This window comes from Perognathus longimembris, chromosome 2 (assembly GCF_023159225.1).
Source record: "Perognathus longimembris pacificus isolate PPM17 chromosome 2, ASM2315922v1, whole genome shotgun sequence".
Taxonomy (NCBI): Eukaryota; Metazoa; Chordata; class Mammalia; order Rodentia; family Heteromyidae; genus Perognathus; species Perognathus longimembris.
Genome location: NC_063162.1, coordinates 143,766,742 through 143,893,819, shown reverse-complemented (window position 1 = coordinate 143,893,819; position 127,078 = coordinate 143,766,742). Strand labels below are relative to the sequence as shown.

Genomic DNA, 127,078 nt, shown 5'->3' with positions numbered 1-127,078 from the left:
AGTACAGGGATAGTGCCTATGCCCTGAGTTCAAGCCCCAGGAACATTTACCTCCCCTCACCGCCCCCCCCCCCCCCGCCAAAATAAAAAGGCAGAGAAAGAAAACACATGATACAAGAGACAGCAATTCGGCCCATCCCAGCTATCTTCTGGGGTATAGACAAGGGCCTTTGAATAAATTGGGAAAACTGGGGGCAGGGTAGCATAAGAAGATATGCTTACTTCAAAGAGTCCACATCCTGGGCCGATAGTCATTAACATCTGGCCAGTGGGCCTGAGTCTGGTCCTTCCTCAGGATTCTAAGATGGCTGTGAGATGCCCGCAGGAGAATATGATTGAGGGGCATTAAGCCCCCACTCCAGAGGGAATCCCCTACGGAGGTGGAAAGGTTTTTCTAAATTGTATTTGATCTCTAGGGTATAGCTTACTGGTCCAGGTAGGTAGATTAAATGTTGTTTTAGAAGTGCCTGTTGACCCACCTTAGGCAGGAGTGATGTCCAATCAGAGCACAGCCAGAGTCTAAAGACCCCCTAGACTCAGCCACCAAAGGACCAAGAGCAGTCGCAGGGCCTTGCAACAGGATGCTTCTCTGAATGACGGACTGTCTCTGCCCTCAGACTTCTTTTGAGGCGCAGCAGTGGCTTGACAACACTAGTGGGTATTGACTACTGCTAAACTGCAACAGCAGAGACGTTGCCTGCCACAGGGCTGCAAGCCTGGCTGTCTGAACCCAGGGGAAACCAGGGCTAGAGCAGCGGACAGTCTGTACCCACTGAGGACAGCAGAAAGAACTGGTGCTGGTGTTTCCACGGCCTTAGCAGATTGGTAGGCCTCCTCTCTCCTGTTCTCTCATTTTACAGAAATGTCTTGAGCTGTTCAGACTTGTCTGAGGGACAGTAAGATGCCCAGATGACTGGGGAGCCTTCCAAGGCTCATCCTCCTGAATCCTTCACAGGGCTGGGTCCTGGAGGACTGAGTTTACGCACCAACACTAAAACAACAACAGCCACAAAAGCCTAAGCTAAGAGCTGGGTATGGGCTGGGAATATGGCCTAGTGGCAAGAGTGCTTGCCTTGTATACATGAAGCCTAGGGTTCGATTCCCCAGCACCACATATATAGAAAACGGCCAGAAGTGGCACTGTGGCTCAAGTGGTACAGTGCTAGCCTTGAGCAAAAAGAAGCCAGGGACAGTGCTCAGGCCCTGAGTCCAAGGCCCAGGACTGGCAACAACAAGAACAACAACAACAACAAAAGAGCTGGGTATGATGGAGTCAACATGTAATTCTAGTACCATGGGGGCAGAGGCAGAGGATCTCAAGTTGAGGGTCAGCCTGGGCCATGCAGCAAGTTCAAAGTCATCTTGAGCTACATAATGGAAGTGGAGCTGTGGCTCAAGTGGTAGAGAGCTAGCCTTGAGCAGAAAAGCCTAGGGATAGGGCCCAAGTCTAGAGTGTAAGCCCCAGAATCAACCAGCAAAACAAAACAAGAAAAGGCTACCAAAGATGAGGGCATGGGAAAATAGAGGTCATGTGATCTGCATGTGGACCTTACAGATACCCAGTGTTACCCTAAGGATTGGCATGAAGCCTGCAAGGCAGGTGCCAAAGATAGTCAGCATGTGTTTACCCCATGCAGCTTGGGACTTGCACACACCCCAGTTAGCACCCTTGGTAAGGAGAGCAAAGTAGGTAGCTTCAGGACTAGTCCTATGTTTTGTTTTGTTTTGTTTTTTTGCCAGTCCTGGGCCTTGGACTCAGGGCCTGAGCACTGTCCATGGCTTCCTTTTTGCTCAAGGCTAGCACTCTGCCACTTGAGCCACAGCACCACTTCTGGCCGTTTTCTGTATATGTGGTGCTGGGGAATCAAACCCAGGGCCTCATGTATACGAGGCAAGCTCTCTTGCCACTAGGCCAGATCCCCAGCCCCTAGCCCTATGTTTGAATGGGATCTGACTATGTCAGACTCCTCTGTGAAGCTCTGCAGGGTGTCCCCAGGGCCTCCAAGGCCTTGTTGCAGGCTAGGACTGTCTGGTCCAGAACACATACAGAGCTGCACAGTTCCTGTGAGCCTGCAGTCCGGGACAAAGGCCTAGGTCACCAATTCCAATGTGTGTCAAATTTACTTCATCCAATCAGGTGCAGCTGGCTCACTGCTGTAATCCTAAGGAGTCTAGAAGCTCTGATCTGAGGATTGTAGTTCAGAGACAGCTGTGTAGACAAATGTGAGAGATTCTTATCTCCAATTAACCACCAGCCAGCCAGTAGTGGACGTGTGGCTCAAGTGCATCAGCCTTGAGTGAAAAAGCTAAGTAAGGAACAGTGCCCAGGTCCTGAGTTCAAGCCCCAGTACTGGCACATACACACATAAATTCAAGGGCTGGGAATGTGGCTTAGTGGTAGAGTGCTTGCCTAGAATGCATGAAGCCCTGGGTTCAATTCCTCAGCCCCTCGGTTCTCTATTGGAACCCAATGTGACCATGGAGAAGATGGCTTAGAACAAAGGCAAACACAAAATGGATGCCTACTGCCTGTTACAAATGCTTCCCGCAAACAAAATGGACCAGGCTGAGGTAGCTCACACCAGTAATCTTAGCCAGCTATGTAGGCAGCTGAGTTCTGAGGGTCACAGCTCAAAGCCTGTGCGACTCGTATTGCCACTCAACAGTTACAGGGAAGCACAGACCAGCAAAGATCAAGACTTGTTAGAGAGGATAAAGGAATTTATTGTTGGCTATCTGAACCTGGCTGGTGCCAGAAAGAAGTTCAGAACCTGAGGGAGGGGAGACTCTAGGTTTTATACCAGCTGGTTACACACAAAGTAGGCATTAATTGTGTGTGTGTGTGTGTGTGTGTGTGTGTGTGTGTGTGTGCCAAGATCAGGTGGGCTGCCATCAACTTCTGACCCGGTGAGCAATTGAGCAATTCCATTCTAGTTGTACAGAAATGACATCCACTGGGCATGGGTGGCTCACACCTGCAATCCTAGCTACTCAGGAGGCTGAGACCTAAGGATCACAGTTGGAAACCAGCCTGGCAGGAAAGTCCATAAGACCCTTATCTCCAATTAACCACAAAAAGACTGGAAGTGGAACTGTGGCTCAAGTGGTAGAGTACCACCTTTGAACAGAAAAGCTCAGAGACAGTGCCTAGGACTGGAGAGAGAGAGAGAGAAGAGAGAGAGAGAGAGAGAGAGAGACAGAGACAGAGACAGAGACAGAGACAGAGACAGAGACAGAGACAGAGACAGAGAGAGACAGAGAGAAATAATAAGTAATTTCAAAAAGTCTGGTCCTAGAGTTGGAAGGGAGACAGGATCCAACCAAACAGAGAAGTTTCACATCTTCATATGGTACTCCAGCAGCCAGAGAAGAGCTTGAGGGAAAAATAATTCTAGCTTCTGCCTTAGTGCTGCTTCCCGCTAAGTGCTGGGTGCTAGGTTCTCAGGCCTTTCCCTCAAGGAACTTAATTTGCAAGAGAAGATTATGCAGGGGACTGCAATCAACCACACTAAGTGCTACAAAGTTAAAGTCTAAAGCCCATGTTTGAGCCCTGTGGGTTATCTAATGTTGACCAGATGTAATTTGTACTATGTTGCAGAAGCTTTGAAAGACTTTCATCCAGAAAGGAAATGCTATTCTACAGAAACTTTTACAATCCTTGCGTGTGTGTGCACACGCATGCATGTGCAGGTGTGCAAGTGCTAGGGCTTGAATTCAGGTCCTCTTGCTCTACCACTTGAGCCACAGCTCTACTTCTGGCTTCCTGTTATTAATTGAAGACAGTTTCAGGAACTTTTCTGCCTAGGCTGGCATTAAAGCTTATAGTTACAGGCCTGAGTCTCAGGTGCCTGTCTCATTATTATATTTTCATATAATATCAAGTACTTTCACCCAAGTACTATGATTTTTTTTTTTGTCAGTCCTGGGGTTTGGACTCAGGGCCTGAGCACTGTCCCTGGCTTCTTCCCGCTCAAGGCTAGCACTCTACCACTTGAGCCACAGCGCCACTTCTGGCTTTTGTCAGAAATAAGAGTCTCTTTGATTTAGCACCCTGGCTGGCAGAGAATGGCAATCCTCACATCTCGGCTTCCTAAGTAGCTAGGATTATAGGCCCCAGGCACTGCTTCCCTACTTCCTCACCAGGCAAAGCGATAGTTTTTACTTGAATTCTCATTTAATCCCTTCTCCTCCCACTTCATCATTATTTGAGAAGAAAGCTGGAGGACCAAGAGAGAAGTTGCTGAAAGGCCAGGATAGGGAGAGAAGCTGGGAGTTCATGAGAGCATGTCAATTCCAGAAACATTGTTTCGCCACTATATGATTTTCTTGTGCTAGGAGAGGTTAAAACACTTAGCAGGGGTGATTGAAGGAGTTGAAAATAACAGATATTATGTGTTTACTATGTAACAGGCATTAAACTCAGTAATCTGAATGCCTGTCACAGCAACCTGTCAATTTAAATTGTTTCCAATTGTGGACAATACAAGGGAGTATGGGCATATCATAGTAACTACGAATTCACAGAGGCTATGGCTGAAGGAGTTGCCTCTCACCTCTTGGCCGGATCCTTTACGGATCTAAAGATGGAATAGGAAAGATTCCTGCCTTATTCCCCCAGGTCAAGGAAGACACCAGGCGCATGTGAACAGGCTTGACCACATGCTTGTCTGCAGGCAGGTTACTCCAATCCGGGCCTGGCCAAGGATGCCACCCTTGGTCGCCAGGGGACAATAGCCATTTACCCCAGGTGGAGCATTGCACTGTGGGCCAGGCCAAGGACATCACTCTGGGTCCCATGAAACCATAACCCATTTTCTATTTTCTGCTTCTCTGTTAAGCCCTGTATACGCCCACCCCAAAATCCAGCCTCCCTCTTTCCCTCCCCCTCTCAAACTAGCTGAAAGGTAAGGGCCACTCCTGGGTCCTCAATAAGCAGTCCTCACCTGTTGGATCGAGTCCAGCCTGTTCCTTTTGTTCTCCTCCATTTTCCTAACAATGGCCAGCAGAATTTTAAAAAATGAATATTACAGCAAGTATCTTTTTTTTCCCCCAGTGCTGGGGCTTGAACTCAGGGCCTCGGCACTGTCTCTGAGCTTCCTTTGCTCAAGGCTAGCACTCTGCCACTTGAGCCACAGCAGCACTTGTGGCCTTTTCCTGTGTGTGTGGGACTGAGGACTCGAACCCAGGGTTTCGTGCATGCTAGGCAAGCACTCTACCGCCGAGTAAGTCACATTCCGAGTCCCAGAGCAAATTATTTTGTAACAAGATCAATAAATAGCAGGGGTGACACCAGTTCTGCGCTGAACAGACCGCAAAGTTAGTGCTCGTGGGTGGATGGCTTGCAGTGGTCTTTCTGACAGGCCGTGGTTGGGGCAGTGTCTCATAGAAGTTGTTACCAGGCTCACTCGCCTGGCCCCAAATCCTATCCAGAACCTTCCCGACCTTAGGGTGTGACATCTCGCTCTGGATTCTGACAAATCCTATCAAGCAGGTGCAATCCTTCACGCTCCGTGGAGAAGGAACAGGTACGCCACCCAAGCCCCTCCTTGAGAACGCTCTGGTTGTGCAATTGGGGAGCCTCGGGCGGGGCACACCTGCGCCGAGCCCGCTCGGCCACGCCCCCTTGCCCGCCCGCTCCGCCAATCAGCGACGCCGGGGGCGGGGCCCGGGCGCGCGCGCCGGGAACCGCGACCCGAGTGGCCCCGAGCGCCGGGAGACGCGACGGCGGGGTCGGCGCGGAGCGAGCGGGGGGACCTCGGCCTCCCCCGCACCCCCCCACGCCCCCCCCGGCCCCGCGCCCTCCCCGCAACAACCCCCGCCCCCTCCCTCGGCCTCGCCGCTTCCCCCCCCCACTCCCCCCACACCCCCGCGCCCGACCGCAGCCGGACCGGAACTATGTGATCCCGGAAGTTCCGGGGCCATTGCCGTGTGGGATAAACAGTAATGGCGGAGGCTGCGGCTCCCGGAACAACAGCCGCAACATCAGGAGCCGGAGCGGCGGCGGCGGCGGCGGCGCCCCTCATCCCGACCCCCACGGTCGCCGCCCCGTCCCCGGGGGCGGGGGGAGGCGGGGGCGGCGGCGGCGGCGGCGGCTGGACGAAACAGGTCACCTGCAGGTAGGTGGGACGTTGCGTGACCGGGGCGGAGGGAGGGGGCTGCGGGCCGGGCGGGGTCCGGAAGGAGGCGGCCGGCGCGACCCCGCCGTCCCATCCTCAGCCGTGCGGGACCCCACCTCCCCCCACTTCCCCTCCATCCCACCCCACCGCGATCGCCGCGTCCACTCCCCCCCACCCCACCCTCCTGCCTGGCCGCCGCCGCCACCCGCCCGCGCGCCGCCGCCAGCGCGCTGCGGGGGTGGGGGCCCCGGCGGCCTCGCCGCCCCCGACCTGCGCCCCGCATCTCCGGGGAGACGGAGGCGGTACCCCCCCCCGCCCCCGCCGCAGTCGGGGCGGGGATGGGGGGGGCGCGGCTCGGGCCGCCGAGGACGCCCCGGGGACCCCCTGCTCCGGCTCCTCCATCCGTTGGTGACGTCTTCTCCCCGCGGCGCCCCGCACCCGCGCACACATCCTCCCCCCCCCCCCCCCGCAGCTCGGTCGCCTTTTCTTTTGTACGTTCGCGGCAGCGGCGGCGGGCGGGTCCGAGCTTTGTCTGAACCGAGCAGCGATCGGGGGTGGGTGGGGGGTGTCCCCCGGGGTGGCCTCCGCCGCCTTTGGTTCTTCGGGGCTGCCATCTTTTTTCGTTTGGAGACGCGGGGTTCCTGCGTGGACATTCACGCGTCTCCTGCCTCTAGGCAGCGGGGGGGGGGGTTGGGTGGGGTGGGGAACGGAGGACACAGGTTTGGTTGGGGTTTGGGTGGGCGAGGACGAGAACGTGGATGCCGGGTGGCTGGCGGTTGTGCGGGGCCCCGGGCCCCGGGGTACGCCTTGGGGAGGGGGTGTGCTCGCCTAATTGTGGGCTCGTCGTATTAGGTAATTTCAAGCAGTGATCGGTCACGATCGTAAAACACTCCACTGGCTTGGGGGGGGGGGCGGAGACGGAATGAAAATGCTGGGTTTACTCCAATTGATGGCTCCGCACGGATGCAAAATGTATCCCTCCTATACCGAGGTCAGGGCATTTTACGTCGGTGTTTGTCGCCCATGGAGCTTTCCAGGTGACAGACAGCTTTATTCACGGCCGGTCTTGGGGTCTCGAGCCTGGTACACTGAAGGCGAATACCCCGCCCGATTAAGAGATGCCGGGTATTTTTGTCCGCTGTACGGTGTGTGGAGAATGGAACCAAGGGCAGCATGTCAAGGAATGAGAATCTTGTCTCCCCGAGTTCCTATTCGTGGAAACAATTATTTGGTCCGGGTGCTATAATGTCGCAGTTGGTTTTGTGTGTGTGTGCTAGTGCTAGTGAATTTCTTACGTAAATTCATTACAGCCCCAGTCTACGTCGTCAGTTCGTACATTGAACTTGTTCCTCCTGAATTTGAGAAGGTTGTTTCTTAAAAAAAAAAAAAAAATCCAGGGGGAGGGGATTACAGGATGTCACTCTAGTGTAAGTTAGCCTAGCTTCTGCTTTGGCTTTCTGTGTTCTAAGATCATTGGGTTGGCCTTCTGTGCCTGGCTTTACCAAAAAAAAAAAAAGAAGAAGAAAGAAAGAAAAATCCTTTTTGCAACGTGATGGTTGGTTTGGCCAGTACTGGGGCTTGAACTAACGGCGTTGTCCTTTAGCTTTTTCTCTCAATGCTGGTGGCTTTGCTACAGCTCACTTATGGCTAAGAGTCTCATGGACTTTCCTGCTTGGTCTGGTCCCCAACCACAATCCTCAGACCTCAGCCTCTTCAGTAGCTAGGATTAGGGTTGTGAGACACTGGCACACAGCACTTGGGTCTTGTTTTGTATCCTAGGCTGACCTTGAACTTGTCCTCTCATCCTGCATTAGCTTTTCAAGTACTGGAATTACTGGCATGCTTTGCCATAACTGGCTAATGTGGTGAGTTTGGGGCTGGATATTGAATTTAGGTACTTTATTATTAGGTGAGCACTTGACCATTTGAAGTGAATTTGTTTTTCCCTTCAGTTTCGGGGGGGGGGGGGTGAAATTCAGGCCATAGGTGCTGTGCCTGAGCTTTTTTGCTCAAGGCTAGCTCCATACCACTGGCGCCACAATTCCTACTACTGGCCCTTTGGTAGTTAAGCGGAGATAGTAGTCTCATGGACTTTCCTGCCCAGGCCGCTTTGAACTTAGATCTTTAGATCTCAGCCTCCAGGATAGATAGGATATACTGTAGTATGGAGGTCAGATCTGGCGAGCGCCATCAGTGGCCACATAGTGTGTTGTGCTATCTGGCATCTTGCCTTTTGATACGGGTGAGTCTGAGTTCCTAGAGGAAGGGAAGTCTCGCCCCCAGGTGATGGGTGTTCCTGAATCCTAGAGACAGGGGTGGGCACTTGGCTGATAGGTTACTGAACCTGTCAGTCAAGTGCCTGGGACTGGGAGCTTCCTGTGACCCTGCCCCCTGGCCTGACCCTATTTAGGGTCAGACCAGCTCAGGCGCCATTCCACCTTGCCACGTGTCTCCAAGTTCACGTCGTCAGTCGTGTCTCCTGGTTCATCTCCAGTCACTGTGACGTCCCAAGTCATCTCTCCATTGGAGCTGAATTGGTTTGTTGGTATTGTTTTTGTTCTTTTTCCCCCCCTCTCTGGCCTGTTTCCTGGTAGTGTTAAGTGTATTTGGGGCTGCAGGCCTTTGTAGCAACTGGCTGCCTTCAGACGGCTAATACTCTATCTTTCAAAATGTGGCTTCTTGGATAATTTGCTATATAACAATACAGGGATGAGCCACCAGAATCTGGCTAAATGCCTTTATATAGCTTAGTGTACAGTTAATGTAAACCAGAACCTTTTTTCCCCATTTGCCACCCTAGGGCCCTGTAAGTGCTAGGCCAGAGCTTTACCTTTATCCGCAACCCTTTAGTAGTTGTCTTAGCAACCAAATTCAAAAGGAGAACAAAGCAAAACTAGAGCGGCTGGTAGTGCATGCCTGTAGCTCCAGCCACTAGGGTGTTTTAGGCTGTTGTAGATTCCAGCCCTGGTACAGGATGACTATCGCAGGATGGCTGCCTCCTGAGTAGCTCAGGTTATAGGCTGTGAGCCACTGGCCCCGACACTAAAGGATTTGTTTTGGTATGTCTTGGGCTTAAGTGTTTATTAGGAAGCTGGCGTCTGCACATAGACTCGTCTCCAAGACCTGCAGCCTCTCTAATCCACCTAACACTTAGAAAACAGAGCAGAAAAAGTGATAATAAGCAAGATCTGCTTCAATGGAGAGCTGGTGGGGGGAGGGGCAGGGTCTCCCCCCACCCCCCTCTAGGAATTCGGGCAGGGCTGGCCGGACTTTACCTTCCGCCACCTTGGAGACATGGTAGAACCAGGTAAAAAAAACCCATTCCCTATTCACCACGTGGCCAAAAATGGTGCGGGCTAGACCCAGCCACTCCATTTCACCAGGTACCAACATGAGAACTTGGTGCCTGAGCACTGTCCCCTGAGTTTTTTTGTTTATGTGGTGCTGAGGAATCGAACCTGGGGCTCCTGCATGCTAGGCCAGCACTCTACCACTAAGTCACGTTCCCAGCTCCCCCCCCCCCCCCCGCTTTTCTTTAAAACTGGGTCTTAAGAGCACAGACTGTCCCAGGATCTTCCCTCATCTCCAGTCCCAGCTTCCCTAGCCTTGGGGTTCTAGGTATATTCAACCACACCTGCCTAGATCTCCTTTGCATGTAGGAATAACTAAAATCTAATGTAGACCTTGGCTTTCTGATGCGAGCACTCCATACCAGAGCAGATACTTAGTGGATCGTGCAAATTGGCATTTATATATAGTGCTGTGGATACCTAAAATGGCATAGTACAAACCTGTAAGATTTCTTTTGCCCTCATTTAATAAAACACTAGTAAGTTAGCAAGGACATAGAGCTTCCCATAACAGGTGTAATAAATACCATGTCCGTCTTTTGCGGGGATACCTTATTTATTCAGTCTGTGACTAAGCCTGGGTGCCTGCAAAGCCGGAGCCAAGCACTAGTTGTGACAGTGAATGCACTCAGAGTTTGAGGTAGTGCTTGTTTCCTTGTAACATGAACAGCTCTGCCTTCTACACCAAGGTTATAATTCTCTTTAAAGTTGGAAATTCTTTGAGTCTCATTGTTAAAAAGAATTACCTGTATTTTCTTGTTGGTTGCTATTTTCTTAGTGCTTTACCAAATTCTCATTTTATTTTTGCGGCTTGAGGAAAGCTTTTAAGAATACCTTTGCTAAAAACAAAAAACAAAGTATGCTCTGCTGCCCCCTACAGGCTGTTGCCACCTGCAATCACAACTCTACATCTCTTTTGTTGCCTGGAGTGTATGGGCTTAAAACAGTTTATATTCAAAGTGGTAGCACACAGAGTCTAAGCTTGAATTTAGGTATGTGTGTGTGGTTTTTTTTTTTTTTTTTTCAGCACTGGAGATGGAGCCAGGACCTCATTCTGGCTAGGCAAGCACTCTTACCACTTGAGCCTCCACCTCTACATCTACTGCTCTCCATCTTCTGAGTATTTGGGATTCTGTAGACATGTGCCGTCACACGTGGGGATTTCCAATTCAGATACTGTGTTTGTTACAGGGCTTCCCCAGAGGTAGATTTATCTTCTGGCAGTTGAAATAAGGATTCTAAGCATTTTACTTGATTTTTTTTTTTAGAGTAAAAAGCAAGCCAAGCTCTGTGGTTAATATACTTGTGATGTTAAAGGCTTCCTACTAGAAATCCTTTTAACCAAGTGTGTGTGTGTGTATGTGTATGTGTGTGTTCTGGGCTTGAACTGAGGGCCTGGCTTCTTTTGCTCTACTTGGCTACTGCTCTATCACATCACCACTTCCAGCTTTTTGGTAGTTTAGTGTAGATAAGAGTATGAAAGACTTTCCCTCCTGGGCTGACTTTGAACCTTGATCCTCAGATATCAGCCTCCTGAGTAGCTAGGATTACAGGCGTGACCCACTGTACTGGGCTCTGAGTTGTTTCTTTGCTCAAGGCTAGCATTCTACCGCTTGAGCCACAAATCCATTTCTGGCTTTTTAATGGTTAGTTGGAGAAAAGTCTCACAGGCTTTTCTTGCCTAGGTTGGCTTCGAACCTCTATCCTCAAATCTCAACCTCCTGAATTGCTAGGGTTCCCACAGGCATGAATCATCAGTACCCTGCTTGCTATTATCTATCTTTATTTCTGAAGAATTTTAGAAGGGACTTTAGAAACCTCGTGGGCCTTCCTTTGACTGAAGGCAAGCTCACTCAGCCTGAACAGTTAAGTGGATGGGGCTTTAAAAAAATTTTTTTTTTCAGTCCTGAGGCTTGAACTCAGGGCCTGAGCACTGTCCCTGGGCCTCTTTGTGCTCAAGGATAGCACTCTACCACTTGAGCCACAGCGCCCCTTCCAGCTTTTTTGGAGTGGTTTATTGGAGACAATCCCACAGACTTGTGCTGGGAATGTGGCTTAGTGGCAGGAGTGCTTGCCTCGTATACATGAAGCCTTAGGTTCGATTCCTCAGCACCACATATATGGAAAACGGCCAGAAGTGGCGCTGTGGCTCAAGTGGTAGAGTGCTAGCCTTGAGTAAAAAGAAGCCAGGGACAGGGCTCAGGCCCTGAGTCCAAGCCCCCAAGACTGGCAAAAAAAAAAAAAAAAAAAAGAATCCCACAGACTACTCAGATCTCAGCCTTCTGAGTGGCACTGGCACCTGGCTCCATGGGGCTGGCTTGCTTTTTTTTTTTTTTCCCCCCTGTTGTCCTGGGCCTTGAACTCTGTGCCTGGGTGCTGTCCTTAAGCCCACTTTGCTCAAGGTTAGCGTTCTACTTGAGCTACTTCCTGCTTTTTCTGTGACTAATTGGAGATATAAGAGTCTTACAGGCTTTCTTGCCTGGGCTGGCTTGGAACCGTGATCCTCAGGAGTAGCTAGGATTATATAGACCTGAGCCACTGGGACCTGGCTCCATGGGTGTTTTTTTTTTTTTTTTAATATTTTATTTCTTGCCAGTCCTGGAGTTTGGACTCAGGGCCTGAGCACTGTCCCTAGCTTCCTCAAGGCTAGCATTCTGCCACTTGAGCCACAGCGTCACTTCTGGCCATTTTCTGTATATGTGATGCTGGGGAATTGAACCTAGGGCTTCATCTATATGAGGCAAGCACTCTTGCCACTAGGCCATATATATCCCCAGCCCACCATGGGGCTTTTCAAAGATTTTTTTTTGTTGCCAGTCCTGGGCCTTGAACTCAGGGCCTGAGCACTGTCCCTGCTTCTCTTTGCTCAAGGCTAGCATTTTACCACTTGAGCCACAGCGCCATTTCTGGCTTTTTCTATATATGTGGTGCTGAGTAATTGAACCCAGGGTTTCAGGTATGTGAGGCAAGTACTCCACCACTAGGCCATATTCTCAGCCCCTTTTCAAATATTTTTTTGAGAGTAGTTTCTTGGAAATGGATTGCCTGTATTATCCGTTGTAAATTGCACTGTCCTGTCATAACCTTAGATAGACTGACATGTCATTGGGAGGCTAATGCTGGGTATCCCACACAGTATCTCTTACACAGGCATGTAAAAGAAACCAAAAACTGAACACTGCACACTGACACCTACAGGACTGTGGTTCAAAGTCAGTCTGAGCAGAAAAGTGAGACTCCATCTCCAACTAACAAAATGGTAGATTGGTTTTAGTACAAGCCATGAGCAGTGAGCAAGAAAGCCAGTGAGGGGGCTGGGAATATGGCCTAGTGGCAAGAGTGCTTGCCTAGCATGCGTGAAGCCCTGGGTTCCATTTCCCCAGCACCACATATATAGAAAACGGTCAGAAGTGGCACTGTGGCTCAAGTGGTAGAGTGCTAGCCTTGAGCAAAAAGAAGCCAGGGTCAGTGCTCAGGCCCTGAGTTCAAGCCCACAAATGAAACTAAAAAACCAGACCATCCTTACTTGCCATAGGGTGGTGGAAATAAGTCTTGGTGTTTGGCCCTTTGTAATTAGGACTTTATTCTTTCTCTTGGTTGTGCAGTATTGGGCAATAAAAGTATCTGCTTAAATACCTCAGCAAGGGCTGGGAATGTGGCTTAGTTGTAGAGTGCTTGCCTACCATGCATGAAGTCCTGGGTTCCACTCATTCCTCAGTACCACATACACAGAAAAGGGTGGGAGTTGTGCTATGGCTCAAGTGGTAGAGTACTAAGTCTTGAGTAAAAGAAGCATAGGGACAGTGCCCAGGCCCTGAGTTCAAGCTCCAGGACTGGCCAAAGAACAACAACAAAAACTACAGCCATCTACTTCTGTGTCTCAGTTTTGTTTGGAGATGGGCTTGCCATGTCTTGGCCAGACAGGCCAGTCTTGAACTCTGGATCCCCCTGCTCTCTTGGTTCATTTCCTCTACTGCAATCTACAGGCATGAACCACTACAGCCTGGCTTATTTTTTCTAAGGCTGAGGTACAGTTTAACATTTCGGTTGTTGCAATTACTTTTTTCTCTGTGTGTATGCATGTGTGTGGGTGTTGGGAATAGAGCCCAGGGCTTCAAGAACAAGCTAGGCATGGAAGTGCTCCGTCCATGAGCCACTGCCTCTGCTCCTAGCTTGTCTGTGGGATTTCTAGACTGCTTGGGGTCTTCTCTGCTAGATAGATAGATATCCAGGCTCTGTGGAAGCACAGCTCACACCTCTGACCCTCACCATCATGTGGTCATGTGACATCCTTGCTGCTTGCCTACACCACTGTCCCGCAGACAGGGGTGGTTTTGCTGAACACGGATGAGCACAGGTGGCTACTTGTTTCATCTTTGGGAGTTTGACCCTCTTTGGATGGCTTCATCTCCTTTTTTGCTTGCAAGGAGACAGCAGACCATGTTTCGTCCCTAGCCTGGTGTTGTTGAGTGGTTCCTGCACACATGATATGCAGAGCCCTGGCCACTGGGTAACTTCAGCTCTTGGCCAGTGTGCTTCCTTATTATCCTTGCCTGCTGGTTTGTCTGTTGACACATCTGCCCTCTGTCTGCTACCCATAATGGTAGTGGTAGTGGTGTAGGAAGAGGGTCTAGCTAGCCATGAGCTTGCTATTATTAGGGTGGGCACTGTAAAGCAACTGGCTGTGGAAAAGGAAAATTGGCAGCAGCCAAGGGTGGTTGGGATAGGTGTACTTACCAAGGGCATCAACATAGCCCACCACTGGTGGTGCCTGGGGTCCTAGCTACTCAGAAGACTGAGGTGTGAGCATTGCAGTTATGAGCTAGCCTGGCAGGAAGGTCTGTGCACTCTTTAACCAGCAAAAGTTCTAAGTGGTAGACCAAAAGCCAAGGAGAGCATGAGGCCCTGATTTCAGGCCTCAGTACTCACACACACGCTGAATGGTTGACTCTGTGGCACAGGTTGTAAAATGCCAGCCGGTGGGTGAAAGCCAGTGTCCGATACCAAGTTTGAATCTTGGTCTCAACCAAGAAAAGGCTGGGCACCCAAATGACTCACACCTCCAATCCTAGCTGCTCCAGAGGCTGAGATCTAATGATCATGGTTCAAAGCCAGCCCCGACAGGAAAGTTTGTGAGGCTCTTATCTCTAATTAGTTGCAGAAAAAACTGAAAGCGGAGCTGTGACTCAAGTGATTGAGCACTAGCCTTGAGTCAAAGGGTTTAGGGGCAGTGCCCAGGCCCTGAGTTTAAGTCACAGGACCAGCCTCCCCGAAAATCAAACCTCACTGGGATGGCCTCCTTGTTGGATTTGTGGAAGGTGAAGGTAGCAGGTTTTACTGAGGACTGATCTGTAAAGAATCCAATGTGTACAGCACAAGAACCTGTTGTTAACCAACTAGGGATAGTTTTGGTGGTGATGGCACAGTTCTAGGAATGGAGCCCATGACTTAACAAGCACCAGGTAAATGGTGCTACACCACAGAGCTACGTGCCCAGTCTCCGTGCCATGTGCTATGAATATTTTAGTTTCTTTTTGTTTTTTTGCCAGTCCTGGGCCTTGAACTCAGGGCATGGGCACTGCCCCTGAGCCTTATTGCTCAAGGCTAGCACTCTACCACTTGAGCCACAGCACCAGTTCTAGCATTATCTGTTTATGTGGTACTGAGGAATGGAACCCAGGGCTTCATACATGCTAGGCAAGCACTCTACCACTAAGCCACATTCCCAGCCCTAGAAATTTTTTTATTTTAATAAAGGAGCAAAGTTTTATTTTGTCTTGCTTAGCTTCAGAGGATTCAGCACATATTATTAGGCTGGCTTCATTGCTTTTAGGTCTGTGGCGAGGTGAAAACCTGATAGAGGAAGAAAGCTAGCTGCTCACTGCATGCAAGTAGGAAGCAGAGAGCTCCATAGGCACTTTGAAGATAGGTACTGACTGCTGTAATTATCTCAATAACTGTGACCTCTACAGGCCAACCACAGTCACCCCCAGGCCACAACCACAGCCACGAGTAGAAGCATATTAGGGAATTCTGGTTTCTGCCAAGGTGAAACCATCAGTTCTTGCTCAGGGGAAGGACCCATGAAGGAAGAAAAGGCAGAAAAATGAACCCTGACCAAAGCTTGTGATGGGAAGATGGGTACAGGGTTTCCAGTTTAGAGAAATACCAGTTCTGGGTCTCACCTCTACTATCTGACTTAGACTGTCCAGGGATTCAAATCACATTTCTTACTTGGAAGGTTCTTGGATGCTCCTTTTTTTTTCTTCTGGAACCGGGGCTTGAACTCTGGCCCTCTCAAGTTACTTGTTGGTTTTATTTCCACCAAAGGTTAGTGCTCTCCCATTTGAGACAAAACTCCACTTCTAGTTTTTTGCTGGTTAATTGGATATAAGAGTTTCACAGGCTTTCTTGCTCAGGCCTCGAACTGTGATCCTGAGTTCTCAGCCTCCTGAGTAGCTAGGGTTACAGGCATGAGCCACCAGGGCCACTCAGCTTCTCTATTGTTTCTTGGTTCTCTTCTATTGTCATGTTTCTCTCCCATCCTGCAGAATTCTGTATCACTATTGTCCGCTGAGAAGCAACTGTGGTTTTCTCTTGTGGGTCCTCTTTCATGCTTTTTTTTCCCTTCGTACAGTTTGCATTTTGAGTAGATACCCAGGTGAGAACAGGTGCTGCTGCTGGTCTGGCCCTCAGAAATCGAGTTGTTTCTTGGCTTAGGAAAGTCCCAACTGTGGGCCTTTCAGGTAGCAGGCCCCTGGCTTCTTGCTTCTACATTTGCAGCTTAATTTGTTTAAAGAATTAAAGTGGCTTCTTGAACTCAGAGACACATAAAACGGTAGTCTGACCCTTTGCAGTCTGGTTTCTCTTATCTTTGATTTGGCCTGTAGATAGAGCTGCCATTGTGGCTAAAGTCAGTGGAAAATAGGAAACTACCTCACTACAACTGTAAAATGAAGACGGTGGTCAAGCATGACCTGTAGTGACCATATAAATGTTTAAAGTCTTTAAGGTAGTTGCTGGGGATATAGTACAGTGGTAGAGTGCCTGCAAATAATGTGCAAAGTTCTGCATTCAGCAACACATATAAACAAGTAAACAATGATTACCTCAATCTATGCTACCCAAATAGGTGACTTTGGCCATGCTGTTCAGGTTCCCTCTGTATTTTCTTGCTTCTTGCACTGGAAGAATGTCTTGGCACGAGTTCTTTAGGACTAGCTTTTCATCAGCTTTGTGGTCCCTTTTCCAGGTATTTTATGCACGGGGTTTGTAAGGAAGGAGATAACTGTCGCTACTCGCACGACCTCTCTGACAGTCCATATGGTGTAGTGTGCAAGTATTTTCAACGTGGGTACTGTATTTACGGAGACCGCTGCAGGTAAGAACTTGCTTAGGAATTCGTTTTTGTTCAGGGGTGTGTTGGAAAAAGAAATGTGTAAAACTGCCTAATTCTTAATAGTTTTATACATAATACCATTATTCTAATGTTTTCGAAAGTACTCCTTCCACCAGGCAGGTCAGATGTGGTGGCATCTGCCTAGAGTGCTTGCTACTTGGGATAAATTAAAAGGCAGGGGGAATGACATTTCCGGCCAGCTTGGGTAACTTGTAGTGGTTTAAACAAAAAAGTAGTTGCTGGAAGCATCTTAGCTACTTAGGCTGAGATCTGACAGTTTGGAGCCAGCCCAAGCAGGCAAGACTCCTAACCCCCAAATAACCAGCACTGGAGATGTGGCTCAAATGGTAGAGCACCAGCTATGGGCAAGATAGCTGAGCAAGAACAGAGGGCCCTGATGAGTTCAAGCCCCTGTACTGGCAAACACACAAACAAGATTAAATGCCACGAGTCACAGCTCAGTGGTAGAGCACTTATCTAGTGCACAGACGATCCTGGGTTCAATCCTCAGTGCTACAGCAGGGGAAGGAGGAAGAAAGAGAACTAACATTCTTTTTTTTTTTTTTTTGGCCAGTCCTGGGCCTTGGACTCAGGGCCTAAGCACTGTCCCTGGCTTCTTCCCGCTCAAGGCTAGCACTCTGCCACTTGAGCCACAGCGCCGCTTCTGGCCGTTTTCTGTATATGTGGTGCTGGGGAATCGAACCTAGGGCCTCGGGTATACCGAGGCAGGCACTCTTGCCACTAGGCTATATCCCCAGCCCCGAGAACTAACATTCTTAATTGGTCCTGGCGGCTTGAAGTTGGGCTTGTAACTGAGGTTTTATTTGGGGTGTTCTGGGGTTTTTTGGGCTCAAGGCTACCACTTGAGCCACAGCTTCCACTTCTGGTTTTTGGTGACCCATTAATTAGAAGTAAGAGTCTCATGGATTGATTCCGTATCTTGACTATGGAAAAGCCTGTTGCAGTAATCATGGTTGTGCTGGCTGTTTTAGTGTGGTGCTGTTTGTGTTCTGTTGGATAAATACCCGGTTAGAAAGAAAGCCAGACCAAAGAAATACAGCTTGCATAGTTTCCCTCATTTGTAATAACTACAATGCGCCTATAAATCTACAAGTAAACACGCTGTATGGTTAAAAAAAAGTATATACTGGGACATGCTAAATTATACTAGACTAGATAGTCACACAGTGAGACTAAAGGAAGATATTCAGAGGAGCGGACTACAAAGCGGCTCAAATCTATCTGTATATGATCATATAAAATAATGTTTTATGAGCAGGCTGGGGATGTGGGCTAGTGGCAAGAGGGCTTGACTCGTAGTCATGAAGCCCTGGGTTCGATTCCCCAGCACCACATATGTAGAAAACGGCCAGAAGTGGCGCTGTGGCTCAAGTGGTAGAGTGCTAGCCTTGAGCAAAAAGAAGCCAGGGACAGTGCTCAGGCCCTGAGTTCAAGCCCCAGGACTGGCAACAAAAAACAAAACAAAAAAACTAAAATAATGTTTTATGAAATATGCTCCAAGAAATGGAAACAGATTTTTTGTTGTTACTGTTTTTGTTCTTTTTGTCTCATCTGTTAATTTGTCTTTGAGAGGGTAAGGGGGAGCACAGAAAAGGTGGGACAAAGTGAACAATTACAGCAGTGCTACCACTAGACACTGGAAAATGAACTATGCAACTTGTGGGTGGGGACAGGAAGAAAAACAGAGTGAGGGGAAGAGGTTACACGTAATTATAACACCTCTGCACAGCACCCCTACAACAATATAATATATTAAATTAAAAAAAATTAAGAAGAGTCAGAGATAAGAGTCTGACTTTTCCTTCCCAGGCTGGCTTTGAACTTTGCTCTTCAGATCTCAGCCTCCTGAGTAGTAGTAACTAGGGTTACCAGCATGAGCCACTGGCACTCAGCTATGTTTAGTGTTTTGAGGAACCTCCAGACTGCTGTCCACAGTAATTGTACTAGTTTACATTCCCACACATCTCTGCCAACATTTGTTGTTGAATTCACAATGTTGGCCACTGTAACTGGGGTGAGATGGAATCTCAGAGTTGTTTTGATTTGTATTTCCTTTATGGACAGTGATGATGAGCATTTCCTCTTGTGTTTCTTTGTCGATTTCTTCTGAGATTGTTGCTTTGTCTTAACATTTCCTGAAACCTAAAAGGTTAGAGGCAGTTATAATGGAAGGATGCTTCTGGGGTTGCTTGCAGCATTCTGCCTCCGAATGCTAGAGCCAGGGGGATGAATTTTCAAGCAGGGTACTTTGTCCATAATTATCCAGGTGGTGCCATAGTCCTGCTAGGTCACAATTCAGCAGTAGAGGGTTCTGTTTAGGACTTGGGGAAAGCTTTCCTTCTCTTTTCCCCATTTAGAAAGTGTCTAGGTATACGTATTACCCTTTTTTTGCCAGCCTTGGGGCTTGAAGAACTCAGGGCCTGAGCACTGTCCTTGAGCTCTTTATGTGCAAGGTTAGCTAGCACTCTACCACTTAGGCCACAGTGCCACTTCTGGCATTTCCTTGTGTGTGTAGTACTGAAAAATTGAACCCAGGGCTTTGTGCATGCTAAGGCAAGCACTCTACCACTAGGCCAAACTCCTTGCGCATTTGAGACTTTTGTCTCCAATTAGCTACCAAAAGGCCAGTAGTGGAGCTATGGCTCAAATGGAGGAGCACCAGCATTGAATAAGTAAAAATACCAGTGAGAGTGCATGGCCCCGCTACACACACACACACATACTTGAGCATTTATTATCTTACCAGTTGCTAGAGGTCTGGGATGTGAGTGCGTTAGGTGGGTGGTTCACAGATGCAGGAGATGCCAGTTGAGATTTCAGTCAGGGTGCTGGTCATCAGAAGGGTTGGCAGGTGAAGGACTTCTTGTAAGGCTGCTGCTTGAGTGATTGGTGGCAGGACACTTTAGATGTTTGTCAGTGGACTAGCCACGGGACCGGCAGCTGGCTTTCCCCATTGCCAGCAACCCCAGACAGGAGTCAGGGAAAGCCACAATGCCTTTTATGACCTAATCTTAAGTCATTTGCTCTCATGTCCATTACACTTTGGCCAGTCACTAAGTCCAGCCCACATTGAAAGGAGCAGAAATTGAGCTCCACCTTTGGAAGGGAGGCATGTCACAGGAGTATTAGTAAGGTCTTTTTCAGGTAGGAGCTAGTCAACAGGTCTGGCAGCTGAGTTTAGTGTTCATCAATTGCAGACAAGCCTTTTATAGTAAAAGATGTGGCTTCCTGTTCTCCTCAATGATTTTGATTTAAGCTGGGTTTATAGATTTAGGACAAATGAACTGGTATTTGGAAAACAGGTAATAATCTGCCTAAAAGTTTGGTGATATTTAAGGTAGACTAAGCTGGGTGCTGATGGCTCAGGCCTGTAATCCTAGTTACTCAGATAGGCTAATACAAGTGCTTCACTGTCTCTTGTCTTGGTGTAGCCCTTGGGAAGGGACAGTTTTCTCTTGGGTGGATTCCTTTCCTTTGGATCTATTAAAGAATCCTGTATGCTGGGCTCACGCCTGTAATCCTAACTCCTCAGGAGGGTGAGATCTGAGGATCAGGGTTTAAAGCCAGCCCCGAAGTGGAGCTGATCTTCTCCCCTGCCCCCCTACCGCTCCCAAAAAAAGGGGGGGAGAAGGTATTGGGTCCTGGGTTGGGAAGTTGCAAGACAACAACTGTCTGTTCTTGGAAAACTAGAAAAAATACTAATTAAACTTATTTAGAAGTTTCTAGTATATTCACAAATACGTTGCCTCAGCATCAATTCATCACTTAAAACAGTGGATGTGAGCTGCCTCACAAGCAGGGCTGGCAGGGTCAGAGAGCAGCTTCAATCCCTTTCTCTTTTTTTCTTTTTTTTTTTTTTTTCCAGTCTTGGAGCTTGAACTCTGGGCCTGGGTGCTGTCCCTGAGCTCTTCAGCTCAAGGCTAGTGCTCTACCATTTGAGCCACAGCACCACTTCCAGTTTTCTGGTGGTTAATTGGAGATAGAGTCTCATGGTCTTTCCTGCCTGGGCTGGCTTTGAACTGTGATCCTTAGAGCTCAGCCTCCTGAGTAGGTGTGAACCACTGGCACTTGGCTCAGTTTTTTACTAGTTAATTGGAGACAAGTCTCTAGGGTTTGTCTTCCCTAGATGGCTTCAAACAGAACCTCAGGTCTTGGTCTGCTGATTAGCTAGGACCACAGCGTTGAGTCACAGGTTCACTTGATACCGTGTGCTTCATTAGCAGTGCAGTAGCCACTGGACATGCTGCAGCTGACAGCGGTTCAGGGTTACACTGTGCAAAATTGTTACACTGTGTCAGAATGACACTTGGCAAGTGAGACTAGAAGAGAGAGCTGAGCTTTATCAAAAGCAGTAAGTTGCTTCTTGAATAGAGAAAGAAGTTTAATGATTATAGATGAAGAGAATGGAGAGGGCAAAAATTGGAAGCAGTGATGTGTAAATATGGGGGAAATTCTTACTGTACATTATGTAAATACTCTTCATTTTCGTGTTGATGTAAAATGTCCCCCCATATTAGACTGGGCATCTATGTAAAGCTGCACATATTAAGGTTTGGAAATAGTCTACAAACAGCAGGGGCTACTACGTATAGTTGGACAGTAACTGTGCTTAATGACTTTCAGATATGAACACAGCAAGCCATTGAAACAGGAAGAAGCGACTGCTACAGATCCGAGCCCAGAACCATCTTTAGCTGCTTCCTCGAGTCTCCCTTCCGGAGCTGAACAGCTCACTGAAATGGACACGGGCAAAGCTGAGTCAGGAATCCCACCCCTCGCCGCTGTAGGTGGGGCAAGTTCCGAGGACTGGGTGAATGCGGTGGAGTTCATTCCTGGGCAGCCCTACTGTGGCCGGAGTAAGTACCCTCAGGTTTGAAGGGCTGGGCAGCAGCTGACTAATCAGCTGCCTTCCTGCTCTGCCCCAGTTTAGCAGAGATTTTACAGATGGAGTGGATCTTAAGTAGTACTGCATTTAGAATGTTTAGAGAAAGTGAAGCTTCTATGTATGTGTCTGTCTGTGTCCCCACCACTTGAGCCACCGCTCTACTTTTGGCTTGTTTGGGTGGTTCATTGGAGTCTCATGGACTTTCCTGCCTCACTTTGAACCACTAGTAGTTGGGATTACAGATGTAAGCCATTGATTGGACTGGCCCTGGCTACTAGTACTTTTAAAAATGAATGTTAAATGGAAAGTACAGGCATTTGTCATGGTAGTACATTCCTGTAATCTCAGCAGTGGGAAGGCTGGCTGAGACAGGAGGATTTCAAATGACTAGCTTCTTAGACTGAGATCTAAAGATTCATTCAGTAAGGTTCAAAGGCAGCCTGGACAGAAAAGTCCACGAAACACTTTATCTCCAGTTAATCAGCAAAAAGCCAGAAGTGGAGCTAGCTTTGAGTTTAAAAAAAGCCCAAGTGAGTTCAAGCCCACACAAAACATGCTAAGAGGACTATGGGAACAACCAAGTTCAGTGGGCTGTGTTGCAGTTGCGGTAGACTTTTCCTTCCCTTCTTTTCAGTTAGGTTGTCGCCTGCCCGTAGTTGTTTTGTATCTCCGTGTGCCTTACTAGCGGCGGCCTGGCCGCTCTTGTTGGTTTGCAGCTGCCCCTCCCTGCACCGCAGCCCCCATGCAGAGCCTGGGGGCCAAGGTGGAGTGTGAGAAGGAGCCGGCGGCAGTGGAGAGCAAGAAGCAGCTGTGCCCCTATGCTGCGGTGGGCGAGTGCCGCTACGGGGAGAACTGCGTGTACCTCCACGGCGACGCGTGTGACATGTGTGGGCTGCAGGTCCTGCACCCCATGGATGCGGCCCAGAGGTCACAGCACATAAAAGTAAGTGCTGTTTCCTGAGGGGACCATATTCCCTCTCAGAACAGAGCCCCAGTGTGGGCCGGCGCGCTTGGGATGGTTTCTTTGTGGCTTTTTCCCCCCTCCCTGGGCTTAGGGGATGGTGGGTCAGGAAGTCCCGGTGCCTTCTGGGTATGGTGGTGCACGGGGAGGCTGAGGCACAGGATTGCAAATTAGTCTCTACTACATAGTGCATCCGTGTTTCCAAAACAAAAAAAAAAAAGGCATGTTTTCAGAATCTCAGGCTGTAGCTTTTTCTTACCCAACCTGTTTGTTTTGTTTTTAATTGTTACAAGTGGTGTACAGAGGGGTTACGGTTATGTATGTCAGATACTTCCTCAAATCTCAGCCTCCTGAGTAGCTTAGAATGATGGGCGTGAGCCACCAGTACCCAGCCCTTATTCTTTTCCCTTTTTTTTGTCAGTCATGGGGCTTGAACATATGGCCTGGGTGCTGTCCCTGAGCTTTTTCTCTACCACTTAAGCCACAGCACCACTTGAGCTTTTTTGGTTGTTGACTGGAGATAGAGAGTCTCACAGACTTTCCTGTGCAGGCTGTCTTTGAATTGCAACCCTCCTAAGTAGCTAGGCTTACAGGCGTGAGCCACCAGCTCCCAGCTTCCCCCGTCAGCAGATTCGGACGTGAAATCGAGAGCAGTGCCCTTTCAGGCATCAAAGCCCCGGGATTGCAGGTGCCTGACAGTGTGTCTTCTCTCGCGCCATTCCTGCAGTCGTGCATCGAGGCCCACGAGAAGGACATGGAGCTCTCGTTCGCCGTGCAGCGCAGTAAGGACATGGTGTGTGGCGTCTGCATGGAGGTGGTCTATGAGAAGGCCAACCCCAGCGAGCGCCGCTTCGGCATCCTCTCCAACTGCAACCACACCTACTGTCTCAAGTGCATTCGCAAGTGGAGGAGTGCTAAGCAGTTTGAGAGCAAGATCATAAAGTGAGACCCCGCTCCAACCTTTACTTGGCCTTTCTCTGTGGGGGAAGAATTTATACTGTTGGTGCCAACTTCCAGCCACATGGACCGCATGTGAATGCATGCATTCGGCCTTAAAGCGGAGGGAGTCTAATTGGGCTGTCCTTGTATTTCATCTAGCTGCTAGGTTAGTCAGTCTTACATAGTTGGGTTTTTGTTTGTTTTTGCCAGTCCTGGGGCTTGACCTAAGGGCCTGAGCACTGTCCCTGGCTTCTTTTTGCTCAAGGCTAGCACTCTACCACTTGAGTCACAGTGCCCCTTCTGGCCATTTTCTATATATGTGGTGCTAGGGAATTGAACATGGGGCTTCATGTATACGAGGCAAGCACTCTTGCCACTAGGCCATATCCCCAGCCCCTCTTACCTTTTTAAACAAGGAATTTTGTGCTTTTTCTGAGGAGATTGTTTAATGAAGTAGCTAGTTTATTTAGGCTCTATGAACACGTCTGATGTTTTTATATTTCGTTTCCTACTCTATTCATTAAGCTAGTCAACAGTCCACCGTCCTTTATTGAGGATTGTTCTCCTAACCGAACAAAAACTACATAGAGCAAAGTTATAAGAAAAAATTGCCCATTGTGGGGCTTGATCTCAGGGCCTGAGCACTGTCCCTGAGCTGCTTTTGCTCAAGGCTAGTACTCTACCACTTATGCCACAGCGCCACTTTTGGCCCTTTCTGTTTATGTGGTACTGAGGAATGGAACCCAGGGCTTCATGCATGCTAGGCAAGTGCTATATCACTAGGCCACATTCCCAGCCCAATAAATTTGTTTAAAACAAAAGAAAAGGGGTCTGTGTGAAACGTCTTTTTTTTAACCAGTTTTTTTTTTCTTCTAAATGAGTTGGCTAGCCACTGAGCTGGATTTATAAAGCAGCTTGTCTTGCCTGAGGCAAAGGAACAGGTGTGCCTGGAGCCATTTCAGGAAGTGCCCTGGGCTTGTCAGCTCCACCTTTTAGCTGGAGGCGACCTACGGGGTGGGGTGTCTTGAAGAGCGAGAATTGCAGCCTGTCCTGTTTGTTGCCCAGGTCCTGCCCCGAATGCCGCATCACATCCAACTTTGTCATTCCAAGTGAGTACTGGGTGGAAGAGAAAGAAGAAAAGCAGAAACTCATTCAGAAGTACAAGGAGGCCATGAGGTAGGAGCACTTTGGCAGAAGGCTCTGCTGTGTGGTGCCTTCCTCCTGCCCTTTCACTTTCCACTACTGCTTTATTTTTGTCACCCCTCATGGATACGTCTCTGCCTAAGATGCAGTTTTGGGGTTGCATTCCAAGGCACTGTATGGGAATGAGTCTACTGCTGGTAGTTAAGCCCTGGGGGTAGGGGGGTGGGGGGGTGTCTGTTCTAAGTACATGTTAATAGCTGTCCTATTTTATTATCTTGCCTGCTGTCTTTCTGGAATATTTTCACTCTCCCTGATCCACAGAGAATATTTGTAGTCCGCTTTGCACACACATAACTTTGATGGAAGGCCACACTTTTGGGGGGGCTGTGAAGCCCACCTCAGCCCCTAGAGATTCCCCAGGTGCTAGCTCCACGCCCGAAGCCCACTGTGAACAAGGCGTACGCTCTTTTCCTTTCCAGCAACAAAGCATGCAGGTATTTCGATGAAGGACGTGGGAGCTGCCCGTTTGGAGGGAACTGTTTCTACAAGCATGCGTACCCCGATGGCCGGAGAGAAGAGCCACAGAGACAGAAAGTGGGAGCCTCGAGGAGATACCGGGTAACTCTCACTGATTTCCTCCCATGGGGAATATCTGCACACTGGTTGTACACATTGCGGTGTAGGGGAAATGAGCCGTGGAGAGCTTGTTGGGGGAGGGACAGGACATCCAAGTGCTGAAGACCTAGCCCGACTGACCGCAGGGGGCCAGGGGGGCGGTGGATTTGACCTGAGCAGTCCCGGCTGGCTCCCCGCGCATGCAGCCCAGCGCACTGGATGGTTTGTGTTCCAAGCCACTGGCTAGAAGATGCCGCCACCCAGCAGTGCCGCCGCCTCATGGGCCTTGTTTTTTACAGGCCCAACGAAGGAACCACTTCTGGGAGCTCATTGAGGAAAGAGAGAACAGCAGCCCCTTTGACAACGACGAAGAGGAGGTGGTCACCTTTGAGCTGGGCGAGATGTTGCTTATGCTTTTGGCTGCAGGTGGGGACGACGAGCTGACAGACTCTGAGGATGAGTGGGACTTGTTTCACGATGAGCTGGAAGACTTTTATGACTTGGACCTATAGCGGCTTTCCATGCTGTGCGAACTGCTCTGCCAGGCCTCAGACCCTAGCTGTGCCCTGTGCCGTGTGGCAGTGCGTGTGGCCCTCCCAGGTGCTGTAGTGACCACTTACCTAGGGCCTGCTCCTCCACCCCCTGGCCTTTCCCCCCGAGAGTGTGTCGTTTTCTCTGTTTCAAAAAGTTACAAAAATAAATCTTAAAGTTAGTGGGGTTTTTTTTCTTTTTGGTAACATGACTATAACTGTCAGACAGTGTAGGTTTGTTGCGTCTTCTGTTTTGAGGCAGATTGTGTTGATGGACTTTTTTTCCAGACCCTGGGTCAAGAAAAGTTCAAAACCACTGCGCTCTGGGGTCCAGGAAGTGGGGCGACGGGCAAAGGGACCCAAGCTGGCAAGTAGCGTTCTTCTTTGGATACGGACACTGAAGGTGATTCTCGGTTTCTAGTGAAATCTGCATGTCTGTGTGCTTCCTCTGTGTCCCCAACCTGGCAGATCCCCACCACAAAGCCTGCCCTGTGGTTTTGGCCTGCTGTTTTAATGGCACACAAGGAAAATCATGAAAGAAAGGTGAAATGGAGGACCATGGGTAAAAGCCCCATGGCGGAGTCGGGGGGTGGGGATGGGAACTGCTCTTCATCCCCCGCAGATTTGGTGTTAGCCGGAGAGGACCAACGTGGGCTAGTGGTTTCCGCCTTGTGTGGCAGGTGGGACTACACAGCATATCTGTAGTGCTAGCTCTGTCTGTCTGTCCTATCATTGAGAATTAAGACTCAACATAGAGGCCAAACAACCTGCCTATTCCCTACAGCAGAGCAGTTCACGCTGGGTCTTGGATGCACCATCTTAAGTTAAATGTTTGTGGTCTACCTTTTCCTGGTCCAAGCACTTTTGGAAGAACTCTTGTCCTCATTTGAGGAGTTCTGTTGTCAGGTTTTGGTGTTTGTTTGCCTCCTCCCACCCCTGAGTTTGGCAGGTAGACTGTTTTTCTAAGGTGTTTACTGCAGTGGAGTAATTGACTTGCAGTCGTAAGTCACTCTTTGCCACTAAAGGGGAGGGTGTGGCGATCCCCAGGACAGGATGAAGTTGTTAGGATTCCTTGCTGGGAAATTTTACCTTTGCATTTTTGTTGCTGTTCCCTAAAGTAACTTGGGAGATGGTCCTGCCGTGTCCATCCTCTGCTTCTGTCCTGGGCTCCCACCCATTCTTTCACCTTAAGAATAAAGAGAAATGAAGTCATTGTTGCAGAGGTCTCTGTATTTTGCAGCTGCCCTTTTGTAAGAAGCACTTTTCCCAAATAAAACAACTTAAAAATCCATTGGCTTTCTGTGTGTGAAGTGAGCTGTTTGGAAACATGCAGATCTGAAGGAATACCGCTAGTTCCTGCATCTGCGGTAGGCTGGCCTCAGGACAAGAGAGACTCCTTGACACACCCGAAGTCCGCTAAGAAACTGTAGGAGAAGCCAGGCATGGTAGGTAGCACAGGCCTAGAATCCTAGCTGCTCAGGAGACAGATCTGAATGTGGGATTTGAAGTCAGCAAATGAGGCACCAAAAAATCCAGAAGTGGAGCGGGGTGTGGCTCAAGTGGTGAGAGTGCTAAACTTGAGCTGAAAAGCTGAGGCACAGTGCCCAGGTCCCCGAGTTCAAGCCCCACTGCCAGCACAAAAATAAAAAATAGGAAGAAATGTTGCATAGAGACATGGGGGAACTAGCAGGACCAACAGGTACTACTAGTTTCAGAATCCGCAAGTCCTGACTCCAAGCTGCGAGTGACACCACGCATGGCTTCTGGAACCTGCCCCTAGGGCCCAAAAAATCCCCTGTGCAACACCATAGAACTGGCATTTTGAAAGTGGTGTTTTACATGTTGTTTTGAATGAATAGCCATTTTGTTATTCTATGTAACTCACGTGGTTTGTTGTGTGTACATGCAGCCTAATGCTGGGTTGAACTCAGGGCCTTGAGCTCTTGCTTAGCCTTTTCCGTCAAGGCTGATACTCTCCCACTTAAGCCACTTCTACTGCTGGCTTTTATTTGCTGGTTCATTGGAGGTAACAGTTTGTCCAAGTTGGCTTTAAACCAAGATCTCAGATCTCGGCCTTCTGGGTAGCTAGGACTTCAGGTGCCAGCCACCAGCACCTGGCTTCAGTCTTTTTGGATGTAAAGATTAGGAGAAGTGATCTGGGTGCTGGTGGCTTACACCTGTAATCCTAGCCACTCAGGAGGCTGAGATCCGAGTTTCAAAGTTCAAAGCCCGCCCAGGCAGGAAATTTCCTGAGAGTCTTATCTTTTAATTAACCACCAGAAAACTGCAAGTGGCACTGTGGCTCAAGTGATAGGGCCTTGAGCTGAAGAGGTCAGGGACAGCACCCATGCGCAGAGTTCAGACCCCATGACTGACAAAAAAGATTAGGAGGAATTGGTGTCTGTAATAGTACAAAGTTCTGATATAGAAACAGGACCACCTAGGGCAACACACACAGGTACACATGCCCTCCTGCCTGTTAAGTGGCTTGAACTCAGGGCCTGGGTGCTTTCTTTGACCTCTTTTTTTTTTTTTTTTTTTTTTTTGGCCAGTCCTGGGGCTTAAACTCAGGGCCTGGGCACTGTCCCTGGCTTCTTTTGCTCAAGGCTAGCACTCTACCTCTTAAGCCACAGCACCATTTCTGGCTTTTTCTGTTTATGTGGTACTTGGGAATTGAACACAGGGCTTCATGCATGCTAGGCAAGCACTCTACCACTAAGCCACACCTCACCATCGCCAAACATCCCTCCCCCCCAACTTCAGCTTTTGTGTGTGTGTTGGGTTGATTGGAGACAAGACTCAATGGGCTTTCCCTGGCCAGGCTGGCTTTGAACTGTGATCCTTAGATCTCAACTTCCTGAGTAGCTATAGGATTACAGACGTGACCCACCAGCATCTGTCTGCTTCTGACATTTTGGGTGGGATCTCAGGACTGCTGGGTGCTGATGCCTATAATCCTGTCTACTCAAGAGATACAGATTGAGGACAACAGTTCAAAGCCAGCCCATGCAAGAAAGGCCATGTGACTCAGACTCCTCTCCAATTAGCCACCAGAGAAACCCAGAAGTGGTGCTGTGGCTCAAGAGGTAGAGTGCTATCCTTGAGAGAAAAAGCTCAGGGACAGTGCCCAGACCCTGACTTCAAACACTACACAGACCAAAAACAAAACAAAACAAAAAAACCTCACACCTTTCCTAAGTAGCCAGGATTACCGGGATTACAGCTGGCCCTGGGAACCCAGCTAAGAAGTGCTTTTTCTTTATTTTTGTGTGATGGTGTTGGTGCTTGAACGCGGGGCCTAGGCACTATCCTTGAGCTTTTTTGCTCAAAGCTAGTTCTCTATCACTTAAGCCACATATCTATCCTTAGAATATTTAGCAATATGGCCTAGTGGTAGAGTGCTTGCCTTGTATACATGAAGCCCTGGGTTGGATTCCTCAGCACCACATATACAGAAAAAGCCAGAACTGGCACTGTGGCTCAAGTGGCAGAGTCCTAGCCTTGAACAAACAGAAGCCAGGGATAGTGCTCAGGCCCTGAGTTCAAGCCCCAGGACTGGCAAAAAACAACTTTGTAATGGTCTATGATCACTAAGTGGTTAATGGATATGGAAGTTGCTTGTATCTCTTTGTGCCTTTCATCTTTAGAGATAGCCAAGTGGGACTCCACACTAACACTAACAGTGTTGAGTCCTGAGAATGCTAATTAAACTGGCACTGAAATTACAGTGGCTCATGTCCATGGATCATAAAAAAATTAATGGCCAAAAATCCAGTGTGGTACAGAGTACTAAAATGACACCTGTGACCTTTGCTCGGGTGACTCCTCTTCCTTTGTGAGCAGGCTTGTGACTGCCGTGGGAGGCACTCCATTGACTGCTTCGAGTGTGTGTGTGCGCGTGCGTTTTTTGCCCAAGGCTAGCACGTAAGCCACAGCTCCACTTCCAGCTTTTTGGTGATTGGAGATAAGAGTCTTAGACTTTCTTGCTTGGACCCCGTCATCCTCGAATTTTAGCCTCCTGAATAGCTAAATTGCAGGCATGAGCCACCAGTGCCCTGCTAGTTTCCTTTGTTTTTTGCCAGTCCTGGGGCTTGAACTCAGGGTCTGGGCACTGTCCCTGAGCTTCTTATGCTCAAGGCTAGCACTCTACCACTTGAGCCACAGCGCCATTTCTGGCTTTTCTGTTTATGTAGTGCTGAGGAATCGAACCCAGGGCTTCATGTATACGAGGCGAGCACTTTACCATTAGGCCATATTCCCGGCCCCCCCCCCCCAGTTTCTTTTCTTATACGGCGGAGACAAGTTGGGGTGAGCCTGGTGTAATCCTTGTAAAATAACAGTGTTTTGTCTGGCTGGCCGTGGAAGAGGAAGTCAGTGTCATGAACGCTGCAGGTGAGCTGGACAGGAGGAAATAGCCCTGCTGTGAGTTGTCTGTGGGGCCATGTATGGCAAGGAGCTGTTGAGCTGGCGGGAACACAGGCCTCGGCTCTGCAACCACAAGGAAATGAATTCTGCCCACAAGCAGCGGGAGCCCAGCCTCTAGTGGAAACCACAGCCCTGGCTGACATGCTGTCCTGGCCTTCAGGAACTGGCAGGGGTGTGTATGTGTGTCTTCACTGCCTGCCTGCGTGCCTGTGATCTTTCCATGCCTGCGAGGATGTCCTTTGTTCAAATTCACGTCCTCACCAGGCACAGGCGGCTCATGCCTGTAATCCTAGCTACTCAGGAGGCAGGCACCTGAGGATTATGGTTCAAAGCCAAGCAGGAAAGTCTGTGAGACTCTGATCTCCAATTAACCACCAAAAAGCTTGAAGTGGAGCTGTGGATCAAAGTGGTAGACCCCTAGACTTGAGCAAAAAGAGCTCAGAGACGGCATCCAGGCTCCTAGTTCAAATCCCACAACTAACCTTCCCCCCCCCAAAATGTTTATTCCATGTGTGCACTTTAAGCCACATGTTTATGACTATTTCTTATGCAACAATAGAAAATAAATCTGCCAGGTACCGGTGGCTCACACCTGTAATTCTAACTACTCGGGAGGCAGAGGTCTGGAGATCACCATTTGAAACAAGCCCAGAGAGAAATGTGCCGGAGACTCTTGTTTCCAATAAGCCACTCAAAAAAGCTTCAAATGGCTCTGTGACTCAAGTAGTAGAGAGTTACTCTTTAGCATAAATGGACAGTGGCCAAGGCCCAGAGTTAAAGCCCCAGGACCGGCAAACGAAAAAAAAAAAAAAAAACAGGAAAAAAATCAAGGAGAAGATTTTGGTCTATATCTCTATAGTTGAATCTTTTATTTATTTATTTTTTGGCCAGTCCTGGGCCTTGGACTCAGGGCCTGAGCATGGTCCCTGGCTTCTTCCCGCTCAAGGCTAGCACTCTGCCACCTGAGCCACAGCGCCCCTTCTGGCTGTTTTCCATATATGTGGTGCTGGGGAATCGAGAGCTTCATGTGTAGGAGGCAAGCACTCTTGCCACTAGGCCATATTCCCAGCCCAGAATCTTTTATTTTATATATATATATTTTTTTTCCAGGCCTGAGGCTTGCACTCAGAGCCTAGGCACTTTGAGCCACAGCTCCACTTCCAGTTTTTGAGTGGTTAATTGGAGATAATAATCTAATGGATTTTCCTAATGGCTCGCTTTGAACTGTGATCCTCAGATCTCAGCTTCCTGAGTAGCTTCGATTATAGGTGTGAGCCACGAATGCCTGGTGATCTTTATTGGATCTTTATTTAGTGTAGGTGGATATTTCTCACCTTATTAATAACAATTTGGCTATGTTTTAAAATGTGTACACAATTTAATAGTCCCCTATTGCTGAAGTTTATCTTCAGGTTTTCACTATTACTAACAGTAGTGTTCCCCAAATCCATGAGGAATTGCCCAAGCTAAATACCCATAGTCTCCTGGGTACTAGAGGAACAAAACAATGGGACGCATCATCAGTTGTTTCCAGGCACCAATTCTTTCCTACTAAGTCATTGCAAAAGCCCTTGGGTAAGAAATTGCTGCTTCTCATTGTTATTTTTATTTTTATTTATTTATTTTTTGCCAGTCCTGGACCTTGGACTCAGGGCCTGAGCACTGTCCCTGGCTTCTTTTTGCTCAAGGCTAGCACTTGGTGACTTGAGCCACAGCGCCACTTCTGGCTTTTTCTATATATGTGGTGCTGAGGAATCGAACCCAGGGCTTCATGTATACAAGACGAGCACTTTACCACTAGGCCATATTCCCAGCCCCCCTCATTGTTATTTTTTTTTAATGCCAGTCCTGGGGCTTGAACTTTGTCCCTGATCTTTTTTGGTGTTTTAATTGGAGATAGATAGGAATCTCATGGACTTAGCTTCCCAGACTGGCTTTGCCTCTAGAGTAGCTAGGAATATAGGTGTGAGATACCTGTGTTTGCTTCTTGTAACTGAGAAAGCTACACGAGAGGTTATGGAGATGCATGATTGCAGAGATTGAGGATGCCCACGTCTCTGTGTGCGTGTGTGTACGTGTGTGCACAATGAATGATGGAACCCAAATCTAATCAGAGGCCGTGATCCAAGAGGGACTCGAAGTTTTGCCTTTTCCTTTGCATTGTGGGGACTGAGGGCTGGCCGGGGCTGGGCGTGTACCAGGCAAGCTCTCGGCCACTGAGCTCCATCCTCCAGCCCTCACCGAGGAGGAGTGGAGCGCACTTGGGAAGAATAAATTCTGGACCCACATTGCTTGGGTTTGAATTCTGGGTCTGATGCTTAAACTCGCTGTTTTATTGTAATCCCTGCATCTCACACCTTCATTTGTTTCTATTTTCTTGCAGTGCTAGGCATTGAGTCAGGGCTTTGCGCATGCTAAGTAAGCACTCTATCCCTGACCTGCAACCCTCCCATAGCCTTTATTGTGTTACGTGTGCAGGGACTGGGGCTTGAACTCAAGACCCATATACAGTATCTTAGCTTTTTCTTTTAAGGGTAGTGCTTAACCGCTTGAACCATAGCTCCACTTCTGGCTTTTCTTTTCTTTTCTTTTTTTTTTTTCTGGTGGTTAATTGGAGATAAGAGTCTCATGGACTTCCCTGCCTGGGCTGATTTTGAACCTTCATCCTCAGATCTCAGCGTCCTGAGGAGCTAGGATCACAGATGTGAGCCACTGGCACCTAGCATTGAAATCCTTACTTGGAAAAAGTTCCTTCTTCAAAAGCCAGCGGACAGCTGGCGTTCCACTTCTGGTGCATGTACTGCCAGAGGCTCCCAGTGTCACCACAGTACCATTGTTGCCGTGTTACTTGTCAGTGACATCCTGAGAAGGGATTTAGAAAGAGTGGGAGAACAATGAAGTACTGGCTGGAAGATTTCCTCACATGGGGAAATGCATTAGACCTCAGTGAAATGTCAGGGTGTTTTATTTATTTTTTTGCCAGTCCTGGGGCTTGAACTTGGGGCCTGGGCACTGTCCCTGAGCTTCTTTTGCTCAAGGCTAGCACTCTACCACGTGAGCCACAGCGCCACTTCTGGCTTTTTCTGTTTATGTGGTGCTGAGGAATCAAACCCAGGGCTTCATGCCTGCTAGGCAAGCACTCTACCACTAATCCACATTCCCAGTGTTTCATCATCTTACTCTAGCAAGATATCTCTTCAGAATTTAATTTTCTGCAACCCCCTTGTTACCACCCATGCGATATGAGAGTTGGGAGAATAATACTGTAATCTTCTTCCTGCCCAGTCTGCCCATGCCCACTGCCCAGGTGGGAATGGTTTTACAAAGGCAGATTGTGGCCTGCCAAGCTCAGAACTCTCTCTCCCTCCCTCTCAGCCTCTCTTCCTTTTCCCTTCTCCTTCTCCCTCCTCCCTTCTTACTGAGCATTGTTTGGTCTGATCCAAAGAAAGCACTCCTCTTGGGGGCCCTTTCTAGTATGTACTGGCGGAAACCCTGGGTGGTTAATTACAGGTGGGTGGGACTCAGGCAACGCTGGAGACTTTTTTTTTTTTTTTTGCCAGTCCTGGGGCTTGGACTCAGGGCCTGAGCACTGTCCCTGGCTTCTTTGTGCTCAAGGCTAGCACTCTGCCACTTGACCCACAGCACCACTTCTGGCCATTTTCTGTATATGTGGTGCTGGGGAATAGAACCCAAGCTTCATGTATGGGAGGCAAGCACTCTTGCCACTAGGCCATATCCCCAACAACGCTGGTGACTTGTGGGAAGGACTTTAGGACTGGATTCTGATCACCCCTCCACCCAATGCGTGGTCCTAGAAGCTGCCTAGGTCTCAGAGCTGGCTGGGATAATGCAGAGAATAAGCTGGTGGGAGTCCATCCTTTCCCAAGTCCCATGTTCTCAGGTTATTCCAGTTTAAGGTTGTAATTCTAGTTTTGTTTTGTTTTTTTTTTGTTTTTTTGGCCAGTCCTGGGCCTTGGACTCAGGGCCTGAGCACTGTCCCTGGCTTCTTTTTACTCAAGGCTACCACTCTGTCACTTGAGCCACAGCGCCACTTCTGGCCATTTTCTGTATATGTGGTGCTGGGGAATTGAACCCAGGGCTTCGTGTATACGAGGCAAGCTCTCTTGCCACTAGGCCATATTCCCAGCCCCAAGGTTGTAATTCTAGGAAACATACATGCTATTCCTCCTCCTGTCAGTGAACAAGCTCAAGTTTGGTTTTTGTTTTGTCTTGTTTTGAACTTTTTTTCTTTTGTGCCAGTCCTGGGGCTTAAACTCAGGGCCTGGTCACCATCCCCCCCCCCTTTTATTTTTTTCTGAAGGCTAGCTCTCTAGCACCTGAGCCTCCGCTTACAGCTTTTTCTTTCTTTTTTTTTATTTTGGTAGCTAATTGTAGCGATGAATCTCACGGACTTGCGGTTGGAGGAATGGTGGAGCATCAGCCAATGAGGGAAAGAGTCAGGTACCGGGTTTGAGTCCCCATCTTGGACAAAAAATAAAGAAAAAGAAAAAGAATCTCATGGACTTTACTGCCCTGGCTGGCTTCGAACCTGGATGCTCAGATCTCAGCCTCCTGAGTAGCTCGGGTTACAGTTATGTGCCACCTGTGCATAGCCAAACTGAAGTTCTTTGTCGGGGGTAAGGGTTTCTGTTTCTCCACTTCACAGAGCCAGGGCTTGTCCTTCCCTGTCCCCACGCGGGCAATTGCTGCTGAGCAACCGCAGGGCAATCCTAGCTGCCCAGGAGGCGGAGATCTGAGGATCAAGGTTCAAAGCCAGTCCTGGCAGGAAAGTTTGTGAGACTCTTATCTCCAGTTAACCACAAAAAGCTGAAAGTAGGCTGGGAATGTGGCTTAGTGGTAGAGTGCTTGCCTAACATGCATGAAGCCCTGGGTTCGATTCCTCAGTACCACATATACACAGAAAAAGCCAGAAGTGGCACTGTGGCTCAAGTGGTAGAGCACCAGCCTCGAGCTAAAAAAGTTCAGAGGTAGTGCCCAAGCCCTGCATTCAAACCCAAATACATGCAAAAAATAGAATAAAACCCACAAAAGCTACAGCTAGCCTTTACACTCTAACGAATCTGGCTCCAACTGCAGCTGTGTATCTAGCCACAGCTAGAGGTGCGATCAGTAGCAGAGCACCTGCCTAGCAAGTGGGAGTCCTTGTGTTCAAACCCCTGAGTTCAGACTGCAGGGAGAGGAACCTGGGATTTCTGTCGAAGGACCTGCCTGCCTGCCTGCCTTTCCTTTCTAACTCAGTGCTTTGCACTTGTTAGGTAGCTGCTCTACTGCTTGAACCATACCTCCAGCCCTTTTGTTTTACTTTGGGTTTTTAGACAGAGTCTCATGCTTTTGTCCCAGGACCTGTCTTGGTCTGAGACCTCTTGTCTCTGCCTCCTGAGAAGCTAAGACCTTACAGGCCTCAACCTCCATGCCTCATCCTTGTTTTCTGTTTTGGTGGGTTTTGTTAGTTGTGGGGCTTGAACTCAGGGCCTGGGCACTGTCCCTGAGCCTTTTCACGTGTGCGTTACCTCTTTGAGCCAACAAGCTTCATCTGGTTTCTTGTGAGTACTAAGAGATAGAAATCGCAAGGACTTCCTTCCCTGGGCTGGCTTTGAACCATGATCCTGTCAGATCTCGGTCCCCTGAGTGGCTAGGATTGTAAGAGAATGAGCCACCGGTGCCCAGCTGCCTGCTTTTTTTTTTGTCACCAGAGCCCAGACTTAGAACACAGAGTCTGATGCGTTTTGCTCTTCGAAGGCTAGCATTCTACCACCTGAGCCATGCCGCCAACCTCTTGTTTTCTGTTTTTGAGATAATTTCGCTTTACAGCCAAGATGGCCATGGTCCTGCCCCAGTTTCCCAAGTGCTGGACTGTGGGTCTCTGTAACCACACCCAGCCCAGCACTCCATTAGGTTTTTATTTACCCACTTCATTATCTTAAAAAAATTTTTTTTTTTTTTTGCAATGCTGGGGATTGAACCCACCCAACAATGCCTCACACATTCTAGGCAAACAGGTATACCACTGAGCTACAGCCCCAGCCCTCCTTTCATTTTCATTGTGAAGGGGGACAAGCGTTAACTCTGTCCCCACGGTACCAGCTGCTTACTTGACACCTACAGGAAGCCATGCATACTGGTTTGCTAGTCTGCAATGAGCCAATTTAATTTCAGCAGGTCACACTCAGTGTGTGAGAGAAATTGTAGGCATCTCATATCCTCATGGGGAAACTAGGGTGACCAAATCAGCCCATGGAGGGTGAAGTGGGGTCCAATTCCTGTCCCCTCCGGTGATCTTTCCCCTGATCCTTCACGAAGCAGTATTTCCGGTGCTTGTGCCATCGGGTCTTCCAGATGAAGACCTGAGATGCAAATATCATGACACAAAGTGGTGCCAGCATTGCAGGTTTTCCTTTACCCCTTGCCTGAGCTGCTACAACGTGTTCTGGAATGTTCTAAAAACTATTTTCTGCCCTGTCTCCATCATCTCGCCTCTCTTCTTTCTTTCTACCCTTTGTTGTCAAGTGAAGAAGCAGAACCCAGTAGGAATCAGATTACAGGTGGGGGTGGGGGGAGGCCGGAAGGAAGGGAGAGAAGAAACCTTGAGTGACCACCCCCCTTCCCAAAGTTCCTGGCGTTACTGGTGGTGTGCCCTTTGTTCTCAGTCTGTTCAGCGGCCTGTGTCGCCCCCAGGAGACACCAGGCGCACTGGCTGCTGGGGGATTCCGAGCCCACCGCCGGCTCCGTCAGCAAGAGCAATGTGTCTGCTCGCTGGGCGCCTGGGCCAGGAGAACCGGGCTGGAATCGTGCGGGAAGCCGTGCTGGGCGCCCTCCCCATACAGGTGCAGGCTGTTGCGGGCGATCAGCTCCTTAGCCATCAGCACGAAGACTTCGTCGATGTTCTTGGACTCCTTGGCCGATGTCTCCAAAACTGCCAGGAGGCCGTACTTCTCTGCCAGCGTGCAGGCGTCCTCAAACAGCACGTGTCGTTTCTCCCACATGTCTGACTTGTTTCCTGCAGGTGAAAGACAAACAGATATTCCACTCTGTAACCTGCCTTTCTCCCCAAAATGACCTTTGAGAAAACACAATCGCCAGGCACCAGTGGCTCACACCTGTATTCCTAGCTACTCAGGAGGCTGAGATCTGAGGATGGCGGTTCAAAGCCAGCGCAGGCAGGAAAATCCATGAGACTCTTATCTCCCATTAACCACCAGAAAAGCAGAAGTGGTGCTGTGGCTCAAGTGGTAGAGCGCTAGCCTTGAGCTGAAGAGCTCAGGGACAGCGCCCAGGCCTAGAGTTCAAGCCCCACAACTGACCAAACAAGAACAACAACAATAAACAAAAACAAAAAACCAAAACCACTTCTAGCTAGGCACCTATGGTTTATACCTACAATCCTAGTGACTTGAGGTAGAGATCCAGAGGATTGAAGTTAAAAGGCAGCAAGGGCAAAGCGTTAAGGAGACCCCCGATATCACCCAATAGGTGGGTGGGGTGGCATGCACCTGCCATTCCAGCTACACAGCAGGCTGAGACTGGATAGGCGGTGGTTCCAGACCAGTCGAGGTAAAAATGGTTTTAAGATTCTATCTCGGGGGCTGGGGATATGGCCTAGTGGCAAGAGTGCTTGCCTCGTATACATGAGGCCGTGGGTTTGATTCCCCAGCACCACATATACAGAAAACGGCCAGAAGTGGCACTGTGGCTCAAGTGGCAGAGGGCTAGCCTTGAGCAAAAAGAAGCCAGGGACAGTGCTCAGGCCCTGAGTCCAAGGCCCAGGACTGGCCAAAAAAAAAAAAAAAGATTCTATCTCGGGCTGGGAATATGGCTTAGTGGTAAAAGCGCTCGCCTCGTATGTATGAAGCCTTGGGTTCGATTCCTCAGCACCACATACATAGAAAAAGCCAGAAGTGGCGCTGTGGCTCAAATGGTAGAGTGCTAGCCTTGAGCAAAAAGAAGCCAGGGGGGCTGGGAATATGGCCTAGTGGCAAGAGTGCTTGCCTCCTATACATGAGGCCCTGGGTTTGATTCCTCAGCACCACATATACAGAAAATGGCCAGAAGTGGTGCTGTGGCTCAAGTGGCAGGGTGCTAGCCTTGAGCAAAAAAGAAGCCAGGGACAGTGCTCGGGCCCCGAGTTCACGGCCCAGGACTGGCCAAAAAAAAAAAAGAAGCCAGAGACAGTGCTCAGGCCCTGAGTCACAAGCCGACTGGACTGGCAAAAAAAAAAAGATTCTATCTCACAAGGAAAAATGCTGGGTGTGGCAGGGAGCAGGGAGTGCCTGGCTGCATTGTAGTTATGATGGGAAGTGTAAATAAGAGGATATCATTTCTAGGCCTGCCCAGGCAAAAAAAAGAACCCGATTCAAAAAGAACTTCAGTGCCAGGCCCCAGGGGCTCACATCTATAATCCTAGCTACTCAGAAGGCTGAGATCTGAAGATGGCAGTTCAAAGCCAGCCTTGGCAGAAAAGTCCCTGTGTGACTGTTTTTTTTGGTGGGGCATGGGGTTTGAACTCAGGGCCTGAGTGCTGTCCTTGAGCTTTTTCTTTTTCTTTTTCATTTTTTTTTTTTTTTTTTTGGCCAGTCCTGGGGCTTGGACTCAGGGCCTGAATACTGTCCCTGGCTTCTTTTTGCTCAAGGCTAGCACTCTGCCACTTCAGCCGCAGCGCCACTTCTGGCCATTTTCTGTATATGTGGTGCTGGGGAATCGAACCCAGGGCCTCATGTATACGAGGCAGGCACTCTTGCCACTAGGCCATATCCCCAGCCCCTTTCTTTTTCATTTTTTTTTTTGCTGCCAGTCCTGGGCCTTGGACTCAGGTCCTGAGCACTGTCCCTGGCTTCTGTTTGCTCAAGGCTAGCACTCTGCTACTTGAGCCACAGCGCCACTTCTGGCTGTTTTCTATTTATGTGGTACTGGGGAATCGAACCCAGGGGTTTGTGTATATGAAGCAAGCACTCTTGCCACTAGGCCACATTCCCAGACCCCTTGAGCTTTTTCACTCAAGACTAGCACTCTACCATTTTGAGCCACGGCACCACTTCTGGTTTTCTGGTGGTTAACTGGACATATGAGTCTCTCAGACTTTCTTGTCCATGCTAGCTTCTAACTGTGATTCTCAGATCTTAGCCTCCTGAGTAGTTAGGATTACACGGGTGAGACTCTTATCTCCAATTAACCTTCAAAAACTGGAGGTGGTGCTGTGGCTCAGAGTGGTAGAGCACTAGCCTTGAGCAAAAATGCTCAGGGACAGTACCCAGGCCCTGAGTTCAAGCTCCATGACTGACCAAAAAAGTCAAAATCTTAAGCCAGGCAGGGGTGTGGCTAAAGCAATAGAGTACAAGTATAAAGTCTCCAGGACCTCAAACATAAAAACAAAACAAAAAGCATACTTTTCAGTTCCACCACAGCATACATGCATTCATTTGCAAGTCATGATTGAAGGCAAATTTACTAAAATGAAGCCACAGATGAATGGAAAAAGAGCCAATCTCTGCCTTTGTCATTCCATAAGCTCTTTAGGAACTGAGGGAAGGGTTAGAGGTGAGATACAGCACCTGCCTAGCAAGATTGAGGCTCTGAGTTCAAACAAGAAAGAACTGAGGAGTAGCCAGACTCTAGTGCCAATCCTAGCTACTCAGACTAACATCTAAGGATCTCCACTTGACTAGCCCAGGCAGAAAAGTCCGAAAGACTTATCTCCAATAATTATGCAACGAGCCAGAATTGGAGGCATAGCTCAAGTGGTAGAGTTCCAGCGGTGAACAAAATAGCCAACTGAACCAGCACCAGAGGCTCACTTCTGTAATCTTAGCTACTTAGGAAGCTGGGATCTGTGCATCTGTGAGACTGTGAGTCTCTTAGATCCTGTCCTGAGTAGCTAGGATTACAGGCATGAGCCAACGGGGCCCTATTCACCTAGGGTCTTATAGGGTGTGTGCTGTCATTCAAAGGCAGGTTCATCTGAGGGGCTCCCTGAAGACTTGGGGCCCCTGACCACTCCAGCTCTCATTCTTGAGGAAATCTGCTGCAAATTATCAGGCAAGGTGCTTTCTGGGGTTCCATCCCCAGCTTACACTGTCCCTTCCACTGGGGTCTGAACTCAGGAACTTCAGCTTGCTTGGTCACAGGTAACATTCTGCCATTTGAGCCATGCTTCAAGCCCAGCTTTTGTGTGTGTGTGTGTGTGTGTGTGTGTGTGTGTGTGTGTGTGACTCCTGGTGCTTGAACTCAGGGCTTGGGCAGTGTCTTGGTGCTTCTTTTGCTCAAGGCCAGCACTCAACCACTTGAGCCACAGCACCGCTTCTGGCTTTTTCTATTCATGTGGTACTGAGGAATGGAACCCAGGGCTTCATGCATGTGAGGCAAGCACTCTACCACTAGGCCATATTCCCAGCCCAGTGTTTGCACTTTTAAGATTTCATGATCCTCTGCTGGACATAGTGGCTTGATCAAGCTTATCACTCCAGCTACTTGGGAGGCGAAGACTGAAAGGATCTGGGTGAGCACTAGCAAAAAGGGAGACCCCCATCTCAATAAACAAGCAGGATGTTGTGGCACATGTTGTAATAGTAGCTACTTGGAGGCAATAGATAGGAGAATTGCAGTTTGAGACTGTCCCAGGGCAACAAAGTCTTGACAAGACTATAAAAATAAAGCAAAGAGGGGTCGGGAATATGGTCTAGTGGCAAGAGTGTTTGCCTCGTATACATGAAGCCCTGGGTTCAATTCCCCAGCACCACATATGCAGAAAATGGCCAGAAGTGGAGCTGTGGCTCAAGTGGCAGAGTGCTAGCCTTGAGCAAAAAGAAGCCAGGGACAGTGCTCAAGCCCTGAGTTCAAGGCCCAGGACTGGCCAAAAAATAAATAAATAAATAAAGCAAAGGAATGAGGGGGGGGGGCGTCAAGCACTGTGTTTATACTCTAGTATTACAATTTTTTTTTTAACCATGTTTTGGAAATTGCAAAATGAGACGAGATGAACGTTGGTAAACAAAGAGCAGTATTACCGATCAGCATGATGACCAAGTTGGCCGCTCCGTACTTCTCTATCTCATGAATCCAGTGGGGGACAGACTCGAAGGTGGACCTCCGCGTCAGGTCGTAGGCGATGATGGCCGCGTGCGCGCTGCGGTAGTAGCTCTGGGTGATGGTGCGGAAGCGCTCCTGGCCCGCCGTGTCCCACACCTGCATCTGCGGAGGGAGAGAGGCCAGGTCTGCCTGCCAGGGCAGCTGCACCCCGGGGGCATCCCGGCCCCTGCGGGGGGGGGGGGGAGACCGAGGGATAGACATGCTTTGGGGTTTGGAGGCTGCTACCTAAGCGCCTCCCTGTATTCTTCCTGCTCTAAGAGTTTTCACCTCAGTTATCCTTTAGCCAGATGTGGGGGCTCTTTTTATTAAGGCTCCCATATGAGGAAATATGGCTGGACTTCTTCACTTTTTTTTTAAATTAAATTTTATTGACTAGGTGATGTACAGAAGGGGTACAGTTACATAATAAGGTAGTGAGCACATTTATTTATTTATTTATTTTTTGGCCAGTCCTGGGACTTGAACTCAGGGCCTGAGCACTGTCCCTGGCTTCTTTGTGTTCAAGGCTAGCACTCTTCCAGTTGAGCCACAGCGCCACTTCTGGCCATTTTCTGTTTATGTGGTGCTGGGGAATTGAGCCCAGGGCCTCATGTATACAAGGCAAGCACTCTTGCCACTAGGCCATATTCCCCCGCTCACATTTCTTGTCTTATTTGTTACACCCTCCCTCGTTTTCTTTCCCTTTCCTAGTTCAGGTAAGCATATCCAGTGTACCAAAAATCATATATAGGGGCTGGGGAGATAGCCTAGTGGCAAGAGTGCCTGCCTCGGATACACGAGGCCCTAGGTTCGATTCCCCAGCACCACATATACAGAAAAACGGCCAGAAGCGGTGCTGTGGCTCAAGTGGCGGAGTGCTAGCCTTGAGCGGGAAGAAGCCAGGGACAGTGCTCAGGCCCTGAGTCCAAGGCCCAGGACTGGCCAAAAAAAAAAAAAAATCATATATAGGGGCTGGGAATATGGCCTAGTGGTAAAGTGCTCACCTTGTATACATGAAGCCCTGGGTTCGATTCCTCAGCACCACATATATAGATCAAAGCCAGAAGTGGCGCTGTGGCTCAAGTGGTAGAGTGCTAGCTTTGAGCAAAAAGAAGCCAGGGACAGTGCTCAGGCCCTGAGTCCATGCCCCAGGACTGGCAACAAAAACAAAACAAACCAAAATCATGTACAGTGACCACATGGGGTGCGCCATAGGAAATTCACCTAATACATTAAACATAACGACAATAATAAAATCCTCCTGTTTCCATCTCTCGGAATTCATTTTTCTTAGCCTCATCCTATATCATCATATGTGCATAGCTGTTGAGCTATTGTGATCCTCTGATAGGACTATCCTAGACCTTTTTATGTTTATTTAGTAATTGTTTGGTTTTAGAGACATACTGTAAAGTTGCTGACCCAAACATGTGGAAATACCATTTGAAAAGAAGTTTGTCATTTTACAGACATGTTCTCTACTGTTCTGTGTGTTTACTCTGTATGTGCGTGCATGCGCGCGCACACACGCACACACACACACACACACACACACACACACACACACACACCAGTCCTAGGGCTTGAACTCAGGGCCTGGGTGCTGTCCCTGAACTTTTTTTGCCCAACAGTAGTGCTCTACTACTTTGGGCCGCAGCTCCACTTGTGGCTTTTGGGTGGTTAATTCAGACTTTCCTGCCCAGTCTGGCTTCCAACTGAGATCCTCAGGTCTCAGCCTGGAGTAGCTAGGAATACAGGCGTGAGCGACTAGCCTCCGGCTGTGTTCATGTCTTATTTACAAGGTTGGTGTCCCAGGGCAGGATATACGCATGGGCTGGAATGTAGGAAGCTCTGGCTAAGAGACAGGCAAGGACCCCCTCCTCCCCTCTGACCTTCACTTTTTTGCCGTCGATCTCCAGGGAGCGCACGGTGAAGTCCACCCCAATTGTGTTCTGCTGTGTCTCGGTGTAGACCCCAGATTTGAAGTGCTGAACCACACAGGTCTTCCCCACGTTGGAATCTCCAATGAGAATGACCTTGAACAAGAAGTCAAAGTTCTCATCGGCAGTCCTGGCTGAGCTGGAGAACGGCATGACTTTAGTCTCCTAGAATAGACAGAAGGAAGAAAAAAATTCAGGTTCTTCTTAGTGTCTGCCAGGGATTGGAGACCCAGTGGAAATGAGAGTGGGGGAGGGGGCTTCTGGCTTTTCCCATCGTGATGGAGGAAAGAGGCCAATGATAGATCACACCTGCCCTGATGTACATTGACATCATTTTTAGGGTATCCTCAGACTGAGGGGGTCCTACTAGCATTTATTTATTGGTCCTGATCCTGGGGATTGAACTTGGTGCCTGGGCACTGTCCTTGAGATTTCGTGCTCAAGGCTAGTGCTGTACCACTTAATCCACAGCTCCAGTTCTTGATTTGTTTTTGGTAGTTTATTGGAGAGAAGAGTCTTGTGTACATTTCTGCTCAGGCTGGCTTTAAACTGTGACTAGCCTTGAGCAGAAATGCTAAGCAAGAACATGAGGCCTCGAGTTCAAGTCCCATTACTGGCAAACACATATGTGCACACCTACAAGGAAAAGAATGGTGTAGGAAATTTTACCTTAGTACGAAAAATAACTTAAAGGTTTCTAATGACAATGTGTTTCCAAATTAAGTGATTATCAGAATTACTTGGGGGAGATTATTAAAAGTTTATGTTCCCAGAGCCCACCCCAGGCCCATTATATATATATTTCAAAATATCATGTTTTATATATACATTTCAAAATTCAGTACACACACAAATACTTCCTGGTGATTTTGGTGAACTGTCAGGTTTGAGAAACATTAACACAATCATCCACCTTGAACTTGATTCCCAACTCCTGTCTAAATATATCTTCTGTCAGAAAAATCTCATCACTTCCTGAAAACAACCTACTTTACATCACTGAAACCTTTTGTTGTTGTTGTTGTTGTTGATTGTGGGGCTTGAACTCGGGGCCTGGGCACTATCCCTGAGCTCTTTTGCTAAAGACTAGCACTCTACCAGTTAGAGCCACAACACTGTTTTCAGTTTCCTAATGGTTAATTGGAGATAAGAGTCTCATGGGTTTTCTTGCCCAGGCTGGCTTAGAACCGAGATCTTCAGATCTCAGTCTCCTGAGTAGCTAGGATTACAGGCGTGAACTACCAGCGCCAACTTCATAGAAACCTTTCTCTCTGGGGTTTCCACTTATCAGTTGTGTATATATGTCCCTCACTTCACCAGCACTTGTCCAGTTCCTCTCCTCACAACGGCTCTTTCAGTGTAAGAAACCGCACGGCTTGATCCCTGAAGGCAGCCATCCTTTCCATGTTGAAGCTCTCTCTCACAGGATGTGGAGTTAGGGCTCCTCATTAAATACCTCCGGAAGGTACGTGAAACCTTACGACATTTGAGGATGCAATGTGCTGTGCTGTCCATTGCTCCTGCCTGGGCACACCCTTCCTCATGTCCCCAAATGCTTTTTTGGTTTTCTCTAATGTCATTGAAGAGGCCAATGTCTGTAATCCTAGCTATTCTAGGAGCCTGAGATCTGAGGAGCTCAGCTTGAAGCCAGCCTGGGCAGGAAAGCCCAGGAGACTCTTAGCTCCAATCAACCACCAAAAAGGCTGGAAGTGGAGCTGTGGCTCAAGTGGTAGAGTGCTAGCAAGAGCTAAGGAATAGCACCTAGGCCCTGAGTTCAAGCCCCAGTACTGGCACACACACACACACACACACACACACACACACACACACACACACCTCCCTCTATATCATCACAAATTAAAATGCATACAAATATCTTATTTGTACATCCAACCCAGGCTTTGGTCGCCTGGGAAATCACATACGGCTACCTCCTCTAGCAGACCAGAGGCACAATCAAACTACTGTTTTCTTTTTTTTTTTTTAAAGTCTGACTTTTCAACTGAAGGAAGCTAATTCCACTTCCGGTGTTTTACCACCGTCACTTGAGCTGAGACCTTGTTTCCTCTCCCCTCCTCCGCTTTCTCCTCCTAAGCCCCCAGGAATGCTACAAAAGCCCCTCTGCCTTGGCTGGGGGGGGCTTGTGGGGGGCCCCCCATGGTGTCCTCCCTCCCGAGATCACCCCCTCCATCCCACAGCTGGGCCCCTGCCCTCCTCCTGCACCTGTTGCTTCCTGGACCGCAGCTCTCGCCTCGCCAAGCTGCAGGTAAATGTTTTCTTATTCTCCTGGTTTCCTTCGCAGCCCTCGGCGCCCCTTCTTCCTCCTGCCTCGCTGCGTGGTGGGAACTGTAGTCCTGGCCCGGGTGTCAGGTTTGGTGGCGTGAGAAAGTGAAAGGAAAGCAAGCCGGTTCCTCCCACCTGCCTGGAGCTTCGGGGTAGGAGGGCACAGGTGAGGTGCTGACCCGCCTTCCCTCCAGCATCCTTCATCCCCGCCGCCTGACCAGACACAACAGGATGGGGCCTTTCACTCAACCAGCCATGCTAAGCGACTACTGTGGTCCTTCATCCTGGGTTTTCCTGGCCGTTCCAAGGTTGTTATAGTAATCCTTCCTTCCTTCCTTCCTTCCTTCCTTCCTTCCTTCCTTCCTTCCTTCCTTCCTTCCTTCCTTCCTTCCCTCCTCCCTCCCTCCCTCCCTCCCTCCCTCCCTCCCTTCCTTCCTTCCCTCCTCCCTTCCTTCCTTCCTTCCTTCCTTCCCTCCTCCCTCCCTCCCTCCCTCCCTCCCTCCCTCCCTTCCTTCCTTCCTTCCTTCCTTCCTTCCTTCCTTCCTTCCTTCCTTCCTTCCTTCCTTCCTTCCTTCCTTCCCTCCTCCCTTCCTTCCTTCCTTCCCTTCTCCCTTCCTTCCCTCCTCCCTTCCTTCCTTCCCTCCTCCCTTCCTTCCCTCCTCCCTTCCTTCCTTCCTTCCTTCCCTCCTTCCTTCCCTCCCTCCCTCCCTCCCTTCCTTCCTTCCTTCCTTCATCTCTCTGTCTCTCATACATTAGTTGTACCTGCAGGGGCTTTGTTATTACATTTCCACACATGTATACAATATATCCTCTAAATAATGTGTGTGTGTGTGTGTGTGTGTGTGTGTGTGTGTGTGTGTGTGTATACTGGGGATTGAACTGAGGAGCTCACACTTCTTCCTTGGCTTTTTCTCCTTAAGGCTGGCACTTTACCACCTGAGCCACAGTTCTACTTCTGGCTTGTTGCTGGTTAATTGGAGAGAGAAGAGTCTCACAAATTTTTCTCCCCAGGTTGGCTTTGAACTGCCTTCCTCACACCTCAGCTACTCAGATCTGAGTAGCTAGGATTACCACAGGCACCAGATTTGATCTGGGTCTTAAGTGACTTAACTTTAATGGATTGGAATAACTCTTTGAGGTGACATTGAGAAAGAGGAGGCCATCAAACAAGGTAAAGCAAACAAATAATATCAAAAGACTTTGAATGTATAGGAGAAGAAAGATCTGAACAGAATTTCTGGCTGACTTACTGATTTTTCCCTGTAGCAAAGATTAATTTCTGAGTCTAAGCAAATAGTTTATCAGTCTCCTACACTGAATTTTCCTGACTACTTCTGCCCATAGAGTCTGGCAAATTACCAACTTCTCAGCGTCTGTCCCATGACCACTAGATTCTTTTGTACCAGGTGTAGCATAGTTACATGGCACTGTGGGTACCAGAAGCAAAATGGCACCAGAAACATCCTGACAGATAAAATTAGAGAATTTTCAAACTGTGGGTGGAGACCTATGAACGAATCATGAAATCATTTGTAATGGATAGCAACTAGTATTTTTCCAAGAAAAAATTAGGGGAAAAATCAGAATGTATTTTCTATAAGAAGGAATTTCATATAAGAAGGTGCTGGTAGCTCACACCTATTAATCCTAGCTACTCAGGAGGCTGAGATCTGAGGGTTGCAGTTCAAAGCCAGCCTGAGTAGCAAAGTCCATGAGACTCTTATCTCCAATTAACCATCAGAAAATTGGAAGAAAAGCTGTGGCTCAAAGTGGTATAGCACTAGCCTTGAGCCCAGGCCCTGAGTTCTCGCTCTACAACTGATTTTTAAAAATGGTAGTTTTGTAGGTAGACTATTTGGGTGAGTTTTATGTTTCCAAGTTGTATTGGGACTAATGTAGTATTTATTCCTGTAGGATGTAAGTTCAAAACATTAGAAGAGGCTGGGAAGGTGGCTCTACCTGTCATCTTAGCTACTCAGGAGGCTGAGATCTAAAGATCCGTATTTGAAGCCAGCCCAGTCAGGCTGTAACTCTTAGCTCCAGCAGCTGCTGCTGCAGGCTATGATTTTGAGAATCACCATTACAAGCCTGCAATTTGGAAATAGAATGTAGGTCAAGATCTACCACAAGCTCCTGGGCTGAGGCACAGGATATAAACCTTTTCAGCGCTGGTGTCAGTGAGGTTAGGTGTGGAATGTTTTCTCTTGTCTGCTAATCATTGCTGTTAGAAAAAGGCAGCAAGTCAGAAACCAGCACTGGGAGAACACGGAGAGCATCCAGAGGTATGAATCGACTGTTAGAATGTCCAGATGGGGGGGCTGGGAATGTGGCTTGGTGGTAGAGTGCTTGCCTAGCATGCATTAGGCCCTGGGTTCGATTCCTCAGTATCATGTAAACAGAAAAAGCCAAAAGTGGCGCTGTGGCTTAAGTCGTAGAGTGCTAACCTTGAGTAAAAAGAAACTCAGGGAGAGTGCTCAGACCCCGAGTTCAAGCCCCAGGACTGGCGAAAAGAAAAGAAAAGAATGTCCAGCTGGTTATAGAAACCTAGCCAGGCAGTGCTTCCTCTCCCTGCCCAAGCAGCTCAGCCAAGTGACTCGAGGCACAGTGTGGAGGACACAAAGTGGATATTCTTGTCCTTGATGGTGAATACACACATGCACCCATGCACACATTTATACATGTACATATATATGCAGGTATATGTACACAGTTGTATTTTACATTTGCTTATTTATTTATTGCTGACACTGGGGCTTAAACTCAGGGGCTAGCCCATGTTTCTTAGCTTTTCCCCTCATGGCTGTTCTCTATCATTTGAGCACAGCTCTACTCAGGCTTTTTTTTTTTCCTGCTGGTTAGTTGAAGAGTCTCATGGAGTTTCCTGCCTAGGCTGGTTTCAAAGCATGGTCACAAATCTCAGCCTCGTGAGTAGTTTGGATTATAGGCATGAACCACTGCCCAGGTCTAATGCTTATTCAGTACTAAAACTGTTTGTTTTTCTCCTGTCTTTGTGGATGTTTTCCTTGGCTCGGAAATATATGTGTGTGTGTGCGCATGCGCACACATATGGAAACCTACTATGTAGAGATGCATATATATGTGTACACCCATATATATATATGCCTTGCATGATGCTATAATACTTTATTTTACCACTGAACTACCTCCCTGGGATATGGTGCATATCTTTAAATATTATATTTAACCAATGCTTGAGAGAGAGAGAGAGAGAGTGAGAGAGAGAGCGCTTAGGAGGGCAGCTCACCCGGCTTAGAGATGGGCATTGTAAACTCCTCCAATTCCTTTTTTTAAAAAATATAATTTTAGGGGCTGGAGATATGGCCTAGTGGTAAGAGTGCTTGTCTCGTATACATGAAGCCCTGGGTTCAATTCCTAAGCACCACATATATAGAAAACAGCCAGAAGTGGCGCTGTGGCTCAAGTGGTAGAGTGCTAGCCTTGAGCGGGAAGAAGCCAGGGACAGTGCTCAGGCCCTGAGTCCAAGGCCCAGGACTAGCAAAAAAAAAAAAAAAAAAAATATATATATATATATATATATATAATTTTATTGTTATTTACTAAGGTGTAGTATAAAGTAGTTACTATTCCCGAAGTCAGATAATGAGTCCATTTCTTTCTTTGGACAATGTTACCCCTTCTTTCACTTTCCCCCAGTTGCCTCCTCCCATCCCTGCCCACAAGTTACATAGGTCATTTGTGTATACTAAATAGCATGATTGCATTTGTTCACTCTTCCTCCTTCTCTTTCTGTGTTCCTCCTCTGACCCTCCAAAAGGAAAAAAAAAAAAACCCAAATAAAAAACACCACCACCACTACCACCACCAACAATAGCAACAACAACAAAAAGCCATGTTTCCATTTCCTGGAGGCCCTCCAGTTCTTGCTGGAGGCTGCCAGCTTGTTATCCTTCATTAATTTATGGGGGCGCGGGGAGGAGTAGGGTGCAGAATTTGGAATAATACTGACAGACTAATGGCCCTTAACTACAGTGGCAACTGCATTTAATTAAGCACAACCCTTTTAAAGCTTAGGTCAGTGGCACACCCAGACAACAACACGATTCGCTTTTTTTTTTTTTTAAATAACAACAAAGAACAGAATAACGCCTTTTTGGAAGAAAAAAAAATAATGATTGGATCCATCAGTCTTCCCGCCTGCAGCAGCGGTGATCACTGGGTGACCAGGGCGGGGCCTCCGCAGCCCACAGGTAACGTCTCAGAGGCGGACTACAACTCCCATCGTGCCCCGCGCACTCGGCAAACCCACGTGACCATCCGGAAGCCCTGGCCTCGGCGCGGAGGGTGAGGTGGCGCCGGGGGCGGCGCGAGGGTGGCGGACCGCGAGCCGCGGCCCGGGGCGATAGTCTCCCACGGGTGTCGCGTGCGTGAGCCCGGCCTCGTGGGTGTCCTAGCCCGACTGAGTGTGAGATCTTAGCGGAGGGGCCGCCGGGGGTCCCGAGGGCGGGGTGTGCTGGCGCCGGTGGGTGCGGTCGCCCCAGTCCCGATCCCCACTGGGTCGGGGCTACTCGGGCCGGGCGTCCTGCCTCGGGGCCCCGGGGGCGCTGGGGCGCCGAGGAACCGGGTGGGGGGCCCGGGTCGGGTGAACGCGGCTGCGAGGGCTTTTGTGCTCCTGGCAGACCCGCCCTCCGGTGGGGCGTGGGGGGGATTTGGACTGCGAACGACGGCTAAGGACCCCCGGAGAAGGACCTGACCCACCCGGAGAAGGTAGGCTTTGCAGGTGGGGCCGTGCGCCTCTTTGGACAGGATGCCTGGAGGTCAAAGGAGGAGATGGGGCTGAGTGGAGAAGCCAGATTTCGTTTCTAGTTCGCCCTCGCCGTCGAGGAACTGGGCGCAGTTGCTTGTGGTCCCATTGTTTTTGTGTGCAGCCTTGTGGTCTGTCTGTTCCTGATTTTGACCTGGGATAATGGGAAGGTGACCGCTTGTGGTCTGATGCTTGCTTATCTTGTGGTAATAATGCTAATGTTAAGAATAGTTACTGGGCTTAGCCAAATCACACCTTTCTTTTTGAGACAGGCTCTTGCTGCGTACCCCAAGCTGGTCTGGAGATCATCCTGAGTGCTGGGAATACAGGCGTGGGCCACCACACCCTGGCCTTGCCACTGAACTTTTTTTTTTTTTGTCAAAAGTAAGATTCATTCAGTGTATTGTTGTTCCCTGCTGTTTGGAGTAAGTGCTTGCTGTTCATTAAGTTTCTGGTTGGTCCCTGTTCTTCAGATCATATCATGTCACTAATGATCCTTATAGGTTGATTAACACTACTTTGTCTGCAAAAGGAGGAAATTTTTTTTTAAATCTCCCCCCCCCCCTTACTTGGGAGTGAATTTAGGACATTCGGCACTCTCACTGAGCTGCACTCCCAGCCCCCAAGATTTTTATCCTGAAAACTAGTTGTCTTTGGAATATGCTCCGAACTAGAAAAATAGAAAGAATGTAGTTGTTAGAACCCTGAAATAAGATGAAATAGTTTCATGGCTAACCAGATACTGAACATCTGTGATAATGAGGTGATTTAAGAAGAGAACAAAAAAATCGCATGGAGATTTGATTTTGACAAAAGGGTTTTGTTACCTGGTGCGGGTTGGCCTGGTGCTTGGGATTTTCCTGCGTCAGCTTCCTAAGTCCTCGGATTACAGGTGTCTACCACGTTGTTGGCTAGTGTGGTGTAGTTAAATGGCTTCAAATTAGGCAATTCAGGCTATAATGGATACTTAGTGTTGAGCATTGGGATACTAATTGCAATATTCATAGTACTTTTTTTTTTGCCAGTCCTGGGGCTTGAACTCAGGGTTTGGGCACTGTCCCCTGAACTTCTTTTGCTCAAGACTAGCAGTCTACCACTTGAGCTACAGCACCTTTTCTGGCTCTTTCTGTTTACATGATACCGAGGAATCAAACCCAGGGCTTCAAGCATTGCTACGCCAGCACTCTACTACTAAGCCATATTCCCAGCCCTCAAAGTACTATTACATTGATGGACTCAATGTTCTACTCATATAGGTTGGGTACACAGTTATATGTATTTGACAGTCCTGGGGTTTCAACTCAGGGTGTGATGCTCCCCAGGCTGAGGCACTCTTCCACTTGAAACAAACTCGAAGACATCTTTGCTTTAGTTTGTGTGTGTGTGCGTGCTGGTCATGGAGCTTGAACTCAGAGCTTAGGTACTGTCCCTGAGCTTTGTTCCTCAAGCGGGCACTCCACCACTTGAGCCACACCTCTATTTGGAGACAGGAATCTCATGGACTTTCCTGCCATGGCGATCTCACCCTTCTTAGAAGCTAGAATTCAAAGGGTGAGACGCCAGCTCATCTGATCTCTTTTCCCAGGAGCTGAACCTGGACCACAGTTCTGCTGTGCCTTCAGTAGCTGGGAGGCCATCACAGTTGGGCTGTGATCTTCATAACTTTATGACCATGCTGGTTTCAAACACTCATCCTCCCCATCTCTGCCTCCTGAGAATTGGCATTGCAGGTGTGAACCGCCTTGCTTGGCTGAGTTCACATAATCTTTTGGCTTGGCAAATGTAAAAACTGAGCACTGGGAAGTGAAGAAGTTGCCTGCCCATGGCCCTTCCCATTGGAGCAGGGAGCCACTTTGATAAGTGTGCCTTTTCCCATCTTGGATGTGTACTTGGGAGTTTAATGTGTACTCATTCTAATTACTGTGTTTACTCAGTCTGGGTTATTGTCTCTCTCTACTTTTCTACTCACTGCAATTTAACATTAGAATCTAGAGTCAGGTCTGGATTTGAGTGTGTATTCCATCTCTCAGGAGATACTACTTAAAAAAGTTTTTTTTTTTCCGGGTGGCACTGGAGGTTTTTTTTTTTTTTTTTTTTTTTGCCAGTCCTGGGGCTTGAACTCAGGGCCTGGGTACTGTCCCTGAGCTTCTTTTTGCAGAAGGCTCGTATTCTACCACTTGAGCCCCAGTGCTACTTCCTGCTTTTTCTGTGTATGTGGTACCGAGGAATTGAACCCAGGGCTTCATGTATGCTAGAAAAGCGCTCTATCTCTAAGCCTCATTCCCAACCCAGTACCGGGGTTTTTGAACTCAGGGCCTTAGACTCTTAGGCTGCACTCTACTATTTAAGCCACACCTGCAGTCTTCCAATGGCCTTGCAGTGATCCCTCACCTGTTGTGGGAGTTACCTTCCAGAGACCACTGGGAGAGGTGAAAATCCATGAAGTAACAGTGTTAGATAGTTGGCCCTTGTTACATCCAAGTTGACTTTTTGCTATTTCACGGATTTTCACCTCTTACAGGGTCTCTGGAATGTAAGTCCTGCGATAGGGATAGGTAAGGGATCACTATGTGCATTTTTAAAAACCTGAGATATAGTTGTAAGGTTTATTAAAGTATGTAGCTAATAAAGGAGAACACCACGTGATATTCAAGCAGGAGAGAAAAGTTTATTCCTGACTGCTGGCTGGAAGGGGCCGGAGGGAAGGTTCTACCCACTGCCAGGCCCTGCCTTATCTAGGGCAGGGCTGGGAGGCGTGGCCAATGGCTGCCTCCAGGTGTGCCAGTTCCCTAGGTAATGCAGGTGATGGGCAGAGACCTCATCATGAGCCCTGCATGGAGCCCTCCAGGTGGTGGACCTTACAATAGTAAAGCTGCGACTAAGTGAACTGTGAAAAAGTGAGGGATGACTGTTTCTCATTCAAAAAGCACAGGGAGAACTGAATATTATAATGTATGTAAAATCCCTAGTGCAGGTGCCTGGCACTTTGTCTTCATTCAGCGTTGTGCCGTTGGTCAGTGAAATCATTTATTCATAATTTTCTTTTTGGTGCCAGTTCTGGGGCTTGAACTCAGGGCCTGGGCACTGTCCCTGAGCTGCTTTTGCTTAAGGCTAGCACTCTACCACCTGAGCCACAGCACCACTCCCGGCTTTTTCTGTTTATGTGAGAAAGCACCCTACCAGTAAGCCATATTCCCAGCTCTCATAAAATCTTTACTGATATTCTCAGTTTCTCTGAAGTCCTGGGGGTAGAGCTATGCACGTAGAGAAAGCCACTGCTTTTATGAAGTTTATAGAAAGAAACAGAGAAAGAGAGGTGAGGAGGTAGGGAATAGAAACAGGGAAGCTGTTTAATTTACTTATATATTTTTGGTGGTGCTGAGGTTTGAACTCAAGGTCTTGAGCTTGCCAGGCAAGCTCTCTACCACTTGAACATGTTTCCAGCCCCATTTTACCTTATATAGGTATGAATATATAAAACTTCTTTTTTCTTTTGCCTCCTGGGCCTTGAACTCAGAGCCTGAGCACTGTCCCTGGCTTCTTTTTTTGCTCAAGGCTAGTGCTCTGCCACTTGAGCCACAGCGCCATTTCTGGCCGTTTTCTATATATGTGGTGCTGGGGAATCAAACCCAGGGCTTCATGTATATGAGGCAAGCATTCTTGCCACTAGGCCATATTCCCAGCCCCTATATAGAACTTAAAAAAAATTATTATAAAGGTGATGTACAGAGGGGCTACAGTTACACAGGTCAGGTAACAAGTACATTTCTTTTTGGACAGTGTCACCGCTATTCACGTTCTCCCAGTTTTTCCCTCCCAACCCCACCCACAAATTCATAGTTCAACATAGTGTTGTTGAACGCAATGTGTTCATATGTTCTGAACACATTTTCAGCATAGTATCTACTGAGTACTGTGGCTGCATTTGTTCACCCTTTCATTTTATTTTGTTTTTGAGATGGATTCTTACCATGGTGACCAGGCTGCCCTTGAACTTCTGTATTCAAGCAACCCTTCCACTTTCCTAGTAGCTGGGACTGAAGGTGTGTCCTCCCATGCTGCTCTAAGGGAGACTAATTTTGATAGGTTGGTCAGGGCAGGCTAATCATGGTAGAAGGTTTTGAGTGATCAGCCAAGAAAAGGGGGAGCAAACCCTTGTCAAGAACCAGGAGAAAAGCCTTTTCTTTGCCGTGTGGGTCTGTAGGGAGGGTGGCAGCGTGCTGGTAACAAGACAGAGTGAGTGCGGCTGGGTAGAGGATTGAGAAGCACCTGTCCGTCAAGTGCGGGACTGGCCAAGGCGTAGCTGGCATGAAGTTAGGTAGCAGGTAGCCAGCTAGGAGGCAAGGTAGGCAGAGGGGAATGCGAGGGAAAGGTGTTGGGAGCTGAGAGGAGGAGCGTGGCGGTCTTTCAGCCTGGGGCGGCAGGACCGCTAGGGAAGTGCACTGTTGCATGTCTTTTGAGGTTTGTGGGTTTGAATGTGGAGGTGGTGTGATTTTCCTTGGGCAGGGGCCGGTGGTTCTGCTTTGGGAAGGAGGAGGACAGGCCCCAGAGGTCTCCTACCCTCTCAGTAGGTAAAGAAAAAAACCAAAGTGAATTCAAGCCCCTGTACCGGCACACATGCATAAAATAAGGAAACTGGAGGTCGGAGAGCATGTTGTCACAGGATACAAAATCTTATTTAGACTGAAGGAATTCATTTAAGCGACCTGTTGTACAGCATGGTGACTGTAGTTAGTAACAGTGTAGTGAGCCAGGAGTAGTGGTGCATGCCTGCATGAGTTTGAGTTTTGAAAAACTGTCCCAAAAAAGGGGTTGTGGGGTAGGCGCCACTGGTTCACATTGTAACCCTAGATACCCAGGAGGCTGAAAACTGAGGCTCACAGTTCACACTGGGCTGGAAAGTCTGTGAAGCTCTTATCTCCAATTAACTACCAAAAAAAGCAGCAATGGAGCTATGGTTCAAGTGGTAGAGCATTAGCCTTGAGCAGAGCAGCTCAAGGACAGCTCCTAGGGCCCAAGTTCAAGCCCCAGGACAGGCACACACGCACAAAAAGGAACATTCCTTGGTAGGAGAAATATGGGTTCAGTGCCCATTGCTGTAAACAAATAGGCCACCCTTTCCCCCATACTATATTTTGAAAGCTGTTGATTAAATCCTAAATGTTTGCATCAGAAAAAATGAGGTGTGTGATGGAATACACATTTCAATTAGTCTGATGAAACAAACTTAATTGTAAGTTTTGTAACAAACTTATTTAATTGCAGTTTTATGGGACATGGGACGTGTCTTCAGCTAAGGCCCAAAGATTTGGGCAAACTACCCATTATTAGGCAGAGGTTCTGTAAAGCACTACAGCCATATAGAAATATGCTGGGGCAAGAAGGGTATGAGCTGAAAGCAACACATCCGGGTACAGGAGCAGGCTTGTCTGCCCAGATTCTTGGCTCTTAGTCCTTGTATCATTTCCTTTGAGAAATGGGGTTTGGTGACCTACACATGACCTACAACTGAACAAGATAGGCCAGAGCATTTTCTTTTTTTTTTTTTTTTGGCCAGTCCTGGAGCTTGGACTCAGGGCCTGAGCACTGTTCCTGGCTTCATCTTGCAGAAGGCTAGCACTCTACTACTTGAGCCACAGCGCCACTTCTGGCCATTTCCTGTATATGTGGTGCTGGGGAATCGAACCCGGGGCCTCATGTATACAAGGCAAGCACTCTTGCCACTAGGCCATATCCCCAGCCCCTGGCCAGAGCATTTTCTATGGCCATTTCTTATGTAGAGAGGTTACAAAGGATGTTTTAGGTGTTGGCATTTGCTTGAGGAAGAGCATTCTAGTTTCTAGAAACCACTTTTGGAAAAAGAAATTTTAGTTTCTATAGCCAGCCTTTGGGATGGCAGGAGTCATTGATATGCCAGTGTTAATCCCAAAAAAGTAGAATATAGGTAATTTTTTTTTTTTCTGGTCGTGGGCTTGAACTCAAGGCCTGGGTGCTGTTCCTGAGCTCTTTTGCTCAAGGCTAGAGCTCTACTATTTGAGACACATCTCCTGGTATTTTGTAGAGATAAGTTAATTTTTGAGGTAAGAGTTTCATGGACTTTCCTGCCCAGTCTGGCTTCAAACCACAGTCCTCAGATTTCACCCTCCTGTGTAGTTAGGATTACAAGCGTGGGCCACACACCCCTGGCCTGAAAACACATTTTCTGTCTATTAAGTGCAGAAGTTACAAGAATAAGAGCTATTTGTTCACAAATTTAGTCCTGTAAAAACAGAAGTTATGAAACAAGAGCTACAGATTTAGTGCTGCTACTAAATTTACCTCTACTGTAAAAGTTAAATATAAAACCTAAGTGGAATAACCCAATAAGCTACCCATTTTCTAGAAATTGTAGCTCTTTTAATGGATACACTTGCCTCAGAACATTGTATTGAGTACTCCAAAGGATGAAATATGAAACTTAATCATTCCAGGAAAAATAACAATTCCCACTGGGTGCGAGTAGCTCAGTCCTGTCATCCCAGGTATGTGAGAGGCTTAGACTGGGAGGGTGATGGTCCCAGGCCAGTCTGAACCAAACAAGTACAAGACCCCAGGTCAACAGAAAAATCTAGATATGGTAGTTCCACACCTGTCATCCACCTACAGTAAGATGAATATGTAGCTGGGAAGTATAAATAGGAGAGTCACGACCTGATAAAAAAAACAAGAACAAAAAGAACTGGAGTTGTGGTTTGAGTATTACCAAATAAACAGTAGAACATCAGTAGCATAATAAATGTGTATAAAGTACATAAATACAATATTTTATAAATGTATGTTTAGATTATAAATATAGAAAATAAATGTTTATATTATAAATGTAACAAAATATAATCGAAGTATGTAAATATTAATAACAGTACTAAAATATGATATAAATAAAATATAATGTTTATATAAGTATAGACTTTTGCAATTGTATTATACGTATAAATACACACATTTTAACACTGGGATTACATTGCCTTGGGAATGACAGTTGTATCATTGGGGGCCCTGCAGTTACATTAATAGGTTTCAGTGGCTACTGAGATGTTTGAGATTATGGATTTAGTTTTTAAATAATCCTTTTCCTATGCTACAGAGTTGGGGGAAGAAAAGAGATGGGAAAAGAAAATGCGAAAATGGTTTTCGGCAGTCATGTGCTGTTGGCAGGTCGCCATTTGAAATGAATATTGTTGTGCCATTTGGCCCTGTGTAATTATGATAATTAAGACACTCCCATGGACCACGCTCATCACAGGAGTCCTTTCCAGTCCGCTGCTAGCCAGCACTAGGAGCGTGGGAGTTTTTGCCAAGTCTCAATCACAGACACACTGTGCTTTCCCAAGCTCACTTTCTTTAGTGTTTTCAACACAGACTGAGCAGATGTCCAGCATTTTTCTAGCAGAATCTGTGATGCTGGTTGTAGTTTCGAAAGTCACTTCTCTTTCCAGTGTTTCTGAAATCTTAGTAGCATGCTGTTTAGTATTTGCTCAGTCAGTGGACGCTAAATACGTATCTGTTGTGGTAGTTGAAAATGATAAGGATTAGCTTTTCCTCCATTCTGTGTGTGTGTGTGTGTGCGCGCGCACATGCGCGCACGTGCAAACACATGCTTATTCAAGTCCTGGGCTTGAACTCAGGGCCTGGGCGCTAGCTATCCCTGAGCTTTTTCACTCAAAGCTAGTACTGTACCATTTGAACCACAGTTCTTCCACCTTTTTTGCTGGTTAATTGGATATAAAAGTGTTATGGACTTTTCTGCCTGGGATGGCTTTGAACTGAAATCTTTAGTGTAAGCCACTGGCACCCATCTTTCTTTACTTTTTCTTGAGGTGCTAGGGATAGCACCCATGCCCTCTACCACTGAGCTACTTCAAGTGTTACTTCATGTGACTTCACAGCAATAGTTAGATAATGTTTGGCCATGTGGACATACCTTATTTTATTGACTCCTTGCTATTGTTGAATATTTAGGTTTTTCCATACTCATCAAAGAATTCAGTTTAGATGCTTACTTTATGGTAATTTCTTGTATGTCAGGAGCGGATATAACTTTTAGAGAGTACAGACAAATAAAAAATAAGTGGATGTGTGGAAAGGTGCTGGAGGAATGGCCCTCCCTTTTCCTGATCCTTTTTGGCTGACATGAAGTTCATTCTTTTTGTTTTGTTTTGCCAGTCGTGGAGCTTGAACTCAAGGTCTGAGCACTGTCCCTGGCTTCTTTTTGCTCAAGGCTAGCACTCTACCACTTGAGCCACAGCACCACTTCTGGCTTTTTCCATATATGTGGTGCTGAGGAATCGAACCCAGGGCTGGCTTCCATGTACATGAGGCAAGCACTCTACCTCTAGGCCATATTCCCAGCCCCATGAAGTTCATTCTTTACTATTAGGGGCTCCTCTTCTGCTCTGTAGGTATCTGAGTGCATCGTATATGTGTCTAGGAGTTCATTCCTGGAAGCTGGATTTTGTGGCAGTAGCTGTTGATTGTGGCTTGTCTTTTTTTTTTTTTTGGCCAGTCCTGGGCCTTGGACTCAGGGTCTGAGCACTGTCCCTGGCTTCTTCTTGCTCAAGGCTAGCACTCTGCCACTTGAGCCACAGCGCCACTTCTGGCCGTTTTCTGTATATGTGGTGCTGGGGAATCAAACCCAGGGCCTCATGTATACAGGGCAAGCACTCTTGCCACTAGGCCATATCCCCAGCCCCATTGTGGCTTGTCTTGCTGTTCTGTTTTGCTGCTCTCTCACAGCAGTGGTTAAGTGTGTTCTGGAAGCTTTATATCCACCCCGCCTCCTATATCCACTCACTGGAACTAAACACCGGGCTGGTGCGTGCTGAGTATGTACTACATACTCATTAAAAAAACAAAAAGAAAAAACTAACAGTCCTAGTATTATTAGTAGAACTGGAACTTTAATTAAAAAAATTACTGTGTGTGTGTGTGCGTGTGTGCATGTGTGTGCACATGCGCCATGCTTGAACACAAGGCCTGGGCACTGTCTCTGAGCTTCTTTTTGCTCAAGGCTAGCTTTCTACCACTTGAGCCACAGCACCACTTCTGGCCTTTTCTGTATATGGTACTGAGGACTTGAACCTGGGGCTTCACGCATGCTAGTAAGCACTCTACCACTAAGCCACATTCCCAGCCCTCAATCCAGTTTTCTGGTGCCAAACTACCCAATGAGATTTTTGTCCTTCAAAGGCCTAATATTTGTTGCCTGGTCATAAGTCTGATTTGATTCAGATTTTATGAAAGCTGATTTGAAAACATTTAGAACTTTTTTGTTGTTGGTCTTGGATAATGTTAATAATGTGTTTTATCTTTGTAGGAAGAAGAAATGATGTAACACATTCATTACCCAAACATCCAGCGAGGCTGGGAAGAGGGCAGGAAGACATGGCCTGGCCCAGGGCTCTCCAGAGGGGGCCTTTGCTCACTCGGTTCAGCCACCACCATGTTGTTGTGTTCCTGCTCACCTTCTTCAGGTAGTGTTTTGCTACAGCTCCTCTCTTTTTTTTTGCCAGTCCTGGGGCTTGAACTCAGGGCCTGAGCACTGTCCCTGGCTTCTTTTTGCTCAAGGCTAGCACTCTACCACTTGAGCCACAGCGCCACTTCTGGCTTTTTCTATATATGTGGTGCTGAGGAATCGAACCCAGGGCTTCATGTATACGAGGTGAGCACTCTACCACTAGGCCATATTCCCAGCCACGCTCCTCTCCTTGTTTTGTGTTGTTATGGAGGTTTCTGCATGCACAGTGTCTAGGGCAAGTTTTGGCATAAGCTTCCAATGAAATAGTTATTCCTCCTTTGTACTGTGTGTGTGTGTGTGTGTGTGTGTGTGTGTGTGTGTGTGTGTGTGTACTGAGGCTGGCTTTGAACCTTGATCCTCTGATCTCAGACTCCTGAGTAGCTAGAATTACAGGTGTGAGCCACTGGTACCTGGCAGTGTTTCCTTTTTTTTCTTTTTATAATAAAGAATTCTAAAACTGAATAAAGAAAATGGGCATGTATGTGTGATTGAGTGTTTTGTTCTTTGTTCCTAATTCTGCTACATTTCTTCTCTCTGTTTGATAGTTATTCATTGCTCCATGCTTCAAGAAAAACCTTTAGCAATGTCAAGGTCAGTGTCTCCAAGCAATGGACCCCAAGTGCTTTTAACACATCAGTTGAACTGCCTGTAGAGGTAAGCAGAGCAAACTGCTCAAATAGATTCACGGGGTCTGTGGCTAACCCTGAGTCTTTCTTTTTGCTACTCCTGGGGCTTGATCTCAGGACCTGGGTGCTGGAGATTAACAGGGACCTGTTCCTACCCTGTCTTGGAGACAGCCTTTTCTTTTTGTGCCAGTCCTGGGGCTTGAGCTCAGGGCCTGAGTACTGTCCCTGAACTTTTCTGCTCAAGGCTAGTGCTCTACTACTTTGAGCCACAGAGCCATTTCTGACTCCCCCCTCCCCCCACCAGTCTTTGGGCTTGAACTCAGGGCCTGAGCACTGTCCCTGGCTTCTTTATGCTCAAGGCTAGAACTCTTATCACTTGAACCACAGAGCCACTTCTGGCCTTTTCTGCTTGTGTGGTGCTGAGGAATCGAACCCAGAGTTTTATGCATGCTAGGCAAGCACTCTACCACAAAGCCACATTCCCAGCCCCATTTCTGGGTTTTTGATAGTTATAGATAAGAGTCTCACGGACTTTCCTCCCTAGAATGACTTTGAACTGTAATCCTTAGATCTCAGCATTCCAAGTGACTAGGATTGCATTTGTGAGCCATCAACACCTGGCTTAGCTTTATTTTATTTGTTGGTTGTAGGGCTTGAACTTAGGGCATAGGCGCTGTCCCTGAGCCTCTTTGTGCTCAAGGCTAGTGCCGGGCTATACTCTATACCTCCTTCTGTGTAGAGATCCTGGGCCTATTTGCCCCCTCCATGTGGTCCCCTTTCTCTCTCATGCATATCCTCTGGCCAGTAGGAAGTAATGTGGGAGCTAGGGCCACAGATAAGCTCCGGACTGGGTGTGGCTTCGAGAATGCCCTCCCCACCCCCCCATACTTGCCAAGGAGGCCAGGTATGCATGGACACCTCGGAGTCAGCTTCAGGAGCTTCCCAAAGTTTTATTCAGGGGGAGGGGTTTATATAACAGTAATGGCGGCAGGAAGAGGAGGGACTAACTGGGTATTAACGATTGGCTAATGAACTATCCATCATGGTGATGTCACGGAACTTCCTGCAGAGGCCCGGCCTCTTGGCTCAGCCGGAGCCTTGGTGGCACACGTGCTCACACACGAGAGGCGGGGCTGGTTTGGCTGAAGGAGGTGGGAGTAGCTAGCAGCCAGCAGTCCCAGGTCTTAAAGGTATAGCCATCCCCTAGGCTAGCATTCTAACATTTGAGTCAAGCACCACTTTGGGTTTTTGATTGGTTAACTGGAGATAAGTCTCATGGGGACATTTCTCCCCAGGCCAGCTTTGACCCATGATCCACAGATCTTAGCTTCCTGAGGATTACAGGTGTGAAAAATTGGTGCTTTGCTGGCTTAGCTTTTTTTTTTTTTTCTGACTCTTTTTTTTCTTTTTTGGCCAGTCCTGGGCCTTGGACTCAGGGCCTGAGCACTGTCCCTGGCTTCTTCCCGCTCAAGGCTAGCACTCTGCCACTTGAGCCACAGCGCCGCTTCTGGCCGTTTTCTGTATATGTGGTGCTGGGGAATCGAACCTAGGGCCTCGTGTATCCGAGGCAGGCACTCTTGCCACTAGGCTATATCCCCAGCCCCTGGTTTAGCTTTTTAAAAATTAAAAATAAGTGACCTTGGGGCTGGGAATGTGGCTTAGTGGTAGAGTGCTTGCCTAGCATTCTTGCTTGAAGCTCTGGGTTCGATTCCTCAGTATTACATAAACAGAAAAAGCCAGAAGTGGTGCTGTGACTCAAGTGGTAGAGTGCTAGCTTTGAGCAAAAAGAAGCTCAAGGTCTGAGTTCAAGCCCCAGGACTGGAAAAAAAAGGGGGGGAGGGGCCTCATTGCGATATCTACATACATGAAATGTACTTTGATCTAATCCACCATATCTGTATTCTTCTTTCCTAAGCTGCCCCCTCTTGCGTTCTTTTTTGAGTTATTTACCTGCTTAGGACTCGGAGGGCTCACTGTGTCCCTGGGCTGAGAGGCAGGCTGTTCAGGTCGTTCCACTGACTTCAAAAGACTGCTCTGATTCACCCCATTGCATCTGTTACCCTGTTATTTCTCCCTGTTTGGAAATCACACAGTTCTGGCGAGGCTTTTTGTTTGTTTTAATTGATTTTTTTTTTTTTTTACAAGAACTGTGTGTGGATCTTGCTCTGTAGAATTTTCATCTTTATCTACCTGTCTAAATTTTACCTTTTCCTTTGGAACAAGATAAGATGCCACTTTTTCAGTCAAGTCTTGTTTTCTTTTCTTTTCTTTTTTTTTTTTTTGGCCAGTCCTGGGCCTTGGACTCAGGGCCTGAGCACTGTCCCTGGCTTCTTTTTGCTCAAGGCTACCACTCTGCCACCCGAGCCACAGCGCCCCTTCTGGCCGTTTTCCATATATGTGGTGCTGGGGAATCGAACCCGAGAGCTTCATGTGTAGGAGGCAAGCACTCTTGCCACTAGGCCATATTCCCAGCCCAAGTCTTGTTTTCTTTCTTTCCAGTTTCTACTGATTTTCCTTTTCTCCAAACTTCTCCACACTAGGTGCTACAAAGCTTAGTGTCTGAGCATGTGAATTTTTTGATGGTTCATGGTTCCGTCTTGAAGTGCAAGAGTGCATCCTGGTACTTGATGTTCATTATGGATGGAGGATGCCAGGTGCTGTCCTTTACGATGCCCTCTCTTCAGTATGGAAGCCCACCCCACTGCATGCTTGCCTCAAACTACAGATCTCCCATTCATATTGTCAGCATGCGTTCTTCTTCTTTATTTTTTCTCTTGCCAGTCCTGGGGCTGGAACTCAGGGCCTTAGTGCTGCCCCTGAGCTTTTTTGGTCAAGGGTAACACTCTTATCACTTGAACCACAGCCCTACTTCTGGCTTTTTGGTGGTAATTGGAGATGAGTCTCTGAGACTTCCAGCTGGGGCTGCCTTTGAAATGTGATCCCCAGATCTCAGCCTCCTGAGTAGCCAAGATTACAGGTGTGAGCCACCAGCACCTGGATTAGGTGGTTTTCGTTTGGCTCTTTGAAGAAAACTCTTGTTCCCTAAATTTCTTATGTTTAAATGACACATCCCTGCTTCTTCATCTGCAGTCAAGTGACCTTAAGGACTTAATGTGGCATTTGAATAGACCACAGCTTGAATTTCACTTAGGCACTAAATTTCTAGGTGACTGGGTTATGGGGGGGGCCCCCCAGGATTGATGGCTCTGGAGGACCCACGGTGTTTAGCATGGAGCACTCAGGGCTATAGTTTATGTCAGCCAAAGGACATAAATTAAAATCAGCAAATGGAAGGGCACCTGGTGTGGTGTGAAGTCTGCAGAAGTTTCCCAGGCCTTTTCCAGCCACTTGCTGTGGCCACACATGCAGTGTTAAACCTCATTGTTGGTAGGAAGGGTGAGCCGCCATTCTCAGGAGTGGTGCCAGGCCCCCCCCCCCCCCGCTGGAGATCTGAGTTCCAGGGCCCTGGTGAGGGGAGAGTGCTGTCTGCTGTCTCCACTGACTCCCAGTGCTCCCCCTGTGGTGACCTCCCCACAAAATAGGACTTCTGCATATTGATTCAGGACAGGGCTTGGAGTCCAGGGTTTTGCACTGAACCAGTTTATCGGTGTACTTTCTCAGACCACTGTTCAAGTAGGTTTCATCTTTACTTTTCTCCTTTAGAACTACAGATTTTGTAGTTCTGTTGGTAGTTGTATAGATATTAAGTTCTAAATTGCTCTGAAGAGCTTTGTATTTCTTTGCAAACCTACTTTCATGGAGAGCTAATGCTGTCTTCCCATGCCTTCTTTTGCTTTTTTTTTTTCTGGTTCTGGGACTGGAACTCTGGGCTTGGGTGCTGTCCCTGAGCTCCTTTTTGCTCAAGGTTAGCACTCACTCTACCACTTGAACCACAGCGCCACTTCTGGCTTTTTCTGTGATTAATTGGAGATAAGAGTCTCACAGACTTTCCTGCCTGGGATGGCTGTGAACCACGACCCTTGATCTCAGCCCCCTGCATAGCTGGGATTACAGGGGGTGAGCCTTGCTTTTCTTTATTTTTTGGTCATTTGTAGGGCTTGAACTTTGGGCCTGGGTGCTGTCCCTGAGCCTCTTTGTGCTCAAGGCTAGTGCTCTACCACTTGAGCCACAGTTGTACTTCGGTTTTCAGGTGGTTTATTAGAGATAAGAGTCTCATGGGGACTTTTCTGCCCAGGTCGGCTTCTAACTTCGATCCTCGGATCTCAGCCTCCTGAGTGGCTAGGATTACAGGTGTGAGCCACTAGTGCCTGGCTCCAGCCTTATATTTTTAAGTCCAGGTGTTGTTTATTTCTCCACTGAGCTACACCCCGGCCTTGGGGATTTTATTTTTTGTTATACATAAAGATTTAAAAAAAAAATTGTACTGTAATTCTAGCTACTTGGGAGGCCAAGATCAGGTGGATTGTACTTCAGTGCCAGCCCAGGCAAAAAGTTCTTGAGACTCTATCTCAGTTAAAAAAAAAAAAAGCCAAACATGGTGGCCTGGATTATCATCCCAGCTAGTTCAAGAATTGTAATAGGAGGATCACTGTCTGAACATTCCCAGACATAAACTTGAGACCTTATTCCCAAAATAACAAAAACAAAAAGGTTTGAGGGTATAGCTCAAGTGGTAGAGAGCCTGCCTCACAAGCTAGACTGACCACTCTGGTCTTTTGGAAGTGTGTAATTTTGCACACCTGACCGCAGACCTTGGGTACAGTGCTGTCAGGTTTCTTCTCGTGTTACTGGCTTGCTGATTGGACCAGTCCTCGCATTTGTTCTGGGGAGCTGGGGTCTGTGCAGGTGGCTCACAGGCGCTGAGAACTGTGAAGCCTGGACAGATCCCAGCAGGAGTGCCGTGTCCTTGTGTTCCTGCAGATCTGGAGCACCAACCATTTGTTTCCCAACACAGAAGAAGCCACTCTATTCCTTGGAACGCTGGATACTATTTTCCTCTTCTCATATGCTGTGGTAAGTTCTAGAATACTAGAGTACACTGTTTTTTGCAGTGCTGAGGATCAAACCTAGGGCCTCCCACCTACCTGTCAGGCATATCCTGTGCGCTATCTCCAGCCTTCAGCCTGGTGATCCGCACTGAGCTGCTTCCTTCTGTAGCTTCGTGCAGGTTGCTTCCTGTGGATTGGAGATTTTCCTCGTCTCCTTCACAGCAGAGACCACAACATTGAACTGTTGAATATTTGAATTTCCTTTGATGCTTGTGTGCTTCCCTTTGAGGAAACAAAACCTGGCAATATATGAGGAAACAACATCCATGTTTTCTCTAATAATCGTGATAGTCAGTTCTATGTAAATTTAGGTTTGAGGTAAAAACATTTATTTTCATTTTTTGTGCCAGTCCTGGGGCTTGAACTCAGGGCCTGGGCACTGTTCCTGAGCTTCTTTTGCCCAGGGTTAGCACTCTACCACTTGAGCCACAGCTCCACTTCCTACTTTTTTTTTTTTATTTGTTTTGTTTTTGTTGCCAGTCCTGGGGCATGGACTCAGGGCCTGAGCACTGTCCCTGGCTTCTTTTTGCTCAAAGTTAGTACTCTACCTCTTGAGCCACAGCTCCACTTCTGGCTTTTTTCTATATATGTGGTGCTGAGGAATCGAACCCAGGGCTTCATGTATACGAGGCGAGCACTTTACCACTAGGCCATATTCCCAGCCCAACTTCCTACTTTTTTAATAGTCTAGTGGACATAAGACTCTCACAGACTTTCTGCCTGGGCTGGCTTTGAACCTCGATCCTCAGATTTCAGCCTCCTGAGTAGGTAGGATTACAGGAGTGAGCCACTGGCCTCCGGCTTTGTTTCATGTTTTTATGGACATAGCTGACAAGGGTCCTTAGGCTCTTTGGTCTCAGCCTTCCACTCTGATCCCAGCCTTTCCATGTCGTGCAGTGGGAGGAGGGCAGATGGTAGACTCTGGTGCTTGTCTTCAGCTGCCTGCCCTCCTCCTCTCCTTCCTACTCTCTCTCCTGCCTCGTGATGTCATGAAAACCGGGGACAGATGAACAGGCAGCGAGTGCACGTGTAGCATCCGCCCGTCTCACAAGGTTGCAGGGCGTCAGAGAATACCTTAACCCAGCTGCACGCAGCTAAGGAAGTCCTTAGGAAAGTTTGGAAATTCATCTCTAGATGAGTATATTTGGGTGCTTATTTATTTTCAGTTAGGGAATCAAGGGAAATCAGAGTTGCCTGAAGTGCAGTGTGTTGCGAAGGTGTGCAGGTCTGTGTTGCGAAGGTGTGCGGGTCTCGGAGAGGCCTGCGTGGTCTGCTGGAACTCCGTGACACAGCTCCACGAAGATGTGGGGAGGTTGGGTGTCAGTCACCTCAGTGTTCCCTGTGCCTCGTTTGCTCTACGGTGCATGTTGCCTCCGGGTGACGCTGCTATTTAGAGCTGTAAAATGAAGTGCTTTATTTTTAGGGCCTTTTCATCAGTGGCATCATTGGGGATCGGCTGAATTTACGATGGGTTCTATCTTTTGGCATGTGCTCTTCTGCATTCGTGGTAAGTTGGAAAGATTTCATGATCATGATAATCCTTTTTTTGGTCAGAAAGCATATGCCCCGACAATGTAGAGTTGGAATAATGACATCGATCCTCATATGGAAGAGTGATGAGGTTTCTCTCTTCAGTGTCCTAAGACCTTGCATGTCTTTCACTCTGGTAAGCTTTTATTTGTAAAAAAAAAATATTTTTAGTTTGTTCATAAGAGTAGTTTTTTTTTTTTAACAATGGTGCTATACCACTTGAGCCGTACCTCCAAACCTTTTAGGGCTTTTTGTGTATGTGTGTGTTTGTGCTGGTACTGGGACTTGAACTTAGGTGTTATGTCCGCTAGTTTTTTACACTCAAGGCTAGTGCTTTACCACTTGAACCACAGTTCCACTTCTGGATTTTTGGAGGTAAGTCTCACGGACTTGCCTGCCCCAGCAGGCTTCAAACCAGGATCCCGAGATCTCAGCCTCTTAGGGAGCTAGGATTTCAGGCGCAAGCCTCTGGTGCCCAGCCTGCCTTAGTTATTTTTTATTTATTTATTTTTGTGATAGGGTACTTGGCTTGGATCACATGCTCAGGGCTCAGGTTATATGTTGAGATGGATTCTTTTTTTTTTTTGCCAGTCCTGGGCCTTGGACTCAGGGCCTGAGCACTGTCCCTGGCTTCTTTTTGCTCAAGGCTAGCACTCTACCTCTTGAGCCACAGCGCCCCTTTTGGCCGTTTTCTATATATGTGGTGCTGAGGAATCCAACCCAGGGCTTCATGTATACAAGTCAAGCACTCTTGCCAGTAGGCCATGTTCCCAGCCCCTGAGATGGATTCTTGTTGATTTTTTTTCCTGGTATGGCCTCAAACTTCCATCCTCTAGATCTCTGCCTCCTAGGTAGCAGAGATTACAGATGTAAGCTGCAGCTGTCAACCTTAGTCTTTTCAAAGGAAGCATCTAACCTTGACTGGAATAAATAATTAAATAAACACAGTAGTGTTTAATGTGCTTGGAGCTAAACCCCACTTACCTGTCACTCCCTTGCTTCAGCTAAACCAGCCACTTTCTGCCTTTCACCCCTTTCTGCCTCAGTGTTCTTGTTCCTGTCTTTTCTACTTTGTATGGCTCCTTTCACATCTCTATAGTCCAACTCAGCATCTTCTTTAAGTCTTGGCCATATAACTCTTTCAGAGGCCTGACTTTCTCCGCCTCACTCCCAGAAGTAGTCACCACCTCTTCTGGGCTCCTGTCTGTGTTTCTCTGCAGCTGTTTGCAGTCATTTGTGCCTAGCCTTGTTCATTCTGTGTCAGTCTTGCTTTCCCTTAGGACTGGGTTGCCTAGTGCTTAAGGCTGCAGATTCGATGGGGCTAGCCTGCGTTTCTGTCCGTCTTCTGCGGTTCCCTGTGTTCCAGCCTCCTTATCGAAAGTGGCTTATGTGTATTCCTCTCCTGCAGTTGCTGTGGGGTGCGGGTGTCTGAGGTGGAACATTGGAACAGCACCAAGCACATTAGATATTGTGTAAGGCATTGCCCATATTAGATTCATCTTCATTGCATAAAAGCAACTCATGGAAATTTTTGATTGATTCAAGCCACAGTTTAGTTAGTACCCTAATGTATTGTGTGTGTTTGTTTGTTTTTTCAGTGTCTACCAGTTGAACCAGAAAATCCTTTTTTCCTTGAAATCTTAGGGTCTGAGACACTTTATTCCCAAGCTGCTTGCCTACATGTATTAATACTATCTTAAAAATACTATTTTAAAATCTGTATGCATGGTCTTTGGGGTTTATTTTGTGCTGATACAGAGGCTTAAACTCAAGGTTGTGAACTGTCCCTTAGCTTTTTCACTCAGGAAGAGTGCTCTACTGTTGGAACCCTAGCTCCACATCTGGCTTTTTGCTGCTTAATTGGAGATGAGAGTCTCACAGACTTTCCTGCCCAGGGTAGCTTTGAACCATATTCCTTAGATCCCAGCTTCCTGAGTGCTAGGATTACAGGTATGAGCCACCAGCACCTGGCTTCTGACAGTATTTTTTTCCTCCCCCCTTTGGTCTTGGGGCTTGAACTTGGCCTGGGCACTGCCCCTGAGCTCTTTGCTCAAGGCTAGTGCTCTTTCACGTTGAGCCACAGCACCACTTCTGGTTTTTTTGGTGGTTAGTTAGAGATAAAAGTCTCATGGACTGTCCTGCTTGGGCTTTCCTTGAACCATGATCCTCAGATCCCAGCCTTCTGAGTTAGATAGGATTATAGGTGTGCGCTACTGGCACCCAGCTTGACAGTATTTTAAAATAGACCAATTGCAAATTGAGCAAAATGCTTGAAAAGAGCAGGTGCTTGATGAGGGCTACTAAATGATTGAGCAGGTTCATTCGGGCAGCCTGGCTCTGTCCTCGGTAATGTGTGTGGTGCTTGTGGCCTTCTAGAGACTGCCTCTCCCACATGTCCAAGAGACTCATGGAAGTAGATACAAAATGAGATCTTGACTTCTTACAATTTTTTGTTGTTGTTATTGTTGTACTGGTCCTGGGGCTTGAACTCAGGGCCCAAGTGCTGTCCCTGAGCTTTTTGTTCATGGTTCACTCTCTGCCCACTAGGATCATAGCTCTACTTTCTACTTTTTCAGGGTTAATTGGAGATAGTCTCATGGACTTTCCTGATCAGACTAGCTTCAAACCATGAGCCTCAGATCTCAGCCTTCTGAGTAGCTAGTGACCCACCAGTGCCTGGCATTTTCTTACAACCAAAGATCCAAATCTAGGGGATGACAACCTAATGACTTAGTCAGCATCTTTGCTTCTCTGGTTGGTGGTGACCTGGTGGCTGTCTCCTTGTGCCAGCTCTGAGCCCGAGTGCTTTCATAGCCCGCTCTTCCTGACTCGGGTGCTAGGAGTCTGGCAGGAAGTGCTGTGCTCTGAAGCGTGCATGTGGACATCATGTGTCCTTTTTCCTTTCCTTCCTTCGAAGGTGTTTGTGTTTGGCACCCTCACAGAATGGCTGCACTTCTACAACAGATGGTTCTACTGCTGCCTGTGGATTGTGAACGGCCTGCTGCAGTCCACGGGCTGGCCCTGTGTGGTGGCTGTGATGGGCAACTGGTTTGGCAAAGCCGGGTATGCCGCTTCCTCCTCTTCCATTGCTGTCCTCATGGGTTTTGTTAGATTGCTCAGCCTGGTCAAGTAACTTGATGTTTTAGACACTGCCCACATCTTTCCTTTAATTTATTTATTTATGTTAAATTATATGTATTTTTCTTTTCTTTGTGTCAATGCCAGGGCTTGAACTCAAAGCCTGGGTGCTGTCCCTTGTTTTATTTTATTTTATTTTGTCTGAGACTGGGACTCAAACTCGATTCCGAAGCTTTACGCTCATCGGCTGGTATTCTACCATCTGAGCCCTGCCAACCTCTGTCTCTTGTTTTTTTTTTCCTCAAGGCGGTGCTCTATCACTTGCCACAGCTCCACTTCCAGCTTTTTTGGTGGTTAATTGGTGATGTAAGAGTCTGACAGGTACCAGTGACTTGCACCTATTACAATCCTAGCTACTGAGGAGGCTGAGACCTGAGAATCATAGTTCAAAGCCAGTCTGGGTAGGAAAGTCCATGAGACGCTTTTGTCCAATTAACCACCAGAAAACCAGAAGTGGCACTGTTGCTTAGAGTGGTAGAACACTTGCCTTGAGCAAAAAAGCTCAGGGACAGCGCCTAGGCCTTGAGTTCAAGTCCCACAACTGACAGGAAACAAGAGTCTCACAGACTTTCCTGCCCTGGCTGACTTCAAACCTCAATCCTTGGACCTCAGCCTCCTGAGTAGGATTATAGGTGTGAGCCACCAGCATCCCATTTTTTTTCTCTAGTTAGACTGTCACACTTGAGGTGGGAGTTCAGGTCCCCATAGAACGCTGCGGTCCTAGGGGTCTAGCTCAGTGAGCCACATGCCTAACACTGCTGCCTTCCTCATTTGGAGTGTACACTGATAGTATGCCCCAATTTGTTTTCTACCATTGCTAGGGCTTGAACTCAGGGCCTAGGTGCTATCCCTAAGCTGTGTCCTCATGACTAACATTCCACTACCTGAGCCACAGCTCTACTTCTAGCTTTTTGGTGGTTAATGGGAGATAAAAATCTCACAGACTTTCCTGCCCGGGCTGGCTTTGAACCTCAGTCCTCAGATCTCAGCCTCTTGAGTAACTAGGATTACAGGCATAAGCCACCACAGTCTGGTTCAGTTTGTGCTTTTAAAATTCATCTTTCCTTTTGAGACTGTGCCCGTCCCACCTGCCTGCCATTCCCCTGTGTTTCTTTCTGTAAGATTAGTCTTCCTTGCCATTGATCATTGAGACTTGCTGATTTAGTCTAGTCGTACATTAAACATGAGGAAACGGAGCCACAAGTTAGCCACGTGAAGCTTATAGATTGATTTCCCCCGGCCCTCACAGAGTTGGTAGCTTACGTTTGGTTTTGGGTGTGTGGCAGAGGCTACAGGACAATGCTACGTGCCTGCTCCTGGCTGAATTCCTGTCCTGGGGTGTAAGTTGACAGCCAGACTTGCTTTATGATTTATCATTGTCAGTGATATTCCTATTTAGGGAACATTGTTAATTTAGATTTTATCATTTTTCCAGGACCCTTTTTTTCTGTGTTGTCGGATACATAGTCACTCCTGTGTGGTCCTATGTCTTTTTGTATGTTTGCTCTTTTACGTGGCGGCCAGTGTCTGCCACAGCCCTGTTCCCCTGCTGTGGTGTTGAGCTACACCCTGGCTGCTTCTCAGCTTTCCAGCTTGCCCACCTCCACAGTGGGGGTTACCTTGATCCTCAGTGATCTGTAACAAGGTGAAAGTTTACCTATAAAATGTCTGTGGTTAGAATAAGCACCACTTAGGAACGCTTTGATTATATGTCAGTGTGCTGGTGATTTCTGCTTCCTTCCCACGCTGGCGTCCCTGGATTAACAGAAATGCGTTGTAAAACATCCCCCTAGGATACTTCAGTTTCCTTTTGGAATATGTTATTTATTTTTTCTTTTTGTAGTATGAGCGATTTGTACATAGGCGCTCAGGCAGGCTAGGCAATGTTCTACCACTGAACTATATATATCCTCAGACCGGTTTTTATTTGTTTTATTTAAATATTTAAGCAAAATTGTTTGTTTGATTTCTGAGATAAGGTCTTGCTAAATTGTCCTCAAGCTTGAAGCTGGCCTCTTGAGTAGCTGAAATTGCTAGCCTGTATCTCCATACCTCCCTGTTGTGTGTGTATACGTGTGTACATGTACATGCATATACATATATGCTCATACAGTACATATATATGTTATATTTATGTATGTGAATATATTGGGGTATGAATTCAGGGCCTCCTACTTGCTAGACAAGTGCACTTGAATTATGGCACCAAGCCATGGCTATCGTATTTTATTTTTGTGCCAGTACTGGGGCTTGAACTCAGGGCATGAGTGCTGTCCCTTAACTTTTTTTGCTTAGGACTGGTGCTCTGCTACTTAAGCCACTGCTGTACTTTCAGCTTTGTGGTAGGTAGAGATACAAATCTCAGATTTGTCTACCTGGGCACTCCTCAGCTCTCAGCCTTCTGAGTAGCTAGGATTCAGGCCTGACCCCTGGCACCTGGCTCTCTGTGACTCTCTTTATGGGTTTCATTATTTTTATGGCATTGGTGCATTCTAGAATGAGGCATGCTGAGAGACTATCTCAAGCTGAAGTGATCACTGAGGGAGGCCACTGCCCTTAAATAGCCCAAAGCCTTTGCGTTATGTTGCTGTTCTTGGCCTTCAGGGGCGAGGCTTTTCAGACAAATTCAAATGCAGGACAGTGGCTTCCACCGGCACAGCACGGAGGCCTCCCACCATACTGGCACTTTGTGGCCCTGTCCTTTCTGGAGCACAACTTCGCACAGATTAGAGCCCTGGGCTTGGCTTGCAGCTTGGGTGTGATTACACAACTGGAAGTGGCTGACCTCAGCTTGCCACACAGACTGTTTCTCAGTATGAAGTCTTCCTGTTCATTTCCAAAGTTCTTCCTAGTGAGGTAGAAAATGTTGAAAGAGCTAAAAAAAAAAAAAAAGAAAAGAAAAGAAAAAAAAGCTCCCAACCCTATTAGTGTCAAATAGAATGGAATATAAATTCAGACTTAAAAAAAATGGACTTTCTTGAATTCTTTTTCTTCCACTTGCCCTGTAATGAAGCCAGAGCCTTGGGCTGGTGAGGCGAGTTCTCTACCGTTCAGCTCACCCCCAGCCCCTAAATTGAACTTTTACAGCACACAGTCTCAGAAGACACTTGAGAGCATTTGGGTGTGTTTTTAAAGCTTTGAAATGGGATGTTTTATTCTTTGTCATGTGAATTTTTCCTGTTTTGGATTGCACCTACAACTGCTTTTCATGGTGTCCCCCCCCTGTTCCCCACTGCCGTCCTCAGCCGGGGTGTCATTTTTGGTCTCTGGAGTGCCTGTGCCTCAGTGGGCAATATTTTGGGAGCCTGCCTGGCATCGTCTGTTCTACAGTATGGATATGAGGTGGGTATTTCTTTCTAACTTGTGTGTGTGTGTGTGTGTGTGTGTGTGTGTATAGTGTGTATATGAAATAATTCCTGTGTGTGTGTGTGTGTGTGTGTGTGTGTGTAGTGTGTATGATGAAATAATTCTGTTTGTTTGTTTGCTTTTATGGTCCTGGGGCTTGAACTCAGGGTCTGGGTGCTGCCCCTGAGCTTATTTTGCCCAAGGCTAGTGTTCTACCCATGTGTCGCACAGCACCACTTCTGGCTTTTTCTGAGTAGCTTGTTGGAGATAAGAGTCTCATGGACTTTTCCTGTCTGGGCTGGCTTTGAACTGTGATCCTCAGATCTCAGCCTCCCCGTTCGCTAGGATTAGAGGCGTGAGCCACTAGTGCTCGACGTGATGAAGTAAATTTATACTGGAGGTATGGCTCAAGCAAACTGAGCAAATGTGAGGCCCTGAGTTCAAAGCCACTACTACCAAAGGAAAAAAAAGAATGAAATAATTTAAAACGACATTGATGGAACTGGGGATTTAGCTCAGTGGACAAGTGTTTGCCCTGAGTTTGGGCCTCTACTCTGCAAAAACCAAACACAGAACTCTGTGTAGGACCAGGCATGATACTTGTGTTAAGAGTGGAAAAACTTCCCTAAATTCAAACACATAAAAATGACTTATGACAAAAAAACCCCACTATAACAAGAGTACAGAGACCTACAACCAGTTAAGAAAAAGTATTTGCAACCCTCTGTACATCACTTTATAATAACAATAAAAAATTTTTAAAAAGCATTTACAACTCATGTTATGATTCAGTAATCTCCGTGCAATGTAAAGAATACCCAGGGGCTGGGGATATGGCCTAGTGGCAAGAGTGCCTGCCTCGGATACACGAGGCCCTAGGTTCGATTCCCCAGCACCACATATACAGAAAACGGCCAGAAGCGGCGCTGTGGCTCAAGTGGCAGAGTGCTAGCCTTGAGCGGGAAGAAGCCAGGGACAGTGCTCAGGCCCTGAGTCCAAGGCCCAGGACTGGCCAAAAAAAAAAAAAAAAAAAAAGAATACCCAGAAATTTGTGAGGAAACCACCACCAACAAAGACAGAACATCTGAACACATTGGTCATGGGAAGGGAACTAAAGTGATTTTAAATGCATGTGAAGATAATCACCTTCAGTCACAGTGTATCTACTCACCCATGAATGTTAAGGCCCTTTCTGTGCATCTAGAGCACTGGCCAGAAGAGGTGAGCGATTCTGGCTTAGTGGAGCTCAGGTATTTGTCAGAAAAATCAGGTTGCAACTGCACCCTAAAAAGAAACAAAGACAAATAAATCTACATTGTATATTTGTTAGGTTGGTTACATCTAAAAGGTTGCTAATCTGTTGCCTTCATGAGTTGGAGAACACTAGGCATTGCCCCTAGTAGAGTACATAATCCATCTAGGGGCCATTGGCAATGTTTGTCCAAGTTATACCTACTGCAGCCCAGCATTCTCTCCAGCCAGGACTTAATCAGGTGTGGGTAGTCAGTAGAACAAAGTGATGGATGTACAAGGACATTGCACATTCTTTATTTGTTTTGTTTTTGTTGCCAGCCCTGGGGCGTGGACTCAGGGCCTGAGCACTGTCCCTGGCTTCTTTTTGCTCAAGGTTAGCACTATACCACTTGAGCCACAGTGCCACTTCTGGCTTTTTCTATATATGTGGTGCTGAGGAATTGAACCCAGGGCTTCATGTATACAAGGCGAGCACTCTACCACTAGGCCATATTCCCAGCCCTACATTGCACATTGTAACAGCCAAAGATCAAAAACATGGTCGCGCCTGTAATCCTAGCTACCCAGAAGGCTGAGATCTGAGGGTCATGGTTTGAAGCCAGTCTGAGCAAGATTTGTGAGACTTTTAACTACCATTAACCAGAAGAAAGCTGGAAGTGGAGTTGTGGCTCAACTGCTAGCATGCTAGCCTTGATTAAAAAAAGGTAAGGGACAGTGCCCAGGCCCTGAATTCAAGCCCCAGTCCTTACACACACACACACACACACACACACACACACACACACACACACACACACACAGAGAAAAGAAAAGCAAAACAACTCATTTGGTAGGCTGCTGTGGAGTTGTGAGGTAGAATTAGGAGCCCTGTGGAGCGTGGAAACCTGCACACTGGGGAGAGCTCAGGTACAGCCAGCGTGCAGAGAGAGCAGGGTGCATTCAATTATGTGGATGAGTATACATTTATATGAGTTTAAATCTTTCTTTTTGGGGGGCTGTTTTGGAGTTTGAACTCACAGGCCTTGTTCTTGCAAGGCAGATGCTCTACCCCATGAGCCTTGCCCTAGCCATTTTTGGACTAGCTAGTTTTCTGATAGGGCCTCGCGTTTTATGTGCAGCAGGCCTGGACTACCATCCTCCTATTTACACTTCCCGCATGGCTGGGATGATAAGCATGTGCTGTTGGGCCCAGCTTTTATTGGTTAGCTGGGGACTCAGACTTTTTGCTCTGACTGTCCTCAAACCAGGATCTTTCCAGTCTCTGCTTCCTATGTAGCCAAGATTACAAGTATAAGTTATTGTGCCTGGCCATTTCTTAAGCAGACTGGACAGTAAAAATTAAATGTCAGTGGTGCTTGTATGTTGTGGCAACTGGGAGAGTTGTGTGGTCTGGAAAGGGGTGGGAGGGAGAGTTTTCATTCTGGATTTTTCTAGTTTTGTTCTTGAATCATTGCCTGCTCAGAAATTTGAATAATTAAAAGTAAGTTGTTCTTCTGGAAAGCAGGTGAAATTCAAGCAGCTCCCCAAGAGTTTGATGATTTTTTTTGGGGGGGGGGTGCCAGTGCTGGGGCTTGAACTCAGGGCCTGAGCACTGTCCCTGAGCTTCTTTGGCTCACAGCTAGCACTCTACCACTTTGACCCACAGCACCACTTCCAGCTTTTTCTGTTTATGTGGTACTGAGGAATCGAACCCAGGGCTTCGTGCATACTGGGCAAGCACTCTACCCCTAAGCCACATTCCCGGCCCCCGTTTGATGATGTTTGCCAGTCCCCTTTATTCCAGACTGCTCACTAGCACAGCTGGATGGTACTAACTGGTTCAGATGTGACTCACTTCATACCCGTGCTGCCTCGGGCTCTGACTTCTGGAAACACTGTGTTTGTTCTGTCGTTCACTGCCTGCGCCCCTTGGACTCTGTGCCTGTGAACTAGAAGTTGACTGGCAGCCTGGCAGTGGAGGTTCTTTTAATCCTCATGCCAACTTCCCACGTCAGGTCCCCTGTTGTCCCCAGTGGAGGCCTTCTCCTTCAGCCATGTGCAGGCCTTCCCACACATTCCCACCCACCTTTGCTGCTTTGTGCCTGCAAATGTGGGCCTTTGCTGTGATTTTCTGCATCTTTCAAACTCTAGCTGCCTTCACCTCCTTTTAGCTGTTTCCTCCTTCTCCCCCTCCTCCTCTTCCTCCTCCTTGTCCTCCTTCCCCTTGTGTGTGCACGTGTGTGTGTGTGTGTGTGTGTGTGTGTGTGTGTGTGTGTGATGGTATCAGGCTTGAACTTTGCTCAAGGCTGGTGCTTTCCCACTTGAGCCACAAGCTCCACTTCGGGCTTTTGGGTGATTAATTGGAGATTAGAGTCTCAATGACCATCTTGCCTGAAGCTGACTTCAAAATGCAATCCTTAGATCTCAGTCTCCTGAGTAGCTAGAATTACAGATCGGAGTCACCAATGCCTGGCTCACTTTTAGCTTTTTTGCTGGTTAATTGGAGATACCAACCTCTGGGCTTTGGCTGCCCAGTCTAACTTTGAACCGTGATCCTCAGATCTCACCCTCCTGAGTAGCTAGCCACCAATGCTTGGCTTCTTTCCTCCTGAATTGCTGTATGTTTCTAAATAGGGCTGGGCCTCCTCATGGGCTCATGGTTGGGGTATGGTTTCATTCTAGTGGGATGTAGCATCTCTGAGGGTAGATCCTGTCTTTTGTATGGGGCTGGTGATGGGAAGAATGAGATTTGGGACGATGTCACTTTAGTATCCAGGGATACTAAAGGGAAGTCACAGGGAAGCAGTGGAGCAGTTGACATAGTGCCTGGCATGGATGCCTGGTTGTCAGAGTTCTCCTCAGTCTCCCTCTCCATCCTCCCCATTGCCCCTTGCCATGTACTGAATGTGCCGTGCTGACCACATGTGTAAGAGCTGCCTCCCTTCTCCCCTCCAGTACGCCTTTCTGGTGACCGCGTCTGTGCAGTTCGCTGGTGGAATCGCCATTTTCTTTGGACTACTAGTGTCACCAGAGGAAATTGGTGAGAAGCGCTCTCTTCCATTCAAAGTATCTAACTGCTTGGGACCAAAGGAAATTGAGAAGGGGCCAGGAAATGGGATCCTTTCTTCTTAGGAGGGCTTAAACTCAGGGCCTGGACACTGTCCCTGAGCTCTTTCACTCAAGGCGAGTACTCTACCACTTTGAGCCACAGCTCCACTTCTGGCTTTTTGGTGGTTAATTGGAGCTAAGAGTCCCACAGATTTTTCCTACCAGGGCTAACTTTGAACTTTGATCCTCAGATCACAACTTTCTGAATACTAGGATCACAGGGGCCAGGCCATTTCTAACCATTTGTTGGTTATTTGGAGATAGTATCTCAGATCTGTTTGCCCAGACTGTCTCTGAACAGTCATTCTCAGCCTTCTTGAGTAGCTACCAGCTCATGGCTTATGAATGATTTTTATAGTTGGGGCACTGGCTAACAATTCATATGAATGTATTTTAAAAATTACTGTACATTAATTGTATAAGCGGAATTAAATAGTGACTTTGCACAATGCGTACAGTCTAGCCCCATCAACTCACCTCCTCTGTCATTCTCCTTAAGACAATTTCTGCGGGTATCATTGTTCTGTTTTCATATATGTAAATAAACGATTCCAAGCATGGCTGTATTTTTAATTTCACATCTTGAGATTGGTTTCTTTTCCATCCTAGGAGTGGTTCAGTCTGCTATTTCCCTGTGGACAGATGATGCCGCAGACGCCCCATCCTTAGAGGAGAATTAAGCAGGCTGTGCATGGGACTGTCATTGGCTTAGATGACCTTGGTCTCCCAACTTTAGTTGCTTTTTCTACAAATTAGACATAAATCGTGATCCATGCAAAAGCCCATGGCGCAATGCAGGCATGCGGTGGGCACTCTGTAACTGGCAGCTGTTACTGTTTTAGGTCTCACAGGTCTGGAAGCAGAAGGAAACTTCGAAGAGTCACACAGGCCACTAATCAATGATGCCGAGAATGAAGATGAATATGAGCCAAATTACTCAGTCCAGGAGGACAACAACCCTGTCACCCAAGTGAAGGCAATAAGCTTCTACCAGGCCTGCTGCCTTCCCGGAGTCATACCGGTAAGGACCTAGCGGAAGAGCGCTGTATGGAGTCCCTCAGCTTACCTCACAGCTGGGTCAGGTCAGAGCCCATTTTCCCAGAGCAGTGGAGAATAAATGGTTTCATCTTTGGGGGAGTTGTACTATCTATAGCATGCGAAAGCCCGGAGCCCTGGTGTACTGACCCAACCCGATCTAGCAGGCAGCCAGGAAAGCAAAACTGACTTCTTTAAACAGGTATTTTGGATATGTTGAAGTTCACATAGACCAAGAAGGGTCTTAAATTCTTTATTATCTGCATTATTTCTCTGTGTTATAATCATTTTAGGAAGTATTGTTTGTCCTTTTTTTCAGATGGTTTAAAGCAGAGCACTTCATCTTTTTTATGCTTATTTTGTTTTTTGAACTCTGGACCTGGGGGCTTCGTCCCTGAGCCTCCTTGTGTTCAAGGCTGGCACTTTACCACTTGAGCCACAGTGCCACTCCCGGCCTTCTCTGAGTAGTTTATTGGAGATAGGAGTCTCATGGACTTTCCTGCCCAAGCTGGCTTTGGACTTCAATCCTCTGATCTCAGCCCCCTGAGTAGTTAGGATTACAGGTGTGAGCCACCAGCTCATCTTTTTTTTTTTTGTTTGTTTGTTTGTTTGGGTTTTTTTTTTGGTGCTAGTACTGGGGCTTCAACTCTGCCTGGGTGCTGTCTTTTAGCTTTTTTTTTCTTTCCTTAATGCCAGTTCTAGGGCCTGGGCACTGTTCCTGAGCTTCTTTTTGCTCAAGGCTGGCGCTCTTACCACTTGAGCCACAGTGCCACTTCCGGCCTTTTCTGTTTATGTGGAATCCAGGGCTTCATGCATGCTGGGCATGCACTCTACCACTAAGCCACATTCCCAGCACATGTCTCTCAGCTTTATTTTTGCCCAACCTAACATTTGAACCACAGCTCGACTTTTGGCTTTTTGGTAGTTAATTGTAGATAAGAGTCTCATGGACTTTCTGCCCAGGCTGGCTTTGAACCACGACCCTCAGATCTCAGCTTCTTGAGTAGGATTACAGGTATGAGCCACTGGCACCCAGAAGTCTGCTATCTTTTTTGTTCAGGGTTTGTGGTCTACTACTTGAATCACATCTCCACATCTGGATTTTTGGTAGTTAACTGGATCTAAAAGTCTCCTAGACTTTCTTGCCTGGGCTGACTTAGAACCTTGATCATCAGATCTTAGCCTCCTGAGTAGCTAGGATTACAGGAGCCCCTGACATTTCAGCAAGTCTGTGCCAACTTCTTTCCTACTTTGCTTCTGCTTGTGCCCTCGGACTATGACAAGTAACACTTCTGTTAAAACACAGTGTTATTTCCTACCTTTCTTTAACCCTTAGAAATTCAGGTTTCTTTAGATCTGTTCTTCTGCTGAGATATTACCTTCCACCTAGTTATTCAGATTCTCTGCTACCAATAGTCGTATTGTTGAGACAGAACTTCAATTTGTGGTTAGTAAAGACCGAACTGTTCCAGTGAATCTTTTGTGCTTCCCGGGCCATTGTTCTCAGGCAGGAGCAGGGACATAAAGGAAACCTCTTGGCTCCCTCCTTTGTCTCCCACAGGCTGTGTGGACAGCCTGCTCTGGTGATTGGGGTTTGGCTCTCTGGGGGGTGGCTGCTGTCCTGCCAGGGGCTGCCAGCTCTGCTGCAGGAATATGCTAGGCAGACAGCCTTTGAAGTCAGCCCCTTTGCGTCTCCCCTGTCTCCCCCATCCTTTGATGCTAAATGTCAGGATTTCCTGGTAAGAGTAATGTGTTGCATGGAAGTGTCCCAGCTCGGCCACCATTCTGAGCAGCTGTAACCGGCTTCGAAAGAGAGCTGAGAGGCCAGTGACGACCCTGTTCCTTTGTTCTCAGCCACCAGACATCCAGACATGCTCTGCTCTGCCTTGGACTGGGGGGGTGGAGCGTGGGAACCTCTAATCTGAAAGAAGGTCTCATGTGGATGCGCGCGTGTGTGTGTGAGTGTGTGTGTGTGTGTGTGTGTGTGTGTGTGTGTGCCTGTATGCCTGTATGGATGCTGAAACTCAGGGACTGGGTGCTGTCTCTTAGCTTTTCTTTTTTAAACATTCTGTCACTTGAGCCACTGATCCACGTGTAGCCTTTTTATTTTTATTTTTTTTTATGCTTGGCCTACGGCTTGAACTCAGGGCCTGAGCAATGTCCCTGAGCTTTTTTGATCAAGGCTAGCTTTTTTTGATCAAGGCTAGCACTCTTCCACTTGATCTATATAGCTCTACTTTCAGCTATTTTTATGGCTAATTGGAGATAAGAGTTTCATGGACTTTGTGTCCCCCATTGGTTTTGAATCATGATCCTCAAGTCTCCTCCTTCTGAGTAGCAAGGATTACAGGCATGAGCCACCAGTGCCCAGCTTTACTTCCAGGTGTTTTCTTGTTAATTGAAGGTAAGAGTTTCATAGAGTTTCCTTCCTGGGCTGGTTTCAAACCTTAACCCTCAGATCTCGGCCTCCGAAGTAGCTAGGATTACAGGCGTGAGCCACCGGCCCCTGTTATCCCTTAGCTTTTTCTCTTAAGATCAGTGCTCTACCACTTCTCTGTTTTTCAACTTGCAATCTGTGGTTGAGTCACATCACTCTCCATGGTTTACCGTATTAATATTGCAGGAAGTATTAGCAAAGTTGGTCTGTATGCAGCAAAAGCTGGGATGTTCACTGCGTTTATTTGCTATTGGCTAATGGCAGTCAGTGTCATGAAAAACACTTACTTTTTTTTTTTTTAATCAGAATAAGGAAATAATGAGTGTACTCCTGGCCTTCTGGGTTCCAAACACTAGTTTGCTCTACCAGAGAAGTGATAGAAGGAACTGGAGTCAGTTAAGAAATAGCCCTGTGGGGCTGGGGATGTGGTTTAGTGGTAGAGTGCTTGCCTGGCATGCCTGAAGCCCTGGGTTTGATTCCTCAGCACCACACACACAGAAAAAGCCAGAAGTGGTGCTGCAGCTCAAGTGGTAGTGTGCTAGCCTTGAGCACAAAAAGGCTCAGGTGCAGCGCCCTGGCTCTGAGTTCAAGTCCTAGCACTGACAAAAAAAAATACAATAGTGGTAACAGATGCTACTAAGCAAAAGGAAACAAATGTACTTATCACCTGATCTGGAAGAAATAGTTTTATTGTTAATGTTCACAGTGCTCATAAGCTTTGTAGGTTAGAATGATGATGTTCATCATTGTGAAGGTTAAAATGTGTACTGTGAGATTTATGTAGTGACAATCTCAATAAAGGGGGGAAAAAAAGAAATAGCCATGTGTAAAAGTGAGTGCCAGGGGCTCACACCTGAATCCAAGCTACCTAGGAGGCTGAGATCCAGTGGATGGTGGTTCAGAGCCAGTCCAGGCAGGAAAGTCCATGAGACCCGTTCATATATATATATAACATATATATATATATATATATATATATATATACATATATATATATATACACACATATGCCATGTCGATGACTTTTGTAGAAGCTAATGGGGATACAGAGAAGGGGAGACTGTGTTTTGCTTTTGAGACATGTGGTCCTGCCATACCTTGTTGAGAGCTGCGTGTTTCTCTTGTAGTACTCACTGGCTTACGCCTGCCTGAAGCTGGTGAATTACTCCTTCTTCTTCTGGCTGCCCTTTTATCTGAGCAACAACTTTGGCTGGAAGGAAGCGGAGGCTGACCAGCTGTCAATCTGGTATGATGTTGGCGGAATCATAGGTATGCCTCTGCACACCTTTTTTTCTGCACACCCCTTTGAGCCATAGCACCATTTCTAGCTTTTTGGTTGTTAGTTGGAGATAAGAGTCTCATGGACTTTGCTGCCCAGGCTGGCTTTGAACTGTGCTTCTCAGATTTCAGCCTCTTGAGAAATTAGTATTCCAGGTTTGAGCCACTAATCTCTGGCCAATGTGCACCTTTGTCCGTGGTAAAGACTCAGTTACTAGTGGTCTCTTGCTGGGTTAGGAAATCTGGCTTCACTTAAGGTTTATTACTCACTCCACAGTCAGATTTTCCTAAACTGCCTTGCCAGTAAACAACCAAACTCCTTAAAAAAAAAAAGTGCATTGAGAGAAAGACCCAGCCAGAAGGGGGGCTGTGATTTATGGGCTCTTTTCTTAGTCCATGTTGATGGATCAGTTCTTTGTCTTGGGAAAGCTAGCAGTCTCCTTAAATGCAACCCTTTTGTACTCTTCCCATGATATTTGGCTATCAGGCTGACTGTGTGAGAGGCCCAAGTTAGAATGGAAATGTATTTATTTGGCTACTTCCTACCTCCCTACAGAGAGCCATCCTAGCCAAGAAAGCGAAGGTCAGGTCCTAGAAGTGGGTGCTTCGCAATTGCTGTTATATACAACTGAGTTTTATTTGCTCCTTCCTTCCTTCCTTCCTTTCTTCCTTCCTTCCTTCCTTCCTTCCTTCCTTCCTTCCTTCCATCCTTCCTTCCATCCTTTTTTTTTTTTTGGTCAGTGTGGGGCTTGAACTCAGGGCCTGGGCACTGTCCTAGAGCTTTTTCACTCAAGGCTAGTGTTCTACCACTTTGAGCCATAGCACCATTTCCAGTTTTCTGGTGGTTAATTGAGATCAGAGTCTCACAGACTTTTCCTGGGTAGGCTGGCTTTGAACCATGATCCTCAGATCTCAACCTCCTGATAGGATTAAGGGGTGAGCTGCTGGCACCTGTCTTGCTTGTTTATTTGTAGTGCTAGAGATGGCACCTGAGGTCTATACCTGTTAGGCAAATGCTACCACTAGGCTCAGCCCTACAAAGATTTTTTTTTTTTTTTTTTTGGCCAGTCCTGGGCCTTGGACTCAGGGCCTGAGCACTGTCCCTGGCTTCTTCCCGCTCAAGGCTAGCACTCTGCCACTTGAGCCACAGCGCCGCTTCTGGCCGTTTTCTGTATATGTGGTGCTGGGGAATCGAACCTAGGGCCTCATGTATCCGAGGCAGGCACTCTTGCCACTAGGCTATATCCCCAGCCCCCTACAAAGATTTTAATAGTAACTTGATACTGCAGCCAGAAATAATGTATAATGAAGTAAGCAACTTTTAAATAAGATAGATGAATGAATGCATTGCAGTGGTGATCCCTGCCCTTTTTTTTATGCCAATCCTGGGGTTTGAACTTAGGGCCTGAGCACTGTCTCAACTTTTTTGCTCAGAGCTGGTGTACTACCACTTGAAGATAAGTGTCTCACAGATTTTCCTGCCTGAGTTGGCTTTGAACCGGGATCCTTAGATCTCAGGCTCTTGAGTAGCTAGAATTATAGGCAGGAGCCATCAGTGCCTGGCTTGGTGTTCTCTATTACATGGCTATAGTACCACCTTACACCTTACTTTGCATAGAATTGTGGTGAGATTAAGTTCCCTATCACGTGTAAAGTATGCAGTCCAGCCTTACATGATACATTGGTATTGTATTTGAATGTCACTGCCCTTATTCTTAGGTCCAGAGCCAAAGGAGATGCTACTGCTACTTTAGGCCTAACCATACTTCTGATCCTTGGAAATTAAAATTGCATACATACCAAGGAAAGATTGGAGTGAGGTACTAGGGTCAGTATCTATAATCCTACCTGTGCAGGAGGCTGCGATGCAGAAGATTGAAGTTCAAAGCCAGCCTCGGCAGAGCGGACTGTCTCCAGTTAACCAGCAAAAATGCCAAACTAGACATGTAGCTCAAGTGGTAGAGTGCCAGCCAGAAGCAAGAAAGCCAAGGAAGAGTAGGAGCTCCTGATTTTAAGCTTCAGTACTGGCATAAAAAAAATAGGGAAGGGAGGGAGGGAGGAAGGAAAAGGAAGGAAGGAAAAGGAAAGAAGGAAGGAAAAGAAAGGAAGAAGAGAGGTGAGGAATTGGGCTGATGATGTAGCTTAGTGATATAGGTAGAGTACTTGCGTTGCACACAGTGATCCCCTGGGTTTCAAGCTTAGCACTATAAAACAATCACAAAACAAGTTTAAAAAAACCGATTCAGACTCAATTATTACCAAACTATTATTGTATTTAATTTGGGGGGGGGTCCACTGGGGGCCTTGAATCCAGGTCCCGGCCACTGTCCCTGAGCCTTTTCGTTCAAGGCTAGTACTCTTACCACTTTGGTTCACAGTGCCATTTCTGGGGTGTTTTTGGTGGTTAATTGGAGCTAAGTTAAGTCTCATGGACTTTCCTGCCTGGGCTTAGAACCGTGATTCTCAGATCTCAGCCTCCTAGGTAGCTAGGATGAGAAGCACGAATCACCTGTATCAAGCCCCAGCTTGTTTTTGTAAAGAAAACAGTAAGGAAGTGTGAATTTTTTTTTTTTTTTTTTTTTGCCAGTCCTGAGGCTTGAACTCAGGCCTGGGCACTGTCCCTGGCTTCTTTTTGCTCAAGGCTAGCACTCTACCTTTGGAACCACAGCACCACTTGTGGCCTTTTCTGTTTATGGGGTGCTGAGGAATCAAACCCCGGGCTTCATGCATGCTAGGCAAGCACTCTACCTCTAAGACATGGGAATGGTTTTGAGGATTTTCCTTTTCTTTTCTTATAACTTCTGGTGTGTGGTCTGCTGGCTGCACCGTCACCGTGATATCACAATCACGGTGTCTTCCTAAAAAGAATGATGGAGGAGGAGTTGGGGGAGAGGCAGGCAGTCATCTCTGTGGCTGAGTCTGACAGAATGGGGGGGCGCCTGGGGAGCTGCTTTTGACTGGCGTGTGCTCTGTCTGTCGGTTGAAGGAGGAACTCTTCAAGGCTTCATCTCCGACGTGCTGCAGAGGAGAGCCCCGGTGCTGGCCCTCAGCCTGCTCCTGGCCATCGGGTCCCTGGTTGGGTACAGCCGTGAGTACTCCTTAGCATCTACACAGGGGACAGCCTGCCCCTGCCACGCTGCCAGGCGGGACATGTCACCCTTTTGTCATCTGGGGAGTGCCTGGAAGCCGTCATCCACCCTTTATTTGTGCAGGGAGGAAACAGGCCTCTCTTCTGCTTGGCGGATTTGTCTGAAAGCTGCCTTGGGAGTGCTTGCGCTTTGTTTGAGGGGTGGCTCCAGCGGGACAGCATTAAAGAGACAATAAAACAATAAAAGGGGGTGAGGCTCCAGGAGGGGGAGAGATGGTGATTAGGAGGCTTGGTGTCTGTGTGCTAAAGATGAGTAGTTTCTAGCTTTTACAAGTCTCATTAGCTTGAACAGCAGTGAGAGACAGACATTACAAATAAAAAGACTTCTAACTCTCTTTGTTGTCTCTAGGAGGGATTTGTGAGGCCAATAGACAGTTCAGACCCCTGTGTCCTGTGCTCTTTTCTTCTTTTCTGCCAGTACAGGGCCTGGGTGCTGTCAATTGGCTTTTTTCACTCAAGGCCAGTGCTCTACCACCTGAGCCACAGCTCCATGGCCTTTAGATGGTTAATTGGAGATAAGATTCTCAGGGACTTCATGGGCTGGCTTTGAACCTGGATCCTCAGATCTCAGCCTCCTGAGTAGTTAGGATTACAGCTGTGAGCCACCGGGCCTGACCTTGCAACTACTTTTTAAGTCACCAAATTGTGTCTGTCTCCTCACAGGGTCTCCGAATGATAAGTCCATCAATGCGCTTCTGATGACCGTCACAGGTATGGCTGCCCTGGAAACCATCGCTCTCAGACTGATGCCCAGGCCTTAGCGGCCGAGATCTCAAGTGCTAGAAGGGCCTCACTTTCAAGTTCTACTTCTTTTCTGCTCTTGGGTGATGTCCTTGGGGCCTCTTGTAACAGAAACCATCCATAGCAGGAAAGTTTTAGAAAACTTTGGTTGTAGCCCAGCTCCAGGTATGACAGGAAATGATGTGGGAAGAAGCCCCTTCGGGAGCCGGAATTGGCCAGTGTTTCTGGGTGCAGCGGGTCCAATTTGACCCCATAGCATAGAAAAATGACTTTTTTTTTTTGGTCATGGGGCTTGAACTCTGGGCCTGTGTGCTGTCCCTGAGCTCTTCGGCTCAAGGCTAGCACTCTACCACTTGAGCCACAGCGCCACTTCCAGTTTCCTGGTGGTTAATTGGAGATAGGAGACTCATAGACTTGCGTGAACCGCAGTCCTCAGCTCTCAGCCTCCTGAGGAGCCAGGATTACAGGCCTGGGTCCCTGGCACCTCACTAAAATGACTTGTTTTCAACCCTTCAGCTCTGATCAGGGAATGAGTTGCTCAAGCTGCGCAAGGCACCTGGCGCCCATTCCAGTCACGTGACCCAGTTCATGGGAGCCATGCCGGATGCTGGGACCACCTGGCAGAGGCCAGTGGCAGATAGAGTCCCCTGCCGTTTTGGAGCAACCTTTAGGTCCCTCCTCTTCTTCAGTGTTGTTGAAGTGGAGTGGTCAGGGGCTCGGGTGACAGCGACTATGTGATAGAACTTAACAAGCTCACGCAGTGTCTTAATGAACTCAGACTTCACAGTCAGGAAGGCTGCCTGCTTGACTATATTTTTCTCTCTTTAGATTCTCTTATTACAGTGCCACATAATTCAAGAAGGGATTCCAGCAAAGTGCATGCTAATAATTCGTGTGGAGATGACACTATCTGGGAGAATTTCCTTATTTTCTCCGCCATGTTAATTAAAATACCGCAGTGATATTTTTGCCTTATCCAGGAGATTGCTGATGTTATTATGCTGTCATAGGTTAATAGGCACCTGTTCTGTGTGTGTATTTCAGGGTTTTTTATCGGTGGGCCTTCTAACATGATTAGCTCGGCCATTTCTGCAGACCTGGGTCGCCAGGAGCTGATTCAAGGGAGCAGTGAGGCGTTGGCGACGGTCACGGGGATTGTGGATGGGACGGGGAGCATCGGAGCTGCCGTGGGCCAGGTGAGACAGCTGGGAGGACTGGCTGGGGTGCTGCGAGCCCTGGGATCCCGCCACCCCCCTCTGCCTCTCGTCCTTGCTGCTGTCCTCCTGGGCCCCAGCAGGTGGCGCCGGTGTGCTGGGGAAACCACTCTTCCAGAGCCTTAGGTTTCGATTCTCCGGGAAGGCCAAGTGAACTGGGGACCCAGTGTGGAAGGCCATCTGCGATTTTTACTTCCTTCTTTCCACTTTCACTTCTAGATCATTCCCGTCCTCCAAGACTTTACAAGTCTGCCCCTTTACCCCAGTCTGTTGCCTCCTTCTTCCCAAGGGAGCAGGGTACCGATGAGACACGTGTCCTGCCTTTTGTCTCTCCTGTGTTTCCCTAGTAAAGGCCCACTACACGTGTGCATTCTTCTCCTGGACCCCACCCTCTGTGGCCCGGGTGGAGCTCTGGCTTCCTTTTCCACTCGTGGAAGTTTTCACTTGTCCTTCTTCGCTGATGTGTTCTTAGTGAAGTACCTGCCAGTGTTGAGCCCCTCACTGAACGGAGCTTACCTCTCCACTGACCTTTGAGGTCAGAGAAGCATGTCCTTCTTCGAGGAGTGAAGCATTGTTAATGGAGTGGAGTGTTTCAAGATTGAACCTCCAGCCTGGCCTCGGTCACACTGAACCCCCTTTGTGGCTTTGTGGCCTCCATCTTCCTCTGAGTTCCAGAAAAGACTTTCCTGTTTCTCCTCTGTTCTTGCTGCAGGTTAGCGCTCTTCCACTTGAGTCACGGCTCCACTTCTGGCTTCTTTGGTGGATCATGGGAGATAGGAGTCTCATGGACTTTCCTGCCTGGGCTGGCTTTGAACTGGGATCCTCAGAGCTCAGCCTCCTGAGTAGCTAGCTTACAGATGGGAGCTACACAGCACCCAGTCTTAGTGTACATTCATGTATCCCCAGTGCTCAGTAAGATTAAACTTAGCGCCTCCAGGAGAAAGGAGAACAAACGTTCACTTTCATCCTTTGGTGTGACTGTTTGCATTCTCATGGTAATTACAAAGTAGAAACACTCAAATGTGCATCAGTTCATGAGTGGATAAACAAAGCGTGATATATCCATTCACTGGAGTATTATTCAGCAGTGATAAAGGGATGAAGGATAGGTAAATGCTACTGTGTACATGAACATCAAAATGTGAATGGACTGACGTGGTTCAAGATACATTATCCTTACAGAAACTGATTTGTTGAGTGGGAACTCTGTCATACAGTGGCTTAAAGAAAAATGCAACTGGGGCTGGGGATATAGCCTAGTGGCAAGAGTGCCTGCCTCGGATACACGAGGCCCTAGGTTCGATTCCCCAGCACCACATATACAGAAAACGGCCAGAAGTGGCGCTGTGGCTCAAGTGGCAGAGTGCTAGCCTTGAGCGGGAAGAAGCCAGGGACAGTGCTCAGGCCCTGAGTCCAAGCCCCAGGACTGGCCAAAAAAAAAAAAAAAAAAAAAAAAAAGAAAAATGCAACTGAAAAATGTTTTGTAAAATGAGTTATACCAGATAGAAAAATACCAAAAAATACCCAGTTCTACTTACTAGAACAGGATGATGCGTAGATTTAGAAAGTGGGTGAGTGGCCCCAGGGGCGCGGTGGGAAGGGACCCGGGGGTGGAGTTTGCTGGGTGATGAACACGGTGTATGGATATAGTGGCAGGGGTTGTACAGTGCCCTGCATTTAATCCATGCCACTGGCGTGTGCACGTCACAGTGAATGAAATGAGGAATTTTATGTCAAATGTTAACCTTAATAAAAGGACTGGGGGCTGGGGATATGGCCTAGTGGCAAGAGTGCTTGCCTCGTATACATGAGGCCCTGGGTTCAATTCCCCAGCACCACATATACAGAAAACAGCCAGAAGTGGCGCTGTGGCTCAAGTGGCAGAGTGCTAGCCTTGAGCAAAAGGAAGCCAGGGACAGTGCTCAGGCCCTGAGTCCAAGCCCCAGGACTGGCCAAAAAAAATAAAAAATAAAATAAGAGGACTGGATGCTATTAGCTTCTTTTTAGTAATCAAAAGTAAAAGTAAAGTAGCTGGGCCCCGCTGGCTCACGCCTGCAATCCTAGCTACTCAGGAAGCTGAGGATCAAGGTTCAAAGCCAACCTGGCAGGAAAGTGTTTGAGACTTGTATCTCTGATTAACCACCAGCATGCTGGAAACGGGGCTGTGGCCCAAGTGGTGGAGCGCTGGTCTGAAGCAAAAATGTTAAGGGACAGTGCGTGGGCCCCAAGTTCAGGCTCTAGTATTGGCTTAAAAAAATTCAAAAGCAAAGTAAAAGAATATGTTGTAGAATGTGGAGCTGGCAGCGTTGAGATGGCTGGAGAGGAAGTGTTGATGAAGACATCCGTCCTGTCCCCTTTGCTGCTCGTGGTCAAGGCGGGGTGGCCCCCGGGATAGCAAAGAGAAGAAAAACCCACCCTGTGAACCTAGACTTCCTCCTATGCAGGCTTTTTATTAGCTGCCGCAGGCTTGCAAAACAGCCATTACTACAACTAAAAAAGAGCTGGGTATGGCGTCTGCTCGTAATTCCAGGATTTGGGGTCTGAAGATGGAAGATTGCGAGTGTGAGGCTGGACTGGACTCCACCGTGAGTTCCTGTCGTCCACAGAGAGAATGAATGAATGAATGAGTAAACCAATGAGGAAGTACAAAGAGCTTTCGTGGCAAAGTGTGGAACGGCTTTGTAAATATGAGAAACGTGTTTTCTAACATAGCCACGTTTAGCTAGGTGCTGGTGGCAGATACCTGAACCCTGCACTGTGCAGGAGGCTGAGCTCGGAGGATCTGCGTTCAAAGCCAGCCCAGGCATATAGAAGATCCTCAAGATTCATATCGCTGGTTAACCAGCAAAAACCTAGAGTTGGAGGCTTGGATCAACTGGCAGAGTGCCAGCTGTGAATGAAGAAACCTAGTTAGTGAGAGTGAGGTCTTGAGCACAAGGAGGGAGGGAGGGAGGGAGGGAGGGAGGGAGGGAGGGGGGGAGAGAAGGGAACGAGAGGAGAGGGATGAATCTGCTTTTTTAGCTACTTACCCATTTTATTAAGACACTTTTTTTTGAGGCAAGGTCTTCGTGCAGCCCGCCCTGACCTTGAACTTGAGATCACACTCGCTCTGCCTTCTGAGTGCTGGGAATACCAGTGTGTACCCCTGCATCTGGTTCATTCTGTCAACTGATAACTAATTAAGTTTTAATTTACTTTGTCTTCTTTAGTATTTGGTGTCTTTGATCCAAGACAACTTAGGATGGATGTGGGTTTTCTACTTTTTCATCCTCATGGTAAGTATGTGCCTCTTTTTAACTGGCCATTTTTATGTAAAGTTAGTTCAGAGCATTTACTAAGCCACTTACTGAAACCAGCAAAATTGGCAATTGCTTTTAAAGATCCTCTTTGTGAAAGGTACCTTTTTATCCCCTAGTCCTAGGACTTGAACTCAGGGCCTAGGCGTCGTCCCTGTTTGCGCTCTACCACTTGATCCCCAGTGCCACTTCTAACCTTTTCTGAGTGATTTATTGGAGATAAGAGTCTTATGGACTTCTCTGCCTGGGATGGCTTCGAACTTTGATCCTCAGATCTCGCTTCCTGAGTAGCTATGGTTATAGGCATGAGCTGCTAAACACCTAGCTGAAAAGTACCTTTTTTGGTACCAGTTATGGGGCTTGAACTCGGGGCCTGAATGCTATCCCTAAGATTTTTGCTCAAGGCTAGCATTTTACCACTTGAGCTACAGCTTCATTTTGGCTCCAGTTGAAGATCAACTGGAGATGAGATTCTCTAGACTTTCCTGTTTGGGCTGGCTTTGAACTGTAATCCTCAGATCTCAGCCTCCTGAGTAGCTAGGATGACAATGGGAACCACAAGTGCCCAGCCCAAAAGCAACATTTTCTTAGTCTGAAAGACACAATTTGAGGTTGGAGGTATGGCTTAGTTGGTAGAGCACCAGCCAGTAAGTGAAATCGTCAGATACCATGTTCAAGTCCCAGTCTTGGAACAACAACAACAAAAAAGGCACACTTTTCTCAGAGCTAGGGGACCGAGTTTGTTCTTGATCTGCGTCTAATGAGCGTTGCCATTTTCAATTCTAGCAAATCAAGACTTAAGTCTCGCCAACCATTAATCAGCGTGTTCTTCTGGGCTGCTGTCTGTTGGATGTAATTTGGGAATTCTGAAGGAAATTAGCACGGGCATCAAGCCGGGGGGGCGGGGCGCGGGAGGCTAAAGCAGCAATGCAGGAGAGCCCTGGCCCGAGCAGGCTGTGTCACCATGGTCTCAGGAGGCGGAGGAGAGGGCTCCACCTTTGACATTCTTAGCTGGGCAACATCCAGTGCAGAAAATGGCTGTGTGCTCTTAATGGAGGCTTCCTGTTGAACCACCACGTGGCATTTCCTTACATTATTGGCAGGGCAGGGCTCAGGATAGGTCAGCTTAAAGTCTGGGGAAGCTTGTGTCCTCTAGGGAACATGGACAGTATCTTGCCTTTGGGATCTAGGCTGGCCTAATTGGAGGCAGCCATCTAGCCCGCTCCATGGAGCCGGAGGTAGTGTAATGGTAGCAAGTCCCCGAAGTGCTCCAGTGTTGGCCTACAGCTTCACAGAACTCGTTCCCTTTCCAAGTCCCTGCTAAGCAGAGGGGGCCTGTTCGGATGAACCTGCCACTGTGGTCCTACCAGCAACTGTTACAAAAAAAAAGCCTGGATTTGGTTGGGACTGGTGGCTTCCACCTGTAACCCTAGCTCTCCCTCCAGGAGGCTGAGATTTGAGGATCAGGGTTTGCAGCTTAGATAAATGTGTACTGTAGTTTTTTTGTTTTGTTTTGTTTTGCTTTTTTGTGCTGATTCTAGGGTTTGGACATAGGGCCTGGTACTTGCTTGGCTTGCTTCCTTGCCTGTGTGGTGCTTTACTACTTGAGCTATACCTCTAGTTCTGCTTTTTGCTTGTTATTTGGGAGCAGGAGTATCATAGAATTTTCTGCCTAGGCCAGCTTTGAACTTTGATACCTGATATGTCAGCATCCTAAGTAGCTAGAATTACAGATGTGAGCCACTAGTACCGGGCTAAGAGTTGTCTATTTGTGTGTGTGTGCGTGTGTGCGTGTGTGTGTGTGTGTGTGCACGCGCACACGCCAGTCCTAGGGCTTGAACTCATGCCTGGGCACTGTCCCTGAACTTTTTTGCTCAACTCTGGCACTCTGCCACTTGAGCCACAGCTCCAGTCTAGCTTTTTGGTGGCTAGCTGGAGATAGGAATCTCACAGACTTTATTGCCAAATCTAGTATATTCGAAACATGGTGTTCACTGCCCAGGAGGTTGAGACCAGAAGGATTTCCATTTGAAGCCTGTGGGCAGAAAAGCCCTCAAAACTCCATCTCTAAAATAACCAGGAAAAAGCTGGGCTGGAGGCCTGGCTGTAGTGGTAGCAGACCCTAAGCCAGCAAGCCAGCAGAGCACAAGGCCCAGAGTTCAAACCCTGGTTCTGGTAAATAAAAACATGATGCTCTAACAGGTGAATGGTTGTGGGGAGCTGGTAGCGCGAGCCTGTACTCCTTGCTACTTAATATTTTGAAATCTACAGACCAGAGTTCGAAGCCAGCTAGCCCAGGAAAGTCTGAAACGCTTATCTCCATTTAACCACCACAATGCCAGAAGTAGAGCTGTGGCTCAAGTGGTAAAAAAAATTCTCAGGGAGGTGGGCGCCAGTGCCTCACGCCTGTAATCCTAGCTACTCAGGAGGCTGAGGTCCGAGGATCCTGGTTCAAAGCCATCCCAGGCAGGAAAGTCCATGAGACTCATCTTCAATTAGCCACCCGAAAACTGCAGGTGGCTCTGTGGCTCAAATGGTAGAGCGCTAGCCTTGAGCTGAAGAGCTCAGCGACAGCGCCCAGGCCCCGAGTTCAAACCCCAGGACTGGTTAACACCCTCCAACGGCCTCTTACCCTCCGCCTCCCCCTCCCCAAGAAGAAATACATGGTTGCTGCATGTTTAATTCTTTTTTTCTCTTCACAGACAAGTTGTACAATTCTGTTTATCTCACCATTAATAGCCCGAGAGATATTCTCTCTCGTACAAGGGAGACGCGCTCACATTCTGACCGAGTGACTGGTGCCCATGGCAAGGCGAGCAGCGTGGTGACGCACGAGGACGGTGGATTTGGTGTTGAGTTCCCTGTCTGAGGACAGAGCCCGGCTCCTCGGCCTTGTGCGGCCTGGCCAGCCAGCCCAGGAGGAGCCTCCCGCAGAGGAGGCCGCCCTGAGCTTCTCTTCAACACTACAGGAATGGCCGTGGACTTGGTGTTCCACTGTTGCTTTATGAATGTACTGAGTGGCGTACGGCCTGCCGGCGTCCTTTATGGCCTGGTGAGGTTTATCCCTTTCGCCTTAGTTGGGCCGCGTGCTCCAGCCTTAGGAGTTGTGTGCCCCGGAGCAGAGCCGGGAGGAGGGACCGGATCCCGTGCGTTTTGCTTTGGTGGCCATGCGGAGTGGTGAAGAGCGCCAGCGGGGGGAGCTAGGAGCTGCTCTCTGGCCCCCTTCCGCCTCGCAGTCCTTCACTGCAGAAGTTCTTCCTGGTGATGACGGATATCATGAACATTCATTCCGGCGTGGGACTCCCTGTGGAGCTGCGGGCTGGGAGCCGTAGCGGCCTCTGGGATCCTCAGCATCGTTGGCTCTCAGAGGACTGCTGTGGAGCACAGCCAGGTTCCAGGGTGTAACCTCAGCAGAAGCCTAGAGTTAGTCATGTTAGTGGATGTGATCGCGAGGCCTCCGGCCCGTCCTCTTAGCAGATGCTAGTGTAAATGTCTGCCAGGCTGCCCCTTCTATAGTAGTCAGCGTTGTAAGGTCATTCTCTATATTTTAAATTATATAAGCAAAGGAGGAAGCTGTGCAATTTTGAGAGATTTCCTAATTTGCATTGGGCTAGGGATCATTTTTTTCAACTTCTGGCTTTATATTCCACAACGTGGTGCATTGATGAACTTGTTAATGTCATTGGATCATGCAGATTAAATATGATCATGTTCTTGTTCACTTACTGACATAAAGGGAAAATAAGAAACACAGGAAAGGAAAATAAACTGACTTTTATAGGAAGTGTTTGGTTATTTCCCTTTCTGCCATCGCGTGTGTGCACTCTGCACTGTCTCGCACCCGAAGCCCAGCTCTGGGTTGGGGGTCTTTCAGTTTTAGGTGTCTGGGTACTGTGGTCCAGGTACCTCCCAGAAGTCTTGCGGTGCGGATGCCTCCGCCAGGGTCTGTGAAGACTTCTCCCCCCCCCCCCCCACCCCCATGTGCACAGACTCCTCTCTGCTGGATTGTCTATTGAAGATTAGAACGGCCTGGGGCCAGCCCGTTCTGCTGTCATCTGCAACAACAGGTCACCCTGACCCCAAACAGTGTTCTGCCCAGAGCTCAGAGACTCTGGAGCTGAGATGATGGGCGAGGAGCCCGCAGCCCTGGGAGGCAGGAGGCCGTTGCACTTTGCTTACACTCTTATCTCCAGAGCACCAGCCTTGAGCAAAAAAGCCAAGTCCCAGTCCCATTTCTGGCACACACATTTATTTAGACGCAGGATCTTTGGCAGTCCTGGGTCTTGAACTCAGGGCCTGAGCACTGTCCCTGAGCTTCTTTTTGCTCAAGCCTAGCACTTGAGCCACAGCGCCCCTTCTGACTTTTTTCTATATATGTGGTGCTGAGGAATCGAACCCAGGGCTTCATGTATGTGAGGCAAGCACTCTACCACTAGGCCATATTCCCAGCCTCTAGACAGGATCTTGTTCTGTGGCCTTGACTGTCCTCAAATGTGTCCTCCTGTTGCTGCCTCCCAAGGGCTGGGATTCCAAGCGTGCATCACCCCCACTCATTGTGAGGCTTGGTGTGCAAACACTCTGCACCTGCTGCTGGGTTCATGGCCCTCAGACATGGCAGGCCACTCTTTCTCTGCAGTGGCTTTCTAGAGTTGGCCACTTGAAGAAGCACCTCTTGGGGAGGGAAGGGGAGGAGCTAATGGAAGGATGGGTTTGGGGACTAAGATTGGAGTACATTATGTACAGCTATGAAAATGTCATAATGAAACCTATTTTGTACAATTAATAATGAAGTGTTAAAAAAAAACAAAAGCAAGGGCTGGGAATGTGGCTTAGTGGTAGAACTAGCATGCATGAAGCTCTGGGTTTGATTCCTCAGCACCACATACACAGAAAAAGCCAGAAGTGGTGCTGTGGCTTAAGTGGTACAGCGCTATTAGCCTTGAGCAAAAAGAGGCTCAGGGACAGTGCCCACACCTTGAGTTCAAGCCTCAGCACTGGCAAACAACACAACAACAACAACAACCTCCTCTTTACTCTCTTCCTAATTCTTCTGTTTGAGTCTGAGAGTTCTGCCACCCAGGAAACGCATGCATTGAAATTGCTCTACTCTTCTGCAATCCTGGACAATGTGTGATCATTCCCATGCATGGCTTACCCAAATCTGTCTTTCCTCCTCTGCTAGGCCCCCTGCCCCTTAGTGGACGTTTCATTAGCTTGAGAGCAGCTTTCTGCTTCTGAAATGCCATTAGTGGGCCTTGTATGGCTTATGCTCTCTCTCTCCCTCTCTCTCTCTCTCTCTCTCTCTCTCTCTCTCTCTCTCTCTCTCTCTCTGTCAGTTCTAGGGCTTCAACTTAGGGTTTGGACACTGTCTGGCACTTTACCACTTGAACTACAACTCTACTTCCAGCTTTTTGCTGGTTAATTGGAGATAAGATTCTCACAGACTTTATTTTTTGCCAGTCCTGGGCCTTGGACTCAGGGCCTGAGCACTGTCCCTGGCTTCCTTTTTGCTCAAGGCTAGCATTCTGCCATTTGAGCCACAGCGCCACTTCTGGCCGTTTTCTATATATGTGGTGCTGAGGAATTGAACCCAGGGCTTCATGTATACGAGTCAAGCACTCTTGCCATTAGGCCATGTTCCCAGCCCCTCTCACAGACTTTAATGCCCAGGCTGACTTTGAACTGTGATCTTCAGATCTCACCCTCCAAGTAGCTAGGATCACAAGCAAGAACCACTGACTCCCAGCTTGCATTGCTTTTGATGAAAGAAATAAATAACTTTTATTTTTCTTTCGCTTTTTCAGAAATTAGACAAAAAGTAGCCAAACCACTTGAAACCCTTTCCAAGACCCTTTTGACTGTGGCATATGAAAGTTGTCCTTGCTGAAAGTCAACATTACACAAAACCATATAAAAGGGCCACCCAGTTTGAAGGGAATCCAGCAGGTTTCATAGGATAATTGTATTTAGGTGAAACCTTTCCCGCAGGGCTTCAAAGGCTTACACCTTGTTTAATAGTTATTATCACTGAGCCCCAGAGCAGGACTTCAGGTAGCTGTAATCCTAGATTTTGTGTGGGTGTGGGTGTGGGTTTGTTTGTTTAGCATTTGTTTGTTTTCCTTAGGCTCTTGTTTGAGGAGTCCGGGATTCTTTGGAGCAGTTGGTTTCCATTAGAAAAAAAAGCCCAAGGGCTTTAGCGCAGCCCAGGCTACAAGCTATCTTCTCCAAGGCAGATGTTTATCAGCCACCATACTGGAACCTGAATGAGAAGACCTGCTAGAGTAGTGTAGTCTGGACTCTACCCTGCTGTGTCTCAGGGAGAGTTTATGGGATTGGTTCTTGGGTCTCCTAAGTCAATTCCCAGCTATCTTTCCTTAGATGTATCAGTTAACAGAACTTTGGAGAAGTAAACATGTCCCTAATTAAGTTAAAACATGCCGGAAGCCAGGTCTCTAGGGTCAATTAGAGGCGGTTGGGAAAGCGTATGGATAAAGCCATCAGTGGGAGACAGGGCTGTGTGTGTGTGGGGGGGGTGGTCCCCAGGAAACACCTTGCCATCCTCTGCTGTCTGGCTTCATCCCCGAATGCTTCAGCATGGTGGCAGTGGATTTATATAGAAGCTCTTCCATTTTTCCCCTAGAGACAATCATTGCTCTGTTTTCGGCCCTTTCCTGTGGCTGGCTGGGCCGCTGCACTCTGTAGGGGGAGACAAAGTCCCAGCTACACGTCACTGAACCCTGCACTTGGAGTACTGGGCACGGTCACAGGTTCTAATTGTTTGAGATTGCTGTATTTCAAAGTGTTCTGGCAACTGCTGCTCCTCCTTCTTAAGTTCCCCCTCCAAGTTCTCCGTACCCTCCCAGCCTCTGGTTCCACAGTGAGTCACCCCCCAACTGTTCACCGAGTGAAAGAGACTCCGGGATGATCTCTACCTGGATGATTTTGCTTGAGAATCGGCCTTCTTGCCTTGGCTGTGACCTTGGCCTCTGAAGTCCCCAAGGACTGGATGCTCAGCTTACCTGTAGCTCTGCTCTCTATCTGGTCACTGGAAGCACTCACACTGGATAGTTTATTAAAACTTAACCCTGGGGGCTGGGAATGTGGCTTAGCAGTAGAGAGCTTGTCTAGCCTTGCATGAAGCCCTGGGTTCGATTCTTCAGCACCACATACACAGAAAAATCTGGAAGTGGCTCTGTGGCTCAAGTGGTAGAGTGCTAGCCTTAAGCAAAAAGAAGCCAGGGACAGTGCTCAGGCCCTGAATCCAAGCCCCAGGACTGGCAAAAACAGAACAAAACAAAAACTTATGCTCAGTGCCACGGGCTCACATTTGTAATGCTAGCTACTCTGGAGGCTGAGATCTGAGGATTGTGGTTCAAAGTCAACCTGGAAACAAACTACTCCAAAAAAGCCAGAAAGACTTGTGGCTCAAGTGATAGAGCTCTGGCTTTGAGCAGACAAGCTTAAGGACAGTGCCCAGGCCTTGAGTTCAAGCTCCAGAATTAATGCGCACATTCAGAAAAAACCGTAAGTGGCCAGGTACTGGTGGTTCCTGAGCATAATCCTGTTTACTCAGGAGGCTGAGATCTGAGGATCCCAGTACAAAGCCAGCCTGGGCAGACAAATCGGAGACTCTTATCTCCAGTAAGCCAACAAAAAGCTAAATGAGAGTGTGAAGCCCTGAGTTTAAGCCCAAGTAGTGGTGTGGACATGCGTGTGTATGCACACATGCACACAAAACCAACAAAAAGCTCAACTGGTGTGACGTCTACAAATGACAACCACAAAGAAAAGGAAAGTTGATGCAGATCTAAGAGAATTGGAGAAATGATCCTATTTTGGTTAAATGCGAAGCTGTGGCCTTGTATGTGGGGATGCAATTTGGCAGAAATGAAACAAGTCGATCAGGAATGTCTTTACAGCTTGAAACATGCTAAATTCAAATCAGTTGGGTGGCCAGGTACATCCGGGTAAAATCAACACAGTTCACCTGCTGTGGAGTTGTTAGCATCAGAGGAAAATGGTCTCAGACTGTTCATTTTTCTTGGTGAACAATCTCAGATTGGATAACTGACATAGTAAAGATGGGATTATTGATTTAACACTGGCCACGTACATAACAAATATCGTACCATTAGCCATTTTTGCTTATGGTAGAGCTTTTTTTCTTTTTGTTGGTTGTGGGGTTTGAACTCAGGGCCTGGGCACTGTCCCTGAGCTTTTGCACTCAATGCTAGTGCTCTACCACTTTGAGCCACTGTGCCACTTCCCGTTTTCTAGTGGTTAATTGGAGATAAGCATCTCATACACTTTTCTGTCTGGGCTGGTTTCAAACTGAGCCTCAGATCTCAGCCTCTTGAGTAGCTAGGATCACAGGTATGAGCCACCAGTGCCTGGCCCATAGAACTTCACTGGAAACCATGCCCAGAACCACACGAGGGGAGGACTTGTTTGGGAAATGTATTTTGTCGATGAAAAAACTTGAGCTAGCATTTGAAAAGTTCAGTGGCCGTATACGGGTGGCGATTAAGCCCTGGCTGGCTTGCCAGAAGGACTGCACTTTTTTTTTTTTCCAAAGAAAGAGCTTAATCATCTCAGTCTTGACCCAAGATTTAATTCTATGCCAATGCATTGTACACACACACACACACACACACACACACACACACACACACACACACACACACCCCTCTTCCTGCAGCTCGACAGTGTGCGCTCACAGATGTGTTCAGCACACGTGTTGTCCAAGGCGGAGGATTTAGCAAGCCCCTGGTTGGAGGAGTTAGTGAAGGAGCTAGTGTCAAGCTCCGGAGCCCCAGCAAGCTGCCATCGTTTGAAACTAAGTGAAGGAGGTGCATTTCCTCATTGTGGAAGGCCAGCAACCTTCTACGACGCTGACTATGCTGGTGACTGTGCAAAGTAATTGACACAGCTACCGAAAGGTTCCAGGTTCTGAGAAGTAGACAAATGGGAATGGAACAGCTGGTTGATGCAGCTCAGGACCTACAACATGGAATCAAAGCATTCAGCTGCAAAGCAAGGAGGAGCTGAGAGCTAGCTACAACCTCCTGCTGCTGGAGTTCTAGAAACGTTACCTGAGCAATGACGAGTTTCCCACTTTGAGGAGCCAGGCTTTAAAATATACAGCTATGTTTGGAACAACTTCTGGGGGCAGCTCTTATCAAAACTCACCACACAGCCTGGCATGGGTGGCTCTTGACTGTACTACTCAGGAGGCTGGGATCTGATGATTGTAGTTCAAAGCCAGCTGGGGCAGAAAAGTCGGAGAGACTCTTATCTCCAATAAATTACTCAGAAAAAGCCCGAAGTGGCGCTGTGGCTCAAGGGGTAGAGTGCTAGCCTTGAGCAAAAGAAGCCAGGGACAGTGCAGAAGCCTGGAGTTCTAGCCCTAGGACCAGCACAAAACAACAAACAAACACCTTGCTACACAAACCTGGAAAAGCAGTTAGAAGTAGCAACACCACCAACATCAGCTAGCGTCCTTCTCCTTGCTAAGAGGAAGCAGTGCCCGCCATCATTGAGTTAATTAAATGTTCGACTTACTGTAACAGGCTCATTTTTAAGTGGATAATATTTTAAAGTTGGCTTTAAATGGATTATTTTGTGTAGTTCATCAGTGATATTTTAAGTACCCAAATGGCTGTTGGCAGGATAAAGGTTTTCCACTCCCACTGTACCTGAATTACTGAAACAACCTCAGAGTTAGCGATCTAGCTCCCAGCCTGGCCCGGCGGTCTGTACCACGCACCCACCGCACAGCCCAGACCTTCTGCCCAGGTGTTCCCCTGGCCAGAGGCACAAAGCGCTGGGTGGTGGGTCAAACGTGGGCCATGTGAGTCTTCATCTGAAAACCTAAACACCTGAGATTTGAGAATACACAGGGCCCTCTTCACTTCTCCCATTGATCAAGTATTTGTGATAGTATTGAACACTTCTCTTTTTCTGTCTCTGAAATCACACCTGTTGTACTAGCTGCCATTTTAAATGTACAATAGTTACAGAACTGGGCACCCATCTCCACAATTTCTGAGTCTCATCATCCCCCAAAGAAAGTTGATGCTCATCAGTAGCAACACCTCATTTGCTCCAAACCCCCAACTCCTGGCAACCAGCAGTCTATTCTCTGCATAGATTTGCTGCTTCTGGAAATTTCATATAGGTGGACTTTTAGCCAGGCACTGGTGGCTCACACCTGTAATCCTAGCTACTCAGGAAGGTGAGACCTGAAGGATTGGGGCTGGAAGCCAGCCCAGGCCAAAAAGTCTGTGAGACTCCATTTCTAATTAACCAGCAAACTGCTGGGCTTGAGACATGGCTCAAACGGTAGAGAACCAACCGTGAGCAAGTAAATCAGATGAGAACACAAGTTCCTAGGTTCAAACCCCAAACTTGTACAACAACAGCAAGAAAGGAATTAATTACATAGGATGTAGCCTTTTGTTTATTTGTTTCATTTTTGTTGCCAGTCTTGGGCCTTGGACTCAGGGCCTGAGCACTGTCCCGGCTTCTTTTTGCTCAAGGCTAGCACTCTGCCACTTGAACCACAGCACCACTTCCGGCTTTTTTCTATATATGTGGTGCTGAGGAATCGAACCCAGGGCTTCATGTATACGAAGTGAGCACTTTACCACTAGGCCATAATCCCAGCCCCCTCTAGACTTCTTTTGATTCCTTTACTGAGCATGTGTCCAAGATTCATCCATGTTGAAGATCACCAGCATAAGTAATATTGCACAAGTAATCTTATTTGTATTGGGGTCTAACTCCAGAACAACTGGTTTCGATACTGGAACTGAGACCTTACAATGAATGCAGATGTAACCCCAAAACTTGAGAAGCAATTCTTTAGTGTGTGAAATACCTTGGTTTATTTTGGTAGACCATAATGAGTTACATATGTTATAAAGCAACTAATTCTTCACCCATTTAATTCTTCGTAAATTTGTTTTTTGTTTGTTTCTTTTGTTAGTCATGGGACTTGAGTGCTAAGGCCAAGCTTTTGTGCTCAAGCCTAGTGCTTTACCACTTTGGGCCACCACTTCCCTTCTGGTTTGGGGGTGGCTAATTGGAGCTAAGAGTCTCATGGACTTTTCTGCCCTGCCGCTGGTTTCAAACCTGGATCCTCAGATCTCAGCCTCCTGAATAGCTAGAATTACAGGTGTGAGCCACCAGTACCCAGCTTTTCTTTGTAAACACATTAACATGAAAACCCAATGAACAAGGAAGTCCCAGGTTAAAACAGATGTGTGAGCAGAGCTAAGCCCTGTGGTTATAGGACCTGGCACTACAGGTTATTTTAGATTCTGTTCTGTGGAAAGTACAAAGCATGCCAGCAAAAGATTCTAAGGTAGATCTTCTGTTTGCTAAATGTAATCACCTGACCATGATACTGAATGACTGTGTCTTTAAAAAATTAAAAGCTGCAAAAACAACAACAAAAGAAACATTGTATGGGTGTATCATGTATCACATTTTACTTATCCATCCATTAGTTGATGGACATTGGTCTTGTTTATTTTATTTGTTTATTTTTGCCAGTCCTGGGGCTTGAACTCGGCCTGGGTACTATTATCCCTGAGCAGCTTTTGCTCAAGGCCAGAACTCTATGTGGTACTGAGGAATGGAACCCAGGGCTTCATGCATGCTAGGCAGGCACTCTACCGCTAGGCCATGTTCCCAGCCCTCTTGTTTATTTTATATAACTCACATACTATAAATCCTATGCCTTTAAGACCTACAATTCATCATTTAATTTATTCATGGAGTTGCGCAATCATTACCACTATTTAAAAAACATTTTATCACCTTGAAAAATAACCCCATACTCCTCACCAGTCACTTGTTGGTTTTGCCTGTTCTGATGGTCATATAAGTAGATGCACATAGTACATACACACACACACACACACTCTCTCTGACCAGCTATGGGGCTTGAACTCATGGCCTGGGCACTGTCCCTGAGCTTTTGCGCTCAAAGCTAGCACTCTACCCCCCTGAGCCACAGCTCCACTTCTGGCTCTTCAGTGGTTCACTGGAGATAAGAGTCCCATGGACTTTCCTGCCCAGAATGGCTTCAACTGTGAACTTGAGATCTTAACCTCCTTAGTAACTGGGATTGTGGGCGTGAGCCACCAGGGCCTGGCTTGGTTTGTGGGTTTTTATGACAGTGCTTGGAATGTGTTACTCCACATCTCCTTCCTTTGTAGTTAAGTTTTTGAAATCAGGATGTGTAAGTTCCTCAACTTGCTTCTTCTTTTTCAAAATTAGTTTGAGGATCTGGGGGTCCCTCGTATTTCCATAAAAATTTTAGAATTAGGGAAAAAAAGGCTGGGGGTGTATGTGACTCTAGCTACAAAGGAATAAGGGAGGGTGATTAGGAGATATCCTAGAGGGGGGTGAGCTCGTTTAAACCACACTCTACGCATCTATGGAATTATCACAATGAAACTCCTATGTAAAATTAATGTACACTAATTAAGAAATTATGTTAATGCAATGTCTTCCTGTCGCCATCTTTCTGAAGCATATGATCGTAACTCTCCTCTTCCCAGCACGTACCCCTGAGAATCTGTGACACAAGATAATGACAGGAAGGAGGCTGCTGCCTCTCCCCTGGGGAGCCTGTGGCCACTTAGTAGAAAGTATCCAGAAGATGCCAGCTAGACACATTCTTACTTAAGATTCCTGGTCACCCGTGTGTGTGTGTGTGTGTGTGTGTGTGTGTGTGTGTGTGTGTGTATACTGAGCCTTCATCTCAGGGCCAGGGCGCTGTCTCTTAGCTTTTTCTGCTCAAGGCTGGTGCTCTCCCACTTTCACCATACCTCCACGTCCAGCATTTTGATGGTTGATTGGAGGCAAGACTTTCCAGGAGAGGTTGACTTTGAACTGAGGCTCCTCAGATCTTAGCCTCCTGAATAACTAGGATACCGGTGTAAGCCACCAGCACCCCGCCGAGATTCCCTCTTTATAGCACTTTCCTCTTTCTGTGGCCCCACGGATGTAAGCCCTGGACTACGAGGGGATCGGCTCGACTGAGACATCAATGCGAGTGCTGTCTGCGAATGCAGCACTGTGAGCTGAGTCCCAGGCTGATTTTCCTTTGGAGAATCTACCACTTAAGCTCACACCCTTCTTGGCTTCTTTTAGTCAAATAAATGGCCAGGTGATTCATTTAGGAAATTCCACAAGGCCTGCCCTCCCCTGCCCTTCTCCACAAGGCTGCCTGGCAGAGGCAGGGAACCGGGCGGCTCTGGATCCCAGCTTTTCACTCGTGGTTTCCAGGAACTGAGACGGAGCAGAAGAAGCCTGTTAGAGGGTTAAAACACACACACACACACACACACACACACACACACACACACACACACACACACACACACACACACACCCTCAAATCCCTGATTCTTCTTCTTCTAGCACTTGTTTGGCTTCTGGCAGCCAGATCAGGAAGGAAGGAGCTCAGAAGGGGGCCGGGGGGGGGGGGGGAACCAGAAACATCGGTGTCCTTGGCAGAGCTGAGAATAGCATTCACAGCTCCCAGGGATGAGTCACCGCAGGCCTGCTCCCCACCCCCAGGGTCCCTGACACTGAACCCGGGTCGCCTTCCCCAGCGTGTGACAGGGGTGGGGGTGGGGGACAGCTTCGTGGCTCAATGGGTGGAGGGAGGATCCAGCACTGGTTTTAAGGAGGGTACTAAGTGTGGGATGCTCCCCCGTCATGGGGGGGGGTCTCTTTATTCTTTTGTATTTTTGTTTTGCCAGTCCTGGTACTTGAACTCTGGGCCTAGGCACTGTCCCTGAGCTAGTTGTTGTTTTTTTTTGTTCGTGGTCAGCTCAAGGCTAGCGCTCTACCACTTGAGCCACAGCACCACTTGCAGTTTTCTGGTGGTTAACTGGAGATAAGAGTCTCACGGCTTTTCCTGCCCGGGCTGGCTTTGAACCATGATCCACAGATCTCAGCCTCCTGAGGAGCTAAGTATGTTCCCACATCACGTTTGCAGCGAGCCATTGTCCCTCTTTTGTCACTTCCACAAACGTGGTTTTTTTGAGTGCACTGAGTCAACACTGTGTGGTATCCCCACTTCTCTCTCACAGAGGGCCCCCCTGACCCCCCTGTGAGGGGGAGGTGATCGTGTGTAGCTCTGAGGTTTGCTCTTCCTTTTCCCTCCTAGTTGCCATGTGGAGCACATGCTCTGGGAAAAACGCAGCTTTAGTAACCAGCCATGCAAATATATTGATCTCCAAAAAGAGCAACACAGGAAGGCGAGCCAGGCACTGCGTGGACTGTGTCCTGCGTGGGGAGAGAAGTGGGAGGAAGCTGCATCAGAACCATATTGTGCTGTGTGTGTGTGTGTGTGTGTGTGTGTGTGTGTGTGTACTCCAGTCCTAGGGATTGAACTCAGGGCTTGAATGCTGTCCTTGAGCGTTTCTGCGCTAGGGTAGTACTCTACCACGGGAACCACAGTGACACTTCCAGCCTTTTTTGAGACTTAATTGGAGATAAGAGTCTCGTGGCTCTTCCGGATTGAACTGTGATCCTCACATCTCAGCCTCTCGTGTAGCTAGGATTACAACTGAGAGCCACTGTGGACCAGCTAATATTTTTGTTTTTCTGGGGAGGGACATAACCTAAGAACTAATCCGGTTAACCTGAGTAAGAACCTCCCTGCCGCAGGTTCTGAGCAATGCGAATCTGTACAGCAGAGGCTCCAGGCGTGCAGTCGGCAGCCATTGGGCACAAGGACACAATAACCTGTCTTGACCTCCATCCCTCACTCAGTGGCTGTCTTTAGCTTGTCCCAACTGACTCAGGCTTCTTGGAACCCCTTCCCACTTGGTAGCCTGGACTGATGGGTGACCCGCTGGGCTCCTCCAGCCTAGCAACTTGCCACTGGAAGTTTCTGGGTGCAATTCCAACAAGTATGCATGCGAGACACTGTTTCAAGAGGAGGCTCGCCTCCTTCCCTTTGACAGACACACGCACTGCTTTTAGAATTTATCTTTGTGAGCTGGTGGCTGAAGTTATTTTAGACTCTGCAGTTAAATTGACCCAGAAATAATTCCTCCTTTGGAACTGCCTCTGAAATATTATTCACTCTGATTCTAACACCCTCTCCCTCCCTCCCTCCATGAAACCCAGGGCCTCACATATGCCAGGCAAGCACTTTACCACTGAGTCACCCCACCCTAGATCAGGGGTACAAGATTACATTGTGTTGTTCTCTGGCCTTCGCTCTTACTCTGGCCTATGACCAGAAGCAATAAAATTGGACACATACACACATACTAATATAGAAGTCGTGTGTGTGTGTGTGTATCATCCTAGTTAATCTGCTAAGTGCCATGGGTTTTCAGGCATTTTCTTGCAGATTCATGGAGGAAGAAGGAGCTAGCACCTTGTGCTGCGCTGTGTGGTCCACTCGCCACTTGCTGTTAGTAGCTCACTTTCCAGAAGCTTCTGAAGGTGCAGGAGTGAGAGGAGAGGGCTGGACACAGCTCCCTGGTTATTTTCCACTTGTACTTCCTCTGCATGCTCTCCCGTTGCTCTTGGGAGGTGGGGACTGACCAGGGCAGGCAGTGGTTTGAGGCTGGAGGAAGGGTGGTGGTGGGGAGCATGACCCAAGTGGAGAGAGCCGAGGGCAAGGGGGCCGGGTCTGGCCAGAGAGGACTCTAGCTGGCTGCCTGGGGAGGCTTGGGTTGGAACCACTGTGGGCTCCTCGCGGAGGACGATGAGGTTGAGGAGTTCCGGTGGCAAGGTCGTGCCGAGTCTGGAGGAAATGGAGGTGAGGGAAGAGCAGGGGGCACACAAGGCCGAGCGAGGGACCAGACGGACTTCCGTAAGGCTTGCACGCCGACAGCTCTGCGAGCTCAGGGCACCTGCCAGCTGCCCCGTGTCATCCATTTCTATGGGGGGGGGGGCAGGGGGGCTTCTCCATCCTGCTTCTCTGCAGGAAAAGGTGCCACACAATTGCTTCACCTGACAGCTTCTCCCTCCTCCAAGATGCAGGCACGGTGTACTGGGCAATTGAGGGGAAGGTGGTTTACTAAGAGCTGGGGTGGGGGAGGACCCCCCGTTCATCAACAAGACCCCTTCAATTCAGTGATGCCCCTTTTCCCCGCTGGCGATGCGGAATGCAAGAGAACTGACTGCACTCCAAGAAAAGACTGTTTGTGCTCCCATAGCTTTTAGAACTGGGTTGAAAGAGACCAGCTCAAACCGGCCCTAAGCCACAATGGACACAGGCTTATTTTTGTAAAGCTATTCTTAAAAAAAAAAAAAAAAAAGGAAAGAAAGAAAAGGTTTTCTGAGGTGAATGCTTTATTTCTTTTGTTAGTTTGGATCAGAGTCTGATCTCCTCTATCAATCAGTTTATTTTAATTCAGGGGACAGGGTTTCACTTTGTAGCCAAAGCTGGCCTAGAACTCACGGCCTTCCTGCTTCCCAAGTGCTAGGATTACAGGTGCGTGTCACCTCCTCTGACCCTCAAAGTTGGTTTGAGCTGCAGCAGGGCTGGACGTGTGTGTGTGTGTGTGTGTGTGTGTGTGTGTGTTCCTTGTACCCTGTGGTCTCAGAGGAGTTGAACGACGCTGCCATCTGCCAGTCCTGGGACCCGCCATGAGCTCACACATTCACTAACGGTGCTCATATCCTGCTGCACTGGCTGCTAGCGCCGTGTGGTAGTTATTTTCTGTTGGAATTTTTGGTTTCTCTATGCCCTGTTTTCTTTCTTTTCTTAAAGTAGTATTCCAATGTGTTCATATTAGGGACATTTTGGCATGCTTTGCATCTCCTTTTCTCCGAGGCTACAGAGGAGAAAAGTATGTATAAATGGCCCCCAACTCTGGGCAGACTTGTCAATGAGCAAAGGCAAGTTGTGAGGATAACTTAGAAAAAAGACCCAAGATTCCCCTGCTGCCGCCAGCCAAGCTGCATGAGGCCGGGGCTCCTGGCTTAGATCAGAACCACACTGAGAGCCCAGCTACCAGCGGCAGCAGCCCCGGCAAGGGCTTTAGAAAGCCAGAGACAAGGCAGATGCCAGTTGTTTATGACTATCACCCTAGCTATTTAGGAGGCTGATATCTGGAGGATCGTGGTTCGAGGCCAGCCCAGGAAGAAACATCTGAGAGAGTCCATCTCCAAATCATCAGCAAAAAAGCTAGATTGCAAGCATGGCTCAAATGGTAGGAGGGCCAACGGAGCATGCAAGCACCGGTGCCTCGAGAGTGCACGGCTCAAGTTTCAAATCCAGAAAAGAAAGGAAGGAAGAAAAGAGGGAGGAAGGGAGGGAGGAAAGAAAAGTCCAGTTATATGCTCTATAGTACTTGGAGAGTCAAGGAAGCATTTGCTTTGCCTTTGTAGTCCTAATCTTTTTTTTTTTTTAATTTATTTTTTGTACTAGGGCTTGAACCCAGGGACTTGTGTTCTTGTTTAGTTTTTCAATCAAGCCTGAACGCTGCCACTTAAGCACATCTCCATATGTGGCTTTTGGTTGGTTGCTTGGAGATTTGTCTGCCCAGGCTGGCTTGAAAGAACTATGATCCTCAGATCTCTGCCTGTTGTAGTTAGGATTACAGGCGGGAGTCCCCTGGACCTTGTTCCATCCTAAAATCTTTCTCCCACATTGCAGGAGGGAGCAGGCTACGCAGCCCCCCGATCTGCACCGCTCTCAGACCATACCGCCTCAGGTCCCGTGGTGAGGTTTGGAAAGTGATGGTGGAGAGCCAGCCATATCCATTTGACGCCCAGCACCGAGGGGACTTCCTGTAGCCCCTGGAAGCAGGTGTCCCGTGGGAGCACAGCATGAGTTTTACAAACAACACTCCAGCAAATGGTAACCCTTTTTCTTTTTCAGTGCCATTATGGGGCTTGAACTCAGGGCTGCAGTGCTGTTCCTGAGCTTTTTTTTTTTGCCCAAGTCTAATGTTCCACCACTTGAGCCACCCAGCTTTTGGGTGGTTGGTTAATTGGAGTTAAAAGCCACAAACTTCAGTACTGACACTGGCTTTCCATCCTGACACTTAGCTTTCTACCTCAGTCGTGACTCCGAGCTTTCTGAGTAGCTGAGATTACAGGCATGAGTCACCAGTGCCCTGTGACCATGCGTTAGGAAAAACAAAATAACAACGTGCATTAGACAAAATAAAAAGCCCATAAAAGCCTAGGCATTAACTGTCTTGCAAAATTTGTCCAGTGGAGGAAGTGGCTGGGCCCTGAGAACATGCCCTGAGCACTGTGTCCCTGGGCGATTTCCTCTGCCCGAGCTTCCCAGATTGCACGTGCACAAACCACGTACCCAGGACGCCACCGATGATCTAATCTCAGATGGCTGCCCTCTTTTTGGTCTGATGTTGAGCCAAGCATCTTTAAGCTGTGTAATCATGGCTAAGAGAGTCACATACAAAAATGATTAAACAGTAAACCTAGGAGGCGGCTGTAGGCATGTGATTATGGTATAAGTGCTATGTGTGTGGCGGTCACACCTGCCCAGCGTTACAGACATAAGGGAGACACCTTTCCCTCCAGCCCTTTCCTAGCATTCCTTGGTTACCTTCCTCCTCCTTCCAATAGGGGAGGGAATAGCCCTTCCCTTCTTGGCTTTCCCTTCCCTTCTCGCTTTCCCTTCCCTTCCCTTTCTTTTCCTTCTTCCCTTCCCTTCTCTGCTTTCCCTTCCTTTCCATTTCTTTTCCTTTTTGTCCTGGTCCTGGAGCTTGAACTCAGGACCTGAGCACTGTACCTCAGCTTTTATGTTCAAGGCTAGTGTTCTACTTGAGTCACAGTTCCTCTTCTGGCTCTTGGTGGGTAATCAGAGATAAGAGTCTCAAGGGCTTTCCTGCCCAGGCTGGCTTTGAACTGCGATCCTCAGGTCTCAGCCTGCTGAGTGGCTAGGAACCTTTGTCTTTTCTTTGAAGGCTTTTCCTCTTTCAGGCTTGTTTCTTCTCCCTTCTCTTCCTCCAAGCCTTTCTGGTGGTCCCCTAGGTTTTGAGGAGGGGCAGGAAGCAGCTCAGGCTCATTCGTCATTGTTTGCTGGCAGGCCTGGGTATATAAAAGGAGGGCACTGGCAGTTTACTGAGACTTTGGATGACTCATCTGACTTTTACTAAAAGCATCTTCTGTTAGGAGCCATCTGAGATTTGAACCATTAAAATGCAACTTCGGGCTCTATGGTCCCGAGTGGTGCTGAGGTCTTTTTCAACGTCTCACTATGTCGTCTAGACTGGCCTGGACTTAGTGATTTTCCTGCCTCCACCTCCAAGGTGCCGAGATTACAGGCATGTGCCATCATGCCTGACTGTGCTGCGAGGAGTTTTCCATCTCTGCTGCTTCGTAGGTCTCTCTTGGTGCAGCCAGGTTATGGGAAACCATTTATAGAGAGGAACAAAGGATGAGTTCTAAAACCACTTTTTTTTCCCCTGGTACCAGGGCCCTGAGCTTGCTCGGTTGCTGCTCTGTCACTTGAGCCTTGCCTCTGTGCTTCCAGCCTGGCTTTTTTTTTAATAGGTCATGGGGCTTGAACTCTGGGCCTGGGTGCTTTCTAAGGGCTATTGAGCTCAAGGCCAGTACTCTACCACTTGAGTCACAGCACAACTTCTGGTTTTCTGGTGGTTAATTGGAGCTAAGAGTCTCATGGACTTTCCTGCCCTGGCTGGCTTTGAACCATGCTCCTCAGATCTCAGCCTCCTGAGGAGCTAGGATTTCAGGCGTGAGCCATTAGCACCTGGCTGGTTTGTTTGTTTTTGCTGTTAGTTTTTGGAGATAGAGTCTCCAGGGCTGTCTGGGCTGCCTGGGCTGGTTCTAACTGTAATCTTCTAGATCAGAGCCTCTTGAGTAGCTAGGAGCAGAGGCGTGACCCACAGGTGCCTGCCTTGCACTATCTCTTATCTGTGTTAAACCCCCTCGTACGAGTCTTGCTGGTGTTCAGGCCCAATGACTCAGGCCTGTAAACCAGCGATTTGGGAGATAGTCATCTGAGTACCTTGGTTTGAGGTTAGCCTGGGGAAAAAAAAGAGAAGCTTGTAAAACTCCATCACAACCCATGGCTGGGAGTTGGTGGCGGGTGTCGATTGTCCCCAGTGACACAGGGAGCACAAGTAGGAAGAGTGTAGTCGTGGCTTGCGTGGACATCAAGTGAGACCCTATTGTGAATATAAGCCATCCAAAAAGAGGCCGGAGGCATGGCGCAAGTGGTGAATTGCCAGTGTATGCAGCCCTACATTCAATCCTCAACACCAAGGGGGAAAAAAAAGGGAAGGAAGAAAAATTTCTTTCTTTTTATTTTTTGTAGATCGTGGGGCTTGAACTCTGGGCCTGGACACTGTTCCTGAGCTCTTCAGCTCAAGGCTAGTGTTCTCCCACTTGAGCCACAGTGACACTTCTGGTTTTCTGGTGGTTTATTGGAGATAGGAGTCTCATGGACTTTCCTGCCCAGGCTGGCTTTTTATCACGATCCTCAGATCTCAGCCTCCTGAGTAGCTAGGATTACACTCGTGAGCCACTGGTGCTGGGTGAAAGCTTTCTTTTAAGTCCAGTGTGTTTGGCTTTCTAAAAGAAGGAATACATGTTGGGCACTAATAGCTCACGCCTATAATCTTGGCTACTCAGGAGGCTGAAATCTGAGGATCCCAGTTCTAAACCAGCTTGGGCAATCAAATCCAAGACACTTATCTGCAATTAACCAGCAAAAATCCAAGAGTGGAGGTATGATTCAAATGGCAGAACACTAGCCTTGAGCAGGAAAAAGTCAAGAGAGAGCATAAGGCCTGGAGTTCAAGCCCATTACCAGCATAAAGAAGAAAAGGAGGAGGAGGAAGAAGAGGAGGAGGAGGAAGAAGAAATATAAACTGGTTTCTTTTTATTGAACCAACAGTTTGTAATTAGAACTTTTGGCTCAGGTCATTTCTAGGGTGCTGTCAGGGAGACAGGCTGACTGCTGGAACGTGTAACCTTATATTACCGTGCGTGAATGAGCGAGCCCTAGCTGGGGAGGAAGGATGGCTCTGCCTCCCTCCTAGTTTCAGGTGACAGGTGGCCACCATATCCGCCTCAGCAAACTTGCTGTGTTTAGCCAGTCAGGACTGTTTCGTCCCCATAGAGGAAACTGGACCTCGAACCAATCAGAACATAGCGATTTGTTTGCACCTACTTGGCCGCGAGAACCAAGCCTGCAGACAAGATCAGAGTCGCTGCAGCGTTTAGAAACACAGGCAGCCAGACAGCAGGACCCAATCGAGGTCATAGGAAAAACACGGGGCTAGACTCAGGGACTCAAGCCAGAGCTGTGGGAGTCTCGATGTTATTTTGTCCACACATCCAGAGAGAATGTCTATTATAATGCTCCGAGACTGCACAGTTTCTGGTAGGGAAGAAAAATGTATGTGAAGGAGAAGAGTCAAAGTAAATCGCTTTTTGTTGAGCCAAACTCAGGTCTCCAATCGACACCCATAGCCCTGTGCTGCCCAATGAGTGGCTGAAGCATTCTTAACATGGTGGTGTTTAATTGGGGGTGGAGGGCTCATTACACTCTAGACTCATTTTCTCCCTTTCTCTCATGGGTTCCATGTTAAAAAAAGACCCCCACATGTTCTGTGCATCAGTAGCTCATGCTACCCTAGCTACTCAGGAGGCTGGGATCTGAGGATCAAGGTTCAGAGTCATCCCAGGCTGATAACTCTGAGGAGAGACTCTTATCTCCAATTAGCCAGCAGAAAGCTAAAGCAGAAACACGGGTCAATTCCTTTCAAAGACGGAACTCACGTATTAGTGTGAAACTTCCCAATCCCGGAAACTGTCAGGCATTGTATGCCCCTGAAACAGACCTCTCTCTCACATAGTTCGGGGTTCCAACTCTCCTGGCTTAGTCTAGGTGCTCCCTACATATTTCTTTGATTAGATGAGCTTTCTTTTGCCTTCATTTTCTGGAGACAGAAGATGCAGAAAACTAAAGAGAGACCGGGACACTGCAGAAAGTTGATGCTCGCAAACATTGATACTGAACAAAAGAAGCCAGGCACAAAAGAATACCTGCAATATGACTCTGTTGGTGGAGAACAGACAGGGGCCTGATTCACCTGTGCTGTTAGATGCCAGAGTACTGGTTTCCCTTAGTGACAGGAGGATTATGTACAAAAGGGGCTTGTGGTGTTCGTAACTCCTCCTACTCCTCCTCTTCCTCCTCCTTCTCCTCCCCCCATCTCCCTTCTCTTCTCCTTCTCCTTTTCTTCTTCTCCTTTCTTTTCTCTCTCTCTCTCTCTCTCTCTCTCTCTCTCTCTCTCTCTCTCTGTGGTGGTACTGAGGCTTGAACTCTGGGCCTTGAGTTCTCCCTTGTTCCCCCACCCCCTCAGGGGTGGCACTCTACCACTTGAACCATAACCCCATTTCCAGCTTTTTGGTGGTTAATTGAAGATAGGAGTCTGATGGACTTTCTTGCCTGGCCTAGCTTTACATAATCTGTATGATTATATCAGAGAATGTGTAACCTCAGTACAGTTGTTAAACTCAGGGAGATCAGCATTGACACTATGCTGAGCATCATGGGAAGAGTCCACTAGGATTCTGCTTACTGTCTCAGGAGTAGCTGTCTTTAGGTTTGGAACTCAGTCCAGGAGCACATACTGTGTAGAGTCACTGTGTCTCTTTATCTCCTACAATCTGGGATAGTTCAGTCTTTCTCTTTTATGACTCTGGGATTTTTATTTTTAATTGTGCCCATCCAAACACTTGAACTCAGGGCTTGAACATTGTCCCTGAGCTTTTCATGCTCAGGCTGATGCCCTACCACTTGAGCCACAGCTCCACTTCTGACTTTTTTTTTTGGTCGGTCATGGGGCTTGAACTCTGGGCCTGGGTGCTTTCCCTGATGTCTTCGGCTCAAGGCTAGCGGTCTGCCACTTGAGCCGTAGTGCCACTTCCACTTCTGATTTTCTGGTGGCTAATTGGAGATAAGAGTCTCAAGGACTTTTCTTGCCTGGGCTGGCTTTGAACCATGATCCTTAGATTTCAACCTCTTGAGTAGCTAGGATTATAGGTGTGAGCCACAGATGGCCCATATTTCTGACTTTTTGTTTGTTTATTTATTTATTTTTGCCAGTCTTGGGGCTTGGACTCAGGGCCTGAGCACTGTCCTTGGCTTCTTTTTGCTCAAGGCTAGCACTCTACCTCTTGAGCCACAGAGCCACTTCTGGCTTTTTCTGTATATGTGGCACTGAGGAATCGAACCCAAGGCTTCATGTATACGAGGCAAGCACTCTACCGCTAAAGCCATATTCCCAGCCCACTTCTGACTTTTTTGGTGTCTCATTGAAGATAAGAGTCTCACAGGCTTTCTTGCTCAGGCTGGCTTGGAACTGTGTTCCTCAGATCTCAGCCTCCTGAGTGGCTAGGACTATAGGTGTGAGCCACTGTGTCTAGCATGACTTTGGGACTGAAGAAGAGTTACTGGCTGCTTAGTTTGTATACTGCATCTCAACTGGAGGTTTTGTTTGTTTTGTTGTTATCATATCGCTCAGTCTTACTAGGCTCCTGCAATCTGCTGGGATTAAAGGCTTTTACCAGTCCCAGCTCAACTTGGCAGTTCCGATTCTTTTTCTTTTGGCAATATTGAGGTATAAAATAGAACTGTAATTTGATTTCATTTTGTTTTTATTTGTGCTAATGCTAGGGCTTGAACTTAGGGCCTTGAGATCTAGGGTGGCTTCTTTTGCTTAAGGCTCATGCTCTACGACTTGGGCCACATCCCAACTTCCAGTTCTGAGGTTTAAACTAAGGGCAGGGCTGGGAATATGGCCTAGTGGCAAGAGTGCTTGCCTCGTAAACTAAGGGCATTGAATTTACGAGCTGTACTATCTGAGCTGTAGGCCTACTTTTTACTGGTTATTTTGGAGATGGAGTTTAATGATCTTCTTCTTTTTTGGTCTAGGCTGACCTCATGATACTTAGAGCTTAGCCTCCTGAGTCAGAGGTGAAGGCCAAAAACAAAACCAAACAGAAGTGAAGGCCGGAGCCTAAGGAGAGAGAGTCCTTTTTTTTTTTTTTTGCCAGTCCTGGGGCTTGAACTCAGGGCCTGAGCACTGTCCCTGGCTTCTTTTTACTCAAGGCTAGCACTCTGCCACTTGAGTGAGCCACAGCGCCACTTCCGGCTTTTTCTATATATGTGGTGCTGAGGAATCGAACCCAGGGCTTCCTGTATCCGAGGCGAGCCCTTTACCACTAGGCCATCTTCCCAGCCCCCTAAGGAGATAAGATGGCCTAGTTTCAGTCTCCTCACAAGAGCCCCACTGATTCCAAAATGGCTATTTGTGTTGTTGTTGTTATTGTTGCTATAACGGAGTGCCACAGACTTGAAAACCTATGAAGAAAAAAATTGCTTTTTCATAGCTTTGAAGGCTGGAAAGTCAAGTTCGTGGTGCTGATATCTAGATGGCCTTGCTGCTGTGTCCTAACAGGTGGAAATCACCATGTGGTGAGAGCAGCAAGCTCACTTGCCCTTCCCGCTCTTACAAAGCCACTTATGCAGTCATAGAGCCCCCCCCCCCCCCCGCAGACCTCATCTGACCCCAATTACTTCCCACACCACCACTCTATGAATTTGGAGACCTTTGAGGAATGTATTCTGACCGTAGCAGGGGGAAAAACAGTGACTGACTTGTTGAGAATCCCAGTGGGAGCATCTTATTCAAGAGACCAAGGTCACCAAAGTGCAGGAGAGACATGTCAAGGTCATGCACTCCTGCAGGAACACACTGAGAAAGAAACAGCATGACTTCTGTAGTTTTTACACTGAATCTGTATAACCTGAATTTAATCACAAAGAAACATCAAGAATCCCAAGTTGAGCTGGGCGCTGGTGGCTCGTGCCTGTAATATTAGCTACTCAAGAGGCTAAGATCTAAGGAACGCGGTTCAAGGCCAGCCTCGGCAGGAAAGTCTGTGAGACTCTTACCTCCAATTAGCTACTAGACACCAGAAGTGGAGGTGTGGCTCAGAGTGGCAGAGTCCTAGCTTTGAGCTAAAAAGTTCAGAGCCAGAGCCCAGGCCTTGCAACTGACAAAAAAAATAAAAAAGAATCCCAAGTTGGGATCCAGGTATTTGTGGTTTATTACCTGCATGTTTGTGTGTTGTGTATATGTGTATGTGTTGTATATATGTGTATGTTTGTGTGTTGTGTGTATGCATATTGTGTGTACATTTGTGTTTGTGTATGTGTTTGTATGTTGTGCGGGTATATGTTGTGGGCATGTGTATGTTTGTGTGTTGTGTGTATGTGTGTTATATGTTGGTGTATTGTATATGTGTGTGTGTTGTGTAATTTCCTACAAGTCTCTGGGGACATCTTCACGTGGGGGTGGGGTCCAGAGTCACATCACTCTTGCACTTGCCCTGCCCACCTTAGAATCTTTCCTCCCCTCAGCCGTCACTCAGGTGTTTATAGCATCGGGTTTTCCATGTTATTCTCACTGTCCTGTAGGGTTCTGCTGGTGAAGTTCTGGATAATACAGCGCGATCCCATCTGTATCCTTCCTCTCTGTATGAGGTAAGGTAAGAGGATCATAGGCCCCAGGAATTCCAACCTCGACCTCTTGGGAAGGCAGTAGCGCATATTGCTTCCCACGAGAAGTTCAATAATTTACCAATGTCACCAATTGGTCCATGGTGCACTGTGTATTCTTTCTCCTCTTCCCACACCCTCTCTCTGGAATATGAATGAACAGTCCTGGTGCCTCATCTTAGAATGCTGTAACTGAACTACTGATGGCTGATGGTAGGGAGGTTTTGTGAAGAGCTTGTAACAAGAGCACTATAATTCTTGCTTGTTGTTTGTGCCAGTCCTGGAGTTTGAACTCAGAGCCTGAGTGCTGTCCCTGAGCTTTTGTGTTCAAGGCTGGCACCTTGAGCCACAGCTCCACTTCCAGTTTTCTGCTGATTAATTTGGGAATAAGAGCCTCACAGACCTTCGTGCTCAGGCTGACATGGGACCGCAGTCCTCAGCTCTCAGCCTCCTGAGTAGCTAAGATTACAGGCGTGAGCAGCTGGTGCCCAACTACAAGGGCAATTTTGTTATGGGGATGGGGGCTCCAATTATGCCATCTCTGGGGGGTCCTAAATTAATGCCCATGAATGAAGTTTTAGAAAGTAATGTTTAGTCCTTTTGCAATGTGAATAAAACCGGACTTTGCAAGGGATTCCTCCGGTTCCCTTTCATTCAAGCTCAGTATCACTCAGTTCGTGAATGCATTCTGAAAATAGATTTTTTTTCTTAATTGCAACAGTAGAAAAAAATGGAAAGCTCAAAATGTATTTACAAAATGTCACCAGCACCGCCACCCTCAGAGAGAGAAGTGTTAACATTCTGTTGTATTTCCTTCCCTTGTTGTACGGAGGCAGCTGTAACTTTTTAGGAAATCAGGAACATATTGAATAGACACTTTTACATACTGTTTCTTTTATTGTAGCAGTCTATCATAAACAGTTTCTGTGATTGTCAAAGTTGGTTATTCTTGGGACTGGAGAGGTGGAAGAGGGAGAAAGAACTTTAGATTCCAAGGAAAGCAAATCAGACATTAAAAGAAAAGACAGCCAAAGCTGAACGCTGGTGGTTTATGCCTGTAATCACAGCTACTCAGGAGCCTGAGCCACCGCTTTATGTCTGGCTTTTTAGTAGTTAATTGGAGATAAGGGTCTCATAGTCTTTCCTGCCTGGGTTGGCTTTGAGCCTTGATCCTCAGATCCCAGCCTCCAGAGTAGCTAGGATGGCAGATGTGAGCCCTCGGTGCCTGGCTGAAGCTCTGTTGTTTTCTGCCTCCATGCTGGTGATACGTGTTGTGGTAGTGCTAGCAAACTAATATAGGAGCCAAGGTTTCAGTAATGTTATATACCTAGTTTATCAGGTCATAAGAGTTGGCATTAAGGGCTTTTTTCTCCCCTGGTTGTGGGCTTGAACTCAGGGCTTGGACACTGTCCCTGAGCTCTTCTGCTCAAGGCTAGTGTTCTACCACTTGAGCCACAGTGCAACTTCTGGTTTTCTGCTGGTTAATTGGAGATGGGTCTCATGGACTTTCCTACCTGGGCTGGCTTTGAACCACCATCCTCAGATCTCAGTCTCTGTGAGACTGTCTCCAGTGAACAGCAAAAAGTCAGGCTGGAGGCATGGCTCATGTGGTAGCACCCACCTTGAGTAAAAACTTTAAAAAAGCCAAGGGAGAGAACCTGGCCAGCTTTGAGAGTGGGGGGTGGGAGGGCTCTTCCTGAAACATTTCCCAACAGGTCAGAGCTTGGTGCACCCTGGCTGAGATCGCCCATGGAAGGTGGTGCCCTCAGAGCTTCAGGTCTGCTAGCCCCATGGCACTGTCCACCTCGCCTAGGCCTCCAGCTCAGGACCAAGATGCTGTCTGGCCCGCTGTCACAGACAGGTTCACTTGGAAGAAGCGCCAGCATCCCTCTGTGCTTTGCTTCATCCTAGAAAGTCCCTGCGCATGGCCCCCGGGCCTGCAGATGTTTCCGTGTGATCCTGGTACACAGGCAGACCCATCTGTACCCCAGCTGGCCTACGCCTCAAAGCCCAGAGCCATCAGTAGCTGTTCCATTTCCACTGGCATTTGTTTGCTTATTGCGCCCAGACCATGGCTGCAACACAGGGCCCTGGCCTGGGAGAGGGCCCCGCGGAGATCTTTCAAGAAACTGGTGGAGTCAGTTGCAATGGCTCATGCTTGTCATCCTAGTTACTCAGGAGGCTGAGATTGAAAGGGTTGTGGTTCAAGGTCATCCTGGGCAAAACCTTAGTAATACTCCATCTCAATCAATAAAGATTAATAAAAAAAAAATAAGAGCTGAATGTGACAGCATGCGGGAAATATAAATAGGAGGATCACAGTCTAGGTTGGCCTAGATATACATGTGAGGCCCTATCTGAAAAAGAACTAAAGCCAAAGGGCCTGGGGGCATGACTTAAGCAGTAGAGTACCTGTCTAGCAGATACAAACCGCTAGCACATTTAAAAGACATAAAGAGAGCCACCTCCCACGCTCGCGCACGTGTGTGTGTGTGTGTGTGTGTGTGTGTGTGTGTGTGTGTTTGTCGGGGCTTTGCCTCCATGGGCCCCTAGAAAGCCCTGTGGGTTTATGGAAACGGAGCTCCCAGAGCAACATTCCTCATTTCTGTCAGCCAGAGGTGTAGGGATGGGGAACCGGGGTTCCTCCAGGAGATTCAGGGCTGGGAGTGGGGATGGGGTACCCCAGGAGGCCCGAAGCCAGAGGAAGCCCTCCCTGTGGGAATTTCCTAGCTTTCACTCTATAGTTCCTGAAAGTTGTGACTGCAGTGAGCAAGGAGGAGACAGAGAATTTCTCTCCAGTTTGGGCTACAAGTGGAAATAAATGCACTTTTCCATTTCTGCATATATTATGTCTTCTTCTTCTTCTTGTTGTTCTATACTGAAATTTGTACTCAGGACCTGGCCACTATCTCTTAGCCTTTGTACTCAAGGCTGATGCTCTACCACTTAAGCCACAGCTCTACTTCTGGCTTTTTGGTGGTTAATTGGGGATAAGAATCTCAGGGACTTTCCTGCCCTGGCTAACTTCGAACTGCCATTCTCAGATCTCAGCCTCCTGAGTAGTTAGGGTTACAGGTGTGAGACACTAAGCACTTGGCTTTTGTCTTTTTCTCTTAATGAAGATGAGCATGGAGCAGAGGTTCAGTAATGTGTGATTTCACAGTGATTTCTTTTAATGCTTGGTTGCCTATCTTGATAGTAGTTTGAGATAATGACAGTATCCTGAGATTCTCAATCAATAGCTGTAACTTGAGCTGTGAAAGGGGGGAAAAACAGAAACACACAATGAAAAGGCTGGGAAAGGGAGTGTTGAACATATTGTAGGCAAATCCTAAGCAGACACTGGTTCTGAATGGAAGATAAAGGTACACTTTAAAAAGCTCTTTCTCTGGAGGCTGGATCAAGTTCTTTTGAGTGGTGATCCTGGGAAAAGCTTCTAATTCCTTTAAAAGCTGGGTTTCTGTACAGTTCAAGGCAAGCTGTCAAAGTGCCGAGGATGTAGAAGGCTGAGAGAGAGAGCCGGCCTCCTGCTTATTTCTTGATCACTATGTGGAATGATCCCAGTGCTAGCTGCGGACGAAGCCTGCGCTGGGGAAAAGAACACCAGCAGGCTTTTACAGGGACCACTGGCATCCTGACACAATGCAATTAGTTCTCTTCTTGCCACAGGAAAATGAGGGGAGTGGACAGATCACTAATTACCAGTGTTTGTCTCCCAGAAATTATAAATAGGCAGTTCAAGAATTCTGTTACAGCTAAGGAACAAAGCAACCTATAAATGCTTTCAATGGCAACATGCCCTAATTCCCAAAGTGCCTGTGCTGTGTATCACCCAAAAGATAATCTTTTATTTCCCCCCTCCAAGGATGATTAAGTAGAGTTAAAAACATTTTTTTTTTTAAAAGGTAGTTTCTATCCCTAACTTCCCATTCCTGGGCCTGTAGCAGACATCATTAATCAATCAGGCAGGTTGTTTTATCTTTCCCACAGAAACTATATATTCTCAGTTCCTCTCAACAGTGTGTGCCTGAAATATGCTATAAATAGATCAGAATTGACATGGAAGCTGAACCAACTAGAAGCATCTGGGCGCAAGGTACTCTGGGAGCCACATCTCAGGTTGGCTACTGGGCTCTCCTTTTTTTTTTTTTTTTTCTTTTTCTTTCTTTTGGTTGTGGAGTTTGAACTCTGGGCCTGGGTGCTGTCCCTGAGCTCTTCAGCTGAAGGCTAGCACTCTACCACTTGAGCCATAGCACCAATTCCAGTTTTCTGGTGGTTAATTGGAGATAAGAGTCTCATGTACTTTCCTGCCCAGGCTGGCTTTGAACTATGATCCTCAGATCTCAGCCTCCTGAGTAGCTAGGATTAAAGGCGTGAGCCACCCACACTGCTACTTAAGCTTTCTGATAATTGCCCTTATCTTAGGACCGAAGACTAGACTAAGGTCCATAACAAGGATCAACTCTCAACTCGTTTTCTATACTACTGACCTCAGAACTGAGGTACATAGGAAATAGTCAACAAATAGTTTTACTTTTCTAGAATAAAGAGTTAAAGATGGGCTGGGAATGTGGCTTAGTGGTAGAGTGCTTGCCTAGCATGCATGAAGCCCTGAGTTCGATTCTCCAGTACCACATAAACAGAAAAAGCCAGAGCAGCGCTGTGGACTAGGTGGTAGAGTGCTAGCCGTGAGCAAAAGAAGCTCAGGGACAGTGCCTAGGCTCTGAGTTCAAGCCCCAGGACTGTCCAAAAAGAAAGAAAGAAAAAAAAAAAAGAATTAAAGAGTCCAGTGCTTGGTAGCGCCTGCCTACAATCCTAGCTACTCAGGAGACTGAGAGTTGAGAACCTCAGTTCATAGCCAACCTGGCCCTGAGTTCAAGCCCCATGACCACTACCAACAACAAAACAAAGTGAATGAGAGCATGAGGCCCTGAGTTCAAGCCCCAGTACCAGCACACCCCCTCCTTCCCAAAAGTAAAATAAAGAGTTAAAGATTATTTACTATTTAAGAAGAAGAACTAGATTCAAATTCAGTAATAATTTATGAATTAAAGTTTCATTCAATAATGTTTATCATTTATTATGTACCAGACTTTTACTAAATGCTGGGGCTTCTGTGGGTAGCAAGAATAGCCAGGTACCAAACACACACATAAATCTTGCTCAAAGCCAGCACCTTTAAAAAAACACTTTTACTTTATTATTATTATTATAAAGTTGATGTACAGAGGGATTACAGTTACATAAGTCAGGTAAAGAATACATTTATTTTTGGCCAATGTCACCCCTTCCCTCGCTCTCTCCCAGTTTTTCCCTCCCATCCCCACCCACAAGTTGTATAGGTCATTTTCAACATAGTGTTCAGTGAGTACCACTGTTGCATTTGTTCACTCTTTGTCCCTCAATTTCTGTGCCTTCCTTACTCTCCCAAAGACAAGACCAAAAAAAATCAACAAAATAAAAAAGAACCTCTTATTTCCATTTCATAGAGTTCATTTTGATAAATATTATTTTATATATCAAATGCACACAGGTATTGCACTTTTGTTGTTCCTCTCCTAAGAGTATCATCCTTTAGTCTCACTGTGTGTGAATGTCTAGAGTCCTGTATCATTTATCATGTCCCAGTGTGTTTGAGATCTAGCTTCCACATATGAGAGAAAACGTGTGCAATTTGTGTTTCTGAGCTCGGCTTACCTCACTGAACATGATTTGTTCTAGGTCCATCAAATTCCCTGCATATGACATAATGTTGTTTCTAATGGCTGAGTAAAATTTGTGTCTAGGTACCACATTGTTTGGATCTGCTCATCCATTGTGGGGCATCTGGGTTGTTTCCATAGCTTGACTATTGTGGACAGTGCAGCAGTGAACATGGATGTACAAGCGTCTTTATGGTATCCTGGCTTGTGATGTTCAGGGTCGATGCCCAGGAGTGGTATGGCTGGGTTGTAGGGAAGATCTATGTTTAGTTTTTTGAGGAACCTCCAGACTGCTGTCCAGAGTAGTTATACTAGTTTACATTCCCACCAGCAGTGCAGTAGGGCTCCTTTTCCCCCTTATCTCTGCCAACATTTTTTTGTTGGAATTTACAATGTTGGCCAATCTAACTGGGATAAGATGGAGTCTCAGAGTTGTTTTGATTTGCATTTCCTGTATGGCCAGCGATGATGAGCATTTTCTCATGTGTTCCTTTGCCATTCTTACATCTTTTTCTGAGAATTCTCTCCTCAGCTCCTTTGCCTGGTGACTGGTTTATTAGGTTTGGGAGGGGTTAGTATTTTGAGCTCCTTTTTTTTTTTCATTTTATGGATTCATATATTGAATAAGTTTAATAAACAGATAAGCAATGATGTAATAGGCAAATACAAACATTATGAGGATTTTAGATTTTTTAAGAGAAAATTCTTATTCATTAAGAATAAAATACTGTTATTTTCCTGAATTATGGAGCTGGATTTCAACAAAACTTAATAAAGTAAGGCACAATGTTTAATAAGGCAGATTTTACATAGTTAATACATGATTACAATGTTTTGATGTCTTGGAGGGGGTAGGAAGTATGCAACATAGTTTAAAAATTCTTTTAAAGGAATTTACCATTATAAAGTAACATTTAAATTTGATATGATAAACTGTATTTTATCTGGAAAATAAAACTTTATTCTTGAATTATATTGCTGAATTGCACTATTTTTTAATGCTAGGCTTTAATTATATACCTAATTCAAAAGGTTTCGAATATAGAAATTAAGAAATCAGATCACAGTCATCTGACCAAAGTAAAAGTAAAATGCATTTTCAGCATCCTCTATTGATACTTTGAAGTCCCAAGCTTTATGAATAAAGTTAAAATACTGGTTATATTTTGGATATTAGGCTTTTGTCTGGTGTATTGCTGGTAAAGATCTTCTCCCAGTCTTTTTTTTTTTTGAACGGTACTGTCATTTTTTATTTGTTAGTTATGCAAATTTTTGGTGGTGATCTCTCTGATCTTGTAACCATGTCCTTTGCTGTGCAGAAACATTTTAGTTTGATGTAATCCTGTTTTTCAGGTCTCTCTCCTATCTGCTGTGCCCCTGGGACTCTTTTCAAAACGTTTCTGCCTATGCCTATGAGTTATAGTGGTTTTTTTTTTTCTACTCCCTCCCTCTGTAATTTCTTTCTTTCTTTCTTTTTTGCCAGTCCTGGGGCTTGAACTCAGGGCCTGGGCACTCTTCCTGGCTTCGTTTTGCTCAAGGCTAGAACTCTACCACTTGAGCCACAGGGCCACTCTCAGCTTTTTCTGTATATGTTGTGCTGGGCCAGCTTCTCTGTTCTAGAAAAATCCAGGATGGGAGTGTCCATCCAGGGCCCTCCGAGGTCCTCCCGTTGTTAGGCGCATGCCGGGACTGAAGAGCACTCTTGTCAGCGTGGCCCTTGGCGGTCTGCCTGAGCGGAGCATTCCGCATGGCCCAGAAGTGATGGTAGAAATGTCCAAATGCTCCTTGGCAGAAAAAGGCTTCTCCACCCCTGCTAGAGGAACAGCGCCGAGAAGCCTGAGAGATTCAAAAACCAAGAAGATGATCTCCTCCTCTGTTACGTGGGAATGGAGTCGAGTTCTGCTTTCCCAGCCCTGAGGATGCTGAGCTAAGTGTGAAGTCTGGCTGGCCTGTGGGAGAAAACTCTAGAAAGGCCCATGCTAGCATCCCTGCTTCTTCCCAGCAGAGCTGGCCCCTGGGTGAATGTGGCCACAGGAGTGACAGCAGGGTTACCAAAACTACCCTCTCAGGGCCCAGAGTTGAGGGCAGAATAAAAGGGGGGAGCTTGCTCAGGTCCCTTCATTTTGGGGTAGCTTGTTATGCCGCAGTAGGTAACTGAGGCAAAGGCCTAGTGTTTGGGGTTCTGGTCACTTCATGGACCTGTTAGCTTGAGTCAGCTAGAATGATCAAGGACTCGGTGGGAATGATCAAGAGCTCTGGTCCTCTGGTAATCTCTGGCACAGGAGACCTCACAACAGAAGGGCAGAGCCCCATGATTTCGGGAGCCCAGCACCTTGTGTGATACATACCTGTTATGAGCCTGGAGTGAGTTATTGCCTTCCATTTACTGTGTTCAGTGCTAGGGATTGAATGAGGCCGGAACCCAGACCTTTGCACATGGTAGCCGGGCTCCCTTCCACTGAGCTACATCCCCAGCCCATAAATTGCAGACTTCCTGTGAGTTCCATTTCTGGCATCAAGCAACTTTGCTTGCAGAGCTATGATGCAAACAGATCTTCTTCTTTTAAAATTCTTCGGGGTTTTATTTTTGCTATTTGCCCCCCCTTTTCAGTACCCCGACCCCAACAGGTCCTGGAGAGCAGTAGGACCTTCTTTTTCCCATGTGAAGATTTTGAGGCATTTCATATAGAGCGTAATAATCCCCGATACTATAGGTTTTCAAAACACTGTGGTGGTTATCATTTATCATAAGATTTTTTTTTTTTTAAAGGAGTGGAGCCAGCTGGGTGCCAATGGCTCAGGCCTGGAATCCTAGCCACTTAGGAGGCCGAGACCTGAGGATCGCAGTTCAAAGCCAGCCTGGGCAAGAAATTCCATGAGACTCTTATCTCTAATAAACTACTCAGAAAAAGCTGGAAGTGGTGCTGTGGTTCAGGTGGTAGAGTGCTAGCCTTGAGCACAAGAAGCTCAGGGACAGTGCTCAGGCCCTGAGTCCAAGCCCCAGGACTGGCAAAACAAAAAGAGTGAGGCCCTACAGTGCCTTGTGGTGGTGGGGCAAGCAGGTCATCACTTCCTGGGAACCAGAGCAGCCCCCCACACCAAGTGTCAGCCAGGTTTCTGTCCTATATGTGCTGCCGTACTAAAGACTTGAGGCCGCCATTTTTTCCTCCCAGTTCTAGGTGTGGGAACTCCACGGACAAGGCGTCAGGTTCTGTAGTCTGGTGAGACTCTTCTTACTGAAGCCTTAGATAGTGGGAGGAGTGGGAGTGGGGTGGGGGAGGACCAAACTTCTTCAAGCCTTTGACAATGGTGTTCATCGACTTATAAGATCTCCTCTGGGCTGGGAATATAGCCTAGTGCTTGCCTCCCGTACATGAAGCCCTGGGTTCAATTCCCCAGCACCACATATATAGAAAATGGCCAGAAGTGGTGCTGTGGCTCAAGTGGTAGAGTGCTAGCTTTGAGCAAAAAGAAGCCAGGGACAGTGCTCAGGCCCTGAGTTCAAGCCCCTGGACTAGCAAAAAAAAAAAAAAAAAGATCTCCTCCCACCATCCTACCCTGCTGAAAACACCAGGCTGTTGGGTTCCATCTCCAAGCATGAAGTATGAAGTTTGAGTAACACACAGACCACAGAAAGCCCTGAGCTGCTGGAGGTTGCTGTTTGAGCCTGAGGAAGCCTGTTCCTTAATTCCTGAGGAAGAAGTCCTCTCTCTCTCTCTCTCTCTCTCTCTCTCTCTCTCTCTCTCTCTCTCTCTCTCTCTCTCTCTCCTCCCCGTCCTGGGGCTTGAACTTGGCATCTGGGCACTGTCTCTGAGCTTTTGTGCTCAAGCCACTTCTTACAGACTTTCTTGCTGGGCTGGCTTTGAAAAGCAATCCTAGGATCTCAGTCTCTTGAGTTGCTAAGATTACAGGCGTCCAGCCTGAGGAAGGTGCTTTTTTTTTGCACTGGGTACCTGATGACGTTGACATGGAGTCCAGCTGCACAGCACAGAAAAGCCCCACATCCGAATGGATAAATAAGTAGGGTCTTCCTTTTTCCACACAGATGCCATCAGGGCTGGCCCTGTGTGTTTCGGGGGACATGGGTCCTGTCTGTCTGCTCTCCTTTCCAGACCTTATAACCCTTTACTTCATTGTCCATCATGGCTGCCCACCATCACCTCTCTAAGTCACAGAAGAGCAGGAGAGAACAGAAGGGTACCTCCTTCCTTTTTCTTTCTTTCTTTTTTTTTTTTTTTTTTTGCCAGTCCAGGGGCTTGAATTCAGGGCCTGAGCACTGTCCCTGGCTTCTTTTTGCTCAAGGCTAGCACTCTACCACTTGAGCCACAGCGCCATTTCTGGCCATTTTCTATATATGTGGTGCTGGGGAATCGAACCCAGGGCTTCATGTACATGAGGCAAGCACTTTTGCCACTAGGCCATATCCCAGCCCCCTTATTCTCTCTTCCTTTTCTTTTTTCTTTCTTTCTGGCCAGTACTGAGGCTTGTACTCAGGACCTGAGCATTATCCCTGAGCTTTTTTTTTTTTTTTCTCTTGCCAGTCCTGGGGCTTGACCTCAGGGCCTGAGCACTGTCCCTGGCTTCTTTTTACTCAAGGCTAGCCCTCTACCACTTGAGCCACAGCACTACTTCTGGCCTTTTCTTTTTCTTTTCTTTCTT

General features: G+C 47.5%; 3 protein-coding genes and 1 long non-coding RNA gene across 8 annotated transcripts; 2 read left to right on the top strand and 2 right to left on the bottom strand.

Moving 5' to 3' along the window:
• The first annotated feature begins 5,825 nt into the window (after window positions 1–5,825).
• Mkrn1 (makorin ring finger protein 1) lies at window positions 5,826–27,247 on the top strand. 2 transcript variants are annotated; one of them, XM_048340333.1, is made up of 8 exons: window positions 5,831–6,115; window positions 16,718–16,846; window positions 21,509–21,741; window positions 22,487–22,713; window positions 23,459–23,673; window positions 24,736–24,846; window positions 25,293–25,431; window positions 25,728–27,247. In XM_048340333.1, exons 1-8 carry the CDS (start codon window positions 5,943–5,945, stop codon window positions 25,938–25,940), a joined length of 1,440 nt encoding a protein of 479 aa, XP_048196290.1. In that variant the 5' UTR covers window positions 5,831–5,942; the 3' UTR covers window positions 25,941–27,247. The 2 variants fall into 2 exon arrangements, with proteins under 2 accessions (XP_048196292.1, XP_048196290.1); XM_048340335.1 differs by lacking the exon at window positions 16,718–16,846 and having other exon boundaries at window positions 5,826–6,115.
• Window positions 22,456–45,773, bottom strand: Rab19 (RAB19, member RAS oncogene family). Of its 2 annotated transcripts, none has more exons than XM_048340337.1 (5): window positions 45,654–45,773; window positions 43,355–43,567; window positions 41,402–41,585; window positions 37,122–37,401; window positions 22,456–22,469 (listed from the first exon to the last, which is right to left on the bottom strand). In XM_048340337.1, exons 2-4 carry the CDS (start codon window positions 43,553–43,555, stop codon window positions 37,133–37,135), a joined length of 654 nt encoding a protein of 217 aa, XP_048196294.1. In that variant the 5' UTR covers window positions 43,556–43,567; window positions 45,654–45,773; the 3' UTR covers window positions 22,456–22,469; window positions 37,122–37,132. The 2 variants fall into 2 exon arrangements, with proteins under 2 accessions (XP_048196294.1, XP_048196293.1); XM_048340336.1 differs by having other exon boundaries at window positions 45,626–45,737.
• A 1,014-nt stretch (window positions 45,774–46,787) lies between these two features.
• Window positions 46,788–94,940, top strand: Slc37a3 (solute carrier family 37 member 3). 3 transcript variants are annotated; one of them, XM_048340331.1, is made up of 15 exons: window positions 46,788–46,856; window positions 59,821–59,977; window positions 60,567–60,675; window positions 65,529–65,621; window positions 67,080–67,163; window positions 70,104–70,249; window positions 73,570–73,666; window positions 77,858–77,942; window positions 78,853–79,031; window positions 82,610–82,751; window positions 85,747–85,848; window positions 86,572–86,619; window positions 87,694–87,845; window positions 91,073–91,138; window positions 93,862–94,940. In XM_048340331.1, exons 2-15 carry the CDS (start codon window positions 59,889–59,891, stop codon window positions 93,952–93,954), a joined length of 1,485 nt encoding a protein of 494 aa, XP_048196288.1. In that variant the 5' UTR covers window positions 46,788–46,856; window positions 59,821–59,888; the 3' UTR covers window positions 93,955–94,940. The 3 variants fall into 3 exon arrangements, with proteins under 3 accessions (XP_048196288.1, XP_048196287.1, XP_048196289.1); XM_048340330.1 differs by lacking the exon at window positions 46,788–46,856 and adding an exon at window positions 50,332–50,431; XM_048340332.1 differs by lacking the exon at window positions 46,788–46,856 and adding an exon at window positions 52,982–53,001.
• LOC125347220 lies at window positions 76,967–103,914 on the bottom strand. The gene is made up of 3 exons (XR_007210133.1): window positions 103,870–103,914; window positions 101,110–101,113; window positions 76,967–77,083 (listed from the first exon to the last, which is right to left on the bottom strand). It is a non-coding gene; the product is annotated as an uncharacterized LOC125347220 (long non-coding RNA).
• Window positions 103,915–127,078: the final 23,164 nt, after the last annotated feature.

Bases quoted from the DNA above. Each gene is read 5' to 3' on its own strand.
- Rab19 (XM_048340337.1), bottom strand. From the start codon at position 43,555: ATGCCGTTCTCCAGCTCAGCCAGGACTGCCGATGAGAACTTTGACTTC. The intron at 41,586-43,354 runs GTCAGAGGGGAG...CTCCCTCCGCAG, and splicing joins TCGACGGCAAAAAAGTGAAG to ATGCAGGTGTGGGACACGGC. The intron at 37,402-41,401 runs GTAATACTGCTC...TTTCACCTGCAG, and splicing joins CTTGGTCATCATGCTGATCG to GAAACAAGTCAGACATGTGG.
- Mkrn1 (XM_048340333.1), top strand. From the start codon at position 5,943: ATGGCGGAGGCTGCGGCTCCCGGAACAACAGCCGCAACATCAGGAGCC. The intron at 23,674-24,735 runs GTGAGACCCCGC...TTTGTTGCCCAG, and splicing joins TTTGAGAGCAAGATCATAAA to GTCCTGCCCCGAATGCCGCA. The intron at 25,432-25,727 runs GTAACTCTCACT...TGTTTTTTACAG, and splicing joins GAGCCTCGAGGAGATACCGG to GCCCAACGAAGGAACCACTT.
- Slc37a3 (XM_048340331.1), top strand. From the start codon at position 59,889: ATGGCCTGGCCCAGGGCTCTCCAGAGGGGGCCTTTGCTCACTCGGTTC. The intron at 79,032-82,609 runs GTAAGGACCTAG...TTTCTCTTGTAG, and splicing joins GCCTTCCCGGAGTCATACCG to TACTCACTGGCTTACGCCTG. The intron at 85,849-86,571 runs GTGAGTACTCCT...GTCTCCTCACAG, and splicing joins GTCCCTGGTTGGGTACAGCC to GGTCTCCGAATGATAAGTCC.